The 141,345-nt window shown below is 46.2% G+C and overlaps 6 protein-coding genes and 2 long non-coding RNA genes across 8 annotated transcripts; 3 read left to right on the top strand and 5 right to left on the bottom strand.

Moving 5' to 3' along the window:
• Nucleotides 1-2,963: 2,963 nt before the first annotated feature.
• Nucleotides 2,964-26,619, bottom strand: LOC135976404 (maestro heat-like repeat-containing protein family member 2B). The gene is made up of 16 exons (XM_065571820.1): nucleotides 26,330-26,619; nucleotides 26,066-26,161; nucleotides 25,076-25,180; nucleotides 20,705-20,828; nucleotides 19,140-19,249; nucleotides 18,328-18,480; nucleotides 17,010-17,164; nucleotides 15,012-15,174; nucleotides 14,370-14,563; nucleotides 9,577-9,714; nucleotides 9,257-9,368; nucleotides 7,408-7,554; nucleotides 6,030-6,212; nucleotides 4,965-5,120; nucleotides 3,952-4,054; nucleotides 2,964-2,974 (listed from the first exon to the last, which is right to left on the bottom strand). The coding sequence occupies exons 1-16, from the start codon at nucleotides 26,498-26,500 to the stop codon at nucleotides 2,964-2,966; spliced, it is 2,121 nt and encodes a 706-aa protein (XP_065427892.1). The 5' UTR covers nucleotides 26,501-26,619.
• A 10,658-nt stretch (nucleotides 26,620-37,277) lies between these two features.
• Nucleotides 37,278-44,796, bottom strand: LOC135976405 (maestro heat-like repeat-containing protein family member 2B). Its single transcript, XM_065571822.1, has 8 exons — nucleotides 44,647-44,796; nucleotides 41,693-41,785; nucleotides 41,151-41,220; nucleotides 40,925-41,038; nucleotides 39,796-39,869; nucleotides 39,411-39,533; nucleotides 38,044-38,127; nucleotides 37,278-37,430 (listed from the first exon to the last, which is right to left on the bottom strand). Exons 1-8 carry the CDS (start codon nucleotides 44,794-44,796, stop codon nucleotides 37,278-37,280), a joined length of 861 nt encoding a protein of 286 aa, XP_065427894.1.
• A 540-nt stretch (nucleotides 44,797-45,336) lies between these two features.
• On the bottom strand, nucleotides 45,337-47,580 carry LOC135976155 (uncharacterized). Its single transcript, XR_010593363.1, has 3 exons — nucleotides 47,422-47,580; nucleotides 46,768-46,866; nucleotides 45,337-45,482 (listed from the first exon to the last, which is right to left on the bottom strand). It is a non-coding gene; the product is annotated as an uncharacterized LOC135976155 (long non-coding RNA).
• A 3,867-nt stretch (nucleotides 47,581-51,447) lies between these two features.
• On the top strand, nucleotides 51,448-55,452 carry LOC112061345 (N-myc proto-oncogene protein-like). The gene is made up of 2 exons (XM_065571823.1): nucleotides 51,448-51,457; nucleotides 54,363-55,452. Exons 1-2 carry the CDS (start codon nucleotides 51,448-51,450, stop codon nucleotides 54,881-54,883), a joined length of 531 nt encoding a protein of 176 aa, XP_065427895.1. The 3' UTR covers nucleotides 54,884-55,452.
• Nucleotides 55,453-59,482: 4,030 nt separating this feature from the next.
• LOC135976152 (uncharacterized) lies at nucleotides 59,483-79,040 on the top strand. Its single transcript, XR_010593360.1, has 4 exons — nucleotides 59,483-59,700; nucleotides 70,768-70,848; nucleotides 73,595-75,223; nucleotides 75,352-79,040. It is a non-coding gene; the product is annotated as an uncharacterized LOC135976152 (long non-coding RNA).
• A 3,189-nt stretch (nucleotides 79,041-82,229) lies between these two features.
• Nucleotides 82,230-88,002, bottom strand: LOC135976151 (protein maestro-like). Its single transcript, XM_065570724.1, has 7 exons — nucleotides 87,860-88,002; nucleotides 86,482-86,664; nucleotides 85,447-85,602; nucleotides 84,810-84,944; nucleotides 84,434-84,536; nucleotides 83,306-83,371; nucleotides 82,230-82,477 (listed from the first exon to the last, which is right to left on the bottom strand). The coding sequence occupies exons 1-7, from the start codon at nucleotides 87,989-87,991 to the stop codon at nucleotides 82,380-82,382; spliced, it is 873 nt and encodes a 290-aa protein (XP_065426796.1). The 5' UTR covers nucleotides 87,992-88,002; the 3' UTR covers nucleotides 82,230-82,379.
• A 7,528-nt stretch (nucleotides 88,003-95,530) lies between these two features.
• On the bottom strand, nucleotides 95,531-118,201 carry LOC122173073 (maestro heat-like repeat-containing protein family member 2B). The gene is made up of 19 exons (XM_065571824.1): nucleotides 118,000-118,201; nucleotides 116,915-116,955; nucleotides 116,465-116,606; nucleotides 114,783-114,835; nucleotides 112,088-112,195; nucleotides 111,613-111,732; nucleotides 111,239-111,361; nucleotides 109,409-109,561; nucleotides 108,578-108,604; nucleotides 108,130-108,252; nucleotides 107,638-107,717; nucleotides 107,014-107,149; nucleotides 106,750-106,845; nucleotides 105,768-105,872; nucleotides 101,214-101,337; nucleotides 99,649-99,758; nucleotides 98,837-98,989; nucleotides 97,552-97,706; nucleotides 95,531-95,762 (listed from the first exon to the last, which is right to left on the bottom strand). The coding sequence occupies exons 3-19, from the start codon at nucleotides 116,505-116,507 to the stop codon at nucleotides 95,531-95,533; spliced, it is 1,941 nt and encodes a 646-aa protein (XP_065427896.1). The 5' UTR covers nucleotides 116,508-116,606; nucleotides 116,915-116,955; nucleotides 118,000-118,201.
• Nucleotides 118,202-131,710: 13,509 nt separating this feature from the next.
• LOC103307043 (N-myc proto-oncogene protein-like) lies at nucleotides 131,711-135,885 on the top strand. Its single transcript, XM_065571825.1, has 2 exons — nucleotides 131,711-131,765; nucleotides 135,339-135,885. Exons 1-2 carry the CDS (start codon nucleotides 131,711-131,713, stop codon nucleotides 135,857-135,859), a joined length of 576 nt encoding a protein of 191 aa, XP_065427897.1. The 3' UTR covers nucleotides 135,860-135,885.
• The last annotated feature ends 5,460 nt before the right edge of the window (nucleotides 135,886-141,345 follow it).

Raw genomic sequence — 141,345 nt, forward strand, 5'->3', positions numbered from 1 at the left:
TTGGGGTGGTCCCCAGCGGCTGTAACCCCTCCTGATTGGTAGAGGGCAGTGGCAGGAGTTCTTAGAAGGGTCACACAAACCATTTCCAGACAGGTCACCCTGCCCCGGAACTCCCCTTGATTGGTCAAATCTTCTCTTGGGGCATTCCTATCAGTGTGAAACCCATCCTCATTGGTAGAGGACAGTGGGAGGAGTTCTTAGAGGGGTCACATGAACCATTTCAAGACAGGTCACCCCGCCCTGGAACTCCCCCCAGTTGGTCAAATCTCTTGGGGTGGTCCCCACAGGCTGAAACCCCTCCTGATTTGGAAGAGGGCGGTGGCAGGAGTTCTTAGAAGGGTCACACAAACCATTTCCAGACAGTTCACCCTGCCCCGGCACTCCCCTGGATTGTTCAAATCTTCTCTCAGGGCGTTCCTATCAGGGTGAAACCCATCCTGATTGGTAGAGGACAGTGGGAGGAGTTCTTAGAGGGTCACATGAACCATTTCCAGACAGGTCACCCCGCCCTGGAACTCCCCCCAGTTGGTCAAATCTCTTGGGGTGGTCCCCAGTGGCTGAAACCCCTCCTGATTGGTAGAGGGCGGTGGCAGGAGTTTTTAGAAGGGTCACACAAACCATTTCCAGACAGGTCACCCTGCCCCAGAACTCCCCTTGATTGGACAAATCTTCTCTCGGGGCGTTCCTATCAGGGTGAAACCCATCCTGATTGGTAGAGGACAGTGGGAGGAGTTCTTAGAGGGTCACATGAACCATTTCCAGACAGGTCACCCCGCCCTGGAACTCCCCCCAGTTGGTCAAATCTCCTCTTGGGGTGGTCCCCAGTGGCTGAAACCCCTCCTGATTGGTAGAGGGCGGTGGCAGGAGTTCTTAGAAGGGTCACACAAACCATTTCCAGACAGGTCACCCTGCCCCGGAACTCCCCTTGATTGGTCAAATCTTCTCTTGGGGCATTCCTATCAGTGTGAAACCCATCCTCATTGGTAGAGGACAGTGGGAGGAGTTCTTAGAGGGGTCACATGAACCATTTCAAGACAGGTCACCCCGCCCTGGAACTCCCCCCAGTTGGTCAAATCTCTTGGGGTGGTCCCCACAGGCTGAAACCCCTCCTGATTTGGAAGAGGGCGGTGGCAGGAGTTCTTAGAAGGGTCACACAAACCATTTCCAGACAGTTCACCCTGCCCCGGCACTCCCCTGGATTGTTCAAATCTTCTCTCAGGGCGTTCCTATCAGGGTGAAACCCATCCTGATTGGTAGAGGACAGTGGGAGGAGTTCTTAGAGGGTCACATGAACCATTTCCAGACAGGTCACCCCGCCCTGGAACTCCCCCCAGTTGGTCAAATCTCTTGGGGTGGTCCCCAGTGGCTGAAACCCCTCCTGATTGGTAGAGGGCGGTGGCAGGAGTTTTTAGAAGGGTCACACAAACCATTTCCAGACAGGTCACCCTGCCCCAGAACTCCCCTTGATTGGACAAATCTTCTCTCGGGGCGTTCCTATCAGGGTGAAACCCATCCTCATTGGTAGAGGATAGTGGGAGGAGTTCTTAGAGGGGTCACATGAACCATTTCCAGACAGGGCACCCCACCCTGGAACTCCCCCCAGTTGGTCAAATCTCCTCTCGGGGTGGTCCCCAGTGGCTGAAACCCCTCCTGATTGGTAGAGGGTAGTGGGAGGAGTTCTTAGAGGGGCCACATGACACATCTTGCTTCTGGTTATGTGTCCGCCTTGACCCCAGAAATAATACCCCATGGGTGTGGGACTTCTGGTGACGGGTGGGCAAGGGGTGGGTTAACATTTGATTGACAGTAGGGCCTTTATACTACTGGAGCGCCTTCTTCTGTTTCTCTCCGTGCCGCTTCATTCCCCAATCACTCGGCCAGAACGGATGTCACTTATGATCTCAGTTGCCACCAGCTGGACAGTGGGACTTGGGTCTTTCTGTAGGACCTGGAGAGCTGAAATTACAGAGGACAACACGTTAGTGAACAGACTGTCAAATCACAGCTAAGTGTGATCACAGAACCTTGAACTACCTGAGCAGAATGATCAAAAAAATGTGAGACTGGGCTCAGTCCTTCTGTTTGGATGGAAAATACATGAGAGATGAATATGCCTCACTTTTCATATAGTCACCTCTGCCTGAAATAGCTGGTGACTTATTGCCACTGAATATCACACTACAGCAGCTCTCCAATACAAACAAAGCTTTAGGTTCCTCCACTGGGTCCCTTCCATGCTCTCAACTAGGGGGAGACCCTGACTCTACCAGCAAGTCATCCACTCTGCTGTAAATGGAAGAAGGCCCATTGTTTCAATAGCTTCCACTTTTAAGTTTATTTTCCATCTCTATTCAGGACACACTGCCTGAGCTCAACTAAACCTGGAATTTAACAGAGGCCAGGTCCAAGCTGGTTTATGCAGGATACAGGGCACCTACTGGAAGAAAAAATGCTGGTGGGAAATTTGAGGTAGCAGAAAGTGACGACAACTTCTTCTCACCTGGGGAGTCCACAGAGAGCCAATAAAGCCCAAAGAGTGGATAGCACTGGCTGTGGAGGGGGCATTGCCAGGACAACCAGGAGATGTACTGACTCATATCACACCTTCTGCAGCTTCCTCCTTTAGGGAAAATTAAAGCGGACTTTCTACTGGGCAAGAGTGAATTTGTCCTTTGCTGTGGGGCTGATGCACTTTGCACCAGTGGTATCGGTTACTGCTGCTTGCCAGCTAAATTCCTTTAGAACTCACTAATGAACAGGACTTCAGCTGTATTTATTACTTACACATCAGCAGATATTCCAGGTCCAGCCATTTCATACGCTGCCTGTCTGTGTGTTCCAGGATGATGCCTAAATACACAATGTAAAATAAATAACAACAATAATAATAAAACCTTCCCTTGTTGAGTGCAAAGTGATATTAGCAGCCCCTAGACAGGTCTTTGGCATCTCCTACTGTGGGCCTAAAGGTGAGCTGTGGGCAAGAGAATGCTAGAGCAGTTTAGAGTCCACACTGAAGAGAATGAGAGAGACATTTTTTAAAAAGAATGTTTCCGTAAAACCCATTTGCTTGAAACAGTCTGTGTTCCTCTTGCCACTGCTGTCAGTTATTGGAGACATACTAAGATAGTGTCTTGGTCTAGTGGTCTGTGCAAAGGACTGGGGTCAGGAATAAGTGAGTTCTAAGCAGGGATCTCACAAGGTGACTGATAGGTGAGACGTAGGCCACAATGCCTGCCTGTCTCACATGGGTGTGCTAGGGTGAAGAGGGCACAGGGCCAAAGAGGAGGAACCTAATGCTTCCTTGACAAGGTGGTGTGGCCAGGAACCTGAAACAGCAGGTGCTATGGGGAGGTGGGCTGCATGCCTCCCAATGATGAAGTAGCAGCGAGGAGCACTGAACAACACTGTGGGTAGGTCTGCACTTTGATCTAGGGGTATCTCTCCCAGTTCAATGGGACCTGCCCACACTGGCTCTGACAGCGATAGCATGCTAACATTAGAATGTAGCTAAGGCAGCACGAGCAGTGGGAGGAGCTAGCCACCTTGAGAATAGACTTTGGGGTTTGGATGGGATCATACTTGGGGTGGTTAAACCTCCTGCTGCTCCTGCCATCGCAGCTACTCTCTATTTTTAGCACGCAGGACTAGTGCGGGTACGTCTCATCAAGTTGGCAATTATACACCCAGCTCAAAGTGTAACCATGCCCTACGTGACAATGTCCCTGCCTCTACTACTAAATGACTGCACCGTGCTTTCCCTGCAATGATCCCGAAGCACTTGATAGCAACTAATCCACCACACTGGAGAGGTAGGGATATTAACATCTCCATCTATGGATGGGAAGCTGAGGCACAGAGAGATTAATGGCAGCTCAGGGCTGCACTCTGGGATTGTTTCTGTCTCCCTCAATGGAAATACCCAAAGGGACACTGGGCATCATCTCTCACCAGCTAAGTTGGCTGCAACTGCCCGGATCTCTTCCCAGCTGCTATTGAAGTACGTGATGGTGGTTTGGTACAATTTCTCCAGCATCTCTGCATTCATTTTGGCCTAGAGGGAATCAGGGACACATGAGCTCTCTCTGGCTAGAAGTGCCCTTTGACTGCCAGCACACGCTTTTACGAACCACAGGTAAATCAGAGAGAGAACAGGTGGCTGGGTAGAAGTGGGAACAATGGGAATCTGTGGCAGATTTACATTTCCCATCACCCTCAGTCATATATCCCACTCTTACAGTTACTTACATTATCCATCACACATCCCCCCCCACCTCTACACCACCACTCCAGTCAATAATCTCAGGCAGTTCAACAGCTCACTCACAAGGTGTCTGCAAATGTCCACCTGGAGCTCTTCAGGCTTCAGCTCGGCTGTGCCACCAAGGTGCTCATTAATTGCACTTTGGAGTCTCTTCAGTCCCAAAAATGGTAAACAGAGGTGAAACGTAGCTCTGCATTCCTGAAAAAGAGCGTCACACCATTGAATTGTTCCCTACCGAGTGCTATGTTCATTCAAAGGGAACTCATCTGCGTGCCTGCTCATCTATTCCAGGATGAAAAAAAGGGATTCATCTGGATGTAATTGGCAGAAAACATGCAGGAATGACTAATAGACGGGAGAGCTTCAACTGAAACCTGGAGGTAGCATCAATGTCTTTTGGGAACAGATATACCGATGAAAGCTGCAGCACCAGGCATAGCTGTGGTCTCTCTGTTCTGGGGAGGCAGGGGTCTGGGGTGCAGAGACAGACAGGAACAGAGACCTGTCGGGGTCAGACCCATGACCTCTCCTGGATTCTGGTGAGGCAGCCATGGACCAACCTGGCTGGAACTGACACAGCAGGAAGGCAATGAACTGAGGGGAGAATTTGGGCCTCCACAGCAGGCAGGAATAGCAGAGCTCCCCTGGCATTGGGAGGAAGATTCCTTTTGCTTAGTAAATAAGTCACTGTCGGTCTTACCTTTGAAATCTCAGGGTTCGGGTCTTGCAGGTGCAGCAGAAGTGTGACCCAGCTCTTTTTAACCTGGTCGGCGAAATAGGTCTTCCATTTTCTCTTTGTCAGCCGGGCCAGGATGCCAAATAGGACAAAGGCCATCAAGCGAAGAGCATCATCCTCCTACAGCCAAGAAAGCCCCGCAAGTTAGTAACTAAGAGACAATCACATCATGCACTTTGCACAGCCATCTCTTCTACGCTAAAGTAGAGTGATTCCAACTACAGCTAGTCGGAAAAAAGGTAATTAACCAATTTTTTGTTCAAATTTGCTGATTCATCAAAATACTTTAGAGACAGTTCAGTTTTGATGAAATTCCTCTGGAAGCCAGGTAGGGGTCCTTAGAAACTTGCCTGGTGTCTTTCCAGTGCACCCATCCAGTTCTGTAGCAGCCAATCTAGCAGGCTGAATGGGATCGTGGGCTTCCAGGCCCCCAGCTTCTGGGACCCTGGGAGTCCTGGCTCTCAAATTTGCAACTCCCTGGCACCTCTAGCTCCCAGAGTTTCCTGGGATCCCAGCACTGGGATAGTCTGAGAGCAGACTGCCCTGGGCCAAGGCTTCCAATAGAGCTAGGTTGAGAATAGTAATTCTGTTTCACAAAGAGTTTTGAACTTTGGGGAGATGGGTTCCCACAAATAGGAACAAAACCCAAATTTGAAATCTCTAAATTCAGTGCAAAACAAAATGATCATTCCAACCCTCTCACATAAAAATGGTATAGAACAGGCCCAACACTCTCTATTGTACTCTGTAACCCCCATTTCATGGTTATCTAGCTACCTAATCTAGTATTCAGACTTTCTTTGAGGTTCTCAGTGAAAATAAAGAAGAATAGAAGGGTGAGACTGTGGGAGCAGGGATGTCATCCCCATCCTCCTAATGTTCTCCTCCTCCGTAAAACACCTCTCTTCCCTGGGGCCTAAAATCTCTTCACTCCGACATGAGCAATGCCCAGGGAGTCCACATCACGCATTGTAAATGGAGTCTAATCAAGATCGGTTGAACTGGGGTTGGAGAGATCTGTTCACATACATCATCAAAGTAAGTCCGGATCTGTTGGGTGAGGTTTTTGAAGGAAGAACCTATGTCCTTCTCTTTCAGCTCCTTCAGGACTTTGGCCAGTGCTTTCATGCTCTCGCCAATGACTTCCGAACTGAAAATGTCATGTAAGGCCCCGATCAGTATGTCCAGAAGAAACTTCTTGTACTTTTTCACCTGTACAAACATATGACATTAAAGAACACTTATCACTGATCACACTTCTAATAAGTTTTCTTTAGCAGTTATGAAGCTGTGGGAATTTCATCAATTCCTCCGGAAGCCAGGTAGGGGTCTCCCCCCCCAGAGACCTATAGCTATATTTCAGACCAGGTGCTAGCTACAATGAGCCCAACTTGGTGCCATAATACACCTGTGTAATCCTATTATTAGATTCCTAGTTACTTAGATTCCAAGGCCAAAAGGGACCATTGTGATTATCCGGTCTGACGTCCTGCATAACATACAACTTCCTCGAAATAGTCTCTGTTTGAACTAGAGTGTATCTTTTAGAAAAACATCCAATCTTGATTTTAAAATTGCTAGTGACAGAGAATCCACCACCACCTTTGGTAAATTGTTCCAATGGTTAATTAAAATCACCATTAAAAACGTATGCCTTATTTCCAGTCTGAATTAGCCTAGCTTCATTTTTCCCCATTGAATCTTGTTATACCTTTGTTTGCTAATGTGAAGAACCCATTATCAACATTTATTCCCCATGTGAATAGTTATAGACTGTCCTCAAGTCACTCCTTAACCTTCTCTTTGTAAAGCTAAATCGATTGAGCTCCTTGAGTCTATCACTAAAGGGATATTTTCCAATCCTTTGATAATTCTTGCGACTCTTCTCTGAATCCTCTCTAATTTATCAGCATCCTTCGTGAATTGTGGATACCTGATCTGGACACAGTATTCCAGCAGTGCTCACATGAGTGCCATATTCAGAGGAAAATAACTTCTTTACTCTTCTTCAAGATTCCTCTGTTTATACCTCCAAGGATCATTTCAGCCCTTTTGGCCACAACTTCATATTGGGAGCTTATGTTCAACTGATTATCTGGCACGACTCAAGTTTTTTTCAGCATCATTGCTTCCTGGGATAGAGTCTCTCATCCTGTAAGTATGGCCTGCATTTTTTGTTCCCAGATGTATATATTTACATATGGTCATATTAAAGTGCACATGGTTGACTTATGCCCAGCTTATCAAAGGATCCAGCTTACTCTATGTTTACTGCAAAGAGGTTACTAGGGTATATGAGAGAGCAGAATTTGGCCTAGTGCATTTTGTGCAGCCTCTGGAAACTCTGAACAACTCTCTCTCTTGGTTTCTCTAGTTATGCTGCATTCTATTCAGTAATCTCTCTTACCTTCTCAGGTGCCCCATAGACTAAATTTCCCAGGCCTCTCACAGCCATCTGGCGGACAATGCTGTTCCTATCATGGGACCTTTCTTCCAAGATGCTCAAGACAGACTTAAGGAACTTCTTCTCCCTGAGCATGGGGTCAGTCATTAGCTGAAATAAAATCAACATGTCCATTAGCCCCAATATGATTATTAAGATTGGCAATATAATTTGAGCAGACATGGAATACACTAAAAACAACAAGGAGTCCTCCTACAGCCACAGTCTTGTGGATACAGACTAATATGGCTCCCCTTCTGATACTTGGCACATAAGACACTGTAACTTTATTATTCCACACAAATGAGAAATGTCTTAAAACATGGAGCTTTCCTTTTGGGCACGATCATAGGGATCCACTCACCTCTTGAGAGCCTCTTAGTGGCTGGGTCTGGTACCACAGTCCTTTTCTCACCCCTGGCGCACCCTGCCAGCCGACCTCAGTGAGTCTTCTGTGTCTCAGGCCTTTGGCTGCGTCCCAAAGTCCAAATGAACCCCTTCTGGGGTAGTCAAGAACAATCCCATTGCCCTCACTAGGGTCTCCAGCCCCAACTCTGGGTTCTTGAAATTCTGCCCTTTGTTCAAGCTCTCCATAAGCATTGTCCCCTCCGTGGGGCTTATGCCACTGTAGATGGTAGGGGAACCAGGGCCTGCCCATAACTCTGGGTTCCAAACCATGGACCCTGGAAACAGTAGCTAGGCACTGCTTGATTTCAGTTCATTTTTGCTTCTTCCTACCGGCCACTTTTAGCTTCACCCTCACCTCCGGGTTAAAGTTCTTAGGGACCCTCTTCCTGCAAATCCAGCTTAAGCAAATGCTGCCAGAATCAAACTCTGGCTATCCCCTGAATTTCTGTGGCCAGAGAGCAGCCCCCTTTCTTGCCCCTCCAGGTCCTGCTAGGAACTGACCTGCTAAGGTCCTGCAGCTCCTTTGAGCTGAGCCTGATGGGCTCTGATTGGCTGCTTTCATGAGGCCTCTCTAGTCAGACCCAGATTTGTGGCTGTGTTCCTGGGGCAGGGTGTAGTAGGACCACGGGGCCTCTTGTAAGGAGCCTCAAAGCCCAGGTACAGCCCATCACAGGCACAGATCGATTGTTTTTCTTAGAACCAGATGAGCCCCTAAGATAGTTGCTTAGCATAAGTGGGAAATATGATGCAGATGTTAGAGGAAGGCTGTGGAAAGGGCGGATGGTCCAGCTGTTATCACACTAGCCCAGGACTTAGGAGACCCAGGTTCAATTTCCTGCTCCCTCAAAGACCTTGGGCAAGTCACTTAGCCCTTCTGTGCATCAGCTCCCTGCCTGTAAAATAGGAATCATTGTGCTTCCCTACCTCCCAGGAGTGTCGTGGGGATACAGACATTAAAGAGTTTTGAGGTACTCAGATACTTCAGTAATGAGAACCTAAGATAGATGTGAATGTATTTGTATGTTCCTTGTTTTATAGTATTAGGACACTAGGTTCATTCAGAAGATCTGCTGAGCTAAACCAAAATCAGGAGCTGTTGGTTAGTATCAGCACTAGGACTTGGCAGAAGAGGTCCAGGAATTCAAACTCTGTCTGTATCTCTCTCAGCCAGCACCAGTGGTTGTGTAGCTAGCATAGGCAATGATAGCAATAAAAATATCAGAGAGAGAATGACTCAGAAAGGTGTAATGAAATTCCCTGTGAGGTTTCCATATAAAGGAGGACCCATTCTACTATCTAAAATGACAATTACTCCTATGAACTGAACTGTACAACTCCCGAAAGAAAGGCAAACATGAGACAACAGTCTAATGGTGAAACCGCTCTTCAGAGCCCTGTGTCTTACCTGGGCAAGGAAAGCTGTGCTGGTGACTCGGAGGTTTTCTGTTGGGGAATTCACCCAGGGGAGGAGGCTCTGTAAGATCTCAGGTGTTATTAGTTCAGCTCTTAGCAGAGCACTGGAAGACAAAATAAACCGCTTATGGGGTAGATCGCACACTTCAAAAACTCAGCTGCTCTGAGCATACAGCACTGATATCTATGAATGGGAGCTGTGTGTTTCCACCCAGGGCACCCCCCACAAAGCTATAAACTGGAGGTTCCCTCTCAGCCACTCTATTTGCTACTGATTCCCAAGGATAAAATCATGCCTCCTAGATCTCTTACCTCACCAGCAGACACACTCCCTCATGGTGAGTCTTGGGGTTTTCAAGCAGACTCTGTGTTCTCTGCTCCCTGAGCGCTCTCCCCAGTCTCTCATTCCCAGCTTTGAAAAGCACAGCCTCTAATGCTTGGATAGAAAGCCTGGGGAAAGAGAGGCACAGAACTGCAGCAATCAGTAGGAAGGTGCAGCCTGAACAGAGCGAGGAAGCCCCGGTTACTTGTCAGGTCTGCTGTTCATCGACAGTTCATCCATTGGCAATATCCTGGACACCAGTGTCCCTGGAAGGACTTGATGCCGGGAGGTAAGTTTCAGTCTCATACATCTCATATGACTAGTTTTGCTAGGGACAAAATTTTGCAGTCATTGTTCCCTTTCTGCAAGGAGTCTGGGCACTAGCAGAGTACAATGATATGGAAAAGATACATGATCAGGACCCAAACACTGGGGGCATAGAGTGTGGTGATCACTAATGGACATTTATGATGTGACAGAGAGCTGAGGGTTTGCACTTGAATCAGCACTCTGGTCACTATTAGTACTAATTCGGTTCCTCACAGAAGGCCTAATTGGACAGAGGTGTACCTGATTACGAGGTCAGATTGGGGCTGGTGAGTCAAGGAACCAATCATTCCATTAACAGGGAAATTGTATAAAAGGACATGGGCAGGAGCTCTTTGAGGGGAACAGACAGAGAAAGAAACTTGGGTGACCAGATGTCCCGATATTTGGGGCTTTATCTTATACGGTACCTGTTACCCCCCACCCCCGTCCTGATTTTTCACACTTGCTGTCTGGTCACGCTAGGAGAAACAGAAAGACAAAAAGTTAGGAGAGCCTGACAAAGTGAGGTCTCTGAGTGGAAACACCTTAGCCCCCACTTTTGGAGAAGAGTTTAGAAAGTTGAGATACAATATAAAGGTGCTATGTATTGGTAGGGGGATTAAATAGACTATATGTTGGTGTTTACAAGCAAGAAAGTCTCAACGCGGTCTGTGTTTGTGGAAGATGTGGGGGTGCAACACCCCTCTCTGTCACAGCTGGGGGCTCATCAGGGATTTCCCTGTTATCTATGCAAATGGAGAGCCTGTTGGAGAAGCCGGTGTAGAGGTTTTGGCAGTCCGGGTGATGGAGGGAACACTGAAATGGATGGTGAAGCAGCAAAGAGAAGTGTAGAACAGGGGTTCTCAACCTTTCTGTTTCTGAGCCTCCCCCCACCCTCAACATGCTACAAATACTCCATGGCCCAGTTCCAGGCCTCTGCCCTGCCAGGCATCAGAGCTTGGGGCTCCTGGCTCTGGTTTTCAACCTCATGGGGTGCAGAGGTTCGGGGCTTTAGTGCAGGTGCTGGGCCTCAGGGCTCCAGCGTGGCTGGGCTCAGAGCTTCAGCTTTCTGCCCTAAGCCCCAGCTAGTCTAATGCCAGCCCTGCTTAGCGGACTCCCTAAAACCGGCCTGGTTGAGAACTGCTGGTGTAGAAGACCCTACAGACCTTCCAACAATCCCACCATGCAGAAAAACAGCCTTTGCTTGCCTGGTAGGTTTAACAGCAAAAGAGCCTTCAGGAATTTATACGGGAGCAAGCCCAGGTCTGGCAACAACTCCTCCAAAGTTTGGCCAGTCCTGTGACAGGAAATGGAAACCAGGCACAGGAGATCAGACTCTGTAAAATGGGACCTGCGAACAACCCTGATGTGTTTTTGGTTAGTCTTAAAGGAGCAGCAGTGAGACCTCATAGGGACAGAACAATGCGGGGCCTTCAACTGACACCCTATTTAACCGGGGAAGCACATATATGGGTCTTAGTGATTAGCAGGCAAGAGATTATGACATGATTAAGGCAGCCATGCTGGACTAGGTGGGGCCTGTTCACAGAAAAGTACTGCCAGAAATGGAGAGTTGAAAGATGGATTGAGGGATTATGCCTCTGTGCATTTGGACAGAAATTAAAAGATTGGGCCACTCATTGGTAAGGCCAGATACTCAAACTGTGGGGGAGATCATGGACTGCATGATTCTGGAAGTTTCTTCAGAGTCTCCCTGAGCATACCCGAGCATGAGTTACGTGGCGCCAGCCAGTTAATCTGGACCCCACAGTTAAAGTTACAGAGGAATTTGCAGAGGCGGCCATTCCCAGAGTGAGTCAGTGGTTTAAGGGACTAGATTTGAGAAGGACCAGAGTGCCTCCAGCTGGGAAGGGCAGCAAGAAGAAGAGGGAGGCGCCTCAAGGAACTGTAGTGGGAGCTTGTCCTACAGTGTGCTACCGACATAGACGTGAAGGACATCTAAAAAGAGACTGTCCTAAAATGGATTGTGGGTTTGCACAGTTTTGTGGCTGGGATAAGACTCCCAGGCAGGAAAGAAAAAAGAAAGTACCTACCATATCGGTATGGGTAGGGAGGAGCCACCAAAGGGACTAATGGACACAGCTTCATCCTGTTTGTTAATCGGGCAGGAGTTAGTGAAACCCCACTGGATACTTCCCAGAGGTAGGATCAAAACTGAATATGTACATGGGGACAATAAAGTCTGCCCAATGGCAGAGGTGACTCTGGAAATCAAGGGGAAGTTTAGGCAGAAACATGTAGGGGTAGTGGATGGATTGCCCCACTGCCTTCTACTGGGCATGGACTGGCATCCCTTTCTAACAGGGACACCAAGGCATGTATGGAGGCTCAGGAGGGTGGAAACAAAACCTGAAGGGCCAGGTAAAGAGGAAATATATGTAAAGGGGCTGGAGGAACCTAGACACGAAAGTACAAGCCACAGAGAAGGTGAGGATGCAGAAGTCCCCTGAGAGACAAGAGGGAGGAGAAAGAAAACAAAGGTCAAGAGTAAAGGTGACTTAAGATCATCCATTGGGGTCAAACAGTCATCAGAGAGTTTACCACCAGGATCTCAGGAGCGGGTATCCCGAGAACACTTTGGAGGGACTCAGCGCAGTCTATGTTCATGGAAGAGGCCGGGGCACAGCATACCACCCCTCACATATAGGTACCTAAAATGGGCCTGCACATGGGCCAACAGCATGAGCAGAACACTTGTGTCTGCAGTGCCAGCAATCACATAGCTAGGTACCCATCCATGGGAACAAATTCAAGTTTTGTGGACAAAGCTTAGGCACCCATGTTTGAAAACCTGACTCACTGTGGCCACTACATAAGACCAGCCTTACTGGGTCAGTCCAATGGTCCATCTAGTCCAGTATACTGTCTTCCAACAGTGGTCAATGCCAGCTTCTTCGGAAGGAATGAACAGAACAGGGCAATCATGAAGTGATCCAATCCCTGTTGTCCAGTCTCAGTTTCTGGCGGTCAGGCCTAGGGACACCCAGAGCTTGGGGTTGTATCCCTGACCATCTTGCCTAATAGCCATTGATGGACCTGTCCTCCATGAACTTATCTAATTCTTTTTTAACCCAGTTATACTTTTGGCCTTCACAACATCCCTTGGCAATGAGTTCCACAGATTGACCGTGTGTTGTGTGAAGTAGTACTTATGTTTATTTTATAGCCACTGCCCATCCGTGAACAGAGTTTAGATCCTGGTTTCCTAGGAAAATTCAGAGACATTATAAAACCCTGAAGTCTGTAATTTGAGCACCTTGTTGGCACAGAATAAAGAAACACAACAATAATAGAAACTAATAATGTTGTGAGATTGGTGGGAAATGTACATTAATGGGCTATCAGAGCTGAAGTCAACTGATGACTCAGGAATCTCTTAGTGTTAACTGGCGAGGGACACAGAGTGGGTGCTGAGTGGTCTGGTATGTACATTCTGGTTCACTAAAAGATTGCCATATGACTCTCAAATAAAAGCCCATGTCACCAATATCATTGTGAAACACATGTACAGATGCGGTGCAAAGAGTCATGTATATGCATTGAAAATTACATTCTTATGATCTGTGTCTAGGGACTAGTCACCAGGAAAGGTGAAAAAATGGTTTTCTTTCAGGCAAGAAATGTTTATCCATCTGTTTCTTTATCTGTAAATTAAGCATGTAGGGTTCACATGCAGTTCAGAAGGACTGTGAGAACTTCAAAGAAAGAAAAGTAACAGGAAGTAGACAGGGGGTGGGGACCCAATTTTGGGGTACACATCAAAGGTGTGCTCTAGTATATTTGGGGGACAAAGAAGACACCCTGGCATCTTTCACTTAGGAAGTAGATGGACAGTGATATGGACAGCGGGGTTGCTATCAGGCGTGGTTGAGAACTTTGGGTGAGAAACATCTTTAGACAGGAGGTTAAGCTATTGGTTAAGTTTAGTCTCTAAGAGCATGTTATGATTTCATTTTACATGTAACCATTTTTTGCTCGCATTCTTACTCACTATCACTGGAATCTCTGTTCTTTGATCATCTCTGTTCTTGTTTGCACTATAAATATATCTAAGTGCTGTGTGTTTTGCCGTATAGTATAAGTAATAAAGTAGAGAGTCTAAAGTATAAGTAATAAACTGGTATGTACTGTTCCATTGGGAACAGCAGGCCTGGTAATTCTGTGGGTGTTCAGTGGAGAAAGGTCTGGACACTATATGGAACGGTCAGAAGACTCGGGGGTTGGTGTGTGCCTATCACTAACTTGTACAAAGAGTCTGAGGAGGCCTGGATGGCAGTGTTTGTTTTGCCAGAGCCTGGTCGTTTCAGGGAACTGACCCACGTCAGGCACAGACAAGACTTCCTCACTCTAAGGGCAGGCAATGGTAAGGTGCCTCGTAACCCTGGGAACTCCTGGGGAGTGTCACACAACTCTATTGGAATTCTCTTTGTTTCTCTCCCTTCCTTCTAATTACCGGCAAGGGTCGCCCTCAGTATGTTGTAGGTCTTCTCGGAATAGCATCCCGCTGCTTGTCCTGGGCAAAGGCATCTCTTGTCCTAGGGTTCGGCTGACCTGCTGCAGGAGAACAGGAAACAACTCTGGGAGCAGCTCCTGCACAGTTTTGCTCGACGCCAGTGCTGACACCACCTCAAAGATGGCACATGTTGCCTGAAAGGAGAGAATGGTAACAACTGAGAGCTCTTCCCAACACCATCACACCCTCTCTCCCCTTCTGAGATCTGCTGTACGAAATTCTCACTTCTGCCAGTAACTTGAATGACTGCGAGCAACTCGCTTAACTCGTGGCTCAGTTTCCCACATCTGTACAAATGTGGATGACCTACCAAGGCATGTTGTGAGTCCTAAGGAATATTTGCAAAGCTCTGTGAGAAACCTGGTTCAAAGATTTGCTAATTGCCAGATATTATTAAGTAAATCAGCCACGTACTCTAAAACTGCCGTATTTGTTCCACAGACAGCAGAGCTGGACTCAGGGAAACAGTACATCAGAGGAGAAGTGCCCACACAGCAATATTATACCACACTTCTAGCTTTGCATCAGCAGGATTGTCACAGGGCAGAGGAAAGCCTGAAAGACGTGTCTGTCTTTACTTACTGAGAGAGGTTCAGCAGCTGCCCAATCCCTGTCGATTTCAGTCTCTGAGGTGATGCGGCCTTCTTGTCTTGTTGGAGTCTGTATCCTGTCTATCAGGATCTTTAGGACTTGAGTGGCAAGCAAGGGGTCTCCCCCCAGAGATCTCCACAGCTCAGTGATGTCACTGCAATTTAACAGAAGTTACATGTGACCCCTGGACACTTTTGTGGCTCAGACTGAATACGTCATATTTAAGTAAAGACCAAATGTTCTCCTTGCCAATGATGAGAAAGTTAGGAGTACTGTCCTCCTTTAACGCTCCTCGTGTTTAAATATTGAGTTTCCAGTTACAGAACTAGGTTAAGTGACCTAGTCTTACTGCAGCCTCACCATTAATACTAGACTTCAGAAGGACAGGACACAGAGCGCCAACGTCAGTTCCTGCTTTCCCATTTTCCAGTAAATATGGAATCATGAACATGTGGCTACAAAGATCTAGGGTTTGGAAGGCAAGTTGATGAAGGAAAAGCCATATTCCTACTAACTGGTGTGATATAGCACGGCCAGAGGACAGCAGGAGAGTGATAGATGGGAGATATGTAAGCCCCAGGATGATGAGAGCCTTAGTCCCTGTAGAGGGAAGAGAGGTTGCTACAGATTAATTAGAGCACCTGAAACCAATTAAGCCAATTAGAGCACCTAAAGCCAGTCACCTGATAACCCCCCCCTGCTTCAATCAGACAGTTGGAGGAGTTGAAGCAGAGTGGTTTGGTGCTGGAGCGGAGAGCAGTTTGGAGGAGTTGAAGCAGAGTTGTTTGGTGTTGGAGCAGAGAGCAGTTTGGAGGAAGCAGTTTGGAGAAGTGCTGTGGCGGGCCAGAAGACCAAGACCCTAGGTAAAGGGAAACCCGGCTTGTGCAGAGCAGAGGGACTCTACAGACACAAGGGGTTGGGAGAAACTTGGCCCAAGCGGAGAGAGGGCAGGAAGCCCCACAAGCTGAAGGGCCGGAGAGGGAAGTAGCCCAGGGGAAGGAATCGCTAGTTCAAGTTTTTCACTGCTATCCCTAGAGCCCCTGGGCTGGGACCTGGAGTAGAGGGTGGGCCCAGGTCCCTCCCTCTCCACTCCCCTTTTCTGGGACACTAATGGGACAGTTGATACCCCAGTTCAGGGGTGAGAAACGGTGCCCTGCACCCCCACAAGAGGAGAAAGTGCAGGACGCAACATAATAGTGCTGGCAATTTGCCACACTGGACATACAACTATGAGACCAAATATTCGTGGCCATCCTATGTCCCCTTCACAAAGGGTGTCCCTACCCTCTGTTTGCAAGAAGCTGGGACTGGGCAACAGGGGACGGACCACTTGACAATTACCTGTTCTGTTCATTCTCTCTGGAGCATGTGGCACTGGCCACTGTCAGAAGACAGAATACTGGGCTAGATGGACCTTTGGTCTGATCCAGTATGGCCGTTCTTATGGTCTTAGATTCCAGCACTGATAACTGATAACTCAGTTAGGGATCTTGAAATGAAATGATGGATCTGCTTCCAGTCCAGTTTTAAGTACCCAGGACAGCAACTCTATTCTAGCAGCCACACCCTGACTGATACCAAGCAGAGGTCTGATGATAATATTGGCTCTATTCTTTGTAATCAGCCAGGGATTTGGACTTGAAGCTGTCATGCTACCAGGAAACCAACAGCCACTGCTAATTTCCAGAGTGAGGTCAATTCAGGTGTCTAGAGAGGTAGATGTTTCCAACAATACACTCCAGTTATACCAGTAAAGATAGGTCTTTAGGATATCAAAGCAGCTATTAATTAATGGAAACAGAATGACACTTAGTTTCTCTCCGCACCCCACCTTAACATGTTCTTGGACTTTCCTGTAGAAAGACCCAGGCTATTAACCTTTACGAATTATCCCAAACTGTCTGCTGCTTAAATAAAGCCCTACATCTCCCAGTAAAGCGGTGGGATCCATGTTTCACCAAGATGAATGCAAGAGGTAGCGGTATATACCTGTCCATCGGCAGAGGTTGGCCGAGGAGGCTGGAGATCACTGTCTCTAGGTCACGGTGAGCTAAAATGGACACCGCCTCCACCAGGAACTGCCTCAAGCTGCCCTCCTGGATAGTAGGCATGTGGCTATATATTATAACCAGGATATCTGGCACCTGGAAGGAACAAAACCAGAAAGAAATGTCCCTTTTTCTTTCTCTCCATTCATTCTACAGAATCAAAACCTTTATTTAGCCATTTAGCCAGTTGCTGCTTTTTTAGAAATTCTTCACTTCAAGAAACAAATGTTCAAATATGTCTGCATAAATTTAACCCACAAAAATTGCCCACACTTGGCTGTAAAAACTAACACTGACACACACGTATACATACCAGGTAATTTAATGTGGTGGTGCCCAGCTATGCATGAAACAAACCAGTTCGCATGCACAAAAGAAGGCTTTGCTTGCCCACATTTTGCAGATGTGATTTAAGCAGCCAAATCTGACCATTTGCCTCAAAGAATGCGGAGTTCATAAACAACCACAAGCACAAAATATGCAAGTGCTTTAAGCACAGTGTGCAAATGCCTGGGACTATGAACAGGTGATGACCTCTCATAGTCACTCCTGGCCCTTCACATCTTCAAAACACTGGGCAAACATGGCAGTTCTGCTGCGAGGGTTCCCTGTCCTGAGACCTTTCACCAGCCTTGTTAGAAGATTTGTGGAGTGCTCCTTTCATCTAGCCCTAACGCACTGGGCTCCAGAATAGGGCATATAAATAGTGGATCCCAAAGACACTATAGTTTTCTCCCTCCCTCCCCCCTTCTATTCTTAAAGGGTACGTCTACACAGCAAAAAAATCCCACAGCAGTGTAAAAGTGTAGCTGTTCCTGCTCGGGCTGGAGCCCAGGCTCTGAAACCTGGCAAGAGGGTGGGTCTCAGAGCCCAGGCTCCAGACTGACTGGGAATGACCACAGTGCTATTTTTATCCAGGTAGCCCTTAGCCATAGGCCTCCTAAGAACTGGATGCCTCCAAGTGCCAGTCATTCTGTCTTCTTGTATTTTCCCCAGAGTCTGTTTTTTCAAGCCTTTCTTGGCTGAATACTGTGGCAACAAGCTAGACAAATAAATAACCAACCATCTTCCTTTTCCCTTGGATTATCTCTGTCTACTGCGATTGATTCTGCCATTTCCTATCTTAGGGTAGGAACAGAGATGGAATCGACTCTATGTCCGAGGGGGAGAAACAGCAAGATTTTTGTTCATTACACATAAGGGCAAAGATCTAAAAGCCTAGAGTTTAGGCAGAAAACCTCTCCAGTTTCCCGTTTTACCTTGTCCAGCATGGCATCTCCACACTCCTTCAGGATGATCTTCATCCACAGTCCAGCTGCCGTGGCACAGGTGGGGCTGGCAGACAGCATACCACCCAATGTGGCCTTAATAAAGTCTGTGGCCTGTTCTGAGGGAAAGTACTCACTCACAACCTGGGAACAAATCAAAAACAGGAGAGACTGCAATGATGTCTGGCTTTTTAAAAATGGAGGCCTAATCTCTCTATGAAAAGATATATGCATCAACAAATTGTTAATGAGCCTCATGTCTAGCGAGCCATTTGGGATTACAATTCTCTCTACAGTCTATATACGACATTTTTGTATTCTACACTAATGATATCAGGTTAGAGGCAAAGCCTCTGTTGCACAATTAGCACAACATTGTACTGGATATGCAGGAGGTAAGTTTCCAGTTTGTATTCTCTGATATACACTGCATCTTTTTACAACTTATAAAACGAAGTAAAGAGAGGCATGGCCACAAATATAGGCTAAGGCAAACCCACAAAGTGACAGAATGAAGACTGGGTGGTTTCTAACTAACACAGTTTTTTCTCATGGATGGCTGGATAGGTACATGGGTGCGCAGCTGCGTGCGTATTTTCATGTGTGTGCAACATGCTGTGGAATCTGGTTTTTACATGGCATTCCTAGCACACATCTATGAAAAGCATCTTGCTGGTTACTAGCAATGAATGCCCCGCTCTCACAGCTCACTCCAAGTACGGAAAGGCATCAGAAAAGCTTAAATGTAAAATGAATAGTGCCCCGTCACTAGAACATCCGCACAAGCTTTTTGAGTCAGTTACCCTGGCCATTTTGGAAGATGCCTGAAACAGAGCCTCCGGGTCTGTAGCTGTTAGTGCTTCACGGAGACATCTCAGCTCCTCCGCCGCTGACCCCAGGTTCATGGACTGGCCTGGAGTGGAGAAAAGGAGAAAAAGTACTGTAACGATTAATGAAACTGAACCTCTATTGCATGGGTATTCATACAGAAGGATCCATGTGCTATGCTGTTATCAGCATAGTGTAAAATCTTGGCCCCATCAAAGTCAATGGCAAAACTCCTGTTGACTGTAATGGAGTCAGGATTACACCCTAAATGTCTGAAAGTGAACAGTAGTGGTATGTTATTGTGAATGATACAGGATTGAACAAGCACTGTATTTAGCTTGGAGCAGCTTTCTGGGTGTGTCTGGTTTCAGTAGCCTCTCTGCTCTCAGTATTTAAATCTAATCTCATAGTCAAGTACAAGTCATGCAGATAGATCTCAGGTTCCAATGTAGAGGTGAATCCCTCCACCAAACTCTCATTGTAAAAGAGATGGGGCTGGACAAAAACTTCGGCAGGAAACCCAGGCTCATCAGTCACTTCTAAACAATGCTGGGATTTCTATCTTGTACATGCAAAGATTGGAGTCCCTTCTTCTGTTTCTGAATCACCAACACTGTTTTTTAGGACTGATTAATAATAATTGGAAATAAGGTGACCAGATGTCCCGAGTTTATAGGGATAGTCCCGATTTGGGGGGTCTTTTTCTTATATAGACTCCTATTACCCCCCACCCCCTGTCCCGAGTTTTCACATTTGCTGTTTGGTCACCCTAATTGGAAATGGCCTTAAACGATAACCAAGCCCTATCCCTTTACATCTAACCATTAGGTGAAAAGAATATCCTACTCTTTCACAGAGGGGAAAATGGCCTACACTTACTCCAGTAGCTTTGAATGCCCATGACAGAGGGCTGCTGGAAGAACTTTTTGTTTAAAGAATTATTCCAGGAAACCCCTCCAATACTGCCAGTGGCAGGGTAAAGAGAATGAAAATGTTTAGTACCAAGGGCTTGTCTACATGGAGATAGTCAAGAAAGCTAATCCAAATTAATTTTCAAATGCATTAGTTAAACTTCATTAAACACCTATGGGGACACACTTGTTTAGAATTAAAGGGGCCTTATTTCAAGTTAGTTTCATTCATGTAATTCACTAAAATTAATAAGGGCCATTTTAATTCAGAATCAGAGCATCCACACATGTGTTTAATGCCACTTTAAATTTACACCTTTAGTTCATTTGGATTAACTTTCCTTAGTGTCCCTGTGTAGACAAGAATTTAGCAGTTATCTACCTGTATGCAGACCATTTATTATTTGTACAGTTCCCAAAAGTGTGCTAGGCTCTTTACACATCATAATCTTCTCTTCTAATGAGGTATTTACAAGATGCCCACCATTCTGTTATCTAAGTGCTAACAGACAGGACAGAAAGAACTAGACAGGCAGAAAAATGGACATTACAACAGTGAAAGAAGGTGAAGAGTTACTTATACCTGCTAATGGTGAAGAATTACTTATACCTGCTAATGGTCTCCTCACCTTGTAAACAGAGAAGGCAGCTGATACAGTCAACCACCCACTGACGGGACGTGGCCAGTGAATCACAGCTGTATGGTGCTATTAGTCCAATCAGAGATCCAAACCGATTAAAAGTTTCCTGAGTCTAATTACAAAAGAATGAAGAATGAACATTCTCCAGCTGTACTAGACTTCACTTGCCATCCTTATTGTTGATACCAGTCAGCTCTGTGTTTTTGGGGAACCAGGGCGCAGTATCTAGCCTGTGTGACTTATGAAGGACACCCCTCACCCCGTCTCTGTTTGAACCAAAACCGATCGGAGAAAAGGCTTGCAGAGAACAATGAAGGGCATGGGGAGACACACCTAGACCCCCCCTGACAAGAGTGACAAGATTAAGACGTCTCCATTTTTGCATCCAGAATGTAGAACAGAGACAACTCCCCTAGCCTCATCTGCTTGAAAGATGGGATAGGGATTTGCATAAAGAATGAGGAATGGGGAACCGCACTGAACTCTGGGACTAGAAAAGCAGGGACGCACTGCATCATGGGAATCCCTGCTCCAGATGCTAATGAACTTACAACTGCACACACCCAGCTCAGCAATTATCAGAGCAATTCTAGTAATAAATCTTTGATTGATATCCCAAAATACTGTAGCAGCCTAGTTGCCTTGTGAGCTCCCTGTAAGAAAACAACACCCATAGCCAAGAGTGATCAGCTCCTATTGTCTAGCCCAGGGGTCGGCAACCTTTCAGAAGTGGTGTGCCGAGTCTTCATTTATTCACTCTCATTTAAGGTTTCACGTGCCAGTAATACATTTTAACGTTTTTAGAAGGTCTCTTTCTATAAATCTATAACAAATAACTAAACTATTGTTGTATGTAAAGTAAATAAGGTTTTTAAAATGTTTAAGAAGCTTCATTTATAATTAAATTAAAATGTAGAGCCCTCCGGACCGGTGGCCAGGACCCGGGCAGTGTGAGTGCCACTGAAAATCTGCTCGCGTGCCGCCTTTGGCACGTGTGCCATAGGTTCCCTACCCCTGGCCTAGCCAAAAGAAAATCCTTGAGCCATCAGTTTACCCATAAACAAATCTAGTGTTCTCCCTTGAGCCATTGTATTTTCTCTACAACCCCCCCGACCTATGCCCAAGTAAGGGTTCTGATGTATAGACCCAAACTCTGCATCAGTTCCACTGGGATTCCATCTCCTGACTGATCGTGCTGGGGGCTCTGCCTGTCTCTAGCACTCAGGACCCTGAGCTACCACCATCACCTGGGAACCCCGACCAGTTCAAGCCTCATGGAGTGGGGGAGATCTCTCTCTCTCTATTTTCTTTTCTACCTCAGGTGTTAACCTTTAAAATGTAACTGTTCTGTTGGTTTAGCTCCTTGTGTAGTTATCACTATTATTCAATAAATAACTTTTATGGTTCAGCTGGTTGCTTCTCTCTCTCTCTCTCTGAATTTTACTCTTTTGTGTTTTTAGCTTCCCCCATTTACTCTGCAGCAACGCTTCTTGCACCTAAGCTAAAGATCCCTGTAGTGCCCAAAAATACTGTGGGGTTTGCTCATCAAGTGTGTTACTCCCAGTACAATTGTAATGTGAAAGTGTGATAGGGATGTGTTAAACTTGGGGCACATAAGGGAGGGGCAGCTGAAAGTGCTGTTCAACCCAGCCTATTGAGACCAGGGGCACATAAGGGTACCAGCTTGAAAGTGCTGCTTAACCCAGCCCACTGAATACAGGGACATATGAGGGGATCAGCTGGGGAGTGCTGATTGACTTGCTCTGCTAGTGTGTGTGTGTGTGCGCATCTTCATCTAGTTCTAGTTATTAGCCCTGGGGAACCTAGGTCCTGCAGGATAGCTCCATTGGGAGCTCCATTGGGAGGGGACTTGTAGAAAGAAGGAGTAGAGCTCCATATGAACACACAAGTGACATAAACAGCATATTAACAGAATTACAGAAAACTCCCCCTCCCCCAGAAGAGTAACCCTAATCAATGAGCCAACCCAAAGTGACAGGCACATCTGATAACATTGTGCCTCTGATTCCTGTACTGAACTGGGTCATGCACATTGGAAAACATAATCCCAATTGTACATACAAACGGATGGGGTCTAAATTAGCTGTTATCACTCAAGAAAGAGACCTCAGAGTCATTGTGTACAGTTCTCTGAAAGCATCTGCTCAACATGCAGTCAAAGACCATAACAACATGTTAGGAACCATTAGGAAAGGGATTAAAAAGACAGGGACTTTTCAGCTTGGAAAAAAGACGACTAAGAGGGAATATGATAGAGAACTATAAAATCATGACTGGTGTAGAGAAAGTCAATAAGGAAGTGTTATTTAGCCCTTCACATAACACAGGAACAAGGGGTCACCCAATGAAATTAATAGGCAGCAGGTTTAAAACAAACCAAAGGAAGCATTTCTTCACACAATGCAGTCAACCTGTGGAACTCATTGCCAGGGAGATGTTGTGAAGGCCAAAAGTATAACTGGGTTCAAAAAAGAATTAGATGAGTTCACGGAGGATAGGTCCATCAATGGCTATTAGCTAACATGGTCAGGGATGCAACCCCATGATCTGGGTGTCCCTAAGCCTCTGACTGCCAGAAGCTGGGGCTGGGACTGTCCAACAGGGGATGGTTCACTTGACAATTGCCTTGTTCTGTTCATTCCCTCTGAAGCGTCTGGCACCACCACTGTCAGAAGACAGGATACTGGGCTAGATGAACCATTCTCCTGGGGGATCCAGGATAGCCACTCTTATGTTTTATGTTCTTAGCTGATTAAATAGAAATTCAGCTTTAGCATCCTGGGAGCATAAGAACCAAGAATGCATTTGTGACACTGGCAGACCAGTCAACCTGTGTATGACCCATAATAACTTAACAAGAGGCGCTTCTACTGTATCAAGACAGTTCATTTGCATGTGAATTTCTAAGAGATGTATTAGTCTAGCAATCATCAACTCATTCAAAAATGAACAATAGAGGCTAAGTGTATTTGTCTGTGTTTATCTAGACCCGGTTAGAAGTTTCACAATGTAACCAAATTAGCTTGTAGATGCTAATTCCCTTTCATGTCTTAATTGCCTTAATTATGTATGCAAGGTGTTCAGTTAACCTTAAAATCAAAGATGTAAGACACTCCAGGAAACCAATCATTTCTACATTATCTTCAGCTTAACTATCTGTGTTATAATGGAAGAACGGCTAATTACCTTATGTGAAGGAATGTAACTAGTTTACTGTGTTAATAGAATGATAATAGAAGATTATCTTCAAAGCAAAGTACAACAGGTGATCTGCATTGGGAGAAGGTCCTTCTGTGACAATTTCTGTGAGGTCGGCTTGTCAGCCTGCTAGAATAGCTATAAAAGAGAAGGCTCGGGCCTGAGCCTATCATCTCTAGTCTGCTTAAACTTTGAACAGGGAAAGTGTAAGCCATAGGACAGAGATTTTCCAAATAATCATTTGGAATAACCTGGAAAGTGCATGGAAAAACTAACAGACTTTACATCTAAGCTGCCTTTGGATTCTGATCTGTTGGGATGATTCCAGAGAGACTTTTACAAACCAGCAGTTTATTCCATCACTGTTGTGATCCTGAACTAAGAACGTTGAAAGTCGCTTATATGGATATTGATCATTTAACCATTTGTAACTCTCTTCTTTCTTTTAACAATAAATCTTAGATTTAGTTATTACGGACTGGCTGACAGCATGATATTTAGGAAAGACCTGAGATTCATATTGACCTGGGGATAAGCATCCGGTCCTTTATAACCAGCGAACCTCACATATGGTGAGCCAGGTTTTCAGTAACCCCTCACTATATTACACATAGAATATCAGGGATGGAAGGGACCTGAGGAAGTCATCTAGTCTAACCCTGTGCTCAAAGCAGGACCAATCCCCAGAGAGATTTTTACCCCACTTCCCTAAATGGCCTCCTTAAGGATTGAACTCACAACGCTGGGTTTAGCAGGCCACTGCTCAAACCACTGAGCTATCCCTCCCCCTTCTTCCAAGACATGGATGTTTAGATGGGAGCCAAGGTCTGGACTGCCAAAAGGGGACTGCATTTGGCATCTTGTTAAGTAGGGTGGGAGCTCTTCTGTTGTTGACTTGGTGAATCTAATGATAGAATAAGCCATCAGTTTGGGGGATTGTCTGCCCTCTACTTCTTGCAGTCTGCCCGGAGTGTGGTCACAGCATTGTTGTGTAAACCTCTCTTCTGGAAGCAGGGGGATCTTAGTCACCTTGAGATCCCAGCTGCCGCCCTGGAAGAGTTTGTCATGCATTTGCGTTGAGTGTCACATCTGATATAAGCAGGGAAGTCAGCTCAAGGAAGAGTAAGAGGCTATACTCACTGTGCTATTAACTGTCTCTTGATAGGCAGTCAGCAGCTGGGTGCTGGCCTGCAAGGCCCTTTCTCTCTCCCACTCCTTCTCTGAACTGAACCATGTCCTTAGTAGCTGTTGGTAGAGCAGGGGAATGGACAGAGTTAGTACCAGAAAATCCCTCCCAAAAGTTCCTCTTAAACAGGTTTAATTGTCACTAAAATCCCTCTCCAAAGCATCTGACCTCGGTGTAGCAAAGGAATTACATGTCTAATGGAAGAGCCCCTTAGATATACAAGTCCCAGGGACCAGATTCACCTCTGGTGAGTGAAGCCAAAGGAGTTACATGAGAGATGAATCTGGGCCCGTGTATGTGATGTCTGCTGTAGACTGTCTGATGGGAGCTGTCTAGCACTTTGCATGCTGTTTGATGTCTGCTGCTGTGGTCTGTTTCCTGGGCAACTTCTCCCACGTCGAGTGGCAAAATGTCAGAGAGGAGCATTTCTTTATATTAATTTGAATAAGAGCAGAGAAGTCCCCCCCCGCCTTTTATAACTTCATTTTTATACTAAAGGTGCATCAAACTCCCCACCCCTCAGCTCTTCAAGATATTCTGTTCATGTCGGAGGAACAGGAAGTCTCCTCTGAATGAGTTTCCATACACAGGGCTTAACTCAATAGTAATGAATTCTTCTTAGAAGAAGTGATCAGTTTCAACCGGTTCTCTTGGATCTGGCTACTGCCGTGGTGATTTTCTTGCCGGTCCAAGTAGTGTCAACTCCATTGTAAGAACTCGATCCCTCGATCCCAATCCAGCCCTGGCATAAAATGGCATAGCTTCCGTGGATTTCAATGGGGCACATGCCCACTTATCACAAGGAAGAATGTAGTGCTTTCTCCCTAAAATTAACTCCGTTGTGGAAAACTCCTCCACAACTGAAGCTTGACCCCCTAAATCTCTGACTCTTCCCTGCTGTAACACAAGAAACAATCTCCACCGCGGTTCAATGGTCTACTCACTTCAAACATTTCCTGGAACCAGTCTGCGGTTGGTTCTTCCTCCAGCAAAGTCTTCATTAGCTTGCCAAGGGCTTCCACGGACCCTACGTACAGTGACTGAAACCAGAAGAGAAGGAGTGAGGCTCAGCACAGATCATTTGTGTGTGTGGGCCGGGGAAAGCTAACCATAACCTTGCCAGGGAGGCCATGTGTGACTGCCATCACCCAGTGCCTGCTGGGCAGAAATACAGTGGATGGTGCCAGAGGAGAATTGTTGTCACGTACCTGTATATGCAGAGCATCCTTTGCTGTCTCGCCTTCCTCTTTCATCTTCTCCAAGGAAGGAAGGGGAAATAAACTTTTGAAACACTCATCAAGGAGCTCACGGTTTTCCTCCAAGGTCAAAGATGGTTTGAGTTTGCTGGCAGAAGAAAGATAGGGAGAAAAGTCATGCATTAGACTCAGTACCACCTCCAAGTAAAAGAGTGGGTCCAATGGCTAGAGAGTGCCCCAGTCTAGAACCCCAAATGCAAACAACCCTTCACTTTGCAGCTGAGCACCTCTTTGCACCTCTATTAAGTATTGGCTCATCTAGAAGTAAAGCTAAAGCGTCAAGTCCCCTTTTTAGAGAAAGCCACAAGCTTCCTTCCCCCTGCCAGCTAGCCAGACACCTCCCTCCCCAGCTGAACTCTCCTCCATTGTACTGCATGCCCCACAACCTCCAGTCTTGTGTCTTTCAAGCACAAACCTCCAAATGGACACATTCAAACCCTCAAGAACGAAAGTTCTGCTAGTGAGCAGCATGTGAGCCAAACGCTGCAGGCATCAGACTGCTCCCAACCTGACACTCCTGAATTAACAAATAAGAAGTCATCACAGTGCCAGGAAATATGGCAGAAAATAGCCTACCTCAGATATCCAATGGCAAGAATTGCCTTGTAGCGAACTGGAGATGCCAGGGAATCCAGTGGTTCCTTTTTAATGAAGTCCTGAAATGCATTAATAGGGACATAAAAAATGGGAAATGGATTTGAAAGGCAGAGAGGTCTTCCTCTCCCACCCTGAAATAGGGCCATATGCCAGACCTGTAATAAACAGACACCGGGCTCAGCAGGCTCTCTGCCTCTGAAATGGACCGTAGGGCCATCTGCAGGCTATACGGACGACAAAAAGATAACTCACCAGACACAAGCCATTCCTTCCAGTTACAGCCCACAATATGTCAGCATCCCTGCCGAGCTCAGAGTGGACCCAGCATTCGGGGTGCCATGCAGTAGCTCCTGAGACTGCAGTAGTACAGTCACAGCCAATGGATAAAATAACATCTCCCTGGAAAACCAGTCTTATTGCATTACAACAAACTCCTTTGTACTTCAGTCCTCAAAGCTCCTCATCACTCACCAGCATGTAGCCAAGGAGCTCCTGTTTGTAAGAGAATTCGAACTCCTGGAAGTCTCTGGTCTCCAAGATGGCACAGCTAATCTCCGTGACATTCTGGATGAGGGTTAATTTTAGGCACATGTCCTACATAATCCAGAAGGAGAAACAAGAGGATGTGGATGAGAAACTGAGAGAAGAACCAGAGTCCAGAAGATAAAGATCAGGAATTAAATCTAGCCTCAGGAGAGGAGAGCGGTGTCCGCAGACCCCAGAAGGCAGAGGACCCCAGCTCTGCACCCACCTCAGAAGAAAAGAAAACCCAGGTTCATCAAATAAATCCAGGTCCACTTACACCAGAGCAGCCAGGACTCCTGCTTGATGTAGCAAGGAAATCAAGCTCTGTGCAATTTAAACAAGCAACTTGTGTATAGAAAATGCAAGAGCTGAGAGCAGATTATTTAGAATTTTACCTTGTTCGTAACACTGATGCCCAGCACCTGAAAAACAAAATGCAAAACAGCTCTTAGCAATATATGTCCAACATAACACACATCCTCAAAATGTCCTGGCTGGTGAATATGGAGCAGAGAGAAATCACTATTGTTAAATCTTCCAAAAGGCAGGAAATGTATCCAGAGGGGGTGTTTTGCAGAGGTCAATATCAGGGGCCACACTACATAATATTGGCATTTGTGAACTACTAGAAGATATCAGTTTGGTTCAACTGTTTTTGACAATGCCTAAGTGAGAGTCTCAGTCGGACAGGGCAGAATTGAATGGCAAAGTGACGTGGAGAGGTTGCACGGAGATGAGAGTCAGTGCCAGCAGTCAGACACCTAGGGAACAGAAATAAGGAGCACACAGACAAACAAGAAGACAGATAAGAGGTAAGGGAAGTAGTGTGTCCAAGAAACAGAGTGACAGCAAATCAACTAAATACAAGCTAGCACTAGTCTCTCTTGGGTAGCAAAAGATAGCGCTAGATACACATACATATTAGGGGAGTTAGAGTGTTATTCTGAATAGCCTGAGTCTGAATGCATCTGAATTACTGGGTAGCTGTGGTCTACAGAATTTCAGAAGAATATAGAGAAACTAGAGAAAATACAAAGAAGAGCAACAAAAATGATACAACATGTGACAGCTCACGCTCCGTCCATTACAGTTTTAAATTTGAGTTATGTGACAAATTATTGCTCAAAGGAGAGTTTTAGAAAATACAAGCCCTCTCTCTATAAACTCAGAGGCAATGCTATAACTTCAGGGTAATGCCCCTAACACTTATCACGCAAAAGCTCTTACCCGACAACTGGCTCTGTAATGGTGAAGGATGTTCCCTGTGATGTCTGCCTCTACTCGGGAGAGAAGCTGGTCTTTTGGAGCATGAACAGCCACGTTGCTGTATGTCAGCATCAGGGTGCTGCGAGTCTTGCTTCTTTTCCCGTGGTGGTAGTCCTAGACAATCGGAAATGTCACTAGAGACAAGTTCTTGAGATTCGTTTTGCCTTGGAATTCTGATCTGCTGCTGACCGAGGAATTGCTCACAGCAGCAATGGCAGTTTGCACTTGCAAAGCTCTTTTCAGCCAAAGATCTCAAACCACTTGCAAACAGTATTTAAGCAATATAATAACTGTGTGAGGTAGGGAGTTATTAGTATCTCCATCATTCCCATGGGTCACTCTGACACAGAGAGCCTAAAATGCTGAACCTACAGCAGTGAAGTACATGGGAACTTAGTCGTTGACACTGGTGGGTACAAGATCAGGCGCTAAATGTCTTGCCTAAGGCTGCACAGTGAGTAAATGCAGAGCCAGCAATGGAAGCCCAGAGGCCTAGTCTCCTGCTCTATCCTTTAGATCAGTGGTTTTCAACCAGGGGTACTTGTGTACCCCTGAGGGTCTGCAGAGGTCTTCCAGGGGTATATCAACCCATCTAGATATTTGCCTAGTTTTAGAATCATAGAATATCAGGGTTGGAAGGGACCTCAGGACGTCATCTAGTCCAACCCCCTGCTCAAAGCAGGACCAATTCCCAACTAAATCATCCCAGCCAGGGCTTTGTCAAGCCTGACCTTAAAAACCTCTAAGGAAGGAGATTCCACCACCTCCGTAGGGAACCCATTCCAATGCTTCACCACCCTCCTAGTGAAAAAGTTTTTCCTAATATCCAACCTAAACCTCCCCCACTGCAACTTGAGACCATTACTCCTTGTTCTGTCATCTGCTACCACTGAGAACAGTCTAGATCCATCCTCTTTGTAACCCCCTTTCAGGTAGTTGAAAGCAGCTATCAAATCCCCCCTCATTCTTCTCTTCTGCAGACTAAACAATCCCAGTGCTCCAGCCCCCTAATAATTTTTGTTGCCCTCTGCTGGACTCTTTCCAATTTTTCACATCCTTCTTGTAATGTGGGGCCCAAAACTGGACACAGTAGTCCAGATGAGGCCTCACCAATGTCCAATAGCGGGGAACGATCACGTCCCTCGATCTGCTGGAAATGCCCCTACTTATACAGCAACAAGGGCACATTGTTGACTCATATCCAGCTTCTCATCCACTGTAACCCCTAGGTCCTTTTCTGCAGAACTGCTTCCTAGCCATTCGGTCCCTAGTCTGTAACAGTGAATGGGATTCTTCCGTCCTAAGTGCAGGACTCTGCACTTGTCCTTGTTGAACCTCATCAGGTTTCTTTTGGCCCAATCCTCTAATTTGTCTAGGTCCCTCTGTATCCTATCCCTACCCTCCAGTGTATCTACCATCATTTTACAACAGACTGCCTGCAGTTAAGCAGAGAGGAGCACAATCTGGAGCTGGGGTTCTCTCAAATGATTTTTATCATCTGATGTCTCATGGTTTGAGCGCCCCTCCCATGCACAATATGTGGGAACTACATCAGTCGCTTGCATGGAAAAGACATCAGACGATAAAAATCATTTGAGAGAACCCCAGCTCCAGATTGTGCTCCTCTCTGCTTAATTGCAGGCATCACGCAGAATGCATACATTGGGGGACAATGCTAGCTGACCAGAGCAGACACTACAGCGGGGTTGCTGCCCCTGCTTTAGAGGGAGAGAAAGTTTGAGAGAAGACTCTGGCTCCTTTACCTTCAGGTGGCCGATGAACCCAGAAATCTTAACCTTGCTCATTGCAGCCCCAAACTCCTGAAGTGCGTTCAAGATGAGGTCCAAGTGGCTCTCAGCAGAGAATGCGAGGATGGAAATGACTCCCTGTCACCCAAGAAAAATACTGGTTAGGATCTAACCAGGTGCCTGATAGACCCCACGAGTCCGTTCCTTTCACCTGAAGTGGTATAAAGTGACAGTGAGGCCTGAGACACATGGGGAGCGGGGGCTGAGTGAAATAGCAATGAAGAGGATATGAAGCAAAATGGCATCTGTCCCAGGCCAACTCAGAGCTGAGCCCCACAGGGAGCATTCAGGGATTACTTGGTAAAGTGGGGAGAGGGACAGAGTCCTCACCTCTCTCTCAGGGGCTTCCGTATAATCTGTTGTCGTCAGAAATTTATGAGTCTGTGATTTAACGTGGTCCAGGTCCTGACAAACTGCTAAGGACGTTCCTAGTGCCGTATACAGGAAACTCTGAAAGAAAGAGACCAGCCCTGAGATATCAGTAACACAACGTGCCTGTCAGTACAGACCCAGCTCAGCAACACTCAGGAAGGAACAAGATAGCCAAGTCCAAGCATCCCTACTGCAGAAACATCCCATCATCTAGCCCAACCAGAGAACCAACAATGCAGTACAGACAAGCAGCCTGTCCAAGCAAATATTGGAAGGGCAGATGGGGGGGCAAGATAGCAGGGAACAAGTAAAAACAAATTTTATATGAAGAATAAAATATAAAGTAATGAAGCCTTGAGAGAAGCCTTATGCAGTCCCCCCAATCAGAATTTCAAGGGAAATTAACTAGAAACTAAGCCTTAACAGATAACAAACCTTCTCTTTGGAGGGGCTGGCATAGCCGGCCATCTGCTGGCTCAACTCAAGGCTTATCTGGCTGCTCCAGGCACTGTCGCCTATCATCTCCAGAGATGTTCTTAGGAACTGAGTGTAAAACAAGAGTTAAAGCAGATGGTTAATTGCAAGAATTTGGGGGTTGTTGTGGGGTTTGTTTGTTTGTTTGTTTGGTGTTTTTTTTCTTCCTTGTTCTCTGTTGTCAACTTTCCAATATTCAGGTGTCATGGGAAGATTATTTCCCTATTGAGAACTATAAACATCAACAACCCAGACTTCCTCTGCCTGTTGTTCTTTAACCTTTGCCTGATGATTCCTCTCAGTCTCCAAACCCAGATGGACAGTGAACTGGAGAATGAGATGGAGCCAAGAAATCTGACCATTGAGGAGTGATTCTATAGTGGATGGAGAATGGGTCTAATAAATTTTGAACAAAGGGCCCTGGACTATGAAGGACCAGGCACCTTCTCTGAAGTGTTATGGACCCTTTATGCCACCTCCCGAGGGTCCCCAGGATTGTGAGGTACCTCACTACCACCTGCCCTTAGCATGAGGAAGCCTCCTCTGTGCCTGCCACATGTCAGCTCCTGACTCTGCCAGCCACAGGAAACACAAGCACGCCCTTCTCACCCCATCCAGGCTCCACTGTCCTTCTACAGGTAAGCAATCAGTACAGTCCAACTGCCGAGCCCTCTGTGCATCCTGAGAATGTCCAGCCCCTGTTCCACTGGACACTCACAGAATTCATAGGTTTGCTACACACCATGTCACCGGTGTCACCTCAGCATCATCGCTCCATTTAACACACTTAGATACGTTTAGAGTAAAAACAACTATACTTCACTTTGATACGTTTAGAGTGAAAACAAGTAGAGTTTAATTCACAAAGGTCAGAGATTTGAGAAGCAGCAAGTAAAATTAATGTAAACAAATGGTTACATAAAAATAAAATCATAACACACTTCTAGAGCTTAAACTTAGATAACCAAACATTCCCCTGTCTCACAAAGGATAGCTCCCCCAAATCTCTCTCCCAGCATGAAACACCCAAACCAAATGTGATCCTCCACTCATAAGACAAGCCAGCTGGCAGTTCGTCCAATAGGTGAAGGATACCTGGTACAGGATACCTCTGGACCTCCAGATATAGTTCCAAGCATCCATTGTCTTCACTTGTAAACAGGGTACCCCCTATTGTTTGTTTGTTTTTCTTGTATCGAATCTCCTCTGGAGACTTTGCAATCACTTGATTAGAATGTTGCTCTATTGATTAGCATCCACTGTGAAGAATTACTCATCTACATACAGCCATTCAGGCAGATAAGTATCTCCTGCCTGAAAGAAACTTGTAGATCACTTTCTGGTGACCAGCCCCAACTCACAGACCTTAAAAGCATAAATTTCAGTATACAACCATAACGCCTTATATATTATCCATCCAGTCACTGTGCAATGATTATGATGATCCGTGTGGCACAGGTATCCAGTAAAGGCTTTACATGACACCCTTTGATTATATGGAGATCAGATCCAGGGAATCCTGGTAATCCTATGCACTCCTGTGGCCTCTGCCACTGGGTACCCAAAGGACCTGGGGTCACACCCTCAACTCCCATTGAAGTCAGCAGGAGGTTAGTAACTCTCAGCACTTTGCTGTTTCAGGCCCGAATTTTGAACAGCAGCCAGAAAATATCAGAAACCTCACAAGAGAACCTAATCTTCTTTGACTTTTTAGCCCAAAGAATTTCAAATGAGGCTGGATCTGGAATGGGAAATTCTAGAGTGTAATCCAACCCCAAATGGAACCTTCTGGGGCTTATTTGTCACTAGGTCCTTTCCTTTCATTTTCAACGCTTGCCATAAAAATGTTCCTTGTCTGGATTTACACAAGGCTGTAAAGAGCTCTTTCTGACCAGAAAGGCTTCTCCATGAGATACGGTCACCAAACCTTGTCTTGTCTCTTTTCCTTTTTGGGTTTCTCAGAGCAAATTTTCTTTTGAGTGGCAAATAGAAAAAAAGAATCCTTTAAATGTCCCTCAGTGATGCATTAGCACCATTAGCATGCTGGTTTTCTGGTTAAGTTTTGTGTTGTTCCCAGTGGAATACAGAGTTATTTATAACTAGAGCTGGTTGGACAATAGTAAGTCCATTTCACAAAATAAGTGGGATTTTTTTGTTTTCTTGATTTTTCAACAAACAAATGAAAAGTGAAAAAACAAAAAATATTTTGCTTTTCAAAATCAAAAATGACCATTATTCAATTCTTTGTTTTCCCTCTTTCCTTCCTTTATCCCTGGTCCCCATGCCTGTTTCCCCCTCTTCCACTTTGTGACTGAAAAAGCCGGAGAGGGGAGGAGACAAACAGGAAAGCAACTGAAAAAAAACAAAACCCAAATCAACTTCAGTTTCAAAAAACTAAACATTTTCTATTTGGGTTGAGGTTGCTTTGTTTTGTGTAAAAAAAAAAAAAAAAAAAAAACCCTGAAAAATTTGAAAATGTCCCATGAAAATAAAAAAGGCCATTTTTCACTGAACAAAAGTTGCAAATGAAATGGTTTGACCAGCTCTGCTTATAATGAATAATTTATCATTATTCTTTCCCCAGCTGATACATCTGGAGGGGGGAGGGAGGGCTGTGACAATACAGCTGAAAGCCATCTTGTACCTGAAGCAGCATGTGCTCCCACCGTTCATGGTCCAGGGAATTCTCTGTGTTTCCTATAAAGCAGGAGGCAAAACAATAACGTCACCTAGGTTAGCATGAAGAGTCGTCCCAGGTATCTCCTTTGCAATCAGTCCTTCTAAAACTCCTGGTCTGCCAAGCTGTAACATACCTGGGCTTTCAAGGCTAAATGGGACCTACGCCAATGTTCTTTGTTGGACCAACAGAAAGTATCATGTTATGTACCCTGCTGGCATTTTTATTCAGGGTCAGTCAACCCACCAGGAGTGAGATGCTGAGCACTCCCAATTCCTGGTGACTTTCATGGGAGCTGAGGGTGCTTAGCACATCACAAAACTGTTCAGCACATCAGAAGACTGGGTTTAATGTGAATACAAACTTTTCCTGCATAATAAGAGATTCTGGACTTGATCCTAACTTGATGTAAATCGGTGTAGCTTCACTGAAGTCAATGGAATTATACTGATTTACATCAGCTGAGAATCTGGCCCTGTTTCTGAATGTCCAGCTCTAACCTGCCCTTCTTTAATGTCGGCACAATGTAATACTGGGGACTCTGTACAGCAACAACAACTAGGGAAGATACAGCTCATTTCTTAAATCTTTTTTTGAATATCAAACCCACTTGAACATTTTGGGGTCCGATGTTCATGAGAAAGATATCGGCTTTGTGCTCCACATAGGGTCTGTCACACTCCACAGAGACTGTATTGGCCCAGCTACGTCATTGGAGCTTTGCTGGCATAACCCCATAGTGTAGACAAAGCCGACACCAGGGGTTGGCAACCTTTCAGAAGTGGTGTGCCGAGTCTTCATTTCTTCACTCTGATTTAAGGATTCGCATGCCAGTAATACATTTTAACGTTTTAAGAAGGTCTCTTTCTATAAGTCTATAATATATAACTATTGTTGTATGTAAAGTAAATAAGGTTTTTAAAATGTTTAAGAAGCTTCATTTAAAATTAAATTAAAATGCAGAGCCCCCTGGACCAGCGGCCAGGACCCAGGCAGTGTGAGTGCCACTGAAAATCAGCTCGCGTGCCGCCTTTGGCATGCGTGCCATAGGTTCCCTACCCTTGGCCTACACTGACTGAAGGGTTTTTTCCACGGAGGTCAATAGATTCATACCACTGTAAAATTGGTGAAAGACATTTTTAGGCCCATAATACCTAGATTCTACAAAGGGCACCCACTTGGCCAACCTAGCTTTTATGGCTCGGGTTTCCTTACAGAAAGAAAAACTCTGGGTTTTTGAATTGAATCACCCTTGAAAATAAACATGGGGTTTAATTTTCAGAAAAATTCAGTTTCCAAAATCAGACTATATATGTAACTCCAAAATATTTCACTAACCTCCAGCTTCATGGGTATTCAACCTAGCAAAGGTGTGGGGGGAACTGCTGTAAAATTTCCATTCAGCTGAAACCTTCCTGGCCTGATTCTGCCCTGATTGAATTGGCCTCAGTGGTTAAACTCTGGATTTACCCCAGTGGTTCACAGTTATCCAGGTGAAGGAAAAGTGAGGGCCTAGAAGCCCAATTTCAATTCCCCACTGTTCCCATGTACTGCAGCAGGAATGGCACAACACATGTCAATACGGAGCTGCATTTTGTGGCTTCCCTTCTATTCTCCATGGACCGCACTCCTACTAACTAGCACTTTACCTTCAATGTACTGCAGCAGAGGTGGGATATTTAGTACCCACATCTCACCCACTGCTGCGTGGATATTGTGGTGCAGGGCCTCAAGTAATTGCAAGGCAGCACATCCATGTCCTTCTCTTTCATAAGGGGATGAGGCTACTACCTGTCAATGAGAGAGAAAGAACAGGCTACGTTTTGTCAGCACAATACCAGTTTGTTCCTGAAGGAGGGAATAGTTCAGACTCTCTCATTGTGGAGACCATACAATAGAGTTGTTGCTTCTACTGCAGTGTCGTCCTGAAGAAGAAAGCATTCTAGCTAGTATGAGGTTGCAGAACAGTGTGTCTCAGGAGAGGGCAGAGAGAGAGAGAGACCCAATCATACACATTCCCGAGCCTGTCTATAAGCATCTAGCTATAAAACTGATTTTTATAGTTAACTGTCCCACTTCACATTTCTCATGGTCTACTCACCAGGAGTCGTGCCAGCAGCCCCTGGGGTGTAGGGAGTTTCACTAGGGAAAGAAACAGACTATCATTAATTATGCTAGGTTTTGCAGAGAGTCCTGCTGATACAACAAGGAGTCTGGTGGCACCTTAAAGACTAACCAATTTATTTGGGCATAAGCTTTCATGGGTAAAAACCTCACTTCTTCAGATGCATAGAGTGAAAGTTACAGATGCAGGCATTACATACTGACACATGGAGAGAAGGGAGTTTCTTCGCAAGTGGAGAACCAGTGTTGACAGGGCCAATTCAATCAGGGTGGATGTAGTCCACTCTGAATAATAGATGAGGAGGTGTCAATTCCAGCCAGCTGGCTGGCTCATTACAGAAGCAGCTTTTCCTCTCCTGGAATTGACACCTTCTCATCTATTATTGGGAGTGGACTACATCCACCCTGATTGAATTGGCCCTGTCAACACTGGTTCTCCACTTGCGAAGAAACTCCCTGCTCTCCATGTGTCAGTATATAATGCCTGCATCTGTAACTTTCACTCTATGCATCTGAAGAAGTGAGGTTTTTTTACCCACGAAAGCTTAGGCCCAAATAAATCGGTTAGTCTTTAAGGTGCCACCAGAATCCTTGTTGTTTTTGTAGATACAGACTAACACGGCTACCCCCTGATACTTGAGTCCTGCTGATGTTATTCACCTATCCATTTCCAACGTGCCCACCAATGTTGAATACAGCTGATAATAATTTGCATTTCCATAGTGCTTTCAGTCTGAGCATCTCAAAATGCTTTACAAACAGGAATGAATTCCGCCTCACAGCACCTCTATGAGGTTGGCATTAATTACTCCTTCATTTCACAAGTGGGGAAGCCGAGAGAGAAAGATCAAGTGATTTCCCCCAAGATCACATCAGAATTTTGGTGGCAAGCTGCGAACAGAACCCACGTTTCCTAGCTCCCTCCCATGGCCATTGTTGTAATCACAAGACCATCCCTCATTCATTTTAGCCTCCTGATTGCAGACGAGAGAACTGGAGCAGACTGAACCTCTTCATTTCATAGTGTGCCTGGAGAGAATAAATGAAAGAGTTTCTGTTATAAACCTGGTCCACTGTAGTCGAGGCAAGCAGCTTCTTCTCCTTCCTGCTGCTTTTTCTTAGCCAGTTCCCTAAGGCATCTGCAGAGAGGCTTCAAAGTACCAGTGTACTGAGCTGGCACCACATACTCCAGAAGCCTTGGCCATAACACCTGCAGAGAAGAGCGAGACTGTTCAGTACAGAGCTATTTCCATTCCCCCACCTCCAGTATCCTGCTGTCTGAATCCCTCCCTGTCATGTAGCTTCTCCTTTTATTCCTCACTGACCCTTCCCTAACCTATCACCTCATCTCTCTCTCCCCATCATCTCACTCTACCTGTCCGGTGCCCCCGCACTCTGTCTTTTAAATACACTGCCTTGTTTGGTGAATCCTCTTTCCCTGCATAAGAGCATTATGGAGCTATTTAGATAGCACCAGAAACTCACCCAGAACTTTACAGACCTATGTAAGGCACAGCCCCAGCCCCAATATCTGTTCAGATCCAGGATCACCAAATCTAAATTTCAGAAGGGGGGGTTCAGACAGTGGAAAGAATTAAGAGAAGATCTCTGCAACATGATTCCTTCCAGTTAAGTTGCTTTATATCTTTTTTCTAATGTGAACCACTTACTCCACGATGAAGGGGTCACACCATCCCTGACATGAATTTGACATGCTGTTCCTCCATTATGCTGACTGTCCAAAAAGCTTCCTTGTGGAGAGGTACAAGGAACGTAAGGAAGAACGTCCCTATTTCAAGAAGCAGTAGCAACAGGTCACTTACTTGGGTCATTCCGCTGACTGAGGTGTCCAGACATTGCAGGATGTCAATGCACAGGGTTTGGATAGTGCTTTCTTCCTCAATAGCCTGGGTGAGAAGTGTTGTACCCTGCTGTGATATAGCTATATAGAACTTATGAGCTAGTAGTAAGACACTGGCTATAGAATCAGTGTCCTTCTCTTACGAAGCCATCTTGAACATTGACCTATGCCTGCTTTTATATTGCACTGGAAGTGCACAAACGTCTGAAGGAAAGAGAATAATAGAAACTCCTAACTGGTGGGTCAGATCCCAGGCTTAGGAAAACCCTAAAGCGAAGGGAATGATTCACTGAACACAAAAGAGTGTCCCCAACAGTGTTAAATGTTTTTAAATTTGAAAAACTGTTTCATCTTTTTATCTCTGAGGAAAAACATTCAGACTCCGCCCAGTGGAAATAAATATGCAGAACCAGGGGGATCCACTCTGTTTATTCTGATGCCCCAACCAGCTTGGTCATTCTGTGTGTAGTGAGTGTCATAGAATCATAGAATCATAGAATATCAGGGTTAGAAGGGACCTCAGGAGGTCATCTAGTCCCACCCCCAGCTCAAAGCAGGACCAATTCCCAACTAAATCATCCCAGCCAGGGCTTTGTCAAGCTGGGCCTTAAAAACCTCCAAGGAAGGAGATTCCACCACCTCCCTAGGTAAAGCATTCCAGTGCTTCACCACCCTCCTAGTGAAATAGTGTGATTCTATCAACAATTTACTGTAAAGTTGAACTGTTTATGTTAATACATATCATGGATCCAGTCATGGAGCACAAAGTGTCTGGAGCCCCTGGCTGTGTCCATGGATAGAAATACGGATTGAAGATATTTTTAAACTAGTACATGTAGAGTAGAGTATGTAGTGAGGGAAATAAGCAGCAAGCTTTTCCAGGCTCCTGATAGTCTGGGATGCAGCCTGCATAACCTCGGTGTTTTGCTGATAGTTTATGTAGGCTTCAACAGCCACAGAATTGGGCAGCATTATGTTCTCTGGAGAGTCTATTGAAAACAAAAAGATGTGCTTCCTTGTACAAGAACATTTCACTGAAAAATGGTGTTTTCAGAATTTTCAATGTCTCATCAGAGGTTTGAGTAACCTAGATAACTCTGTTAGATGGAAAGACCCAGTGTGAGATTCTGATCTCTGTTACACTAGTATAAATCCAGAGTAATGCCACTAAAGTCAGTGGAGTTACCTTGACTTTACACCAATATAACTGATCAGATTCTGGCTCTAATCATTCATGTCCTTGAGTCAAAACTCCCACGGAAGGCAAGGGGAGCAATCAGCATGCAAGTATGGTAGGACCAAGTCCTACGTGTTAAGAACTCTCCTTACCAGTTTGCTGGTGGACACACTGAACTCGTGGAAAACATGTGCTACCATATCCCATGCTGCACAATTCTCCACACTTCCTGAACTGAGCAGCCTCCTGATGAAATGAAGAACTGCCTTCCTCACCTGCAAGGGTAGAGATTACACACAAGAGTTCTTGTTATCCCTTCGGCCTGAAATAGGAGATAGGATATGAGACTCCTTAGGCTTTTGAGTTTACTCCTTAGATTATAAACGTGGATACATTTAACACTGGCAGGAGAATGACATGCCTTCTCTAGTCTGCCGTCTCTCCTCTGGATCTGAATGAAAGCTCCACCCAGATATCCATTCATCCTATATCATTGAAAAAAACTGAAATATTTCACTGCTCCACACACAATCTTACCTTAGCATTCTGATCACTGAAAGTGGATTTCACTGCCTTCACAATCAGAAAGTTTTTAACTCTTGTCTCGGGCACTGAAAGATAAGGAGAGGTGTACAGTACTTCTTTGATCCACTCACTCACTTTCCACATTGGAATTAATCCTGGATTTCAAAGGGCCCTATTTAAGAATAGTACCGAACTTCTCTCATCTACAGAATCAGTGGGAAAAACAGGACCAGACTCTGGTCTCAGTTACACCAGTGTAAATCTAAAGTAATTCCATTTCTATAAAGAGTGCCATCACACTACCATGATGGAAATATTATAAAAGCGTTAGATAGACTGAGGTCACTGAAGTTAATCTGTGTTTACACCAGTATAACAGAACTCAGAATCTAATCTATAGTGTATAATACTGACGAATATCGAGTCAGGAGTCCTATTTTATTTTTATCTGATTATTGTTAACATGCATTAGCCCCAAGTTAACTCCTGTATTTGAAGTTGAAAAATATCTTGGGCTACATTCAGCACTTAGTTGAACCTGTTGATTTCTGGGTGGCCATAGGTGAGTAACTTAGGGCAGCAGTTGGTCCCTTAGTGGAGATCCAAACGACTGGTGACTGTGTGTTATAGAGACTCTGTGCCCCATTTGCAGAGGCGATGAGTCTGTTACAGCCCTGCCGTGCCTACAAAGCCTTGGTTCTTTATCTCAATCTATAGTAGCTCATGCTTTTAGCTCTGGATCAGGGCCGGCTTTAGGCCGATTCCCCCGATTCTCCTGAATCGGGCCCCATGCCTAAGAGAGCCCCGCACCCCACGCCTAACAGGGCCCCGTGCCCAGTGGCCTTTTTAATTTTTACTCACCGAGCGGCGCTCCGGGTCTTTGGCGGCACTTCCGCGGCGGGTCCTTCACTCCCTCCGGCTCTTCGGCGGCAGATGAAGGAGCCACCGCCCAAGTGCCGCTGAAGACCCGGAGCGAGTGAAGGACCCGCCGCCGAAGACTCGGAGGGCCACCTGGTGAGTACAAGCCCCACGAATCGGGCCCAGCACTTCCTAAAGCCGGCCCTGCTCTGGATGTCCCCAACTCAACCCTCAGCATGTCGGCCAATAGGGCAGCTGGCACAGTTCCTCCTGTGTTACTTACAGTCGGCACCAACAATAGCACTGAGCAGATTCAAAGAGGCCACACGAACAGCCTCATTCTCAATCTCCAGCTGCGAGAGCAGAAATGCTATCAGATCATCAGGAGAAGAACGGGCTGCAAGGGAACAAATCACGTCCTCACTGACAACAGAACTCTTATTCTTACCAAACCTGACAAAGGAAGTTACAAGGAAACCACTGTGCAACTCAGAGTCTCTTCCCCTTACCTAGCAGAACTACACAATCCAACAGCTCTGCGTGATTTTCCGTGCTGAGCGGCTTAGCTTGAGAACAGATCTGTGGGAAGAAGGGAAATGGTCAAAGAAAAACTAATCAGAAGCAATTGAAAAGAAAATGTTCAATGAATTTCTAAGCTTCCGCTTCCTACTTGTCCAACTAGAGGTCTGAACCCCAGGTAGATGGTACTGAATGCACAGCAAGAATCAAACACAATGACCAATACATTCGATAAGAGAAGCTAAAGGGTTTTGAGCCGCAGAGCTGATCTAATCACGACACAGCCACAGATTTTACTAGACAACTCTGACTCCCCCTGATAATCAGCTTATGGTGAAATTGCTTTACAAACGGAGCTGGATATTAGCTAAGAAAATGAGTCCGCTACCTGCTTACTCCTGAGCCTACAGAAATCAGTAAGGCATGAGGAGGTGCCCAGGCTCTGCACTATCATTCGATAGATTTTTATTGTTAATATGCTTCAGATCTGCTGTGCCTAAGCTCAAGGGATCCAAGCAAAACCACCCCTCACCTGGTTGTGCAGAGCACTGCAGATGGCTTGAAACTTCTCTTTAGGTAGAGGGATCTCATGTTCACAAGAGACCTCCAAGATCTGGCTCAGACTCTGCAACAGAGGGTGAAAGTCAGATGGTGGCACACACAGGAGCAATATGTAGTGACTGACGCAGCTTCAGGGGATTCGTCGATTCCAAGGCTGGAACGGATTATTGCCATTGTCTAGTCTGACCTCCGGTACAACACAGGCCATAGACCTTGCCCAGAATAATTCCCAGAGCAGAGCTTTTAGAAAAACATCCCAATCTCAATTTAAACACTGTCAGTGAGGGAGAATCCGCCTTGGCCCTTGGTAAATGGTTCTAATGGTTAATTATCTCACCATTTAAAATGTACGCCGTATTTCCAGTCTGAATGTGTCTCGCTTCAGTTTCTAGCCATTGGATCAAGTTACACCTTTCTCTGCTCGACTGAAGAGCCCATTATAAAACATGAGTCCCTCGTGTAAGATATTATAGACTGTAATTAAGTCACCCTGTTACAGGACAGGTCCACCCCGTCAGGTTGGTACCAGGTTGTGGAGGAATTGAAGTAGATCTGGGGCGGCCCCACTGGCCTAGTCTCCCTAGTCACCGCAGCAGTCCTGGCTCCTAGGGCAGCATAGCCTAATGGTCGGGATCAGTGCAGCAGCCCTTCGGTGAGGGTCCACGGCCCAACAGCACGAGTCACTAGAGCTGCCCTTCTAGGTATGGCAGTGCGGCCTAGTGGCCAAAGTCAATAGAACCACCTCTCGCGGTAGGGCAGTGCAGCCTAGTGGCCAGAGACAATGGACCCGCCCTTGGCAGCAGGGCAATGCGGCCTAGTGGCCAGAGTCAATAGAACCACCTTTTGCGGCAGGGAAGTGTTGCCTAGGCCAGCCCTTCTCCACTGGCTCCTACCTATTCCACAGGTCCCAGCCCAGGGCCCTGTCTTGCCGCAGGGGTATCTGCCTCCAACTCAGCGGGGATCCTTCCAAAACATGCCGAGTCAAAGCCTGGTACCTCAGCTGGATCAGTGCTTAGTCCACCTAGGCTACTTCCCACCCGTTCTTCCACAGCTGGTAGTCTCCGGGATTCTGTGGTCTCTCCTCCATCTCTGGCATTGGGTGGCTGGGGGCCTCTGAATCCTGGAGCTCTGGCAGTCTCAGAATCCCGCAGAGAGACTGCCAGAGCTCCAGGATTCAGAGCCAGCCACAGTCCAGCTGGCCTCTGAATCCTGGAGCTCTGGCAGTCTCTCTGCGGGAGCCTGCAATGCACCTCTGCTCCCTTCGGCAGTCATCTCAGCCTGAGCTGAGCGGCTCTTTCATATCCTGGTTCCAGCTGAAGCATGCCCAGCAGAGATGGGGGGGGCATGGCCTCCTCGGCCCACAAAGTATGATTAACCCCTGCTGAACCAATGCGGGGTAGGTAAACCCCATCACACACCCTTTTACTGTCTGTTTGTTAAACTAAATAGATTTAGTTCCTTGATTCTACCACTGTAAGGCATGTTTTCTAATCCTTTAATCACTGTGGCTCTTCTGTCAATATCCTCTCCAATTTATCAACCCCCTTTTTGAACTGTGGGCACTAGAACGGGACACAGTATTGCCACAGTAGTCACACAAGTGCCAGATTTAGAGGTAAAATAACCACTGTACTCCGACTTGAGATTCCCCTTTTCATGCATCCCAGCTTTAGCTTTTTTGGCCACAGCATGAGTTCGTGTTCAGCTGATTATTCATCATGACCCCCAAAATCTTTTCAGAGTCATTGCTTCCCAGGACAGCATCCCCCAGCATGTATGTATGGGCTAAATTCTTTGTGCCTAGATGCATACATTCACATTCAGCCGTATTTAAATGCACTTTTGTTTGTGCCCAGTTTACCAAGTGATCTAGAGCACTTTGAATCAGTGAGCTGTCCTCTCCATTCTTTACCACTCCCCAATTTTTATCTCATCTGCCAACTTTATCAGTGATGAGTTTATGTCCTCTGCCAGGTTATTGATAAAAAAGATGAAAATCTAATTCCTTCCTGCATCTAAACACTTTTCTCCTTTGCTGCTTGAAGCTTCCAGAATGTCTCTGATGCCATCTACATATTTTACTATGTTTAAGCAGTTGTGTAGTGCCCTCATGCTATCAAACAAGTCCATGATCCGTTGGTTCCCTCCAAATCATGGGTATTTCAACCTCAAAAGTGACCACATAGTCTGTACCAGAAAGCTTCAACCAACAGAGATGGTGAGTAAATATCACTACCAAGAAGTTATAGCTGTCTCATGACTTCATTTACAACTGCGTAGCCCCACTGAAGACAGAATATGGCCCATTACTTCTTGCTCATGTGGTACTGAGGTAGATGAAATAGAGAGACATGGGGAGTGAGATAATATCTTTAATTAGATTATCTCACCCACCTTCTCGCTCTAATATCTTGGGACCAACATGGCTACAACAGCACTGCATAGAACGGTAGATGAAATAGACAGGCAATGCTTTTATATCGATCTAGTTATATAAGCCAAAGCAATCACCCTCAAGCCTCCTTAGTATTAATTTTCAACCACTGACAGTTGGTTTGGTACTGACCAGAGACAACATATGGCAGCCCCTGCTCTGAGGAGCTTATGATCTAAAAGAGAGACACAGAGTTGACAGGATGTACTGGGAAATCACAAGGAGGGAGTATCTTGTTGGGGAGTGGGGCAGGTGTTCTGTTTTTTATCTCCTTATCATCCTCCCCAGGAAACAGAGGATGCTTTTCATAAGAGGCATTTACCTACAAATCTTGTTGCCTGGGTCACCATGCGCATAAACCCAGAACTCGTGTGGATATTTATTATCTAACAAGTCACTGTCTAAACCAGGAAACCCCACTGGCAGCAAATTCCTCATGCAGTTCATACATGCACACGCATAGACAGTTACCTTAATGAGGGGTACCTCACCTTGGTGACGTGAAAAACATCAATGTCCTCCTTATATTGCTCAAGGAGCCATGAGATCAGTTCAAATATCCGATCTTGATGCTCCTCTATGTGTAGCAGGAGGCTCATCATGGGACCAAGGGCTTTGATGATGGCCTGCTTGAGCTGCATAGATGAGATACAGAATTTATGTTCCTAAGAATTCATTCAATATCATCCAATGGGCACACCTTTTCTACTTCTAATGAGTGCAACTTCCCTTGTTCCACTGTAGGAACGGCCCGATCTCAATATTTCCTGGTAAAGAACCGGGATTCGTAGGGTTGGTTTCAGGATTATATTCTAATGCACTTCACAACTATACCAGGTAAGATATTCCCCAGATTAGTATGCATTCTCAGCCAACTCAAAACTGCTGTAATTCCACTGGGGCTGAATGGACTTATACCAGGAATTAATTTAACCCACTATCCCGTGTTCATCTGCACATTAGGTGCATAAAACTAGAAGCTATGTACACTGTGTACAGACAGAATTGCCATGATGTGGTGACATTATAAATATATGGGGTTTAGATGTTTTACATGACACTCTGTTCCATCCAAAAGGACCTATCATTAAATGCCATCATCACAGAGAGTGACAGACACATAGAATTTAACATTACAATTTCTGCTAAAGGTTTAGAAAGCCAGCAATTCTCACCTGCAGCTCCTCACATTTCAGCCAGTTGCTGGTCACATGACAATAGAATGGAAGAATTGCATCGAAGAATGGCAATGTACCCATGCTGGGGAATGTGCTCTTATCCCAGTTAGTCAAATATAGATTCATTGCCCTTGACCATTTTTCCAGAACTGCATGGAAGGAGAGAAGACAGGCAATGTGAAAAGGACATATTAGTAACGAGGAGAAGTTGCTTTATCAGTGAACTCACCCAGGCCTAAAGTTTACTACAATTCCATGGCAGCTACTGCTTAGTTCAGGACTACACGCTGAAATCCCGTATCAATTTTGAGCTATTTCTCTTCCCCCCATTCCATGTCTTGTTTCTGAAAAGGCTTTTAAATTTGCATATCTCTCAATCTTTTTTCAATTACCATCATTTGAGGACAATTTTTTTCTCCCTTCCTTGTTACCTCTTAGTTAGAGCTGGTTGAAAAAGCAGTTTAAATTAAATTAAAAATCTTTACTGATAGTTTTTTTTTTTTTCAAAATTGCAAAGTATAAAAATCATTGATATTTTTCAAAAATCAAAAAAATTCAGCCACCTCTTTAGCTGCTCCAAAACACTGGAAGCACACTTCCTGATCAAAATGGTCATTGACATTTTTCAGGTTTGTTTTTCATCAAATTTGGAAAGAAAAAGTATGGAAAATATAATTAAAAATCAAAATATTTCAACCAGCTCTCCTCTGAATGACTCGCGTCCTCTGCAGTTATTGTTTATTTAACCCTTACACTGTATGATTTCATCTTGAGTTACAGTTTGTCTGAAAGATGTTCAGTGCCCCTAACATCCATTGGCTTTACTGGGATTTGAAGGTATTGGGGAGCACTTTGCCCTAAAAGTAGGTGTATCTAGTGTCCTTGCTAAAAAGAATTAGGGCCCAATCCTGTTCTCTATGAAGTTGATGGCAAAATTCCCATTTACCTCAAAGGCACAGGATTAACCCCTTACTGAGCATCACCTGAAAAGCAAAGGAGGAGAGAAGTGGAGAGGAAGAGAAGATAGAGAAAGAGGGTGAAAGGAGATGATGATAAAGAAACTAAGGGGAGAGAATGGGTGGAGAAGTGGGAAACGGGATTTTTAAATGTTCAGTAATGCAATCTGCTCCCTTCACCTCCTCCCCCAGGAGCCTCCTGGCAGATGGGCAGCGTCAGCCTTTGTGTGTGTTTATTTTAAATTATATCCATAAGTCATAAAGGGCCTGAACTTACAAATGCTCAGCGCCTCCTGCAAAGTACGGAGCACTCTCAACTTCATTGAGTGCCACGGGAGCCAAGGAACGCAGCACCTGGTGCAATCCAGGGCAGGGAGCACAGTTCAGGGCCTGTTTGCAAACTTGGCCAGTCACTTCAATCTGTACCAAGACCCCCTCAATATCCATTTTGGTCCCCTCCAGTAAGTGCTGCACTTACCACCACAAAATGCTTGTCTCAGCCTGCTGTCCTTGACTAACCCCAAGATGGGGAACATGGCGTTCAGGGTACTTCCCACATATGGGATACACTTAAGTGCTGCAGAAAAAGGCCAGAAGAGAAGGAAGAAAGATAATCAGCTGCTCTCTGCCTTCTTACAACACACTTAGAAACACCGTGGGGCAGGATGCTATGGGCTCCTAGGCCATTTTGCACTGCGTAAGCAGAGCAGAATGGCTTGAAAGCAGCCATTGAAAGCCAGTGGGAGATGCACCCTGAAGAGGGGAATCCTCCACCAGTGTACAGCTGTGCCCGATGCCCAACTCACTCCCAGAGTAAGGGGAGAGAGCACTGGGGCGGGATGGGAAGTGGGGTGGAGAAGAGCTCCACTAGACCTGATCTTCCCCCATCCGATCCTTAAGGAACTTCAGTCAGGGACATAAGTTAGAGCTTGCACCTCCGTCTGGATAGCTCATGATCTGGAAGCCAAGAACTAGCAACAGCAGTTAATCTCGTGTCTCTCCTCAGACGCACCCGCATGCACACACGCATACAGAGCTCTGTTTAGCTGTAACATTTTTAGGGAGAGAGTGTAATCCCCTGTCCTTAAATGAAAGACAATAACTTTGAAACAAAAGATGGAAGTTACCATACCATAAGCTGATGACAGGTTGCCCAGCGTAATGAAAATATACTCTTCAGGCTTCTCCTGTACTGTCAGATGACACTGCAGCTCGTACATCACCTCATAGAAATAGCAGCATCCCAGGGTCACTAAGGTGTTGCTAGCTGCCACTTTTAGTTCATTTGTTGCTTCCTAAAAAAAAAAAAAACAGGGAGAGAGAGAGGGACTGAGGTGACTGAAGCCGGTTGCACTAGCCAGAGTTGTTTATATGAGTCAAGTCCTTATTTCTGTGCATAAGTTGTGAATGAAGCCTCCCAACTTTCTGTGGATAGAGTCATTAGCATTAGTCATAAATATTCATCGAGTCATTTGGCTAAACAATTTTCAGCCTTTGAGTTCCTTGCAAGCTGCTTAGTTAGACTATTTACTATTAGCTACTTGTGGTGGATGTCATATGATATTTTTCCCTGCCCTTCCCTGAGGAGGTAGTGAGACACAGACTGGGCAGCTTCAAGATATTCAGAGAGCTTTCCTGGAATAAACTGTCCCCCAAAAGGAGGCTGACTTCCTTTGGAACAAGAGGGATTTTTCCATGGGTTTTCCTGCTGGCAAACTATATTCTAAATCCAATGCTGCTTCTTTTGGAGATAGCTCAGATTCTGTCTGTCTTGGGGCTTTATACTGCCACTTATCGCTCTAGTATCAGAGCGCCTTCCACATAACATCAGGATCAATAATGAAATCCCTAGTAGACTTCGGGAAAGACTTGCTCGTTAAGAAACCATAGGCCTCTCTCTGTGTCTGATATCATGTGTCTCGGGTCTTGATCCTGCAAAGCACTTAAGCACATGTGTAACTTTTGCATGTGAGTTCTCCCATCCTATGCATGTGCACAAGTGCTGTCTAGGACCTGGGCTTTGGTCTGGAGGAAGGTGTGGGCCTCTAACAGGAGAATACATTTTCGTTTCAATATATAGTTTACCCCCCGAAAAAGAGAGTTTTAATTAGTTAAAGCTTTGGATCATTTGATTAGTATCTCGGGAGAACTAACTTACCTGAGCCTCTCTCATGTGTTTTGAGGCCAGGATTATTATTTTGATAAGTAGCCTTCTCTGTAGGTTCCCAGTGTCCTGCTGTAATACTTTCTCCAGGACACAGTAAATGTCAACTCTGTCTCGCTGCGGACAAAACATAAAAGACAATAAACAATTGGAAAAAGGTTTTCTTGATGACCACACAGTAATTTGGCTAATAAGCCCCTGCCCTAAAGAGTTTACAATCCACACATGAAATGACTAGCCCAAGTCTTATCATAACAGAGCAGGTCCGTGGCCAGGAAGAGAATCCATGTCTCCTGAGTCATTATCCAGAGTTCTATCCACTAGGCCACACCGACTCCTCAGCCTGCATGCTCACACAACTAATCCATTGGCTTAATTGGTGTAAAACATGCCATGCCCTCCACAATCACTGCATTCAGCAGCACTTCAGAAGCAGCCGAGCAATTTACATATTTTAATCTTCCTGGAGAGAAAAGAGCCAGAATAAGCGCCCTTCACTGCCCCCTTATCTAGTTTCATTTATTTAAAACAAACAATAAAAATGAGCACCTCACCCTTGCTCTATCCACTCCAGGCAGAATTTGTAAATGTGTAATTACAAAATACCCAACTCCCGCAGTAAGTCCTCAACAGCTCCTAGGGGAAATTAGCTCAGCAGTTAGATCGACATTGGCAGTCGCACATTCGAAGGTGTCTTTTATGAGGCCCATCAGTGTAGAAATTCACAGATGATACTAAATATGGAGGAGTTGTGGTATCAGCTGGGACAGAGAAAAACTAAAGAGGGACACAGAGAAATTAAAAACCTGAGCAGAGAACAAGATTCATTTCAGAAAACTGCCAACTAGCACATCTGGAAAGGAGGTAGAAGTAACTGACATAATGGGAGGGAGAAAAGTGGGAAGCAACAAGTGCCCTGGGGGTGACAGTGAAAAACAAAGTCAACTTGTATATGCAAGGTGTGATGGCTCCCACAAAGAGCCATGTGGGTTGGGTCTTTTACACACAGGGATCATGGCACAAAGCAGGAAGACACCAGTTCCTCTCTGTTCAGCTGAGGTGTGACTGCATCTGGATTGTTGCATTTTCTAGCACCACATTCCCAGAGAGTGCAACAAATTGGAAGTAATTCATGGGAGAGCAAAAAAAGAACGCAGGGGGGTGGCAGAATTGACTTCTGAATAGAGCCCTGCAACCTGACCCAAATACTACGGGACCTGACTAGAGGCATCAGGGTCAGGTTGGATGAGAAAACCCCTCTTGGACTCGGGCCAGGTCAGCTCTCCTCCTTTAGCCCATGGGATCGGCACAACCGTGACTGCATGTTCCTGCCAGCCACCCCCTCCTTTCTGCGCTGCATGCGCTGTGGAGTGAGGATGCCGAGGAGTCACAGCGTCTCTCTCTCTCTCTGCAGCACATACCCAGGGGGCAGTGTCAGAGGATGAAGCCATTGCTGCACATCGTTGCCGCTGCGCCGGCCCCATGAGCAGGATGCGGTGGCAATATCCGGTTTGGGGGGAAGGGTTGGGATCAGGATGGAAAATGATTCAACCCTCTCAGGGTGAGGTGAGTGGGCTTGGGGCCAGTTCAGGTTGGGCTTAAAAATTGGGTCCGATCAGACCTCTGCTTCCGCAGACAGACTGAAAGAGCTGCCTATGGCAGATGCGGCCAAGGGATGACTTTGAGGGAGACATGAGAATACCATACACCTATCTGAAGGGTGTGAACACCAAGGAGGGAGAGGAATTTTTTAGTATAATACATTTAGGTCAAAGTAGGAGTAATGGGATTAAACTAAAAAAAGACATACAATTTAATAACAGTAAAAATGCCCCAACTGTGAGACAGGTCTATTAGGCTATGACATAGTCTTCCTAGGAAAGTGGTGGAAGCTCAGTCATTAGGGGATTTTAAAATTAGTTTGGCCCAAACAGTGAAACATGACTGCTGGGAATTCTCCTGCATTAGCAGGGAAATGGACTGGCTGATCCAATAGGTCTTTTCCATCTCTGTCTCCTGTGAGTCTCTAAATCTATGTGACCTGCATGCCAAGGTCATAAAGCACTTTGGAATGTTCAAAGCCAATCAGATCTCTTGACTGGCTAAACATTCCAGTGGTTCTGCTTGAAAAGGACTGCTTCTGCAAACTGCAATCATACCAGACAGCTCCACTGGGGAGAAGCTCCTTCCATTCATTTTTAAATATAAGGAGGATTTGTTTAATTGAAAATTGTCTCTGATAACGTATGAATACATAGGCACTATGTAACTCAAGTAATTAATCAAATTAATTAACATAATTCATTGAGTAATTCAAATAATTAAAGTACTAGGAGGCCATGTTCAGTTCTGAACTGAACTGCTTATCTTGGCCTCCTAGTACTTTAATTGAAACTAAAATGCCTTCTGTGTTGGCCCTTAATAGAGAAATGGACTTTGTTGGATGCAAGTATTAATAAATGGAAAAAGGGGTCTGAATATTACTCCTAGGGGAATTCTGCACTACTGCGCATGTGCATAATTAATGAGCCTAGGATTTAGAGCAGGGAGTCAGTTCACTTGGGTTTTATTCACATTCTTTTACTAACTTGCTAAGTGGTGTTGAGCAAGTAACTTAATTCCCTGTGACACAAATCAGCCATAAATGTAGATAATGCTTACCATTCTCACAAGGGTGCTGTGAGTCTTAATTCATTAGTATTAGGTAAGTGCTTTAAGATTTTTGGATGAAGATGCTAAAGAAGGGCAAAGTATTATTGGAAGAGCTTACTGCAAGTCCTATAGTGTACTTTTACTATATCCAGCCTATGTACTCCACTGTGTGTAAAAGGACAACGCTTTCTTTATAGAGCATTATATCATCCTGATCTGTAATAACAGCATTTTGCATTCTGAGTTTATGCCTGATTACAGAAGGATGAATACTGATTATACTGATGGTGCGCCAGGCCAAGTTCTATACTGAATTCCCCCCATGCATTCCCCTATACCCCCATGAAGTCAGGTAGAATTTGGTGTGGACACATGGAAAGCAGATGTAATTTCATGAAATTGCCCTACCTCATCCTGTCGCAGTTTCTCTAGCAGAACTGTCACAACGCTAGCCAGATTGGTCTCAGCTATAAAGGCAATCCTGAGGGCAATTTTGCCCTTATTTTGGTCATCCATATTTGCCAGGAGGGAAACAACCTCATTATAAACACCTGAAATTAAATAAAAGGATTCGGCTGGTTACCACTGATAGTAGAAATTGATGCCGGACTCTTTAATTCACTGTCCAGTAAAGATTCTGCAGGAGCCCAAACACTGTGAGAAGTAGACCTGGGAATCATGTAAATCCTCTTCCTTGCGCCTGATGACCAGGTTTATTTGCTGAACTACCCGATGTGTTTGCGGGGAAATCATAATGAAGAAAATTTGCTCCTTTCAAGTAGATCCCCATGTAAAATAATCTTCCTTTCCCTCTTTACTATCAATTCAAGAGTTTTGCTCGCATACAGAATAATAATTTATGGTCAAAATTTTCAAAACTGGGTGCCTAAACTTAAGCTCCTAAATCCATATTAAGGCACCTATGCCCTGAGTCAGCATCCTAATCACATGCTTAACTCTAAGCCAACAAAGAGACCTAAAGTTAAGCACATGTTTAAGAGTTTTGCTTAGTCAGGGCCTCATTTTCAAAAATCCTGAGCACCCACATGTACCTATTGGCTATGCTGGGAACTTTTTGGGGCTCAGTGTCTCTTGAAAATCAGGCCACTTTTTTAGACATCGGTATGAATTTAGAAGCCTAACTTTAGGCCCTCTGTTTTGAAGAACGCCTTTAATCTTATTTTATGGTCATTTAAATACTTGCAGAGACGACTCATGGAACAGAGTTCATCCGGTTGCCTATAGAGGTCATAAAGGACTTTCCCGCCCATGTACCATTGACTAGATGTACGCTGTGAGTGGGGTCAGGTGGTTCCCTCCAACCTTCACCTGAAGCATCAGGGATTGACCATAGCAGGAGAAGGGACACCTGGTAAGGTGGACCAGTGCTCCAAGATGGTTCAGAGAATCTGTTTCCTTAGATGTCCTGCTCACATTCTCAGGGTCCAACTGATCTCCAGTGTTGTGGGTGGGAAGGAATTTTCCCCTGCTCAGATTGGCAGGGACCTTTGGGTGGGAGGATGGGGCACTGATCACCTGCTCGGATCATCTGGATATATCTGACCTATTCAATTCTCTACCATTGCAAGGGCCTCAGGCATTGGTGGAACCGCAGTCTCTCCTGTTCTCTGCCTATGGCACACAACAGTTTAGTCTCCTAAAGACTGAAATGGTTTAGTCCAAGACAAGTTTCTGGGTTCAGTGTAGGGTTGCTAGGTGAAATTTTAATGGCCTGTGAAATACAGGAAGTCAGGTTAGATGATCTAATGGTCCCTTCTGGCCTTAAACTCTATGAAACTATGAAATAGCTGATATATTAAAAAAATCTGGATTTTATCTCCCATGTATCTCTTAGCTGTGGGCAGAAATTCTCCAGGAGACTTAATATTTAACAAGAACTCTGAAATGCCATATTTATCTGTCTCCATTGTAACAGCATTCCAAAGCATGAAGGAGGAACTAACAAGATTTCCCCTTCCCAGGAAAGACTGCTTGAGGTTAGGTGATTGCCCATCCTTTATGCAAATTGCATCCTTCACTTCTAACACCCAGATGCAAACTGAATCATAACTATCCTACATTGCCCATCTAGCTACAGTAGTGATAGTGTGGGATTAGGAGTACTAGTATTGCTAAGAAATGTGACCCCATGCTTTCTTATCCTGCATTTAAGATATTAGCAGAGCTTCATTTAGACAGCTAGAGGAGAAGTCCTTCTGCATTTTTTGTTCTAATTTCCCCCATCTCTGATGGATTCCACAGCTAGATGTTGGCTCCATGGATGCAGAAGACACAAAATGAGGACCCATAATAAACATAAAACAACTGGGAGAAAAGAAGGAAGATCTCCCCCATAGCATTCAATAGAAACTCAGATTCTCAGGAAAGTTTCCAGGTCCAGAGGCTGTGGGCCAACTCCTCAACTGGTGTAAATCAACACAGCTACAAGGAAGTCAACAGAGCGACACTGGTTTACAGCAGCTGAGTTTCTGGTCATATAAATGGAGAACATTACAGCTAATCTATCTGTATGCCTATGCTTTCTAAATGTGTTTGTGATTATAGAATGGATATCGAGAATACAATGCTGACCCTTACCTCTGTCGGTTACCTCCTGCTCACTCACAAATATATTCATGTTTAATACTTCCTCCAGTCTGACCTCCAAAGAGCTCCCGTACTGATAGGCAGCTGGGCTCTCAGTCAGTCGTGTCCAGGATAACCAGTTAAGATTATGCAAGCACTATTATGACATCCATGTGACTGTGGCACACCACATAAGCTGCTGCTGACCAGGTATGTGCTGTAATTACATGGTCAAGATCCCCAAAGTTATTTAGGCTCCTAACTCGCACTGAAATCAGTAGATGTTAGGAACCTTAATACATTTCAATATCTGGGCCCATACATGTAAGCAGTTCAATAGGTGGCTAAATTTGCTCCAGTGTCGAATTTCTCATTCTCTCTACGTCATTTTGAATTTTGGTTCGGTCCCTCTCTCAGTTTGCCACACTTTCCAATATCGGTTTAATCTGAAAAGTGTAAGTAAGTGTAGCGGTCAGTAGGTTTCCGGTATAGGGTGGTATTTATGTGACCATCGCTTATTAGCACAGTAGTGTCCAGGAAATGGACCGCTTGTGTGGATTGATCTAGGCTGAGGTTGGTATGTTACTAGTTTTTAAATGTCAAGGTCCTGTGTGAATATTTTTTGGCGAGAACAACTTACTTTCTTTATCTTATATTTTGTATTTCTAAAGATGAGGAAGAGGATGACGTGGAAGACATTGAGGTTCTGGCAGTGGAGAAAAGGCACTCTTCCTCCAAGAAGACAGTTATGACTATTATTCTAAAGCATTGCACCCCGATTCACCAGCATTATTACTACACCGCCCCTTCCCCATACATTGAAAGTGAAGATGCCCTGCCACAGGAAAAGCTAAAAAATGAGGTGCCCCATGTCACAAAACCCGTGATCCAACCAGAGTCTAAGAGTTCAAGTCCTCAAAATGCAGAGTCAGAGGATAGCAAACGTCTACGCCTCAATTGTCTGGAACGTCAGCAGAATAAGGATCTGCGGTCTAGTTTCCTCACATTAAGGGACCATGTACCTGAACTGGTTAAAAATGAGAAAGCCGCAAAAATACTCATCTGGAATAAAGCCACTGATTCTATCCATTCCCTTCAGGCAGAGGAACACAAGTTATTGCTAGAAAAGGAAAAATTGCAAGCCAGACAACAGCAGTTGCTAATGGAAATAGAACACATGGAGACTTGCTAAACTTTTTTTTACCTGACCTGGACAGTCACTGCCACTTTGCTCATTTTTGATTCTTTAAAAAAATAATTGTGTTTTTTGATGTTAATGTTGTTTTACTTTCGATCCAATCCTTGAAGTAGTTGACGAACTATATTATCCGGGTAGAGAGCGCATGGATGTTCTTGCAAGGAGGCTGCCAAACAATGAGACACTGCCCTCATATTGCTTCTTAAGAACTATAGATGTTCTTTAAAAGTTGTGAGCATTTGGAGCTACTGATGGCACCTAGTTGAGTTTAAAAACATTGATTCCTAATTTTGAATGGGGCTTATGTTCTACCAGATGTAACTTCAGGGGTTACCAGTTGTACTTCTGTGGGAATTTTCTGTAAACACCATGTACACACTTGCCTTCGGTACATGTCTTGGATTATGAGAGGTGGCTCTTGCTACCAGTATTCAACTGGAAGTTCATACCTAAGTTCAGTAATACCTCAATGTTTGAGGAGCATGTTTTTGTATACAAATATATTGTTAATCTCTGCTATACAGGCAGGGTAAGAATTAGTACAGTACGTACTTTAGTATGATGCGGAGACATAACTACATTTGATACTTATATTTTCATATGAAAATGAGTTCTGAAAGTTGGGAGTAAATATTACTGTATCACTTTTTTGAACTAAGAAACCTTTTGTAAAGAAATTTACTAAAAATGCCTTTTCCTAGCCTGTTTCTTCCAGTTGATGTATTTGTTAATGTTTGGTGCATAGAACTGGGTAACTGCAAAGTTCCAGTTTTAATTTCTTCCAAGGATGTACATTTAGTGCTGCTGCTTATAGCATTTTGAAATATCTCATGGTTATGAAAATAAATAGCAGTTACGTGATGTGCTCTTCAATATTTATTTTTCAATTTAGTTATTCTTTTTTATGATAAGTTCTATTATTTTAATGGTGCCCATGAGACATAATGGATCCCAGCTCCTATGTACTTACAATCACAGGATACTACAGGAGGGATGAGATGCCAGCAAATTACCATTTCTCATAACAAAGTAATTGTAATGGGAACAGTTGTAATGTACTCCTGTCAATCCACATTCAGATCTCTCCTTTGATACCGTGATCTCTCTAGGGTAGTGGTTTTCCACCTGTGGTCCGTGGACCCTTGGGGTCTGCAGACTATGTCTAAGATTTCCAAAGAGGTCTGCACCTCCATTTAAAACTTGTTAGGGATCCGCAAATGAAAAAAGGTTGAAAACCACTGCTGTATGCAGGGCCGGCTCCAGGCACCAGCTTACCAAGCAGGTGCTTGGGGCAGCCACTTCGGAGAGGGGCGGCACGTCCAGCTGTTCGGCGGCAATTCGGCGGACGGTCCCTCACTCCTGCTCGGAGCGAAGGACCTTCCGCCGAATTGCCGCCGCAGATCGCGATCGCGGCTTTGTTTTGTTTTGTTTTTTTGTTTTGTTTGGCTGCTTGGGGCGGCCAAAACCCTGGAGCCGGCCCTGGCTGTATGGGCCTTATGCAAAGCCCATTCTTGTTGACTTCAGCAGGGTTTGGGTCAGTCACTGAATGCACAGCTAGGATGCATTGCTGATTTCCACCAGCTGGTGATCTGGCTCCCATGCTTGAGGCATATCATGAGAGCAAAATATTAGAGGAAGGAATTGCGTGTGGTGAACCTAGGGTTACCATTCGTCCGGATTCCCCCGGACATGTCCGGCTTTTTTGAGTTAAAAATAGCGTCCGGGGGGAATTTGTCAATGTCCGGACTTCCCCTCCTCCCCCCACCATACAGAGCGTGCGCGCGGCTTACAAAGCAGCCCGGGCTCCGACAGCCAGAGCCAGAGCCAGAGCCCTTCCGTCACTTCCCCCCTCCTCTCTTCTGAAACTTGACACCACTCCCCTCCTCTCTCTTCCTCCCCCTCCCTCCCTGCATTCACAGATCGCCGGCGGCCGTTCGCCGCCTGGAGCTCCGACCCTGCTCCCCTCCCCCGCTGTCGAGCGCGCTGCTCTGCAGCACAGTAAGGGGGCCGGGGGCCAAAGAAGCGGCAGGGAGGTTCTGGGGTGGGGGGGGGTAGTCAAGAGACAGGGAGCAGGGGGGAGGGTTGGATGGGTCAGGAGTTCGGGGGGGGCTGTCTGGGGGTTGGGGGTGTAAGGTTTTGGGCAGTCAGGGTACAGGTGGGGGGGGTCTCAGGAGGGGGCAGTTAGGGGACAAGGCACAGGGAGGCTTAGGTAGGGGTTCTGGAGGGCAGTTAGGGGCAGGGGTCCCAGGAGGGGGCAGTCAGGGGACAAGGAGCGGGGGGGGTCGGGAGTTTGGGGGGGGCTTTCTGGGGGGATGGATAAGGTTTTGGGTAGTCAGGGTACAGGTAGGAGGTAGGGTCCTGGGGGGCAGTTAGGGAGAGGGGTCTTAGGAAGGGGCAGTTTGGGGATAAGGAACAGGGAGGCTTAGGTAGGGGGTGGGGTTCTGGAGGGCAGTTAGGAGCAGGGGTCCCAGGAGAGGGGGGACAGGGAGCAGAGGGGTTTAGATGGGTCAGGAGTTCTGGGGGGGCTGTCAGGGGGTGGGGGGGTGTGGATAAGGGTTGGGGCAGTCAGGGGACAGGTAGGGGGTAGGGTCCTAGGGGGCCAGTTAGGATGTGGGGAAGGTCTCAGGAGGGGGCAGTCAGGGGACAAGAGGCAGGGAGGCTTAGGGAGGGGGTGGAGTCCTGGGGGGCAGTCAGGGGACAAGGAGTGGGGGGGAGGGTTGGGGGTTCTGAGGGGGCAGGAAGTGGGAGGGAGTGGAAGGGGCAGGGGCGGGGCTAGGACAGGACGGGGGCGGGGCTAGGACAGGACGGGGGCGGGGCTCCTCCCGTCCTCTTTTTTGATTGTTGAAATATGGTAACCCTAGGTGAACCAGGATCTTAGGAGCTGAGTCTTACTCTTGAATTCTGTTCCTTCTTTCTTAATGTATCAAAGAACATAACCCAAAGGTTGGCCATGATTTGTTAGGAGAGTCGGTATAACCCCCTTGCTCACTCCCCATATTCTGAGAAGGATTCACAGCAACAATTTTCCCTTCAAAACCTGAAGCTGCCACACTTTTGAAAAGGGGGAAAGAAGCACAATCTGTGGTTTCATATCAACATTTGAAAACTGCATATCCATTTATTAGCCATCCATGCCAACCATTCACACAGGTGGAGGTAGCCCTGGGTGATGCTTCTTTAACAGGAGAACAGATGGCATGGAAGAGTGACTTACACATAATGGCCAACAGAAACCCACCCCAGAGGCGAATACATGTCAGCACTGGGGGAAGCAACCCCTCACAGAGACCATGCGTCATGGGGGTTTGGGATACTGCTGGTGAACATGGTGAGGGGAAAGTGAGGGGCTAATACGGCAGCGTGGGGATTCTCAGCCACTCTGGGCACTGCCTGGGCAGAAAGAGCCAGTCAGAGAGTGAACCCTCATCCTGTGCCCCCTGAGGAAAAGAAAAGGGTCCAGCCAACTGTCCTGTGAACAGCTGGGAGACACCTTTCCCCCCCACAACGGGGAAGCCTCTGGCTTTGATGTGTATTAAATACGGGACAAGTCACTTTCTTCAGCAAACATTTGAATGGAGATAAAGAAATGAGTATCAAATGAGACGGGAAAGTTGACCATTTAAACCCCTGCAACTGCCAAGATGGAGAATGGCTCAAGGCAACAAATTCCGTCCAAAAAAGGAGAACTTGCTGCAACTAAAGAGGGGAACATCTCGAAACCCACAATGCTTTTTAACAAACATTTGATAATTACTCAGAAAAAGGCAAAATCTGACAGCTGATATCAATGTTCAGTCTTTAAAGAGAGAGAGAGAGGGGTGGAAATCTGGAGAAAGTGTTCATTTAACTATCAACTCAAGAAAGGGAGCTGCATGTTGCTGTAGCCAGCTCAATGACAAACTGCACTCAGTGCACAGCTGTCATCACAATGGGGGAAAATCTGAGGACGAGACTAGAGGAAGGGTCAATAATTGGAGAGAAAAGGAGAGAAACCTGACTGGATTTTAAGTATCGCGGGTAGCCGTGTTAGTCTGTATCCACAAAAACAACAAAGAGTCCGGTGGCGCCTTAAAGATTTATTTGGGCGTAAGCTTTCGTGGGTAAAAAACCCACTTCTTCAGATGCCACCGGACTCCTTGCTGACTGGATTTTGTATCCCGTCGGTGACAATCAGGGAGACGTGGGGGAGAATTTTATCACTCTCGGAGTCAGACGTGACACGACAGCCGTGCCGCTAAAAGGTGAGCAGTGTCGCCCCTCTTTGGCGGCAGGAGAGACTCTCCCGCCGACAAAATAAATCCACCCCCAGCCAGAGGCGGTGAGCTCTCCTCCCCCCGCCAACAAAGCATTGTCCACACTGGTGCGTTTTGTCGGTTTATCGTTGTGGTGTGTATGTGTGTGATGTGTTTTTTCACACCCCTGAACCACAAAAGTTGTACCCACCAAAGGGCCGCGCAGACAACGCCGTGGAGAGGATTTCCCCCCCTCCCCGACGCACAAAGGGGGGAACCCCCTGAGCCCCGCCCCTCCCCATCGCTAGCCACGCCCCTCCAGCCCCGGCGCGTCCCGTTTCCCGCCCGGGAGCAGAGCCCCAGGGGCCGCGGCGGCCAATCAGGGAGCGTGAGGGAGCAAGAACTACGTTTCCCAGCAGGCCCCGGGAGAGGGGGCGGGCAGACAGGCTGTCTTCCGCTTCCGGCGGGAGGGAAGCGTCCGTTGTTGGGGCAGCCGGTTCCCTCACTTCCGGTCCGAGGCGCTTCAGGAACTACACCTCCCAGCCTGCCCTGGGGCGCTTCCACCCTCTCGAGCTCCAGGTAAGGGAGGGCCCCGGGGTCATCCTGCCCCCCCCGCCCCGCGCAGAGACTCCCCTCTGCGCCCCTCCGACCCGCTGACGTCATTCCGGGAGCGGCGCCCGAGCCCCCCCCTCGCAACCGGTGTTGGCCAGAAGCGGGGCGGGGGCAGGGCCCTGCCTGCTGCATCGTCCCCCTGCCCCCAGCCTGGCGCCCCCCCCCCCCCGTCGTTAGCTACTGCCCCCCCCCCCCCCCCCCAGCTGGCGAGCAGGGATCCAACCAGCGGCAGCACCCACCAGCACTGACCGGGGGGGGGGACAGGAAACGCGGGAAAGCAGGGAGCGGGCGGGGGTTCAGCGGGGGTCACTCTCTCCTGCCAGGCATAAAACCATGAACTACTTCTTGGCAGGAGCACCGCCAGGTTTTCTGCCGCCCTCGCCGGCAGAAGGCCCCGCCCCGAAATGCCGCCCCCCACAGAGGCGGCGGAAGGTCCCGCTGCCGAAATGCCGCCGCGGTCACCGGCCCCCAAATTGTAGCGCCCTAGGCGACCGCCTAGGTCACCTAATGGGTTGCGCCGGCCCTGCTTCTTGGTAAGCCAATCACTCGGACAAACAAGGTTGGTTACAATTTGCAGGAGATAATGCTGCCTGCAGCCTGCTTCTTGCTTATGATATCACCTGAAAATGAGAACAGGTGTTTGCATGACAGTGTTGTAGCTGGCACTGCAAGATATTTACATGCCAGATGCACTAAAAATTCATATGTCCCTTCATGCTTCAAACACCGTTCCAGAGGACATGCGTCCATGCTGCTGACGGGTCCTGCTTGATAACAATCCAAGGCAGTGCGGACTGACGCATGTTCATTTTCATCATCTGAGTCAGATGCCACCAGCAGACGGTTGATTTTCTTTTTTGGTGGTTCAGGTTCTGTAGTTTCCGCATCAGAGTGTTGCTCTTTTAACACTTCTAAAAGCATACTCCACACCTCGTCCCTCTCAGATTTTGGAGGGCACTTCAGATTCTTAAACCTTGGGTCGAGTGCTGTAGCTATTTTTAGAAATCTCACATTCGTTGCGTTTTGTCAAATCTGCTGTGAAAGTGTTCTTAAAATGAACATCTGCTGGGTCATCATCCAAGGCTACTATAACATGAAATATATGCAGAATGCGGGTAAAACAGAGCAGGAGACATACAAGGAGTACAGTCACAAATTTAATTGATACATTATTTTTTTAACAAGCATCATCAGCATGGTAGCATGTCCTCTAGAATGGTGGCCGAAGCATGAAGGGGCATACGAATGTTTAGCATATCTGGCATGGAAATACCTTGCAATGCCGGCTACAGAAGTGCCATGCGAACATGTGTTCTCACTTTCAGGTGAGATTGTAAATAAGAAGCAGGCAGCAATATCTCCCATCAATGTAAAGAAACTTGTTTGTCTTAGCGATTGGCTAAGAATAAGAAATAGGACTGAGTGGACTTGTACGATCTAAAGTTCCACGCTGTTTCGTTTTTGAATGCATTTGTAAGTTACGCTTTCATGATAAAGAGATTGCACTTCAGGACTTCTATGAGGTGAATTGAAAAATACTATTTCTTTTGTTTATCATTTTACAGTGCATATATTTGTAATAAAAAATAATAATATAAAGTGATCATTGTGCACTTCGTATTCAGTGTTGTAATTGAAATCAATATTGAAAATTTAGAAAAACATCCACAAATATTTAATTAATTTTTTTGAGTTAACTGTGTGAGTTAACTGCGATTAATTGACAGCCTAGTTTAAACTTACCAAGTTCCAGCTTCAAAGTAGTTAGGTTGTTTGCCCCCACTATTCCTATTGGGAGGCTGTTCCAGAACCTCTCTCTAAACCTTCCGGCACCGTGAGAACCTCAGACCTGGGTCGCACTAAGTCCAGGCACCTAGACCCCACTAGGAGATAGATCTTTCAAAATCTGGCCCACTCCAGATGAGTAAACCACAGGAGGAAGGCCGGAAGGTTGGGTTAGTGTTAGAAACCTTCTTCTCGTTTCCAGCCTAGATTTATTCCTGGCCAGTTTATCCTCTTTTATTCTTGTGTCAACATTGTCCTGGACAGGGTTTGGGCATTTTAGCCACCATAAAATTCATCTAACCCAGTGATTTTCAACCTGTGGTCCGCAGACCCCTGGGGGTTCGCAGACTATGTCTAAGGGGTCTGCGAAAGGTTGTTGTTACCATAGAACAATGGTTTACAACCTGAGGTCCATCAGGGTGTGTGTGTGTGTCTGCAGACTGTCTATCATTTCCAAAGGGGGCCGCACCTCCATTCAAAAAATTTAGGGGCCTGCAAATGAAAAAAAGTTGCAGACTGCGGATCTAACCTGCTCTCAGCAAGTCTATTATGATGACAGTAGCACCTGTGCAGTGCTACTTTGTACAAACACCCCCTTCCTGTCGCAGAGCTAACAGTCTAGCTAGACAAAGAGTGAGAATGAAACCGAGGCACAGGAACTTGCCCACAACTATACAGTAGGTCTCTGGCAGAGCCAGATATAGAAGCCAGGTCTCTTGGGTCCTAGTGCAGTGGTGTAACTACAGGTCCACAGGAGATGCTGGTTAAAACCCAGGCAGCAATCTGTGTCCTTTCTACACTGCTGGAGCTGTGAGGGTGGGAAGTTACACCGGACATAAAAACGTCCAGTGTAGGCCTCACCTTGTTGAATCAAACCCAGTGTTACCTTCATGGCCTCCTGGTATAGGGACTGAAGTGCAGCCCGACCCTTCACCCTATTAAAGATACAGGTAAGTTGAAGACATCTGCTGGTCTTGTTCATTATGGACACCCTCGAGACCCAGCTGCCTTTAAAATAGTTTTAATATTTGGCAGGTTTTTTTTGTAAAAATACCATCAACCTGGGACTGGATTAGAACTGCTGTTGTAGCCTCTTCATCCCATTCCCTAAACTAACCATCATCTCTGACACAATGTCAGATACAGCCACTGCTCTAGAGGGGAAAGGCCCTGTGTCCCATTCCCTGCCTCCCAAGAGCCAGCCAGTGCTCCTCACGTGGGGCTGGATCAGAACCAGTGTCCTAGAGGTGAAAGGCCCTCTATCCCATTCCTTGCTCCCCATAAGCCAGCTGGTCCCCCACGTGTGTGACAATACTGGAACTGATGCTCTAGAGGTGAAAAGCTCTGTCTCTCAGTTTCGGACCCCCAATCTATGCTATCTTTTCAATCATTCCTTTCTTCAGACTTCTCATTTAAAACTCCTAGCTGGAGATGTTTCTCTTAACTAGGGTTACCATATTTCAATAGTGCAAAAAGAGGACACTCCATGGGACCCTGCCCCCGCCCCAACTCCGCCCCCGCCCCAACTCCGCCCTTCCCCGGCCCGACCCCGCCCCAACTCCTCCCCTTCCCCGTCCCCGCCCCAACTCCACCCTTCCCCGCCCCCGCCCCGCCCCAACTCCTCCCCTTCCCCACCCCAACTCCGCCCCCTCCCGAGCACCCCACATTCCCTCTCCTCCCTCCCACCCCCTGGCTGCTGCGCTGGGGAAGTTGCTTCGGTCCCCGCCGCGGTGGAGAGCGGCAGGAGCCGGGAAAGTTGGAGCCCGGGGAGGAGGCGGTCCCCTTACCATGCCTCCCTATTTTCCTGGACATGTTCGGCTTTTTGGAAAAAAAAGCCGGACATGTCTGGGAAAATCCAGACGTATGGTAACCCTACCTCTGACACTCACCTCTCCCTCCACTGGAGGGACTCCCCTGTCCATACCTGTCCCGGGGCCTTCCTTTAAAGGGGCATCCCCATATCAGCGGGGTCTACTTGGAAAAGATAATATTTACTCCCTTGTGTGGCTGAGCTGGGCTGTGACAATCCAACCCATCATGAGTACTGTGAGAAATGGGGCACAACACTAACCAAGGCAGTGTCATTTCAGGGACTGTATAGGCCTCGAAGTTCAAATAAACAAGCTATATAAAGTCCTTTTCTTTACTGGGAAGCCAAATGGAAGTTTTTCTAGAAGGGTATTTTTAGAAGTCTCAGTATAATGACAAATGTCAAGCTCAGTTAAATAACTTTTTTGTGAAATGATGCAGAGCACAATTAGTACAGAGAAATGGATAGTGAGAGATCCAAGCTGGTTTGCCTGATATTGTGTAAAAATGTGTGTAACTTTGATATAGATATAGAAACACCTGTCCTGTTTATGTAACACTTTAAAAATCAGCAAAAGGGTTATATAAATAAAATGTATTATGAAACAAAAGGCAAAAAACTATTCTGTACATAGTTTAGTCCCATTCAGTGTCTACTCGGTGCTTCTTGGCTTGTCTCTTGTATTCATTAAATGGAGCATCTCTTGTCACTGTCCAGCAATAGTCTGCAAGCATTGATGGGCTCCATTTGCCCTGATAGCGTTTCTCCATTGTTGCAATGTCATGGTGAAATCGCTCGCCGTGCTCGTCGCTCACTGCTCTGCAGTTCTTTGGAAAAAAATCTAGATGAGAATGCAAAAAATGTATCTTTAGTGACATGTTGCAACCAAGGCTTTTGTATGCCTTGAGGAGGTTTTCCACCAACAACCTGTGGTTTTCTGCCTTGTTGTTTCCGAGAAAATTTATTGCCACTAACTGGAAGGCTTTCCATGCCGTCTTTTCCTTGCCACGCAGTGCATGGTCAAATGCATCATCTCGAAGAAGTTCACGAATCTGAGGGCCAACAAAGACACCTTCCTTTATCTTAGCTTCACTTAACCTTGGAAATTTTCCACGGAGGTACTTGAAAGCTGCTTGTGTTTTGTCAATGGCCTTGACAAAGTTCTTCATCAGACCCAGCTTGATGTGTAAGGGTGGTAACAAAATCTTCCTTGATTCAACAAGTGGTGGATGCTGAACACTTTTCCTCCCAGGCTCCAATGACTGTCAGAGTGGCCAATCTCTCTTGATGTAGTGGGAATCTCTTGCACGACTATCCCATTCGCAGAGAAAACAGCAGCACTTTGTGTATCCAGTCTGCAGACCAAGCAAGAGAGCAACAACCTTCAAATCGCCACAAAGCTGCCACTGATGTTGGTCATAGTTTATGCACCTCAAAAGTTGTTTCATGTTGTCATAGGTTTGCTTCATATGGACTGCATGACCAACTGGAATTGATGGCAAAACATTGCCATTCTGCAGTAAAACAGCTTTAAGACTTGTCTTCAATGAATCAATGAACAGTCTCCACTCATCTGGATCGTGAACAATGCTGAGGGCTGCCATCACACCATCGATGTTGTTGCAGGCTACAAGATCACCTTCCATGAAGAAGAATGGGACAAGGTCCTTTTGACGGTCACGGAACATGGAAACCCTAACATCACCTGCCAGGAGATTCCACTGCTGTAGTCTGGAGCCCAACAGCTCTGCCTTACTCTTGGGTTGTTCCAAATTCCTGACAAGGTCATTCAGTTCACCTTGTGTTATGAGGTGTGGTTCAGAGGAGGAGGATGGGAGAAAATGTGGGTCCTGTGACATTGATAGTTCAGGACCAGAAGTTTCATCCTCTTCCTCTTCCTCATCTGACTCAAGTGAGAATGATTCTGGTGCATCAGGAACCGGCAGTCCTTCTCCATGGGGTAGTGGGCGTATAGCTGATGGAATGTTTGGATAATGCACAGTCCACTTTTTCTTCTTTGACACACCTTTCCCAACTGGATGCACCATGCAGAAGTAACAATTGCTGGTATGATCTGTTGGCTCTTTCCAAATCATTGGCACTGCAAAAGGCATAGATTTCCTTTTCCTGTTCAACCACTGGCGAAGATTTGTTGCACAATTGTTGCAGCATATGTGTGGGGCCCACCTCTTGTCCTGATCTCCAATTTTGCAGCCAAAATAAAGGTGATAGGCTTTCTTAACCATAGTGGTTATACTGCGCTTTTGTGATGCAAAAGTCACTTCACCACAAACATAGCAGAAGTTATCTGCACTGTTCACAGAAATACGAGGCATCTCTACTCACTTTGGCTAAACAGAAATGTGTCCCTTTGCAAAATCAAACACTGACAAATAAGAGAGCACGACACTGTCTGATTTCTAGAGCTGATATAGGGCAATTTGTTCAGCAGAGTGATGTAAGCTTCGTTATGATTGCATCATCCATGACTTCTAGGAATAACATGATGCAATTCATCTCATGTATGACGCAATACCAGCTTCAGATTGCATCATTCATTGTTTTGCCTAAAAAGCAAGTACTGTCCAAACCCAGTCATAGATTTATTCATAGATCCAGTCAAAGATGTATTTTAGTCATTTCTGGTTTAAATTGAGATCCCTTCCCTTTATAACTCACTTATCCTCCGCCATTCCCAAGTCAAGGGTCGTATATACTGACCCAGTAGCATATATTGAAAACTAGAGCCAATCAACACTTTTAAGCATCATTTTCGTTCTCAGTGACCCAGAATTAGTAAAGTTTGACTACATTTATTTCAGAAGCATTTTGGCTGTAGAGCAGTGTTATTGAAGCATATGCAACCATCATCGTAGACAGTGACTTGTTTATACTGCTCTATATACTATACCAGTGTTTCTCAATCTGGAAGTCGTGATTTATTTGATAATTTATATGGTAAAAATGAGAAAATAAGCAATTCTTCAGTAATACTGTGCTGTGATACTTGTATTTTTATGTCTGATTTTGTAAGCAAATAGTTTTTAAGTGAGGGGTACTCAAGACAAATCAGCCGGACATTTTTAGCTTTTTACAAATTACCCCGGACGGCTATTTAAAGACCCAAAAGCTGGAGATGTCCGGGGAAACCCGGACGTATGGTAACCCCAGTACTCACAGGCCCATGCAGCTCTGGGCAGCAGTGATACTGGGTCCAGCTCCGGCCTGTCCTTCTCGGGCGATTCCTCCCTGGCACAGTGCTCCTCCTGGGTCCTGTCCTGGGCTGTCCCCGATAGGGTGACCAGATGTCCCGATTTTATAGGGACAGTCCTGATATTTGGGGCTTTTTCTTATATAGGTGCCTATTACCCCCCACCCTCTGTCCCCGATCGGCCCTGTCCTTCTCAGGCTTCAGGCAGGTTCTCTCTCCTTCACTTTTCCAGGGCCTCCAGCTGCCTCTCCCTCTCCCTGGAGCTCCAGCGCTGCCCCCTGAAGTTTCCCTCCCTTTTTTTTTTTACTCTTCCCCTCCTCCCTAGGAAAAAAATGTAAAGGGGCCATGCTCTCTAAACCCCAAAGGGGTTACATGTGTTTCTGGGTGACACCCCCAGACAGATTGGCATCAGCACTATCCAGTCTGTTGGATGGCCCATCAAGGGTAATCCGCTATACCAGCGTTTCTCAAACTGGGGTCCGTGAGGGCACTCCAGGGGGTCCACAGGCCCCTCTGACCAAGTCCTCCACCTCCCTCCCAGTGCCTTCTGCATGCTGGGGAACAGCTGTTCAGGCATGCAGGAGGCTCTGGGAGGGAGGGGGAGGGGAGGGGATGGGGGCACTCAGGGGAGGGGGGGAAAGAGGCAGGGAAGAGAAGGAGCAGGGGTGGAGCTGGGGCAAGAAGAGGTGGGGTGGGGCAGGGTCTTGGGGGAATGGATGGAATGGGGTTGGGGCCTGGGGCTGAGCGGGTGCTTGGGGGTCTGTGAAAAATTTTAAATCAAAATGGGGATCCTGAGGTTGCTAAAGTTTGAGAACCGCTGAGCTCTACAATGAACCCATTGAGAGAAGCCAGGGGCTATGCCCAGGAGTCAGCAGGACATGTAGGGACATGCCTATAGACAGGGGACTCTAAGTACCTTTCCATGCCCATGTGCTGTGAGCTTGAATTTGGGACAGAGGAAGTACAAGCCACATGGAAAAGGATAGAAAAAAGGCAGCTGCATCACCTCCATTTTGTCTTCAATCCTGCTTCTCACCGGCTCTGGAGTAACTTCTCTACAAACAGGAGCTTTGAACAAAGGTCTGATAGACCCAGCTAAGCTTTCGGTGTGTTCCAGAGGGACTTTACAAGCCAGCAAACTCACCGACGCTGCTAAGAACCAGATATATGGACCTTGAAGTCATATGTATCGGATTGCTTTGATCATTTAACAACTCTCTTCTCTTTCTTTTCTTTTAATTTATAATAAAACCCTTAGTTTTAGATACCTAAAGGATTGGCTGGCAGTGTGGTATCTTGGATAAGATCCAAAGTAATATTGACCTGGCTATGTGGTTGTCCCTTTTGGGATCAGAAGAACATTTTGTTAAGTGAATAGAGTTGAATTCACGAAGGAGCAAAATTCACTGTTGCTGCCTTGCAGAACAATCAGAGGAAATGGGTTATTTCTGCAAGAATGGAAAGGCCACCCAAAATTAAGGTCACTGGTTCCGCAGAGTGATCTTGCTTTTTCAGAGTGGCTGGCTGTCCCACTAGAATGCCTACAGATTAAGACATGTTAAGGCTAAGTGTGGTGAAGCCCACAGACACGCTGATATTTCAGAGTTTTGAAGCTTTCCTCAATATTAATGAATTTCTCCTTCCCTTCCGCACAGGGGTTTGTAAGGATTATTATCCTCCTTCTACAAGTGGGGAACCGGTGCACAAAGAGACTGAGCAATTTGCCCAAAGTCACACTGAGTTTGGGGCAGAGATGGGAACCAAACTCTGAAAGCTTATGCACAAATACCTTTGTTAGTCTCTAAGGTGCCACAAGTACTCCTGTTCTTTTTGCGGATACAGACTAATACGGCTGCTACTCTGAAATCTGACTTCCTGGATCTCTGGCTCGTGCCTTAACTGCAGAACTCTGATGTACAGTGGGGGCGTCACACACCTAAGCATGATACAGTCGAATTTTCAAAAGCACTTTGTGTTGGACTGATTCTGCTCCCACTGAAGTCAGTGGTAAACCCTGGATACGCTGAGAATCCTCAGGCTTAGAGTTTTCTGTGTGCTCTGTGTGAAAACCCTCAAAGCCCAAATAAACCCCTTCCATGTACCTGCAGAAAGACATCTTTACGCATCTCCAACTGCTCTTTTATCTGTGGGGTCTCAGTCTGGTATTTAAATGTAACATTTCGCCACAGAAAGAGAGGCAGGACAATTACAGCAGGTCAACATCTGCAGGGCTAAGGTTTTCTAAAGTGTCTCGTGATTTGAGACCTCTTAAAAGGGCCCTGACTTTCCAAAGTGCTGAGCACTCACCCTCTGAACATCAGGCCCCTTTAAGGTCTCAGGTTAGGCAACCAAAATCACAAGGCAATTTTGAAAACCTTGGCCTAAGTGACACACCTAAGGCCACACACACAGGGACTCTAGGACAGAGCTGGGAATGGAAGCTTGATCACTGGAGTCCTAGCCTAGCATTTTAGCCACAAGGGCCGTCCTTTCTTCCTACCAGAAAACGAAGTTGATGATCTACTGAAACCCAGCAGGTGTCTTCTCCCTTTAACTCCATTGATCCCTTAAGCCCCGTCTATCTGACAACTTTCAACTGAGCCTGTAATCAGTCAGCAATACATTCGGCCCTAAAAGCCTGGTGTGTGTCCACACATCACCTGGTTAATACTCACTTAAGCTTTCTCTGTGTATCTCTTTGATCAGTGTGTGTTATGTGTCCTCTAGGGGCTGGTCCACCACGGGTCTCGTTCTGCTACAGCTCCTACCTATGGGAGTTCGTCCCTTAGCTCAAACCGTAGTGGGTCATACAGTTACAAGGTCCTGGGTTTGATCCTTGGTGATGACTGTTGTTACATGAATACTCGAGAAGTTTCCCTTCTCCAGAACTGTTCTAACCCTTCTATTGTACGTCTAAAAGGCCTGAGTCTCATCAAGGTATGTCTACACTAGAAACACTCCAGGGCTGGAGCTACAGGCGCCAACTTTCCAGTGTGCTACAGGGTGCTCACTGCTCAACCCCTGGCTCTGTCCCAGGCCTCAGCCCCACTCCACTCCTTCCCCCAAGGCCCCCGCCCCTTCCCCGGAGTCTGCCGTGTCCTTGCTCCTCCTCCTCCTCCCCTCCCCCTGAGCCTTCTGCACACCACAAAACAGCTGATCGCGGCTGGTGGGAAGCGCAGGGATGGAGAGTTAGGCGCTGATCCGTGGTGCTGCTGGTGGGTGGGGGGAGCTGACGGGGGGCTGCTGATGTGTTACTGTGGCTCTTTGGCGATGCACATTGGTAAATTCTGGCTCCTTCTCAGGCTCAGGTTGGTCACCCCGGTCTATCTACACAGCAGCTAGGAGGTTGCTCTCTAGCCAGGTGGACAGAGGCCCAGTTTTATTCAAGCTAGTGCGCTAACAGTAGCAGCGTGGCCCCAGTGTGCGGGTGGCCGCCAGAGTACAATCCCACTCACCCTCGGGGAACATCCTCAAGTGGGAGTCAACAATCTGCCATGGCCCCGCTGCTATTGGAACCAGGCTAACTCATGGGTACCAGTCTGCCCATGCTGGGAAGCAGCCCTTGCATCTCAGGACAGGCCTGACCCCCGGTGCCCAGCCCTGTCCTGAACTGGAAATTGCCCACTTCCACAGTGTGAACTGGGACTCTCTCCTCCACACCCCGCACTCTGCTCTGGCTGGCAGGGGCTTGGGGGCTGAGTCATGGTGCCTGTGTCTGGTGATAGACAAGGAGGTGACTTGGAGGGCAGGTGCAGAGGGCCCATCTGCCCTGGAATGGGGCAGGGACACCACTGGCTCAGGAGGTGAGTGGGCAGGGTCTGGACTCTGCCTGTGACCTTTCTCCTTTGACAGATGGTCAAGCAGCAACACTCCTTCCCCCAGCAGTGGGGCTAGCACTGGTGGGGAGCCCCACAGGACCAGCTGCTTCCCAGGTGTGTCTGCAGTTCAGGTCAAGGGCAGTAGGGTGAGGATCAGGGAGGGAAGGGCCAGCCCCATGTTGCCCCGTGACCTGCTCTCCCAGCCAGGAACCAGCAGGAGGTAACAGACTGTCTGGGAGGGTGCTGTCTTGGGGAGGTGGGGTGGGGGGAATGGGGCCCTCTGTGAGGGAGGGAAACTATTGGGAGGGTGAGTAAGGAGATCTATGGTGCTAGGGGGTCATGGGAGCTGTGCACGGTCAACCCTGGCTTCCCCCAAAGGGCACAGCACAAACGTCTCTGCTTGTTCTCAGGCACCTTTCGGGGACGGGCCTGGGAGCGGGGCCAGCAGCAGACATGGGGCAGAGTGAGTCTGACCGCAGGATGAGTAGGAGGTAGGTGCTGTCCAGTTCTTTGCTGGGGTCCCCTGGCAGTTTGTCCTCTGCAGCCTGGCAGTCACTGGAGTGAGCGAGTTCCCAGCCTCTCAACCCCATCGTTCCACCCCTGCCACCCATGTTCAGAGAGCTCCCCCTGCTGGTGTTGTCCACTGACTGGACAAGGACCTGAAGAGACCCTCCCGACCAGCACCATTTCCTGGGCGCTGGGACACTTCCCTAGTGCAGGGCACCTTGGCTGGCATCCCAGTCAGAGTCCTCCCCAGGACCCCCACTTGCCCCAGCAGGATGCCCCTCCCCTCTGACTTGGGAATGTTAAATCCAGCATCCAGGTCACGTTCCAGCTCCACGAATCCCCCAGCTCCCATGGGAACCTTCTTCCCAGATGAGGTACTGGGTTTGGCAGAAGCCTCTCCAGAGCCCAGCGGCCTTCTGGGATGTGTCTGGGTAGGTGTGGCCTGCTGGGGCCTGCCCACGACACAGTGTCCCAGGATTGCTGGCGACTTGCCCTCCACTTCAATGTCCTTTCTACTTCTGCACTGTTATGTGCCCCTTGAACAGCTGCCAGCCTCACTCCAGAGGTGGCTGCATTTCAGTGGTGAGCCAGTGGTCCCTGCACACACTGCACACTCAGCAAAGTGTGTTGGGATGAAAGGTGCTATGGTCAGATCCTTATGCCCAGATGTTGGGGGAGCAGCCGTAGGGCTGGGCCCATGGGCTTTGATGGCAGCATCAGCCTGCCTGCTGCACTGAAGCTCTGTCTGCATCTCTCTCCACAATGGGCTCACAGCCCAAGCTTAAGTTCTTTGTGGAGGATCAGCTCCAGACCAGCATGGTGAGGAGGGGCGGCTGGGGGGTTATGCCTGGGATGTGGGGCCAGGTGTGGTGTCTCCTGGAGGGATTGTATTCCCGGGGGATATGGAGCAGTGTAGTGGTCTCACCCGTGGGCAGTGGAAGTGCTGGCCCGCTGGCATAGCCCACGGTCCCCGACCCAAGGCAGCATAGCTCCTGGTGGGATGGGAGGCTCTGATACTTGCCCAGGAATGCGCTGGCACCTTTGGGGCTCAGCCATCCCTGGGCAAGTCTTGGCTGGTGAGTGGAGGGGCTGATGGGGTCAGACGCTGTCCTTGGACTGGGGGAGGGGCTGGGAAAGAATTTCCCCCTGGTTTGAGCTGTGGGGAGCCTGCTGGCTTCCAGTTCCTCTAGTGCTGTGTGTGGCTGCCCTGCCCCGCCCCCATTGGTCCCTCCGACAGCAGGGGTGGGGTGTGTGGCAGGCGGGAGGAGTTACTAGCTGAAGGGCAGGCTGGGAGGGGTTCTCCCTACTCGCCCAAGACCTGGCCTGGGGCAGCATTGCTGATGGAGCAGCCAGCCCAGCTACTGTACAGCCCTGGCACCCTGCAGTGCAGCCCCCCTCCCTGGGATGTGGCCCATGCAGTCGCAGCTGTGCAGGTCAGGTGCTTGGCTTGTGGTGCTGCACTATATGCTGGGACCGGCTGTTACTGATTCACAGGGTCTGTGCTGAGCCGTGCCCTTTGCATAGCATCCTGGGGTGACCCTGTAATGCATCAGATCCCAGGGGTCACATGGTCTCCGCAGGGCAAGCCACCAGCCTCAGCACCTCTAAGTCTGGGCCTCTGGGCTCCAGCGCCCCCTGCTGCACACAGTGAGCTCATGTTCGGGGACGTTTTCCCTGTCAGGGATTACTGCATAAGCCAGTCCCTGCAGTGACCCTGTGCGGCCTTTCCAGAGAGGGGGGTAGTTACTAATCATCTGCAATATGGTGTTGGGGACCCTTCGGTTAGCATGAGACAGGTGAGCATGGGACAGTTTGTCTTGGTGGGAGCCAGGGCTGTGCCACCTCCTGATCCTTTGAGCTCCAGCCTCGTGTTCTCCCCATTTGGAGTCTCTGCAACGAAATGGGAATTTTTTGTAATATTTTTGAGTCCCGCTTGCCTCCGTTTCCCCTATATTTTGCATGGCTACCCAGTGAGGGGAAAGGATTGTTTGCTGTCAGGGCAGACGGAGAGACGTGGGGCGGGGGGTGTCCTCACTGTCTGAGCGGACTGAAGTGGTCATTAGAAAGGACTGGCTGAGGCTGACCCCTATCAATGGAAAACCCCGGTCACCAGCACATTGACAACTGGCAACCAGTGCCCCACCGCCTTTCAGAGGGGAGCTGAGCAGAGACCCTGGCTTGAGACCAAAGGACTGGGGGGGTGGGAGCGGGGGGGAAAGAGCTCTTCTGGGAGAGGCTGGGAGCTCTCACTGCTTGGCCTAAGAAAGGGCGTCAGAGACAGCTGGCAGGGCATTGCTCTGGGCTGATGGGACCTGCCTGTGCTTTCACGCTTATGGTGACCTGAGCTCTTCCCATGCTGGCTTCCAGCTGCCTAATAGACCCACCTGTGTGAGTGTCTCCGGTGCATCGGTCCCTGCGGAGTGGACTCTACCAGGAATCCCCCGTTCCCTCCCCCCCGGGTGCTGGGACTCAGGCCTAGGAAACATGAAACCCCTGCACAGCTGGAATGGGGAGAGGTTGGTTTCCATGGAACTGGGGGAATTTATGCTGGGCTGTGGCTCTGCCGAGGTTAGTGGGGTGCTCCAGAGAGTTCAGGCTCAGCCGGAGCTGTAGGCTGTCCCCCAGGTCTCCTGGCCGCCTATCTGTGGGTGCGCACCTTGGGGGCAGGCCTGCCCCTCACCCTGGTGCTGGGGCTGACGTTCCTCTCTATCCTCCGCCCCACCGCTCAAGAGGACATCAGCCTTCACTTCGTGCTGTGGAGCTGCCTACACGTCTACCAGCGCATGATGGACAAGGCGACGGATGTGTGCCTCTTCCTGACACAGCTCGGTGAGATGGTGGGCCAGCTGGCTGTGCTGACCGGGGAGCCCCTCATCTTCACCATCAAAGCCAACCGTGACTGCACCTTCCTCAAGATCTCCACGTCAGACTTCTACGAGTTGGTGTCCCCCTTCCCCTCCACATCCTGTGGGCAGGGTCTGCCCACCTCCCACCCCACTTCCATCTAGACTGGTGGCCTGGGTCAGATTGGGGCCAGTGCTCCCTAGAGGGGAAAGGCACCGTGTCCCATTCCCCACCCCCATAAACCAGCCAGTCCTCTGCCCTGGGCTGGATTGGAGCTGTCTCCCCCTAGAGGGGAAAGGCCCCATGTCCCAGTCCTCCAATCGTGCACCTGTTGCATGGGCCTGGATTCTCCTGCCCTGGGCTGTGATCTGTCCTGGTGCCATGTTTTCTTGGCTGGCTCTGTTCCAGAGGAGGTGGGTGACTCAGGGATGGGGCGGCTGCAGTCAGCAGCGCACTGGCAGCAACGAGGCCACCTGTGCACTGACGAGCTGCCCGCTCTCTCCCCAGGATCGTGCGGGAACAGCCCAGTGTGGTGCTGAGTGTTGGCCATACTGTGGCCGCCCGCATGTCCCCATTCATGCACCAGATGGACTTTGCCATCGATTGGATGGCAGTGGAGGCCAAACGGGGTTTGTACAGGAGAGTGAGGCCTGTGCTGGGGGTGGGAGGGGGGGTGCTAGGAAATCCTGGCTGGGGAACCCCAGTTTCTCCGCCTAGCCCAGGGCACAGCTGGGACCAACAGTCCCTGCTGTGTTTAACCCTTTCTGTGCCAGGGTAACGGGCACCCCTGTTACTCTCAGCCCTCTAAGAACTCCTACCACTGCTCTCTACCAATCAGGAGGGGTTTCAGCCACTGGGGACCACCCCGAGAGGAGATTTGACCAATTGGGGGGAATTCTGGGGTGGGGTGACTAGTCCGGAAGTGGTTCGTGTGACCCTTCTAAGAACTCCTCCCACCACCCTATACCAATCGCGATGAGTTTCAGCTGCAGAGGATTGCTCCGAAAGGAGATTTGACCAAAATAGGGCAGGTTCTGGGATGGGGTGAACCACCCAGAAGAGGGTCGTGTGACCCCTCTAAGAACTCCTCCCAATGCCCTCTGCCAATCAGAATGCAGCACCATCACCCCATAAATCCCAGCGCTGGGCAGAGGAGGCCATCTCTTACCAAGAAGACGTATTTTAGAAATCATGGAAAGGCTGAGAGGAAACATGGACTCCTTTGCCACCCCCGTGAGAACTTAGGACTTTGTTTTAACCCCAAGGACCTTTGGACTTGTGTGGAGAAAACGTTACAGCAGCGACAGTTCTGAAGAGGATGAGGGAGCAGCCGAGGGGATTCCTTTGGCCCAGCCATTGATGGATATGCCAGAAGCCAAACCCGAAGCCCAACCGCTCATGACACACCCCGATGAGCATGGTGGCCTCTCATCGTCCACCACCTTGGAGGAGGAAGGGGATCAGGGCTTGGGGGAGTCACCAGCGGACAAGGTGAATGGAAAAGACATCGCTCAGGTAAATGAATGATTAAGAAGCGACAGTCGATGATGGGGTGTAATGGCGTTAGGAACCTGGGGTTGTGTAAATCTAAAAACAAGCAATGGGAACTTACACTTGTTTCTTGTCTAAAAATCTCTTGACAGCTCAACGATGCCTTTCTAGAGGACCCGGAGGCCCTGGTCAGTATTGCATCAAGCAGCGAAGATGAACTCTGAGGATGATGGCTATGAGTTTAGGAGGAGGTTTGGCATGGAACTCGCTGAGCCAGTGCCACGTCGTGAGCGTAAAAAATTATGCGGACTATTGTACGCGTTGCTGTTTGCGCTGTTCTTAATCACTGTCTTAGGGAAAAGCTTTTTGAAGATTCTGAGGGCTGTGTCATAGATGCACCAGCCCCCCGGCACCATGACCGTGTGACTTGGACTTCAATGGATATAAACTGCAAGCTCCGGGGCCTGTGTGCTGAGCTGTGTTTGGAAAGCTTATTGAACACTATTATTGCCATAGGTTATGCTATGCAATTTCTGTGCCTAACCCAAGAACATTTAATGCAAGGGGTGACCTTGATAAATGCTGTGCAATTCAGTGGAGACCCTGATCATGTTTTAAAGAAAATGCCCAAACCGGAAGATGCCTGCTTACAGAGTTATGTTGACCGTCTGGTCCGCACAAAAAGTGACAGAACCCTGCTTAAGAAAAAGACTTTTTGTAAGAAATCTAATAGGATTAAGTTAGAGAATGGTGAGGGGACAGCCTTAGAAAGCCTGAATCCTCAGAAAAGTATATTTTTTTATGATTTTGAATACACGCAGGAGACTGGGTTGCACACTGCCAATTACATTTTTGCTATGTCCCTAAAGCCGGAAAAGTCCTGGGAGTTTAAGGGCGATGAGTGTCTTTCTATGGCTGTTAAGACCTTTATTGGCAAAGAGTTCCAGGACTACATATTCCTAGCGCACAATTCCAAAGGTTACCATGTGTACTTCATCGTTAGACAGTTATTGAAGGAAAAGATGTGCCTAGAATTGATCACTCAGGGAAGTAAACTAATGTATGTGGAAGTTAAGGTCCTGGGGATTTGTTTTATAGACTCTTTAAACTTCTTGCCCATGAAGCTTAGCAAGCTCCTGAAGGCGATGGGGTTTGAAGGGTGCAAAGGGTATTTTCCACATTTTTTTAACACTTGAGAAAAATCAAAATTACATGGGGCCTATGCCCGGCGTGGAGCACTATGGTGTAGAAAGCATGATGCCCAGGGAAAAAGCAGAGTTTCTCGACTGGTATCGGGACCACAGGTATGAGATGTTTGACTTGCAGAAAGAGCTCGCGTATTACTGTGAGCAGATGTCAAAATTTTGAGACAGGCTTGTATCCTATACAGAAAAGAGATTATGAAAATGACGGAGAAGGGAGATATAGTAGAGAGAGGACCTGGTAAATTCACTGAGATAAAACTGTGTATAGACAAACGATATCCGCCTATATTACAAACCTAACCCCAGGGAAGAAATTCACTATTATGATTTTACCAGCCTGTACCCTTTCGTAAGCAAAACCCAAGAATACTCTATCGGACACCCCAATATACTTTATGACAAATTTGGACCCCTTGCAAATTATTTTGGAATTGCAAAAGTTAAAATGTACCCCCCCCCACGAGGCTTCTTTTCCCCATTGTTACCTGTCAGAATGGGTAACAAGCTTATGTTCCCGCTATGACAAACCTGTGCTGAAACCGAGCAGCGGGAGATGTGGCACCCTACTGACGAGGAGAGGGCCATCCTGGGGACTTGGTGCACGGTGGAATTGAATGCGGCCATAGCGAAGGGGTACACAGTGGCTAAAATATATGCAATCTGGCATTTTAATGAAAAATCTGATGAACTGTTTTCAGAGTACATAAAATTACACTTCCACCAGAAACAAGAGGCTTCAGGGTATCCCAGCTGGTGCACAGACAAAGAAAAACAAAATCAGAACATTAACGATTTCTACCAGAAAGAAGGCGTGCATTTACGCCAACACGAAATCAGGTTTAACCCCGCTAAACACCAATCGCTAAACTGTTTTTAAATTCTCTGTGGGGTAAATTCGGCCAAAGAACAAACCTACCCAATAGCAGCATCGTGAGAGACCCTGACGAACTCTTTCAGTACCTGTTTTCCCCCCCACTAGGAGGTTTCATCCTGTGAGTTTATTGGAAGCATGCAAAAGACTAGTACTCAGTCTCTGGAAATACCAATGTTTTCATAGCCTGTTTCACCACTGGTTACGCCCGCTTAGAACTATACAACCTGCTAGACAGGTTGCAAGAGCAGTGCCTGTACCATGACACTGACTCGGTGAGATCTGTGAAAAGGGAGGGTGACTGGAATCACCTCTGGGGGATTATTTAGGGGACCTCACGAGCAAGATCCCGCCAGATCAACACATCACCCAGTTTGTGTTGGCAGGCCCGAAAACATACGGGTATAAGCTGTAGAGAGGAAAGGCCTGTATGAAAGTCAAAGGTTTTACCCTGAACGTAGCAAACTGTGAAAAGATCAACTTTGACAGTCTGAAAGATCTAGTCCTGGACTATTGCACGGGCCTGTGAGAAAACACCTGAAAAAAAAAATAGAGGTGCAGCAGCCCTCTATCGTAAGGAACAAAAATCAATGGCAAATAGAGACAAAAACCCCTAATAAAACACAGAAAGTCGTTTACAACAAGAGGGTCCTAGGAGAAGGGTTTAAAACCCTGCCCCATGGCTTTTAAAATGGATACAAGGTGGAAACACCCCTTTTCTGCAATTCGTGCGGGGCCTAGCAACTGTGGGAAAAGTTACTTTATAAAAAATGTGTTGGATAATGCCAAACAAACATTGTCTGTTATGCCTGAGAATATTGGATAACATGGCTACCAAAATCATTGCAAGATACGCATGTCTGGGCTTGTTGAAACATGTTTTGAGCAAGGCTAGGCATGCCCAAGAATTTAAATTTAGTTTTTACAAAATTCATCACCATCTGGTCGTTTTGCACTAAGTCGTTAGAATACAATTTTTAAATCCGGTCAAAAGATAAACCCTTGCTACAATGATGTAAGAAAAACACGCAGTGATAGCCGCAGGCGACAGAGCAGGGATCTTGTAATTGTCTATTGTGAAACACAATGTCTGTGGCATTTTTGTTTAAAAATTTCATAATGCTTTTAGGAAACAACACACTGTTTGGGGGGTTCCCGTATGAGTCAAAAAACTCTCCACGGTTACGCTCCACCAGATATAAGGCGAGCCAGTGTTCACCAAGTTGGTTGCGTGGATGCGTGTTGACCACCAAAGCTAGGGGTCTCTGAGATAGCTTGCTGCCAGGGAGCCAATCACAAAGGAACACATCTAAGAAATTCTTTTTCGTGTAATGGGCCATTGATAAGACATGTGAGAGCTGCACGGTGTCCATGTTCACATATAGTCAAACAGAACGTTTCTCCTCTGATTTATCTCTATGACGTTGTCAAAAAACCCATACATGATCATATTGACGGTGACGGTTAAAGCCTTCCCAAAACGTATTTGTGTTCTCAGGTTCCCGGTTTTAATCAGGGAATAGTGATCGGCGCATTCCTGGTCGGGAGACGGGTAAAAGGCAAACAAGGTGTAACCCAGTGTAAACTCCTCACGGTCGATTAACAGAGAATGATCTTTTGTGTGTTTACCAGCTGTCTGTACCACATTCATGTATTCTCTCACGCAGCGTCCTGCCTCAAAGTCTGGTTGCAGAGGCTTGGTTGGTATCTGTTCACCATATACATACAAGGCCAAAAAATTAATATCATAATGTTGAAAATGAAAGGGATTTTTTGTGTAACTTCTGCTAAAGGCATCATTATCCACAAACCCCAGGACAAGCATTTTGGGTAACTGTCCCAAAAACAGGTTCTCTTGGTTACTGACCCTGCTTCTCGCGGGGATGCTAAACACTTTCATTCTCACACGGTCCATGGGATATTTAGCATTAGCGGTAAGCAGGGCCTCCGCGTGCCCCAGATGAACACTCGGGGCTACCCGTACTTTCTTCACAAAAAGGGATGCTGACACAATGCCATTAAACAGAAGGCGCCTTTACTGCGTGTCAGTTTAATTTTCACTCCGTTCAATAAAAGCTTTTCTTGAAAAAAACAGGTCGCTGTGTAGATGACCCAGCAGCTCTACTGTCCTGCTCTGGGCAATCAGCTTTGCACGCCTCACAAACCTTAGATTCCGCCATCCAACTCTGTTTCTTCGTCTTGTCTGGCAGTGTCTTTGTAAAACAGGCCAGTGGAAAATTGCGGGGTAAAGGTGTCGTCGCTGTAATTGAGCGCCGATTCTATAAAGGCCCTGTAAGGGTAACAGTTGTTCTTTGGCTTACAAGGCCGTCTCCCAGCATGACATCCAACTGACTGAAAACAGAGGCCACGGGGTAATTCACCAAGCCCACTTCGGCGTCCATGGCGAGTTCAGTTCCGTCTCCTTTTACAATCTTGCAACATAGCTACAGCAGTGTGTTGTTTCAATCCATATAATCGATGCCATTCCGTGCTATAAAAACATCAATGGGGACAGACTTCGTAACAGCCGATAGAGGCGGCACCTCGATGTAGATGCTTTTCTCAATGCTGGTCTGGGTAGGGGCTATTTGAAACAAGTCTAGTTCGGATTTGGTGCACTCTTCAGACCCGCAGTGAACAAAAGCCATGTTGATTAAAAAATCTCTCTTTTACCAGGCGGAGAGCGTCTTCTCTTTCGCCCAGGCTTCCTCTTGGACTTTTGCTTATGGCTGGCCTTGCGCATCAAAGCCCTTCTTTTAAAGGGTATTGGGGGACCAGTGCATTGCAGGTATAATACATTTCTCTTTCTCTTCCTCCTTTTAATGTACATCAGCCCCAATCCCTCCTGTGAAGCTGTATTCGAGCCGGTTTGTGTAAAGTGTAAGCATCCTGGTCTGAAAGCCAAGCTGTTACCTGTCTTCTAGTTCAAGTTTTACTATGCTTTTTGGCCACTTGAAAAAGGGGATTCACCGCGCCAAAGCTCCCAACTTCCCTGGGGGTATAATATATTTTCTTTAACAGAGTATGGAGGGGGACACATTCATATGGACACATTTAAATAAGTTTTATTAATTGCTTGGTTTAAGACAACCTTTTACAGCCGCCTGCAAAAATGGATGCCATGACCCCTACAATGAGGGAGTCTGATCTGGTTCATTCTTCTATTTTGTCCTTTTCTGGATTTTCCTCTTGAGATCTGTATCTCAGACAGGAGCAAAAACAGCTGATGCATGATATATTGACTTCCACAGGGCTACCGACGTGTAAGTTCTCAAAGGTCTCGAGAAAGGCATCGTCGAGCTGTTGAGAGATTTTCAGACAAAAAACAGTGTAAGCACCCCACTGCTTTTTTTTAGATTTATGCAATGCCAGGTCGATTCCTAACCCCATTACGCCCCCATGATCAGCCGTCGCTTCTTAATCATTCACTTACCTGAGCGACGTCTTTCCCGTTCACCTTGTCCGCTGGTGACTCCCCCAAGCCATGATCCTCTTCCAACTTTAGCGGGGTGGACAATGAGAGGCCGTCACACTCATTGGGGTGCCTCACGAAGGTTTGGGTTTTGGGGTCGGGTTCCAAGGTATCTATCAATGGTGGAGTCAAAGGGCCCTCCTTGGAACTGTCACTGCTGTAGCACTTTCTCCATACAAGTCCAAAGGTCCTCGGGGCTAAAACAAAGCCTGAAGTTCTCACGGGGGTGGTAGAGGAGTCCACGTTTCCTCTCAGCCTTTCCACAATTTCTAAAACATGTCTTCTTGGTAAGAGATTGCCTCCTCTGCCCGGTACTGGGACTTATGGGGTGATGGTTCTGCACTCTGATTGGCAGAGGGCGTTGGGAGGAGTCCTTAGAGGGGTCACATGACCCTCTTCTGGGCGGTTCACCCCATCCAAGAACCTGGCCTATTTTGGCCAAATCTCCTCTTGGGGCGGTCCTCTGCAGCCAAAACCCATCGCAACTGGTAAAGGGTGGTGGGAGGAGTTCTTAGAGGGGTCACACGAAACACTTCCGGATGGGTCACCCCACCCCAGAATTCCCCCCAGTTGGTCAAATCTCTTGGGGTGGTCCCCAGCGGCTGTAACCCCTCCTGATTTGGAAGAGGGCGGTGGCAGGAGTTCTTAGAAGGGTCACACAAACCATTTCCAGACAGGTCACCCTGCCCCGGAACTCCCCTTGATTGGTCAAATCTTCTCTTGGGGCATTCCTATCAGTGTGAAACCCATCCTCATTGGTAGAGGACAGTGGGAGGAGTTCTTAGAGGGGTCACATGAACCATTTCCAGACAGGTCACCCCGCCCTGGAACTCCCCCCAGTTGGTCAAATCTCTTGGGGTGGTCCCCACAGGCTGAAACCCCTCCTGACTTGGAAGAGGGCGGTGGCAGGAGTTCTTAGAAGGGTCACACAAACCATTTCCAGACAGTTCACCCTGACCCGGCACTCCCCTGGATTGTTCAAATCTTCTCTCAGGGCGTTCCTATCAGGGTGAAACCCATCCTGATTGGTAGAGGACAGTGGGAGGAGTTCTTAGAGGGTCACATGAACCATTTCCAGACAGGTCACCCCGCCCTGGAACTCCCCCCAGTTGGTCAAATCTCTTGGGGTGGTCCCCAGTGGCTGAAACCCCTCCTGATTGGTAGAGGGCGGTGGCAGGAGTTTTTAGAAGGGTCACACAAACCATTTCCAGACAGGTCACCCTGCCCCAGAACTCCCCTTGATTGGACAAATCTTCTCTCAGGGCGTTCCTATCAGGGTGAAACCCATCCTGATTGGTAGAGGACAGTGGGAGGAGTTCTTAGAGGGGTCACATGAACCATTTCCAGACAGGGCACCCCACCCTGGAACTCCCCGCAGTTGGTCAAATCTCCTCTCGGGGTGGTCCCCAGTGGCTGAAACCCCTCCTGATTGGTAGAGGGTAGTGGGAGGAGTTCTTAGAGGGGCACATGACACATCTTGCTTCTGGTTATGTGTCCGCCTTGACCCCAGAAGTAATACCCCATGGGTGTGGGACTTCTGGTGACGGGTGGGCAAGGGGTGGGTTAACATTTGATTGACAGTAGGGCCTTTATACTACTGGAGCGCCTTCTTCTGTTTGTCTCCGTGCCGCTTCATTCCCCAATCACTCGGCCAGAACGGATGTCACTTATGATCTCAGTTGCCACCAGCTGGACAGTGGGACTTGGGTCTTTCTGTAGGACCTGGAGAGCTGAAATTACAGAGGACAACACGTTAGTGAACAGACTGTCAAATCACAGCTAAGTGTGATCACAGAACCTTGAACTACCTGAGCAGAATGATCAAAAAAATGTGAGACTGGGCTCAGTCCTTCTGTTTGGATGGAAAATACATGAGAGATGAATATGCCTCACTTTTCATATAGTCACCTCTGCCTGAAATAGCTGGAGACTTATTACCTCTGAATATCACACTACAGCAGCTCTCCAATACAAACAAAGCTTTAGGTTCCTCCACTGGGTCCCTTCCATGCTCTCAACTAGGGGGAGACCCTGACTCTACCAGAAAGTCATCCACTCTGCTGTAAATGGAAGAAGGCCCATTGTTTCAATAGCTTCCACTTTTAAGTTTATTTTCCATCTCTATTCAGGACACACTGCCTGAGCTCAACTAAACCTGGAATTTAACAGAGGCCAGGTCCAAGCTGGTTTAGGCAGGATACAGGGCACCTACTGGAAGAAAAAATGCTGGTGGGAAATTTGAGGTAGCAGAAAGTGACGACAACTTCTTCTCACCTGGGGAGTCCACAGAGAGCCAATAAAGCCCAAAGAGTGGATAGCACTGGCTGTGGAGGGGGCATTGCCAGGACCACCAGGAGATGTACTGACTCATATCACACCTTCTGCAGCTTCCTCCTTTAGGGAAAATTAAAGCGGACTTTCTACTGGGCAAGAGTGAATTTGTCCTTTGCTGTGGGGCTGATGCACTTTGCACCAGTGGTATCGGTTACTGCTGCTTGCCAGCTAAATTCCTTTAGAACTCACTAATGAACAGGACTTCAGCTGTATTTATTACTTACACATCAGCAGATATTCCAGGTCCAGCCATTCCATACGCTGCCTGTCTGTGTGTTCCAGGATGATGCCTAAATACACAATGTAAAATAAATAACAACAACAATAATAAAACCTTCCCTTGTTGAGTGCAAAGTGATATTAGCAGCCCCTAGACAGGTCTTTGGCATCTCCTACTGTGGGCCTAAAGGTGAGCTGTGGGCAAGAGGATGCTAGAGCAGTTTAGAGTCCACACTGAAGAGAATGAGAGAGACATTTTTTAAAAAGAATGTTTCCATAAAACCCATTTGCTTGAAACAGTCTGTGTTCCTCTTGCCACTGCTGTCAGTTATTGGAGACATACTAAGATAGTGTCTTGGTCTAGTGATCTGTGCAAAGGACTGGGGCCAGGAATAAGTGAGTTCTAAGCAGGGATCTCACAAGGTGACTGATAGGTGAGACGTAGGCCACAATGCCTGCCTGTTTCACATGGGTGTGCTAGGGTGAAGAGGGCACAGGGCCAAAGAGGAGGAACCTAATGCTTCCTTGACAAGGTGGTGTGGCCAGGAACCTGAAACAGCAGGTGCTATGGGGAGGTGGGCTGCATGCCTCCCAATGATGAAGTAGCAGTGAGGAGCACTGAACAACACTGTGGGTAGGTCTGCACTTTGATCTAGGGGTATCTCTCCCAGTTCAATGGGATCTGCCCACACTGGCTCTGACAGCGATAGCATGCTAACATTAGAATGTAGCTAAGGCAGCACGAGCAGTGGGAGGAGCTAGCCACCTTGAGAATAGACTTTGGGGTTTGGATGGGATCATACTTGGGGTGGTTAAACCTCCTGCTGCTCCTGCCATCGCAGCTACTCTCTATTTTTAGCACGCAGGACCAGCTCAAAGTGTAACCATGCCCTACGTGACAATGTCCCTGCCTCTACTACTAAATGACTGCACCGTGCTTTCCCTGCAATGATCCCGAAGCACTTGATAGCAACTAATCCACCACACTGGAGAGGTAGGGATATTAACATCTCCATCTATGGATGGGAAGCTGAGGCACAGAGAGATTAATGGCAGTTCAGGGCTGCACTCTGGGATTGTTTCTGTCTCCCTCAATGGAAGTACCCAAAGGGACACTGGGCATCATCTCTCACCAGCTAAGTTGGCTGCAACTGCCCGGATCTCTTCCCAGCTGCTATTGAAGTACGTGATGGTGGTTTGGTACAATTTCTCCAGCAGCTCTGCATTCTCTTTGGCCTAGAGGAAATCAGGGACACATGAGCTCTCTCTGGCTAGAAGTGCCCTTTGACTGCCAGCACACGCTTTTACGAACCACAGGTAAATCAGAGAGAGAACAGGTGGCTGGGTAGAAGTGGGAACAATGGGAATCTGTGGCAGATTTACATTTCCCATCACCCTCAGTCATATATCCCACTCTTACAGTTACTTACATTATCCATCACACATCCCCCCCCACCTCTACACCACCACTCCAGTCAATAATCTCAGGCAGTTCAACAGCTCACTCACAAGGTGTCTGCAAATGTCCACCTGGAGCTCTTCAGGCTTCAGCTCGGCTGTGCCACCAAGGTGCTCATTAATTGCACTTCGGAGTCTCTTCAGTTCCAAAAACGGTAAACAGAGGTGAAACGTAGCTCTGCATTCCTGAAAAAGAGTGTCACACCATTGAATTGTTCCCTACCGAGTGCTATGTTCATTCAAAGGGAACTCATCTGCGTGCCTGCTCATCTATTCCAGGATGAAAAAAAGGGATTCATCTGGATGTAATTGGCAGAAAACATGCAGGAATGACTAATAGACGGGAGAGCTTCAACTGAAACCTGGAGGTAGCATCAATGTCTTTTGGGAACAGATATACCGATGAAAGCTGCAGCACCAGGCATAGCTGTGGTCTCTCTGTTCTGGGGAGGCAGGGGTCTGGGGTGCAGAGACAGACAGGAACAGAGACCTGTTGGGGTCAGACCCATGACCTCTCCTGGATTCTGGTGAGGCAGCCATGGACCAACCTGGCTGGAACTGACACAGCAGGAAGGCAATGAACTGAGGGGAGAATTTGGGCCTCCACAACAGGCAGGAATAGCAGAGCTCCCCTGGCATTGGGAGGAAGATTCCTTTTGCTTAGTAAATAAGTCACTGTCGGTCTTACCTTTGAAACCTCAGGGTTCGGGTCTTGCAGGTGCAGCAGAAGTGTGACCCAGCTCTTTTTAACCTGGTCGGCGAAATAGGTCTTCCATTTTCTCTTTGTCAGCCGGGCCAGGATGCCAAATAGGACAAAGGCCATGAAGCGAAGAGCATCATCCTCCTACAGCCAAGAAAGCCCCGCAAGTTAGTAACTAAGAGACAATCACATCATGCACTTTGCACAGCCATCTCTTCTACGCTAAAGTAGAGTGATTCCAACTACAGCTAGTCGGAAAAAAGGTAATTAACCAATTTTTTGTTCAAATTTGCTGATTCATCAAAATATTTTAGAGACAGTTCAGTTTTGATGAAATTCCTCTGGAAGCCACTTTCCAGTGCACCCATCCAGTTCTGTAGCAGCCAATCTAGCAGGCTGAATGGGATCGTGGGCTTCCAGGCCCCCAGCTTCTGGGACCCTGGGAGTCCTGGCTCTCAAATTTGCAACTCCCTGGCACCTCTAGCTCCCAGAGTTTCCTGGGTTCCCAGCACTGGGATAGTCTGAGAGCAGACTGCCCTGGGCCAAGGCTTCCAATAGAGCTAGGTTGAGAATAGTAATTCTGTTTCACAAAGAGTTTTGAACTTTGGGGAGAGGGGTTCCCACAAATAGGAACAAAACCCAAATTTGAAATCTCTAAATTCTGTGCAAAACAGAATGATCATTCCAACCCTCTCACATAAAAATGGTATAGAACAGGCCCAACACTCTCTATTGTACTCTGTAACCCCCATTTCATGGTTATCTAGCTACCTAATCTAGTATTCAGACTTTCTTTGAGGTTCTCAGTGGCAATAAAGAAGAATAGAAGGGTGAGACTGTGGGAGCAGGGATGTCATCCCCATCCTCCTAATGTTCTCCTCCTCCGTAAAACACCTCTCTTCCCTGGGGCCTAAAATCTCTTCACTCCGACATGAGCAATGCCCAGGGAGTCCACATCACGCATTGTAAATGGAGTCTAATCAAGATCGGTTGAACTGGGGTTGGAGAGATCTGTTCACATACATCATCAAAGTAAGTCCGGATCTGTTGGGTGAGGTCTTTGAAGGAAGAACCTATGTCCTTCTCTTTCAGCTCCTTCAGGACTTTGGCCAGTGCTTTCATGCTCTCGCCAATGACTTCCGAACTGAAAATGTCATGTAAGGCCCCGATCAGTATGTCCAGAAGAAACTTCTTGTACTTTTTCACCTGTACAAACATATGACATTAAAGAACACTTATCACTGATCACACTTCTAATAAGTTTTCTTTAGCAGTTATGAAGCTGTGGGAATTTCATCAATTCCTCCGGAAGCCAGGTAGGGGTCTCCCCCCCAGAGACCTATAGCTATATTTCAGACCAGGTGCTAGCTACAATGAGCCCAACTTGGTGCCATAATACACCTGTGTAATCCTATTATTAGATTCCTAGTTACTTAGATTCCAAGGCCAAAAGGGACCATTGTGATTATCCGGTCTGACCTCCTGCATAACATACAACTTCCTCGAAATAGTCTCTGTTTGAACTAGAGTGTATCTTTTAGAAAAACATCCAATCTTGATTTTAAAATTGCTAGTGACAGAGAATCCACCACCACCTTTGGTAAATTGTTCCAATGGTTAATTAAAATCACCATTAAAAATGTATGCCTTATTTCCAGTCTGAATTAGCCTAGCTTCATTTTTCCCCATTGAATCTTGTTATACCTTTGTTTGCTAATGTGAAGAACCCATTATCAAAATTTATTCCCCATGTGAATAGTTATAGACTGTCCTCAAGTCACTCCTTAACCTTCTCTTTGTAAAGCTAAATCGATTGAGCTCCTTGAGTCTATCACTAAAGGGATATTTTCCAATCCTTTGATAATTCTTGCGACTCTTCTCTGAATCCTCTCTAATTTATCAGCATCCTTCGTGAATTGTGGATACCTGATCTGGACACAGTATTCCAGCAGTGCTCACATGAGTGCCATATTCAGAGGGAAAATAACTTCTTTACTCTTCTTCAAGATTCCTCTGTTTATACCTCCAAGGATCATTTCAGCCCTTTTGGCCACAACTTCATATTGGGAGCTTATGTTCAACTGATTATCTGGCAGGACTCAAGTTTTTTTCAGCATCATTGCTTCCTGGGATAGAGTCTCTCATCCTGTAAGTATGGCCTGCATTTTTTGTTCCCAGATGTATACATTTACATATGGTCATATTAAAGTGCACATGGTTGACTTATGCCCAGCTTATCAAAGGATCCAGCTTACTCTATGTTTACTGCAAAGAGGTTACTAGGGTATAGGAGAGAGCAGAATTTGGCCTAGTGCATTTTGTGCAGCCTCTGGAAACTCTGAACAACTCTCTCTCTTGGTTTCTCTAGTTATGCTGCATTCTATTCAGTAATCTCTCTTACCTTCTCAGGCGCCCCATAGACTAAATTTCCCAGGCCTCTCACAGCCATCTGGCGGACAATGCTGTTCCTATCATGGGACCTTTCTTCCAAGATGCTCAAGACAGACTTAAGGAACTTCTTCTCCCTGAGCATGGGGTCAGTCATTAGCTGAAATAAAATCAACATGTCCATTAGCCCCAATATAATCATTAAGATTGGCAATATAATTTGAGCAGACATGGAATACACTAAAAACAACAAGGAGTCCTCCTACAGCCACAGTCTTGTGGATACAGACTAATATGGCTCCCCCTCTGATACTTGGCACATAAGACACTGTAACTTTATTATTCCACACAAATGAGAAATGTCTTAAAACATGGAGCTTTCCTTTTGGGCACTACAATAGGGATCCACTCACCTCTTGAGAGCCTCTTAGTGGCTGGGTCTGGTACCACAGTCCTTTTCTCACCCCTGGCGCACCCTGCCAGCCGACCTCAGTGAGTCTTCTGTGGCTCAGGCCTTTGGCTGCGTCCCAAAGTCCAAATGAACCCCTTTTGGGGTAGTCAAGAACAATCCCATTGCCCTCACTAGGGTCTCCAGCCCCAACTCTGGGTTCTTGAAATTCTGCCCTTTGTTCAAGCTCTCCATAAGCATTGTCCCCTCCGTGGGGCTTATGCCACTGTAGATGGTAGGGGAACCAGGGCCTGCCCATAACTCTGGGTTCCAAACCATGGACCCTGGAAACAGTAGCTAGGCACTGCTTGATTTCAGTTCATTTTTGCTTCTTCCTACCGGCCACTTTTAGCTTCACCCTCACCTCCAGGTTAAAGTTCTTAGGGACCCTCTTCCTGCAAATCCAGCTTAAGCAAATGCTGCCAGAATCAAACTCTGGCTATCCCCTGAATTTCTGTGGCCAGAGAGCAGCCCCCTTTCTTGCCCCTCCAGGTCCTGCCAGGAACTGACCTGCTAAGGTCCTGCAGCTCCTTTGAGCTGAGCCTGATGGGCTCTGATTGGCTGCTTTCATGAGTCCTCTCTAGTCAGACCCAGATTTGTGGCTGTGTTCCTGGGGCAGGGGGTAGTAGGACCACGGGGCCTCTTGTAAGGAGCCTCAAAGCCCAGGTACAGCCCATCACAGGCACAGATCGATTGTTTTTCTTAGAACCAGATGAGCCCCTAAGATAGTTGCTTAGCATAAGTGGGAAATCTGATGCAGATGTTAGAGGAAGGCTGTGGAAAGGGCGGATGGTCCAGCTGTTATCACACTAGCCCAGGACTTAGGAGACCCAGGTTCAATTTCCTGCTCCCTCAAAGACCTTGGGCAAGTCACTTAGCCCTTCTGTGCATCAGCTCCCTGCCTGTAAAATAGGAATTATTGTGCTTCCCTACCTCCCAGGAGTGTCGTGGGGATACAGACATTAAAGAGTTTTGAGGTACTCAGATACTACAGTAATGAGAACCTAAGATAGATGTGAATGTATTTGTATGTTGCTTGTTTTATAGTATTAGGACACTAGGTTCATTCAGAAGATCTGCTGAGCTAAACCAAAATCAGGAGCTGTTGGTTAGTATCAGCACTAGGACTTGGCAGAAAAGGTCCAGGAATTCAAACTCTGTCTGTATCTCTCTCAGCCAGCACCACTGGTTGTATAGCTAGCATAGGCAATGACAGCAATAAAAATATCCGAGAGAGAATGACTCAGAAAGGTGTAATGAAATTCCTTGTGAGGTTTCCATATAAAGGAGGACCCATTCTACTATCTAAAATGACAATTACTCCTATGAACTGAACTGTACAACTCCCGAAAGAAAGGCAAACATGAGACAACAGTCTAATGGTGAAACTGCTCTTCAGAGCCCTGTGTCTTACCTGGGCAAGGAAAGCTGTGCTGGTGACTCGGAGGTTTTCTGTTGGAGAATTCACCCAGGGGAGGAGGCTCTGTAAGATCTCAGGTGTTATTAGTTCAGCTCTTAGCAGAGCACTGGAAGACAAAATAAACCGCTTATGGGGTAGATCGCACACTTCAAAAACTCAGCTGCTCTGAGCATACAGCACTGATATCTATGAATGGGAGCTGTGTGTTTCCACCCAGGGCACCCCCCACAAAGCTATAAACTGGAGGTTCCCTCTCAGCCACTCTATTTGCTACTGATTCCCAAGGATAAAATCATGCCTCCTAGATCTCTTACCTCACCAGCAGACACACTCCCTCATGGTGAGTCTTGGGGTTTTCAAGCAGACTCTGTGTTCTCTGCTCCCTGAGCGCTCTCCCCAGTCTCTCATTCCCAGCTTTGAAAAGCACAGCCTCTAATGCTTGGATAGAAAGCCTGGGGAAAGAGAGGCACAGAACTGCAGCAATCAGTAGGAAGGTGCAGCCTGAACAGAGCGAGGAAGCCCCGGTTACTTGTCAGGTCTGCTGTTCATCGACAGTTCATCCATTGGCAATATCCTGGACACCAGTGTCCCTGGAAGGACTTGATGCCGGGAGGTAAGTTTCAGTCTCATACATCTCATATGACTAGTTTTGCTAGGGACAAAATTTTGCAGTCATTGTTCCCTTTCTGCAAGGAGTCTGGGCACTAGCAGAGTACAATGATATGGAAAAGATACATGATCAGGACCCAAACACTGGGGGCATAGAGTGTGGTGATCACTAATGGACATTTATGATGTGACAGAGAGCTGAGGGTTTGCACTTGAATCAGCACTCTGGTCACTATTAGTACTAATTTGGTTCCTCACAGAAGGCCTAATTGGACAGAGGTGTACCTGATTACGAGGTCAGATTGGGGCTGGTGAGTCAAGGAACCAATCATTCCATTAACAGGGAAACTGTATAAAAGGACATGGGCAGGAGCTCTTTGAGGGGAACAGACAGAGAAAGAAACTTGGGTGACCAGATGTCCCGATATTTGGGGCTTTATCTTATACGGGTACCTGTTACCCCCCACCCCCTGTCCTGATTTTTCACACTTGCTGTCTGGTCACGCTAGGAGAAACAGAAAGACAAAAAGCTAGGAGAGCCTGACAAAGTGAGGTCTCTGACTGGAAACACCTTAGCCCCCACTTTTGGAGAAGAGTTTAGAAAGTTGAGATACAATATAAAGGTGCTATGTATTGGTAGGGGGATTAAATAGACTATATGTTGGTGCTTACAAGCAAGAAAGTCTCAACGCGGTCTGTGTTTGTGGAAGATGTGGGGGTGCAACACCCCTCTCTGTCACAGCTGGGGGCTCATCAGGGATTTCCCTGTTATCTATGCAAATGGAGAGCCTGTTGGAGAAGCCGGTGTAGAGGTTTTGGCAGTCCGGGTGATGGAGGGAACACTGAAATGGATGGTGAAGCAGCAAAGAGAAGTGTAGAACAGGGGTTCTCAACCTTTCTGTTTCTGAGCCTCTCCCCACCCTCAACATGCTACAAATACTCCATGGCCCAGTTCCAGGCCTCTGCCCTGCCAGGCATCAGAGCTTGGGGCTCCTGGCTCTGGTTTTCAATCTCATGGGGTGCAGAGGTTCGGGGCTTTAGTGCAGGTGCTGGGCCTCAGGGCTCCAGCGTAGCTGGGCTCAGAGCTTCAGCTTTCTGCCCTAAGCCCCAGCTAGTCTAATGCCAGCCCTGCTTAGTGGACTCCCTAAAACCGGCCTGGTTGAGAACTGCTGGTGTAGAAGACCCTACAGACCTTCTGACAATCCCACCATGCAGAAAAACAGCCTTTGCTTGCCTGGTAGATTTAACAGCAAAAGAGCCTTCAGGAATTTATACAGGAGCAAGCCCAGGTCTGGCAACAACTCCTCCAAAGTTTGGCCAGTCCTGTGGAAATGGAAACCAGGCACAGGAGATCAGACTCTGTAAAATGGGACCTGCGAACAACCCTGATGTGTTTTTGGTTACTCTTAAAGGAGCAGCAGTGAGACCTCATAGGGACAGAACAATGCGGGGCCTTCAACTGACACCCTATTTAACCGGGGAAGCACATATATGGGTCTTAGTGATTAGCAGGCAAGAGATTATGACATGATTAAGGCAGCCATGCTGGACTAGGTGGGGCCTGTTCACAGAAAAGTACTGCCAGAAATGGAGAGTTGAAAGATGGATTGAGGGATTATGCCTCTGTGCATTTGGACAGAAATTAAAAGATTGGGCCACTCATTGGTAAGGCCAGATACTCATACTGTGGGGGAGCTCATGGACTGCATGATTCTGGAAGTTTCTTCAGAGTCTCCCTGAGCATACCCGAGCATGGGTTACGTGGCGCCAGCCAGTTAATCTGGACCCCACAGTTAAAGTTACAGAGGAATTTGCAGAGGCGGCCATTCCCAGAGTGAGTCAGTGGTTTAAAGGACTAGATTTGAGAAGGACCAGAGTGCCTCCAGCTGGAAAGGGCAGCAAGAAGAAGAGGGAGGTGCCTCAAGGAACTGTAGTGGGAGCTTGTCCTACAGTGTGCTACCGACATAGACGTGAAGGACATCTAAAAAGAGACTGTCCTAAAATGGACTGTGGGTTTGCACAGTTTTGTGACTGGGATAAGACTCCCAGGCAGGGAAGAAAAAAGAAAGTACCTACCATATCGGTATGGGTAGGGAGGAGCCACCAAAGGGACTAATGGACACAGCTTCATCCTGTTTGTTAATCGGGCAGGAGTTAGTGAAACCCCACTGGAGACTTCCCAGAGGTAGGATCAAAACTGAATATGTACATGGGGACAATAAATTCTGCCCAATGGCAGAGGTGACTCTGGAAATCATGGGGAAGTTTAGGCAGAAACATGTAGGGGTAGTGGATGGATTGCCTCACTGCCTTCTACTGGGCATGGACTGGCATCCCTTTCTAACAGGGACACCAAGGCATGTATAGAGGCTCAGGAGGGTGGAAACAAAACCTGAAGGGCCAGGTAAAGAGGAAATATATGTAAAGGGGCTGGAGGAACCTAGACACGAAAGTACAAGCCACAGAGAAGGTGAGGATGCAGAAGTCCCCTGAGAGACAAGAGGGAAGAGAAAGAAAACAAAGGTCAAGAGTAAAGGTGACTTAAGATCATCCATTGGGGTCAAACAGTCATCAGAGCCCTTACCACCAGGATCTCAGGAGCGGGCATCCCGAGAACACTTCGGAGGGACTCAGCGCAGTCTGTGTTCATGGAAGAGGCCGGGGCACAGCATACCACCCCTCACATATAGGTACCTAAAATGGGCCTGCACATGGGCCAACAGCATGAGCAGAACACTTGTGTCTGCAGCGCCAGCAATCACATAGCTAGGTACCCATCCATGTGAACAAATTCAAGTTTTGTGGACAAAGCTTAGGCACCCATGTTTGAAAACCTGACTCACTGTGGCCACTACATAAGACCAGCCTTACTGGGTCAGTCCAATGGTCCATCTAGTCCAGTATACTGTCTTCCAACAGTGGTCAATGCCAGCTTCTTCGGAAGGAATGAACAGAACAGGGCAATCCTGAAGTGATCCAATCCCTGTTGTCCAGTCTCAGTTTCTGGAGGTCAGGCCTAGGGACACCCAGAGCTTGGGGTTGTATCCCTGACCATCTTGCCTAATAGCCATTGATGGACCTGTCCTCCAGAACTTATCTAATTCTTTTTTAACCCAGTTATACTTTTGGCCTTCACAACATCCCTTGGCAATGAGTTCCACAGGTTGACCGTGTGTTGTGTGAAGTAGTACTTATGTTTATTTTATAGCCACTGCCCATCCGTGAACAGAGTTTAGATCCTGGTTTCCTAGGAAAATTCAGAGACATTATAAAACCCTGAAGTCTGTAATTTGAGCACCTTGTTGGCACAGAATAAAGAAACACAACAATAATAGAAACTAATAATGTTGTGAGATTGGTGGGAAATGTACATTAATGGGCTATCAGAGCTGAAGTCAACTGATGACTCAGGAATCTCTTAGTGTTAACTGGCGAGGGGCACAGAGTGGGTGCCGAGTGGTCTGGTATGTACATTCTAGTTCACTAAAAGATTGCCATATGAGTCTCAAATAAAAGCCCATGTCACCAATATCATTGTGAAACACATGTACAGATGCGGTGTAAAGAGTCATGTGTATGCATTGAAAATTCCATTCTTATGATCTGTGTCTAGGGACTAGTCACCAGGAAAGGTGAAAAAATGGTTTTCTTTCAGGCAAGAAATGTTTATCCATCTGTTTCTTTATCTGTAAATTAAGCATGTAGGGTTCACATGCAGTTCAGAAGGACTGTGAGAACTTCAAAGAAAGAAAAGTAACAGGAAGTAGACAGGGGGTGGGGACCCAATTTTGGGGTACACATCAAAGGTGTGCTCTAGTATATTTGGGGGACAAAGAAGACACCCTGGCATCTTTCACTTAGGAAGTAGATGGACAGTGATATGGACAGCGGGGTTGCTATCAGGCGTGGTTGAGAACTTTGGGTGAGAAACATCTTTAGACATCCGAAGAAGTGGGCTGTAGTCCACGAAAGATTATGCTCTAATAAATTTGTTAGTCTCTAAGGTGCCACAAGTACTCCTGTTCTTCTTTTTGCGGATACAGACTAACATGGCTGCTACTATGAAACCTATCTTTAGACAGGAGGTTAAGCTGTTGGTTAAGTTTAGTCTCTAAGAGCATGTTATGATTTCATTTTACATGTAACCATTTTTTGCTCGCATTCTTACTCACTATCACTGGAATTTCTGTTCTTTGAATATCTCTGTTCTTGTTTGCACTATAAATATATCTAAGTGCTGTGTGTTTTGCCGTATAGTATAAGTAATAAAGTAGAGAGTCTAAAGTATAAGTAATAAACTGGTATGTACTGTTCCATTGGGAACAGCAGGCCTGGTAATTCTGTGGGTGTTCAGTGGAGAAAGGTCTGGACACTATATGGAACGGTCAGAAGACTCGGGGGTTGGTGTGTGCCTATCACTAACTTGTACAAAGAGTCTGAGGAGGCCTGGATGGCAGTGTTTGTTTTGCCAGAGCCTGGTCGTTTCAGGGAACTGACCCACGTCAGGCACAGACAAGACTTCCTCACTCTAAGGGCAGGCAATGGTAAGGTACCTCGTAACCCTGGGAACTCCTGGGGAGCGTCACACAACTCTATTGGAATTCTTTTTATTTCTCTCCCTTCCTTCTAATTACCGGCAAGGGTCGCCCTCAGTATGTTGTAGGTCTTCTCGGAATAGCATCCCGCTGCTTGTCCTGGGCAAAGGCATCTCTTGTCCTAGGGTTCGGCTGACCTGCTGCAGGAGAACAGGAAACAACTCTGGGAACAGCTCCTGCACAGCTTTGCTCGACGCCAGTGCCGACACCACCTCAAAGATGGCACATGTTGCCTGAAAGGAGAGAATGGTAAAAACTGAGATCTCTTCCCAACACCATCACACCCTCTCTCCCCTTCTGAGATCTGCTGTACGAAATTCTCACTTCCGCCAGTAACTTGAATGACTGCGAGCAACTCGCTTAACTCGCGGCTCAGTTTCCCACATCTGTACAAATGTGGATGACCTACCAAGGCATGTTGTGTGTCCTAAGGAATATTTGCAAAGCACTGTGAGAAACCTGGTTCAAAGACTTGCTAATTGCCAGATGTTATTAAGTAAATCAGCCACGTACTCTAAACCTGCCGTATTTGTTCCACAGACAGCAGAGCTGGACTCAGGGAAACAGTATATCAGAGGAGAAGTGCCCACACAGCAATATTATACCACACTTCTAGCTTTGCATCAGCAGGATTGTCACAGGGCAGAGGAAAGCCTGAAAGACGTGTCTGTCTTTACTTACTGAGAGAGGTTCAGCAGCTGCCCAATCCCTGTCGATTTCAGTCTCTGAGGTGATGCGGCCTTCTTGTCTTGTTGGAGTCTTTATCCTGTCTATCAGGATCTTTAGGACTTGAGTGGCAAGCAAGGGGTCTCCCCCCAGAGATCTCCACAGCTCAGTGATGTCACTGCAATTTAACAGAAGTTACATGTGACCCCTGGACACTTTTGTGGCTCAGACTGAATACGTCATATTTAAGTAAAGACCAAATGTTCTCCTTGCCAATGATGAGAAAGTTAGGAGTACTGTCCTCCTTTAACGCTCCTCGTGTTTAAATATTGAGTTTCCAGTTACAGAACTAGGTTAAGTGACCTAGTATAACTGCAGCCTCACCATTAATACTAGACTTCAGAAGGACAGGACACAGAGCGCCAACCTCAGTTCCTGCTTTCCCATTTTCCAGTAAATATGGAATCATGAACATGTGGCTACAAAGATCTAGGGTTTGGAAGGCAAGTTGATGAAGGAAAAGCCATATTCCTACTAACTGGTATGATATAGCACGGCCAGAGGACAGCAGGAGAGTGATAGATGGGAGATATGTAAGCCCCAGGATGATGAGAGGCTTAGTCCCTGTAGAGGGAAGAGAGGCTGCTACAGATTAATTAGAGCACCTGAAACCAATTAAGCCAATTAGAGCACCTAAAGCCAGTCACCTGGTAACCCCCCCCCTGCTTCAATCAGACAGTTGGAGGAGTTGAAGCAGAGTGGTTTGGTGATGAAACAGAGAGAAGTTTGGAGGAAGCAGTTTGGAGAAGTGCTGTGGCGGGCCAGAAGACCAAGACCCTAGGTAAAGGGAAACCCGGCTCGTGCAGAGCAGAGGGACTCCACAGACACAAGGGGTTGGGAGAAACTTGGCCCAAGCGGAGAGAGGGCAGGAAACCCCACAAGCTGAAGGGCCGGAGAGGGAAGTAGCCCAGGGGAAGGAATCGCTAGTTCAAGTGGTTCACTGCTATCCCTAGAGCCCCTGGGCTGGGACCTGGAGTAGTGGGTGGGTCCAGGTCCCTCCCTCTCCACTCCCCTTTTCTGGGACACTAATGGGACAGTTGATACCCCAGTTCAGGGGTGAGAAACAGTGCCCTGCACCCCCACAAGAGGAGAAAGTGCGGGACACAACATAATAGTGACGGCAATTTGCCACACTGGACATACAACTATGAGACCAAATATTCGTGGCCATCCTATGTCCCCTTCACAAAGGGTGTCCCTACCCTCTGTTTGCAAGAAGCTGGGACTGGGCAACAGGGGACGGATCACTTGACAATTACCTGTTCTGTTCATTCTCTCTGGGGCATGTGGCACTGGCCACTGTCGGAAGACAGAATACTGGGCTAGATGGACCTTTGGTCTGATCCAGTATGGCCGTTCTTATGGTCTTAGATTCCAGCACTGATAACTGATAACTCAGTTAGGGATCTTTAAATGAAATGATGGATCTGCTTCCAGTCCAGTTTTAAGTACCCAGGACAGCAACTCTATTCTAGCAGCCACACCCTGACTGATACCAAGCAGAGGTCTGATGATAATATTGGCTCTATTCTTTGTAATCAGCCAGGGATTTGGACTTGAAGCTGTCATGCTACCAGGAAACCAACAGCCACTGCTAATTTCCAGAGTGAGGTCAATTCAGGTGTCTAGAGAGGTAGATGTTTCCAACAATACACTCCAGTTATACCAGTAAAGATAGGTCTTTAGGATATCAAAGCAGCTATTAATTAATGGAAACAGAATGACACTTAGTTTCTCTCCGCACCCCACCTTAACATGTTCTTGGACTTTCCTGTAGAAAGACCCAGGCTATTAACCTTTAGGAATTATCCCAAACTGTCTGCTGCTTAAATAAAGCCCTACATCTCCCAGTAAAGCGGTGGGATCCATGTTTCACCAAGATAAATGCAATAGGTAGCGGTATATACCTGTCCATCGGCAGAGGTTGGCCGAGGAGGCTGGAGATCACTGTCTCTAGGTCACGGTGAGCTAAAATGGACACCGCCTCCACCAGGAACTGCCTCAAGCTGCCCTCCTGGATAGCAGGCATGTGGCTATATATTATAACCAGGATATCTGGCACCTGGAAGGAACAAAACCAGAAAGAAATGTCCCTTTTTCTTTCTCTTCATTCATTCTACAAAACCTTTTTTAGAAATTCTTCACTTCAAGAAACAAATGTTCAAATATGTCTGCATAAATTTAACCCACAAAAATTGCCCACACTTGGCTGTAAAAACGAACACTGACACACACATATACATACCAGGTAATTTAATGTGGTGGTGCCCAGCTATGCATTAAATAAACCAGTTCGCATGCATAAAAGAAGGCTTTGCTTGCCCACATTTTGCAGGTGTGATTTAAGCAGCCAAATCTGACCAGTTGCCTCGAAGAATGCGGAGTTCATAAACAACCACAAGCACAAAATATGCAAGTGCTTTAAACACAGTGTGCAAATGCCTGGGACTATGAACAGGTGATGACCTCTCATAGTCACTCTTGGCCCTTCACATCTTCAAAACATTGGGCAAACATGGCAGTTCTGCTGCGAGGGTTCCCTGTCCTGAGACCTTTCACCAGCCTTGTTAGAAGATTTGTGGAGTGCTCCTTTCATCTAGCCCTAACGCACTGGGCTCCAGAATAAGGCATATAAATAGTGGATCCCAAAGACACTATAGTTTTCTCCCTCCCTCCCCCCTTCTATTCTTAAAGGGTACGTCTACACAGCAAAAAAAATCCCACAGCAGTGTAAAAGTGTAGCTGTTCCTGCTCGGGCTGGAGCCCAGGCTCTGAAACCTGGCAAGAGGGTGGGTCTCAGAGCCCAGGCTCCAGACTGACTGGGAATGACCACAGTGCTATTTTTATCCAGGTAGCCCTTAGCCATAGGCCTCCTAAGAACTGGATGCCTCCAAGTGCCAGTCATTCTGTCTTCTTGTATTTTCCCCAGAGTCTGTTTTTTCAAGCCTTTCTTGGCTGAATACTGTGGCAACAAGCTAGACAAATAAATAACCAACCATCTTCCTTTTCCCTTGGATTATCTCTGTCTACTGCGATTGATTCTGCCATTGCCTGTCTTAGGGTAGGAACAGAGATGGAATCGACTCTATGTCCGAGGGGGAGAAACAGCAAGATTTTTGTTCATTACACATAAGGGCAAAGATCTAAAAGCCTAGAGTTTAGGCAGAAAACCTCTCCAGTTTCCCGTTTTACCTTGTCCAGCATGGCATCTCCACACTCCTTCAGGATGATCTTCATCCACAGTCCAGCTGCCGTGGCACAGGTGGGGCTGGCAGACAGCATACCACCCAATGTGGCCTTAATAAAGTCTGTGGCCTGTTCTGAGGGAAAGTACTCACTCACAACCTGGGAACAAATCAAAAACAGGAGAGACTGCAATGATGTCTGGCTTTTTAAAAATGGAGGCCTAATCTCTCTATGAAAAGATATATGCATCAACAAATTGTCAATGAGCCTCATGTCTAGCGAGCCATTTGTGATTACAATTCTCTCTACAGTCTATATATGACATTTTTGTATTCTACACTAATGATATCAGGTTAGAGGCAAAGCCTCTGTTGCACAATTAGCACAACATTGTACTGGATATGCAGGAGGTAAGTTTCCAGTTTGTATTCTCTGATATACACTGCATCTTTTTACAACTTATAAAATGAAGTAAAGAGAGGCATGCCCACAAATATAGGCTAAGGCAAACCCACAAAGTGACAGAATGAAGACTGGGTGGTTTCTAACTAACACAGTTTTTTCTCATGGATGGCTGGATAGGTACATGTGTGCGCAGCTGCGTGCGTATTTTCATGTGTGTGCCACATGCTGTGGAATCTGGTTTTTACATGGCATTCATAGCACACATCTATGAAAAGCATCTTGCTGGTTACTAGCAATGAATGCCCCGCTCCCACAGCTCACTCCAAGTACGGAAAGGCATCATAAAAGCTTAAATGTAAAATGAATAGTGCCCCGTCACTAGAACATCCGCACAAGCTTTTTGAGTCAGTTACCCTGGCCATTTTGGAAGATGCCTGAAACAGAGCCTCCGGGTCTGGAGCTGTTAGTGCTTCACGGAGACATCTCAGCTCCTCCGCCGCTGACCCCAGGTTCATGGACTGGCCTGGAGTGGAGAAAAGGAGAAAAAGTACTGTAACGATTAATGAAACTGAACCTCTATTGCATGGATATTCATATAGAAGGATCCATGTGCTATGCTGTTATCAGCATAGTGTAAAATCTTGGCCCCATCAAAGTCAATGGCAAAACTCCTGTTGACTGTAATGGAGTCGGGATTACACCCTAAATGTCTGAAAGTTAACAGTAGTGGTATGTTATTGTGAATGATACAGGATTGAACAAGCACTGTATTTAGCTTGGAGCAGCTTTCTGGGTGTGTCTGGTTTCAGTAGCCTCTCTGCTCTCAGTATTTAAATCTAATCTCATAGTCAAGTACAAGTCATGCAGATAGATCTCAGGTTCCAATGTAGAGGTGAATCCCTCCACCAAACTCTCATTGTAAAAGAGATGGGGCTGGACAAAAACTTCGGCAGGAAACCCAGGCTCATCAGTCACTTCTAAACAATGCTGGGATTTCTATCTTGTACATGCAAAGATTGGAGTCCCTTCTGCTGTTTCTGAATCACCAACACTGTTTTTTAGGACTGATTAATAATAATTGGAAATAAGGTGACCAGATGTCCCGAGTTTATAGGGATAGTCCCGATTTGGGGGGTCTTTTTCTTATATAGACTCCTATTACCCCCCACCCCCTGTCCCGAGTTTTCACATTTGCTGTTTGGTCACCCTAATTGGAAATGGCCTTAAACGATAACCAAGCCCTATCCCTTTACATCTAACCATTAGGTGAAAAGAATATCCTACTCTTTCACAGAGGGGAAAATGGCCTACACTTACTCCAGTAGCTTTGAATGCTCATGACAGAGGGCTGCTGGAAGAACTTTTTGTTTAAAGAATTATTCCAGGAAACCCCTCCAATACAGCCAGTGGCAGGGTAAAGAGAATGAAAATGTTCAGTACCAAGGGCTTGTCTACATGGAGATAGTCAAGAAAGCTAATCCAAATTAATTTTCAAATGCATTAGTTAAACTTCATTAAACACCTATGGGGACACACTTATTTAGAATTAAAGGGGCCTTATTTCAGGTTAGTTTCATTCATGTAATTCACTAAAATTAATAAGGGCCATTTTAATTCAGAATCAGAGCATCCACACATGTGTTTAATGCCACTTTAAATTTACACCTTTAGTTCATTTGGATTAACTTTCCTTAGTGTCCCTATGTAGACAAGAATTTAGCAGTTATCTACCTGTATGCAGACCATTTATTATTTGTACAGTTCCCAAAAGTGTGCTAGGCTCTTTACACATCATAATCTTCTCTTCTAATGAGGTATTTACAAGATGCCCACCATTCTGTTATCTAAGTGCTAACAGACAGGACAGAAAGAACTAGACAGGCAGAAAAATGGACATTACAACAGTGAAAGAAGGTGAAGAGTTACTTATACCTGCTAATGGTGAAGAATTACTTATACCTGCTAATGGTCTCCTCACCTTGTAAACAGAGAAGGCAGCTGATACAGTCAACCACCCACTGACGGGACGTGGCCAGTGAATCACAGCTGTATGGTGCTATTAGTCCAATCAGAGATCCAAACCGATTAAAAGTTTCCTGAGTCTAATTACAAAAGAATGAAGAATGAACATTCTCCAGCTGTACTAGACTTCACTTGCCATCCTTATTGTTGATACCAGTCAGCTCTGTGTTTTTGGGGAACCAGGGCGCAGTATCTAGCCTGTGTGACTTATGAAGGACACCCCTCACCCCGTCTCTGTTTGAACCAAAACCGATCGGAGAAAAGGCTTGCAGAGAACAATGAAGGGCATGGGGAGACACACCTAGACCCCCCCTGACAAGGGTGACAAGATTAAGACGGCTCCATTTTTGCATCCAGAATGTAGAACAGAGACAACTCCCCTAGCCTCATCTGCTTGAAAGATGGGATAGGGATTTGCATAAAGAATGAGGAATGGGGAACCGCACTGAACTCTGGGACTAGAAAAGCAGGGACGCACTGCATCATGGGAATCCCTGCTCCAGATGCTAATGAACTTACACCTGCACACACCCAGCTCAGCAATTATCAGAGCAATTCTAGTAATAAATCTTTGATTGATATCCCAAAATCCTGTAGCAGCCTAGTTGCCTTGCAAGCTCCCTGTAAGAAAACAACATCCATAGCCAAGAGTGATCAGCTCCTATTGTCTAGCCCAGGGGTCGGCAACCTTTCAGAAGTGGTGTGCCGAGTCTTCATTTATTCACTCTCATTTAAGGTTTCAGGTGCCAGTAATACATTTTAACGTTTTTAGAAGGTCTCTTTCTATAAGTCTATAACATATAACTAAACTATTGTTGTATGTAAAGTAAATAAGGTTTTTAAAATGTTTAAGAAGCTTCATTTATAATTAAATTAAAATGTAGAGCCCCCCGGACCGGTGGCCAGGACCTGGGCAGTGTGAGTGCCATTGAAAATCAGCTCGTGTGCCGCCTTTGGCACGTGTGCCATAGGTTCCCTACCCCTGGCCTAGCCTAAAGAAAATCCTTGAGCCATCAGTTTACCCATGAACAAATCTAGTGTTCTCCCTTGAGCCATTGTATTTTCTCTACAAACCCCCCGACCTATGCCCAAGTAAGGGTTCTGATGTATAGACCCAAACTCTGCATCAGTTCCATTGGGATTCCATCTCCTGATCGTGCTGGGGGCTCTGCCTGTCTCTAGCACTCAGGACCCTGAGCTACCACCATCACCTGGCAACCCCGACCAGTTCAAGCCTCATGGAGTGGGGGAGATCCGACTCTCTCTGTTTTCTTTTCTACCTCAGGTGTTAACCTTTAAAATGTAACTGTTCTGTTGGTTTAGCTCCTTGTGTAGTTATCACTATTATTCAATAAATAACTTTTATGGTTCAGCTGGTTGCTTCTCTCTCTCTCTCTCTCTGAATTTTACTCTTTTGTGTTTTTAGCTTCCCCCATTTACTCTGCAGCAACGCTTCTTGCACCTAAGCTAAAGATCCCTGCAGTGCCCCAAAATACTGTGGGGTTTGCTCATCAAGTGTGTTACTCCCAGTACAATTGTAATGTGAAAGTGTGATAGGGATGTGTTAAACTTGGGGCACATAAGGGAGGGGCAGCTGAAAGTGCTGTTCAACCCAGCCTATGGAGACCAGGGGCACATAAGGGTACCAGCTTGAAAGTGCTGCTTAACCCAGCCCACTGAATACAGGGACATATGAGGGGATCACCAGGGGAGTGCTGATTGACTTGCTCTGCTAGTGTGTGTGTGTGTGCGCATCTTCATCTAGTTCTAGTTATTAGCCCCGGGGAACCTAGGTCCTGCAGGATAGCTCCATTGGGAGCTCCATTGGGAGGGGACTTGTAGAAAGAAGGAGTAGAGCTCCATATGAACACACAAGTGACATAAGCAGCATATTAACAGAATTACAGAAAACTCCCCCTCCCCCAGAAGAGTAACCCTAATCAATGAGCCTACCCAAAGTGACGGGCACATCTGATAACATTGTGCCTCTGATTCCTGTACTGAACTGGGTAATGCACATTGGAAAACATAATCCCAATTGTACATACAAACGGATGGGGTCTAAATTAGCTGTTATCACTCAAGAAAGAGACCTCAGAGTCATTGTGTACAGTTCTCTGAAAGCATCTGCTCAACATGCAGTCAAAGACCATAACAACATGTTAGGAACCATTAGGAAAGGGATCGATAATAAGACAGTAAATATCATTATGCCACTGTATAAATTTACAGTACCCCCACACCTTGAATACTGCGTGCAGTTTTGGTCATCTCATCTCAAAAAAGATATGTTAGATTTGGAAGAAATACAGAGAAGAGCAACAAAAATGATTAGGCGTATGGGACAACTTCTCGTACAAGGAGAGATTAAAAAGACAGGGACTTTTCAGCTTGGAAAAGAGACGACTAAGAGGGAATATGATAGAGAACTATGAAATCATGACTGGTGTAGAGAAAGTCAATAAGGAAGTGTTCTTTAGCCCTTCACATAACACAGGAACAAGGGGTCACCCAATGAAATTAATAGGCAGCAGGTTTAAAACAAACCAAAGGAAGCATTTCTTCACACAATGCAGTCAACCTGTGGAACTCATTGCCAGGGAGATGTTGTGAAGGCCAAAAGTATAACTGGGTTCAAAAAAGAATTAGATGAGTTCACGGAGGATAGGTCCATCAATGGCTATTAGCTAACATGGTCAGGGATGCAACCCCATGATCTGGGTGTCTCTAAACCTCTGACTGCCAGGAGCTGGGGCTGGGACTGTCCAACGGGGGATGGTTCACTTGACAATTGCCCTTGTTCTGTTCATTCCCTCTGAAGCGTCTGGCACCCACCACTGTCAGAAGACAGGATACTGGGCTAGATGAACCATTCTTCTGGGGGATCCAGGATAGCCACTCTTATGTTTTATGTTCTTAACTGATTAAATAGAAATTCAGCGTTAGCATCCTGGGAGCATAAGAACCAAGAATGCATTTGTGACACTGGCAGACCAGTCAACCTGTGTATGACCCATAATAACTTAACAAGCGGCGCTTCTACTGTATCAAGACAGTTCACTTGCATGTGAATTTCTAAGAGATGTATTAGTCTAGCAATCATCAACTCATTCAAAAATGAACAATAGAGGCTAAGTGTATTTGTCTGTGTTTATCTAGACCCGGTTAGAAGTTTCACAATGTAACCAAATTAGCTTGTAGATGCTAATTCCCTTTCATGTCTTAATTGCCTTAATTATGTATGCAAGGTGTTCAGTTAACCTTAAAATCAAAGCTGTAAGACACTCCAGGAAACCAATCATTTCTACATTATCTTCAGCTTAACTATCTGTGTTATAATGGAAGAACGGCTAATTACCTTATGTGAAGGAATGTAACTAGTTGACTGTGTTAATAGAATGATAATAGAAGATTATCTTCAAAGCAAAGTACAACAGGTGATCTGCATTGGGGGAAGGTCCTTCTGTGACAATTTCTGTGAGGTCGGCTTGTCAGCCTGCTAGAATAGCTATAAAAGAGAAGGCTCGGGCCTGAGCCTATCATCTCTAGTCTGCTTAAACTCTGAACAGGGAAAGTGTAAGTCATAGGACAGAGATTTTCCAAAGAATCATTTGGAATAACCTGGAAAGTGCATGGAAAAACTAACAGACTTTACATCTAAGCTGCCTTTGGATTCTGATCTGTTGGGATGATTCCAGAGAGACTTTTACAAACCAGCAGTTTATTCCATCACTGTTGTGATCCTGAACTAAGAACATTGAAAGTCACTTGTATGGATATTGATCATTTAACCATTTGTAACTCTCTTCTTTCTTTTAACAATAAATCTTAGATTTAGTTATTAAGGACTGGCTGACAGCATGATATTTAGGAAAGACCTGAGATTCATATTGACCTGGGGATAAGCATCCGGTCCTTTATGATCAGCGAACCTCACATATGGTGAGCCAGGTTTTCAGTAACCCCTCACTATATTACACATAGAATATCAGGGATGGAAGGGACCTGAGGAGGTCATCTAGTCTAACCCTGTGCTCAAAGCAGGACCAATCCCCAGAGAGATTTTTACCCCACTTCCCTAAATGGCCTCCTTAAGGATTGAACTCACAACGCTGGGTTTAGCAGGCCACTGCTCAAACCACTGAGCTATCCCTCCCCCTTCTTCCAAGACTTGGATGTTTAGATGGGAGCCAAGGTCTGGACTGCCAAAAGGAGACTGCATTTGGCATCTTGTTAAGTAGGGTGGGAGCTCTTCTGTTGTTGACTTGGTGAATCTAATGATAGAATAAGCCATCAGTTTGGGGGATTGGCTGCCCTCTACTTCTTGCAGTCTGCCCGGAGTGTGGTCACAGCACTGTTGTGTAAACCTCTCTTCTGGAAGCAGGGGGATCTTAGTCACCTTGAGATCCCAGCTGCCGCCCTGGAAGAGTTTGTCATGCATTTGCATGGAGTGTCACATCTGATATAAGCAGGGAAGTCAGCTCAAGGAAGAGTAAGAGGCTATACTCACTGTGCTATTAACTGCCTCTTGATAGGCAGTCAGCAGCTGGGTGCTGGCCTGCAAGGCCCTTTCTCTCTCCCACTCCTTCTCTGAACTGAACCATGGCCTTAGTAGCTGTTGGTAGAGCAGGGGAATGGACAGAGTTAGTACCAGAAAATCCCTCCCAAAAGTTCCTCTTCAACAGGTTTAATTGTCACTAAAATCCCTCTCCAAAGCATCTGACCTCGGTGTAACAAAGGAATTACATGTCTAACGGAAGAGTCCCTTAGATATATAAGTCCCAGGGACCAGATTCACCTCTGGTGATTGAAGCCAAAGGAGTTACATGAGAGATGAATCTGGGCCCGTGTATGTGATGTCTGCTGTAGACTGTCTGATGGGAGCTGTCTAGCACTTTGCATGCTGTTTGATGTCTGCTGCTGTGGTCTGTTTCCTGGGCAACTTCTCCCACGTCGAGTGGCACAATGTCAGAGAGGAGCATTTCTTTATATTAATTTGAATAACAGCAGAGAAGTCCCCCCCCGCCTTTTATAACTTCATTTTTATACTAAAGGTGCATCAAACTCCCCACCCCTCAGCTCTTCAAGATATTCTGTTCATGTCGGAGGAACAGGAAGTCTCCTCTGAATGAGTTTCCATACACAGGGCTTAACTCAATAGTAATGAATTCCTCTTAGAAGAAGTGATCAGTTTCATCTGGTTCTCTTGGATCTGGCTACTGCCGTGGTGATTTTCTTGCCGGTCCAAGTAGTGTCAACTCCATTGTAAGAACTCAATCCCAATCCAGCCCTGGCATAAAATGGCATAGCTTCCGTGGATTTCAATGGGGCACATGCCCACTTATCACAAGGAAGAATGTAGTGCTTTCTCCCTAAAATTAACTCCGTTGTGGAAAACTCCTCCACAACTGAAGCTTGACCCCCTAAATCTCTGACTCTTCCCTGCTGTAACACAAGAAACAATCTCCACCGTGGTTCAATGGTCTACTCACTTCAAACATTTCCTGGAACCAGTCTGCGGTTGGTTCTTCCTCCAGCAAAGTCTTCATTAGCTTGCCAAGGGCTTCCACGGACCCTACGTACAGTGACTGAAACCAGAAGAGAAGGAGTGAGGCTCAGCACGGATCATTTGTGTGTGTGGGCCGGGGAAAGCTAACCATAACCTTGCCAGGGAGGCCATGTGTGACTGCCATCACCCAGTGCCTGCTGGGCAGAAATACAGTGGATGGTGCCAGAGGAGAATTGTTGTCACGTACCTGTATATGCAGAGCATCCTTTGCTGTCTCGCCTTCCTCTTTCATCTTCTCCAAGGAAGGAAGGGGAAATAAACTTTTGAAACACTCATCAAGGAGCTCACGGTTTTCCTCCAAGGTCAAAGATGGTTTGAGTTTGCTGGCAGAAGAAAGATAGGGAGAAAAGTCATGCATTAGACTCAGTACCACCTCCAAGTAAAAGAGTGGGTCCAATGGCTAGAGAGTGCCCCAGTCTAGAACCCCAAATGCAAACAACCCTTCACTTTGCAGCTGAGCACCTCTTTGTACCTCTATTAAGTATTGGCTCATCTAGAAGTAAAGCTAAAGCGTCAAGTCCCCTTTTTAGAGAAACCCACAAGCTTCCTTCCCCCTGCCAGCTAGCCAGACACCTCCCTCCCCAGCTGAACTCTCCTCCATTGTACCACATGCCCCACAACCTCCAGTCTTGTGTCTTTCAAGCACAAACCTCCAAATGGACACATTCAAACCCTCAAGAACGAAAGTTCTGCTGGTGAGCAGCATGTGACCCAAACCCTGCAGGCATCAGACTGCTCCCAACCTGACACTCCTGAATTAACAAATAAGAAGTCATCACAGTGCCAGGAAACATGGCAGAAAATAGCCTACCTCAGATGTCCAATGGCAAGAATTGCCTTGTAGCGAACTGGAGATGCCAGGGAATCCAGTGGTTCCTTTTTAATGAAGTCCTGAAATGCATTAATAGGGACATAAAAAATGGGAAATGGATTTGAAAGGCAGAGAGGTCTTCCTCTCACACCCTGAAATAGGGCCATATGCCAGACCTGTAATAAACAGACACCGGGCTCAGCAGGCTCTCCGCCTCTGAAATGGACCGTAGGGCCATCTGCAGGCTATACGGATGACAAAAAGATAACTCACCAGACACAAGCCATTCCTTCCAGTTACAGCCCACAATATGTCAGCATCCCTGCCAAGCTCAGAGTGGACCCAGCATTCGGGGTGCCATGCAGTAGCTCATGAAACTGCAGTAGTACAGTCACAGCCAATGGATAAAATAACATCTCCCTGGAAAACCAGTCTTATTGCATTACAACAAACTCCTTTGTACTTCAGTCCTCAAAGCTCCTCATCACTCACCAGCATGTAGCCAAGGAGCTCCTGTTTGTAAGAGAATTCGAACTCCTGGAAGTCTCTGGTCTCCAAGATGGCACAGCTAATCTCCGTGACATTCTGGATGAGGGTTAATTTTAGGTACATGTCCTACATAATCCAGAAGGAGAAACAAGAGGATGTGGATGAGAAACTGAGAGAAGAACCAGAGTCCAGAAGATAAAGATCAGGAATTAAATCTAGCCTCAGGAGAGGAGAGCGGTGTTCGCAGACCCCAGAAGGCAGAGGACCCCAGCTCTGCACCCACCTCAGAAGAAAAGAAAACCCAGGTTCATCAAATAAATCCAGGTCCACTTACACCAGAGCAGCCAGGACTCCTGCTTGATGTAGCAAGGAAATCAAGCTCTGTGCAATTTAAACAAGCAACTTGTGTATAGAAAATGCAAGAGCTGAGAGCAGATTATTTAGAATTTACCTTGTTGGTAACAGTGATGCCCAGCACCTGAAAAACAAAATGCAAAACAGCTCTTAGCAATGTATGTCCAACATAACACACATCCTCAAAATGTCCTGGCTGGTGAATATGGAGCAGAGAGAAATCACTATTGTTAAATCTTCCAAAAGGCAGGAAATGTATCCAGAGGGGGTGTTTTGCAGAGGTCAATATCAGGGGCCACACTACATAATATTGGCATTTGTGAACTACTAGAAGATATCAGTTTGGTTCAACTGTTTTTGACAATGCCTAAGTGAGAGTCTCAGTCGGACAGGGCAGAATTGAATGGCAAAGTGACGTGGAGAGGTTGCACGGAGATGAGAGTCAGTGCCAGCAGTCAGACACCTAGGAACAGAAATAAGGAGCACACAGACAAACAAGAAGACAGATAAGAGGTAAGGGAAGTAGTGTGTCCAAGAAACAGAGTGACAGCAAATCAACTAAATACAAGCTAGCACTAGTCTCTCTTGGGTAGCGAAAGATAGCGCTAGATACACATACATATTAGGGGAGTTAGAGTGTTATTCTGAATAGCCTGAGTCTGAATGCATCTGAATTACTGGGTAGCTGTGGTCTACAGAATTTCAGAAGAATATAGAGCAACTAGAGAAAATACAAAGAAGAGCAACAAAAATGATACAACATGTGACAGCTCACGCTCCGTCCATTACAGTTTTAAATGTGAGTTATGTGACAAATTATTGCTCAAAGGAGAGTTTTAGAAAATACAAGCCCTCTCTCTATAAACTCAGAGGCAATGCTATAACTTCAGAGTAATGCCCCTAACACTTAGCACGCAAAAGCTCTTACCCGACAACTGGCTCTGTAATGGTGAAGGATGTTCCCTGTGATGTCTGCCTCTACTCGGGAGAGAAGCTGGTCTTTTGGAGCATGAACAGCCACGTTGCTGTATGTCAGCATCAGGGTGCTGCGAGTCTTGCTTCTTTTCCCATGGTGGTAGTCCTAGACAATCGGAAATGTCACTAGAGACAAGTTCTTGAGATTTGTTTTGCCTTGGAATTCTGATCTGCTGCTGACCGAGGAATTGCTCACAGCAGCAATGGCAGTTTGCACTTGCAAAGCTCTTTTCAGCCAAAGATCTCAAACCACTTGCAAACAGTATTTAAGCAATATAATAACTGTGTGAGGTAGGGAGTTATTAGTATCTCCATCATTCCCACGGGTCACTCTGACACAGAGAGCCTAAAATGCTGAACCTACAGCAGTGAAGTACATGGGAACTTAGTCGTTGACACTGGTGGGTACAAGATCAGGCGCTAAATGTCTTGCCTAAGGCTGCACAGTGAGTAAATGCAGAGCCAGCAATGGAAGCCCAGAGGCCTAGTCTCCTGCTCTATCCTTTAGATCAGTGGTTTTCAACCAGGGGTACTTGTGTACCCCTGAGGGTCTGCAGAGGTCTTCCGGGGGTATATCAACTCATCTAGATATTTGCCTAGTTTTAGAATCATAGAATATCAGGGTTGGAAGGGACCTCAGGACGTCATCTAGTCCAACCCCCTGCTCAAAGCAGGACCAATTCCCAACTAAATCATCCCAGCCAGGGCTTTGTCAAGCCTGACCTTAAAAACCGCTAAGGAAGGAGATTCCACCACCTCCATAGGGAACCCATTCCAATGCTTCACCACCCTCCTAGTGAAAAAGTTTTTCCTAATATCCAACCTAAACCTCCCCAACTGCAACTTGAGACCATTACTCCTTGTTCTGTCATCTGCTATCACTGAGAACAGTCTAGATCCATCCTCTTTGTAACCCCCTTTCAGGTAGTTGAAAGCAGCTATCAAATCCCCCCTCATTCTTCTCTTCTGCAGACTAAACAATCCCAGTTCTCCCAGCCTCTCCTCATAAGTCTTGTGCTCCAGCCCCCTAATCATTTTTGTTGCCCTCTGCTGGACTCTTTCCAATTTTTTACATCCTTCTTGTAATGTGGGGCCCAAAACTGGACACAGTACTCCAGATGAGGCTTCACCAATGTCCAATAGAGGGGAACGATCACGTCCCTTGATCTGCTGGAAATGCCCCTACTTATACAGCAACAAGGGCACATTGTTGACTCATATCCAGCTTCTCATCCACTTTAAACCCTAGGTCCTTTTCTGCAGAACTGCTTCCTAGCCATTCGGTCCCTAGTCTGTAACAGTGAATGGAATTCTTCCATCCTAAGTGCAGGTCTCTGCACTTGTCCTTGTTGAACCTCATCAGGTTTCTTTTGGCCCAATCCTCTAATTTGTCTAGGTCCCTCTGTATCCTATCCCTACCCTCCAGTGTATCTACCATCATTTTACAACAGACTGCCTGCAGTTAAGCAGAGAGGAGCACAATCTGGAGCTGGGGTTCTCTCAAATGATTTGTATCGTCTGATGTCTCATGGCTTGAGCGCCCCTCCCATGAACAATATGTGGGAACGACATCAGTCGCTTGCATGGAAAAGACATCAGACGATAAAAATCATTTGAGAGAACCCCAGCTCCAGATTGTGCTCCTCTCTGCTTAACTGCAGGCATCACGCAGAATGCATACATTGGGGGACAATGCTAGCTGACCAGAGCAGACACTACTGCGGGGTTGCTGCCCCTGCTTTAGAGGGAGAGAAAGTTTGAGAGAAGCCCCTGGCTCCTTTACCTTCAGGTGGCCGATGAACCCAGAAATCTTAACCTTGCTCATTGCAGCCCCAAACTCCTGAAGTGCGTTCAAGGTGAGGTCCAAGTGGCTCTCAGCAGAGAATGCGAGGATGGAAATGACTCCCTGTCACCCAAGAAAAATACTGGTTAGGATCTAACCAGGTGCCTGATAGACCCACGAGTCCGTTCCTTTCACCTGAAGTGGTATAAAGTGCCAGTGAGGCCTGAGACACATGGGGAGCGGGGGCTGAGTGAAATAGCAATGAAGAGGATATGAAGCAAAATGGCATCTGTCCCAGGCCAACTCAGAGCTGAGCCCCACAGGGAGCATTCAGGGATTACTTGGTAAAGTGGGGAGAGGGACAGAGTCCTCACCTCTCTCTCAGGGGCTTCCGTATAATCTGTTGTCGTCAGAAATTTATGAGTCTGTGATTTAACGTGGTCCAGGTCCTGACAAACTGCTAAGGACGTTCCTAGTGCCTTATACAGGAAACTCTGAAAGAAAGAGACCAGCCATGAGATATCAGTAACACAACGTGCCTGTCAGTACAGACCCAGCTCAGCAACACTCAGGAAGGAACAAGATAGCCAAGTCCAAGCATCCCTACTGCAGAAACATCCCATCATCTAGCCCAACCAGAGAACCAACAATGCAGTACAGACAAGCAGCCTGTCCAAGCAAATATTGGAAGGGCGGGTGGGGGGCAAGACAGCAGGGAACAAGTAAAAACAAATTTTATATGCAGAATAAAATATAAAGTAATGAAGCCTTGAGAGAAGCCTTATGCAGCCCCCCAATCAGAATTTCAAGGGAAATTAACTAGAAACTAAGCCTTAACAGATAACAAACCTTCTCTTTGGAGGGGCTGGCATAGCCGGCCATCTGCTGGCTCAACTCAAGGCTTATCTGGCTGCTCCAGGCACTGTCACCTATCATCTCCAGAGATGTTCTTAGGAACTGAGTGTAAAACAAGAGTTAAAGCAGATGGTTAATTGCAAGAATTTGGGGGTTGTTGTGGGGTTTGTTTGTTTGTTTGTTTGTTTGGTGTTTTTTTTCTTCCTTGTTCTCTGTTGTCAACTTTCCAATATTCAGGTGTCATGGGAAGATTATTTCCCTATTGAGAACTATAAACATCAACAACCCAGACTTCCTCTGCCTGTTGTTCTTTAACCTTTGCCTGATGATTCCTCTCAGTCTCCAAACCCAGATGGACAGTGAATTGGAGAATGAGATGGAGCCAAGAAATCTGACCATTGAGGAGTGATTCTATAGTGGATGGAGAATGGGTCTAATAAATTTTGAACAAAGGGCTCTGGACTATGAAGGACCAGGCACCTTCTCTGAAGTGTTATGGACCCTTTATGCCACCTCCCGAGGGTCCCCAGGATTGTGAGGTACCTCACTACCACCTGCCCTTAGCATGAGGAAGCCTCCTCTGTGCCTGCCACATGTCAGCTCCTGACTCTGCCAGCCACAGGAAACACAAGCACGCCCTTCTCACCCCATCCAGGCTCCACTGTCCTTCTACAGGTAAGCAATCAGTACAGTCCAACTGCCGAGCCCTCTGTGCATCCCGAGAATGTCCAGCCCCTGTTCCACTGGACACTCACAGAATTCATAGGTTTGCTACACACCATGTCACCGGTGTCACCTCAGCATCATCACTCCATTTAACACACTTAGATACGTTTAGAGTGAAAACAACTATACTTCACTTTGATACGTTTAGAGTGAAAACAAGTAGAGTTTAATTCACAAAGGTCAGAGATTTGAGAAGCAGCAAGTAAAATTAATGTAAACAAATGGTTACATAAAAATAAAATCATAACACACTTCTAGAGCTTAAACTTAGATAACCAAACATTCCCCTGTCTCACAAAGGATAGCTCCCCCAAATCTCTCTCCCAGCATGAAACACCCAAACCAAATGTGATCCTCCACTCATAAGACAAGCCAGCTGGCAGTTCGTCCAATAGGTGAAGGATACCTGGTACAGGATACCTCTGGACCTCCAGATATAGTTCCAAGCATCCATTGTCTTCACTTGTAAACAGGGTACCCCCTATTGTTTGTTTGTTTTTCTTGTATCGAATCTCCTCTGGAGACTTTGCAATCACTTGATTAGAATGTTGCTCTATTGATTAGCATCCACTGTGAAGAATTACTCATCTACATACAGCCATTCAGGCAGATAAGCATCTCCTGCCTGAAAGAAACTTGTTGATCACTTTCTGGTGACCAGCCCCAACTCACAGACCTTAAAAGCATAAATTTCAGTATACAACCATAATGCCTTATATATTATCCATCCAGTCACTGTGCAATGATTATGATGATCCGTGTGGCACAGGTATCCAGTAAAGGCTTTACATGACACCCTTTGATTATATGGAGATCAGATCCAGGGAATCCTGGTAATCCTATGCACTCCTGTGGCCTCTGCCACTGGGTACCCAAAGGGCCTGGGGTCACACCCTCAACTCCCATTGAAGTCAGCAAGAGGTTAGTAACTCTCAGCACTTTGCTGTTTCAGGCCCGAATTTTGAACAGCAGCCAGAAAATATCAGAAACCTCACAAGAGAACCTAATCTTCTTTGATTTTTTAGCCCAAAGAATTTCAAATGAGGCTGGATCTGGAATGGGAAATTCTAGAGTGTAATCCAACCCCAAATGGAACTCCAAACCTTCTGGGGCTTATTTGTCATTAGGTCCTTTCCTTTCATTTTCAACGCTCACCATAAAAATGTTCCTTGTCTGGATTTACACAAGGCTGTAAAGAGCTCTTTCTGACCAGAAAGGCTTCTCCATGAGATACGGTTACCAAACCTTGTCTTGTCTCTTTTCCTTTTTGGGTTTCTCAGAGCAAATTTTCTTTTGAGTGGCAAATAGAAAAAAAGAATCCTTTAAATGTCCCCCAGTGATGCATTAGCACCATTAGCATGCTGGTTTTCTGGTTAAGTTTTGTGTTGTTCCCAGTGGTAATGCAGAGTTATTTATAACTAGAACTGGTTGAACAATAGTAAGTCCATTTCACAAAACAAGTGGGATTTTTTTGTTTTCTTGATTTTTCAACACACAAATGAAAAGCGAAAAAACAAAAAATATTTTGCTTTTCAAAATCAAAAATGACCATTATTCAATTCTTTGTTTTCCCTCTTTCCTTCCCTTTATCCCTCGTCCCCATGCCTGTTTCCCCCTCTTCCACTTTGTGACTGAAAAAGCCGGAGAGGGGAGGAGACAAACAGGAAAGCAATTGGAAAAAAAAAAACCCAAATCAACTTCAGTTTCAAAAAACTAAACATTTTCTATTTGGGTTGGGGTTGCTTTGTTTTGTGTAAAAAAAAAAAAAAAAAAAAAAACCTGAAAAATTTGAAAATGTCCCATGAAAATAAAAAAGGCCATTTTTCACTGAACAAAAGTTGCAAATGAAATGGTTTGACCAGCTCTGCTTATAATGAATAATTTATCATTATTCTTTCCCCAGCTGATACATCTGGAGGGGGGAGGGAGGGCTGTGACAATACAGCTGAAAGCCATCTTGTACCTGAAGCAGCATGTGCTCCCACCGTTCATGGTCCAGGGAATTCTCTGTGTTTCCTATAAAGCAGGAGGCAAAACAATAACGTCACCTAGGTTAGCAAGAAGAGTCGTCCCAGGTATCTCCTTTGCAATCAGTCCTTCTAAAACTCCTGGTCTGCCAAGCTGTAACATACCTGGGCTTTCAAGGCTAAATGGGACCTATGCCAACGTTCTTTGTTGGACCAACAGAAAGTATCATGTTATGTACCCTGCTGGCATTTTTATTCAGGGTCAGTCAACCCACCAGGAGTGAGATGCTGAGCACTCCCAATTCCTGGTGACTTTAATGGGAGCTGAGGGTGCTTAGCACATCACAAAACTGTTCAGCACATCAGAAGACTGGGTTTAATGTGAATACAAACTTTTCCTGCATAATAAGAGATTCTGGACTTGACCCTAACTTGATGTAAATCGGTGTAGCTTCACTGAAGTCAATGGAATTATACTGATTTACATCAGCTGAGAATCTGGCCCTGTTTCTGAAGGTCCAGCTCTAACCTACCCTTCTTTAATGTCGGCACAATGTAATACTGGGGACTCTGTACAGCAACAACAACTAGGGAAGATACAGCTCATTTCTTAAATCTTTTTTTGAATATCAAACCCACTTGAACATTTTGGGGTCCGATGTTCCTCAGAAAGATATTGGCTTTGTGCTCCACATAGGGTCTGTCATACTCCACAGAGACTGTACTGGCACAGCTACGTCATTGGAGCTCTGCTGGCATAACCCCATAGTGTAGACAAAGCCGACACCAGGGGTCGGCAACCTTTCAGAAGTGGTGTGCCGAGTCTTCATTTCTTCACTCTGATTTAAGGATTCGCATGCCAGTAATACATTTTAACGTTTTAAGAAGGTCTCTTTCTATAAGTCTATAATATATAACTATTGTTGTATATAAAGTAAATAAGGTTTTTAAAATGTTTAAGAAGCTTCATTTAAAATTAAATTAAAATGCAGAGCCCCCTGGACCAGTGGCCAGGACCCAGGCAGTGTGAGTGCCACTGAAAATCAGCTCGCGTGCCGCCTTTGGCACGCGTGCCATAGGTTGCCTACCCTTGGCCTACACTGACTGAAGGGTTTTTTCCACAGAGGTCAATAGATTCATACCACTGTAAAATTGGTGAAAGACATTTTTAGGCCCATAATACCTAGATTCTACAAAGGGCACCCACTTGGCCAACCTAGCTTTTATGGCTCGGGTTTCCTTACAGAAAGAAAAACTCTGGGTTTTTTAATTGAATCACCCTTGAAAGTAAACATGGGGTTTAATTTTCAGAAAAATTCAGTTTCCAAAATCAGACTATAAATGTAACTCCAAAATATTTCACTAACCTCCAGCTTCATGTGTATTCAACCTAGCAAAGGTGTGGGGGGAACTGCTGTAAAATTTCCATTCAGCTGAAACCTTCCTGGCCTGATTCTGCCCTGATTGAATTGGCCTCAGTGGTTAAACTCTGGATTTACCCCAGTGATTCACAGTTATCCAGGTGAAGGAAAAGTGAGGGCCTAGAAGCCCAATTTCAATTCCCCACTGTTCCCATGTACTGCAGCAGGAATGGCACAACACATGTCAATACGGAACTGCATTTTGTGGCTTCCCTTCTATTCTCCATGGACCGCACTCCTACTAACCAGCACTTTACCTTCAATGTACTGCAGCAGAGGTGGGATATTTAGTACCCACATCTCACCCACTGCTGCGTGGATATTGTGGTGCAGGGCCTCAAGTAATTGCAAGGCAGCACATCCATGTCCTTCTCTTTCGTAAGGGGATGAGGCTACTACCTGTCAATGAGAGAGAAAGAACAGGCTAAGTTTTGTCAGCACAATACCAGTTTGTTCCTGAAGGAGGGAATAGTTCAGACTCTCTCATTGTGGAGACCATACAATAGCGTTGTTGCTTCTACTGCAGTGTCGTCCTGAAGAAGAAAGCATTCTAGCTAGTATGAGGTTGCAGAACAGTGTGTCTCAGGAGAGGGCGGAGAGAGAGAGATCCAATCATAGACATTCCTCAGCCTGTCTATAAGCATCTAGCTATAAAACTGATTTTTATAGTTAACTGTCCCACTTCACATTTCTCATGGTCTACTCACCAGGAGTCGTGCCAGCAGCCCCTGGGGTGTAGGGAGTTTCACTAGGGAAAGAAACAGACTATCATTAATTATGCCAGGTTTTGCAGAGAGTCCTGCTGATACAACAAGGAGTCTGGTGGCACCTTAAAGACTAACCGATTTGTTTGGGCATAAGCTTTCATGGGTAAAAACCTCACTTCTTCGGATGCATAGAGTGAAAGTTACAGATGCAGGCATTATATACTGACACATGGAGAGAAGGGAGTTTCTTCGCAAGTGGAGAACCAGTGTTGACAGGGCCAATTCAATCAGGGTGGATGTAGTCCACTCTCAATAATAGATGAGGAGGTGTCAATTCCAGCCAGCTGGCTGGCTCATTACAGAAGCAGCTTTTCCTCTCCTGGAATTGACACCTCCTCATCTATTATTGGGAGTGGACCACATCCACCCTGATTGAATTGGCCCTCTCAACGCTGGTTCTCCACTTGCGAAGAAACTACCTTCTCTCCATGTGTCAGTATGTAATGCCTGCATCTGTAACTTTCACTCTATGCATCTGAAGAAGTGAGGTTTTTTTACCCACGAAAGCTTATGCCCAAATAAATCGGTTAGTCTTTAAGGTGCCACCAGACTCCTTGTTGTTTTTGTAGATACAGACTAACACGGCTACCCCCTGATACTTGAGTCCTGCTGATGTTATTCACCTATCCATTTCCAACGTGCCCACCAATGTTGAATACAGCTGATAATAATTTGCATTTCCATAGTGCTTTCAGTCTGAGCATCTCAAAATGCTTTACAAACAGGAATGAATTCCGCCTCACAGCACCTCTATGAGGTTGGCATTAATTACTCCTTCATTTCACAAGTGGGGAAGCCGAGAGAGAAAGATCAAGTGATTTCCCCCAAGATCACATCAGAATTTTGGTGGCAAGCGGCGAACAGAACCCATGTTTTCTAGCTCCCTCCCATGGCCATGTTGTAATCACAAGACCATCCCTCATTCATTTTAGCCTCCTGATTGCAGACGAGAGAACTGGAGCAGACTGAACCTGTTCATTTCATAGGGCCTGGAGAGAATAAATGAAAGAGTTTCTGTTATAAACCTGGTCCACTGTAGTCGAGGCAAGCAGCTTCTTCTCCTTCCTGCTGCTTTTTCTTAGCCAGTTCCCTAAGGCATCTGCAGAGAGGCTTCAAAGTACCAGTGTACTGAGCTGGCACCACATACTCCAGAAGCCTTGGCCATAACACCTGCAGAGAAGAGCGAGACTGTTCAGTACACAGCTATTTCCATTCCCCCACCTCCAGTATCCTGCTGTCTGAATCCCTCCCTGTCATGTAGCTTCTCCTTTTATTCCTCACTGACCCTTCCCTAACCTATCACCCCATCTCTCTCTCCCCATCATCTCACTCTACCTGTCCGGTGCCCCCGCACTCTGTCTTTTAAATACACTGCCTTGTTTGGTGAATCCTCTTTCCCTGCATTAGAGCATTATGGAGCTATTTAGATAGCACCAGAAACTCACCCAGAACTTTACAGACCTATGTAAGGCACAGCCCCAGCCCCAATATCTGTTCAGATCCAGGATCACCAAATCTAAATTTCAGAAGGGGGGGTTCAGACAGTGGAAAGAATTAAGAGAAGATCTCTGCAACATGATTCCTTCCAGTTAAGTTGCTTTATATCTTTTTTCTAATGTGAACCACTTACTCCACGATGAAGGGGTCACACCATCCCTGACATGAATTTGACATGCTGTTCCTCCATTATGCTGACTGCAAAAAGCTTCCTTGTGGAGAGGTACAAGGAATGTAAGGAAGAACGTCCCTATTTCAAGAAGCAGTAGCAACAGGTCACTTACTTGGGTCATTCCGCTGACTGAGGTGTCCAGACATTGCAGGATGTCAATGCACAGGGTTTGGATAGTGCTTTCTTCCTCAATAGCCTGGGTGAGAAGTGTTGTACCCTGCTGTGAGATAGCTATATAGAACTTATGAGCTAGTAGTAAGACACTGGCTATAGAATCAGTGTCCTTCTCTTACGAAGCCATCTTGAACATTGACCTATGCCTGCTTTTATATTGCACTGCAAGTGCACAAACGTCTGAAGGAAAGAGAATAATAGAAACTCCTAACTGGTGGGTCAGATCCCAGGCTTAGGAAAACCCTAAAGTGAAGGGAATGATTTACTGAACACAAAAGAGTTTCCCCAACAGTGTTAAATTTTTTTAAATTTGAAAAACTGTTTCATCTTTTTATCTCTGAGGAAAAACATTCAGACTCCGCCCAGTGGAAATAAATATGCAGAACCAGGGGGATCCACTCTGTTTATTCTGATGCCCCAACCAGCTTGGTCATTCTGTGTGTAGTGAGTGTCATAGAATCATAGAATCATAGAATATCAGGGTTGGAAGGGACCTCAGGAGGTCATCTAGTCCAACCCCCTGCTCAAAGCAGGACCAATTTCCAACTAAATCATCCCAGCCAGGGCTTTGTCAAGCCGGGCCTTAAAAACCTTCAAGGAAGGAGATTCCACTACCTCCCTAGGTAACGCATTCCAATGCTTCACCACCCTCCTAGTGAAATAGTGTGATTCTATCAACAATTTACTGTAAAGTTGAACTGTTTATGTTAATACATATCATGGGTCCAGTCATGGAGCACAAAGTGTCTGGAGCCCCTGGCTGTGTCCATGGATAGAAATACGGATTGAAGATATTTTTAAACTAGTACATATAGAGTAGAGTATGTAGTGAGGGAAATAGGCAGCAAGCTTTTCCAGGCTCCTGACAGTCTGGGATGCAGCCTGCATAACCTCGGTGTTTTGCTGATAGTTTATGTATGCTTCAACAGCCACAGAATTGGGCAGCATTATGTTCTCTGGAGAGTCTACTGAAAACAAAAAGATGTCCTTCCTTGTACAAGAACATTGTTTTCAGAAAATGGTGTTTTCAGAATTTTCAATGTCTCATCAGAGGTTTGAGTAACCTAGATAACTCTGTTAGATGGAAAGACCCAGTGTGAGATTCTGATCTCTGTTGCACTAGTATAAATCCAGAGTAATGCCACTAAAGTCAGTGGAGTTACCTTGACTTTACACCAATATAACTGATCAGATTCCAGCTCTAATCATTCATGTCCTTGAGTCAAAACTCCCACGGAAGGCAAGGGGAGCAATCAGCATGCAAGTATGGTAGGACCGAGTCCTACGTGTTAAGAACTCTCCTTACCAGTTTGCTGGTGGGCACACTGAACTCGTGGAAAACATGTGCTACCATATCCCATGCTGCACAATTCTCCACACTTCCTGAACTGAGCAGCCTCCTGATGAAATGAAGAACTGCCTTCCTCACCTGCAAGGGTAGAGATTACACACAAGAGTTCTTGTTATCCCTTCGGCCTGAAATAGGAGATAGGATATGAGACTCCTTAGGCTTTTGAGTTTATCTCCTTAGATTATAAACGTGGATACATTTAACACTGGCAGGAGAATGACATGCCTTCTCTAGTCTGCCGTCTCTCCTCTGGATCTGAATGAAAGCTCCACCCAGATATCCATTCATCCTATATCATTGAAAAAAACTGAAATATTTCACTGCTCCACACACAATCTTACCTTAGCATTCTGATCACTGAAAGTGGATTTCACTGCCTTCACAATCAGAAAGTTTTTAACTCTTGTCTCGGGCACTGAAAGATAAGGAGAGGTGTACAGTATTTCTTTGTTCCACTCACTCACTTTCCACATTGGAATTAATCCTGGATTTCAAAGGGCCCTATTTAAGAATAGTACCGAACTTCTCTCATCTACAGAATCAGTGGGAAAAACAGGACCAGACTCTGGTCTCAGTTACACCAGTGTAAATCTAAAGTAATTCCATTTCTATAAAGAGTGCCATCACACTACCATGATGGAAATATTATAAAAGCGTTAGATAGACTGAGGTCACTGAAGTTAATCTGTGTTTACACCAGTATAACAGAACTCAGAATCTAATCTATAGTGTATAATACTGACGAATATCGAGTCAGGAGTCCTATTTTATTTTTATCTGATTATTGTTAACATGCATTAGCCCCAAGTTAACTTCTGTATTTGAAGTTGAAAAATATCTTGGGCTACATTCAGCACTTAGTTGAACCTGTTGATTTCTGGGTGGCCATAGGTGGGTAACTTAGGGCAGCAGTTGGTCCCTTAGTGGAGATCCAAACCACTGGTGACTGTGTGTTATAGAGACTCTGTGCCCCATTTGCAGAGGCGATGAGTCTGTTACAGCCCTGCCGTGCCTACAAAGCCTTGGTTCTTTAGCTCAATCTATAGTAGCTCATGCTTTTAGCTCTGGATCAGGGCCGGCTTTAGGCCGATTCCCCCGATTCTCCTGAATCGGGCCCCGTGCCTAAGAGAGCCCCGCACCCCACGCCTAACAGGGCCCCGTGCCCTGTGGCCTTTTTAATTTTTACTCTCCGAGCGGCGCTCTGGGTCTTTGGCGGCACTTCGGCGGCAGGTCCTTCACTCCCTCCGGCTCTTTGGCGGCACATGAAGGAGCCGCCGCCGAAGTGCCGCTGAAGACCCGGAGCGAGTGAAGGACCCGCCGCCGAAGACTCGGAGGGCCACCTGGTGAGTACCAGCCCCACGAATCGGGCCCAGCACTTCCTAAAGCCGGCCCTGCTCTGGATGTCCCCAACTCAACCCTCAGCATGTCGGCCAAGAGGGCAGCTGGCACAGTTGCTCCTGTGTTACTTACAGTCGGCACCAACAATAGCACTGAGCAGATTCAAAGAGGCCACACGAACAGCCTCATTCTCAATCTCCAGCTGCGAGAGCAGAAATGCTATCAGATCATCAGGAGAAGAACGGGCTGCAAGGGAACAAATCACGTCCTCACTGACAACAGAACTCTTATTCTTACCAAACCTGACAAAGGAAGTTACAAGGAAACCACTGTGCAACTCAGAGTCTCTTCCCCTTACCTAGCAGAACTACACAATCCAACAGCTCTGCATGATTTTTCGTGCTGAGCGGCTTAGCTTGAGAACAGATCTGTGGGAAGAAGGGAAATGGTCAAAGAAAAACTAATCAGAAGCAATTGAAAAGAAAATGTTCAATGAATTTCTAAGCTTCCGCTTCCTACTTGTCCAGCTAGAGGTCTGAACCCCAGGTAGATGGTACTGAATGCACAGCAAGAATCAAACACAATGACCAATACATTCGATAAGAGAAGCTAAAGGGTTTTGAGCAGCAGAGCTGATCTAATCACGACACAGCCACAGATTTTACTAGACAACTCTGACTCCCCCTGATAATAGGCTTATGGTGAAATAGCTTTGCAAACTGAGCTGGATATTAGCTAAGAAAATGAGTCCGCTACCTGCTTACTCCTGAGCCTACAGAAATCAGTAAGGCATGAGGAGGTGCCCAGGCTCTGCACTATCATTCGATAGATTTTTATTGTTAATATGCTTCAGATCTGCTGTGCCTAAGCTCAAGGGATCCAAGCAAAACCACCCCTCACCTGGTTGTGCAGAGCACTGCAGATGGCTTGAAACTTCTCTTTAGGTAGAGGGATCTCATGTTCACAAGAGACCTCCAAGATCTGGCTCAGACTCTGCAACAGAGGGTGAAAGTCAGATGGTGGCACACACAGGAGCAATATGTAGTGACTGACGCAGCTTCAGGGGATTCGTCGATTCCAAGGCTGGAACGGATTATTGCCATTGTCTAGTCTGACCTCCGGTACAACACAGGCCATAGACCTTGCCCAGAATAATTCCCAGAGCAGAGCTTTTAGAAAAACATCCCAATCTCAATTTAAAAACTGTCAGTGAGGGAGAATCCGCCTCGGCCCTTGGTAAATGGTTCTAATGGTTAATTATCTCACCATTTAAAATGTACACCATATTTCCAGTCTGAATGTGTCTAGCTTCAGTTTCTAGCCATTGGATCAAGTTACACCTTTCTCTGCTAGACTGAAGAGCCCATTATAAAACATGAGTCCCTCGTGTAAGATATTATAGACAGTAATTAAGTCACCCTGTTACAGGACAGGTCCACCCCGTCAGGTTGGTACCAGGTTGTGGAGGAATTGAAGTAGATCTGGGGCGGCCCCACTGGCCTAGTCTCCCTAGTCACCGCAGCAGTCCTGGCTCCTAGGGCAGCATAGCCTAATGGTCGGGATCAGTGCAGCAGCCTTTCGGTGAGGGTCCACGGCCCAACAGCACGAGTCACTAGAGCTGCCCTTCTAGGTATGGCAGTGCGGCCTAGTGGCCAAAGTCAATAGAACCACCTCTCGCGGTAGGGCAGTGCAGCCTAGTGGCCAGAGACAATAGAACCACCTTTTGCGGCAGGGAAGTGTTGCCTAGGCCAGCCCTTCTCCACTGGCTCCTACCTATTCCACAGGTCCCAGCCCAGGGCCCTGTCTTGCCGCAGGGGTATCTGCCTCCAACTCAGCGGGGATCCTTCCAAAACATGCCGAGTCAAAGCCTGGTACCTCAACTGGATCAGTGCTTAGTCCACCTAGGCTACTTCCCACCCGTTCTTCCACAGCTGGTAGTCTCCGGGATTCTGTGGTCTCTCCTCCATCTCTGGCATTGGGTGGCTGGGGGCCTCTGAATCCTGGAGCTCTGGCAGTCTCAGAATCCCGCAGAGAGACTGCCAGAGCTCCAGGATTCAGAGGCAGCCACAATCCAGCTGGCCTCTGAATCCTGGAGCTCTGGCAGTCTCTCTGCGGGAGCCTGCAATGCACCTCTGCTCCCTTCGGCAGTCATCTCAGCCTGAGCTGAGCGGCTCTTTCATATCCTGGTTCCAGCTGAAGCATGCCCAGCAGAGATGTGGGGGGGCATGGCCTCCTCGGCCCACAAAGTATGATTAACCCCTGCTGAACCAATGCGGGGTAGGTAAACCCCATCACACACCCTTTTACTGTCTGTTTGTTAAACTAAATAGATTTAGTTCCTTGATTCTACCACTGTAAGGCATGTTTTCTAATCCTTTAATCACTGTGGCTCTTCTGTCAATATCCTCTCCAATTTATCAACCCCCTTTTTGAACTGTGGGCACTAGAACGGGACACAGTGTTCCCACAGTCGTCACACAAGTGCCAGATTTAGAGGTAAAATAACCACTGCACTCCTACTTGAGATTCCCCTTTTCATGCATCCCAGCTTTAGCTTTTTTGGCCACAGCATGAGTTCGTGTTCAGCTGATTATTCATCATGACCCCCAAAATCTTTTCAGAGTCACTGCTTCCCAGGACAGCATCCCCCAGCATGTATGTATGGGCTAAATTCTTTGTGCCTAGATACATACATTTCCATTCAGCCGTATTTAAATGCACTTTTGTTTGCCCCCAGTTTACCAAGTGATCTAGAGCACTTTGAATCAGTGAGCTGTCCTCTCCATTCTTTACCACTCCCCAATTTTTATCTCATCTGCCAACTTTATCAGTGATGAGTTTATGTCCTCTGCCAGGTTATTGATAAAAAAGATGAAAATCTAATTCCTTCCTGCATCTAAACACTTTTCTCCTTTGCTGCTTGAAGCTTCCAGAATGTCTCTGATGCCATCTACATATTTTACTATGTTTAAGCAGTTGTGTAGTGCCCTCATGCTATCAAGCAAGTCCATGATCCGTTGGTTCCCTCCAAATCATGGGTATTTCAACCTCAAAAGTGACCACATAGTCTGTACCAGAAAGCTTCAACCAACAGAGATGGTGAGTAAATATCACTACCAAGAAGTTATAGCTGTCTCATGACTTCATTTACAACTGCGTAGCCCCACTGAAGACTGGCCCATTACTTCTTGCTCATGTGGTACTGAGGTAGATGAAATAGAGAGACAAGGGGAGTGAGACAATATCTTTAATTAGATTATCTCACCCACCTTCTCGCTCTAATATCTTGGGACCAACATGGCTACAACAGCACTGCATAGAACGGTAGATGAAATAGACAGGCAATGCTTTTATATCGATCTAGTTATATAAGCCAAAGCAATCACCCTCAAGCCTCCTTAGTATTAATTTTCAACCACAGACAGTTGGTTTGGTACTGACCAGAGACAACATATGGCAGCCCCTGCTCTGAGGAGCTTATGATCTAAAAGAGAGACACAGAGTTGACAGGATGTACTGGGAAATCACAAGGAGGGAGTATCTTGTTGGGGAGTGGGGCAGGTGTTCTGTTTTTTATCTCCTTATCATCCTCCCCAGGAAACAGAGGATGCTTTTCATAAGAGGCATTTACCTACAAATCTTGTTGCCTGGGTCACCATGCGCATAAACCCAGAACTCGTGTGGATATTTATTATCTAACAAGTCACTGTCTAAACCAGGAAACCCCACTGGCAGCAAATTCCTCATGCAGTTCATACATGCACACGCATAGACAGTTACCTTAATGATGGGTACCTCACCTTGGTGACGTGAAAAACATCAATGTCCTCCTTATATTGCTCAAGGAGCCATGAGATCAGTTCAAATATCCGATCTTGATGCTCCTCTATGTGTAGCAGGAGGCTCATCATGGGACCAAGGGCTTTGATGATGGCCTGCTTGAGCTGCATAGATGAGATACAGAATTTATGTTCCTAAGAATTCATTCAATATCATCCAATGGGCACACCTTTTCTACTTCTAATGAGTGCAACTTCCCTTGTTCCACTGTAGGAACAGCCCGATCTCAATATTTCCTGGTAAAGAACCGGGATTCGTAGGGTTGGTTTCAGGATTATATTCTAATGCACTTCACAACTATACCAGGTAAGATATTCCCCAGATTAGTATGCATTCTCAGCCAACTCAAAACTGCTGTAATTCCACTGGGGCTGAATGGACTTATACCAGGAATTAATTTAACCCACTATCCCGTGTTCATCTGCACATTAGGTGCATAAAACTAGAAGCTATGTACACTGTGTACAGACAGAATTTCCATGATGTGGTGACATTATAAATATATGGGTTTTAGATGTTTTACATGACACTCTGTTCCATCCAAAAGGACCTATCATTAAATGCCATCATCACAGAGAGTGACAGACACATAGAATTTAACATTACAATTTCTGCTAAAGGTTTAGAAAGCCAGCAATTCTCACCTGCAGCTCCTCACATTTCAGCCAGTTGCTGGTCACATGACAATAGAATGGAAGAATTGCATCGAAGAATGGCAATGTACCCATGCTGGGGAATGTGCTCTTATCCCAGTTAGTCAAATATAGATTCATTGCCCTTGACCATTTTTCCAGAACTGCATGGAAGGAGAGAAGACAGGCAATGTGAAAAGGACATATTAGTAACGAGGAGAAGTTGCTTTATCAGTGAACTCACCCAGGCCTAAAGTTTAAAATTAGGGCCCAATCCTGTTCTCTATTAAGTTGATGGCATAATACCCATTTACCTCAAAGGCACAGGATTAACCCCTTACTGAGCATCACCTGAAAAGCAAAGGAGGAGAGAAGTGGAGAGGAAGAGAAGATAGAGAAAGAGGGTGAAAGGAGATGATGATAAAGAAACTAAGGGGAGAGAATGGGTAGAGAAGTGGGAAACGAGATTTTAAATGTTCAGTAATGCAATCTGCTTCCTTCACCTCCTCCCCCAGGAGCCTCCTGGCAGATGGGCAGCGTCAGCCTTTGTGTGTGTTTATTTTAAATTATATCCATGAGTCATAAAGGGCCTGAACTTACAAATGCTCAGCGCCTCCTGCAAAGTACGGAGCACTCTCAACTTCATTGAGTGCCACGGGAGCCAAGGAACGCAACACCTGGTGCAATCCAGGGCAGGGAGCACAGTTCAGGGCCTGTTTGCAAACTTGGCCAGTCACTTCAATCTGTACCAAGACCCCCTCAATATCCATTTTGGGCCCCTCCAGTAAGTGCTGCACTTACCACCACAAAATGCTTGTCTCAGCCTGCTGTCCTTGACTAACCCCAAGATGGGGAACATGGCGTTCAGGGTACTTCCCACATATGGGATACACTTAAGTGCTGCAGAAAAAGGCCAGAAGAGAAGGAAGAAAGATAATCAGCTGCTCTCTGCCTTCTTACAACACACTTAGAAACACCGTGGGGCAGGATGCTATGGGCTCCTAGGCCATTTTGCACTGCGTAAGCAGAGCAGAATGGCTTTAAAGCAGCCATTGAAAGCCAGTGGGAGATGCACCCTGAAGAGGGGAATCCTCCACCAGTGTACAGCTGTGCCCGATGCCCAACTCACTCCCAGAGTAAGGGGAGAGAGCACTGGGGCGGGATGGGAAGTGGGGTGGAGAAGAGCTCCACTAGACCTGATCTTCCCCCATCCGATCCTTAAGGAACTTCAGTCAGGGGCATAAGTTAGAGCTTGCACCTCCGTCTGGATAGCTCATGATCTGGAAGCCAAGAACTAGCAACAGCAGTTAATCTCGTGTCTCTCCTCAGACGCACCCGCATGCACACACGCATACAGAGCTCTGTTTAGCTGTAACATTTTTAGGGAGAGAGTGTAATCCCCTGTCCTTAAATGAAAGACAATAACTTTGAAACAAAAGGTGGAAGTTACCATACCATAAGCTGATGACAGGTTGCCCAGCGTAATGAAAATATACTCTTCAGGCTTCTCCCGTACTGTCAGATGACACTGCAGCTCGTACATCACCTCATAGAAATAGCAGCATCCCAGGGTCACTAAGGTGTTGCTAGCTGCCACTTTTAGTTCATTTGTTGCTTCCTAAAAAAAAAAAACCAGGGAGAGAGAGAGAGAGACTGAGGTGAGTGAAGCCGGTTGCACTAGCCAGAGTTGTTTATATGAGTCAAGTCCTTATTTCTGTGCATAAGTTGTGAATGAAGCCTCCCAACTTTCTGTGGATAGAGTCATTAGTCATAAATATTCATCGAGTCATTTGGCTAAACAATTTTCAGCCTTTGAGTTCCTTGCAAGCTGCTTAGTTAGACTATTTACTATTAGCTACTTGTGGTGGATGTCATATGATATTTTTCCCTGCCCTTCCCTGAGGAGGTAGTGAGACACAGACTGGGCAGCTTCAAGATATTCAGAGAGCTTTCCTGGAATAAACTGTCCCCCAAAAAGGAGGCTGACTTCCTTTGGAACAAGAGGGATTTTTCCATGGGTTTTCCTGCTGGCAAACTATATTCTAAATCCAATGCTGCTTCTTTTGGAGATAGCTCAGATTCTGTCTGTCTTGGGGCTTTATACTGCCACTTATCGCTCTAGTATCAGAGCGCCTTCCACATAACATCAGGATCAATAATGAAATCCCTAGTAGACTTCGGGAAAGACTTGCTCGTTAAGAAACCATAGGCCTCTCTCTGTGTCTGATATCATGTGTCTCGGGTCTTGATCCTGCAAAGCACTTAAGCACATGTGTAACTTTTGCATGTGAGTTCTCCCATCCTATGCATGTGCACAAGTGCTGTCTAGGACCTGGGCTTTGGTCTGGAGGAAGGTGTGGGCCTCTAACAGGAGAATACATTTTCGTTTCAATATATAGTTTACCCCCCGAAAAAGAGAGTTTTAATTAGTTAAAGCTTTGGATCATTTGATTAGTATCTTGGGAGAACTAACTTACCTGAGCCTCTCTCATGTGTTTTGAGGCCAGGATTATTATTTTGATAAGTAGCCTTCTCTGTAGGTTCCCAGTGTCCTGCTGTAATACTTTCTCCAGGACACAGTAAATGTCAACTCTGTCTCGCTGCGGACAAAACATAAAAGAGAATAAACAATTGGAAAAAGGTTTTCTTGATGACCACACAGTAATTTGGCTAATAAGCCCCTGCCCTAAAGAGTTTACAATCCACACATGAAATGACTAGCCCAAGTCTTATCATAACAGAGCAGGTCCGTGGCCAGGAAGAGAATCCATGTCTCCTGAGTCATTATCCAGAGTTCTATCCACTAGGCCACACCGACTCCTCAGCCTGCATGCTCACACAACTAATCCATTGGCTTAATTGGTGTAAAACATGCCATGCCCTCCACAATCACTGCATTCAGCAGCACTTCAGAAGCAGCCGAGCAATTTACATATTTTAATCTTCCTGGAGAGAAAAGAGCCAGAATAAGCGCCCTTCACTGCCCCCTTATCTAGTTTCATTTATTTAAAACAAACAATAAAAATGAGCACCTCGCCCTTGCTCTATCCACTCCAGACAGAATTTGTAAATGTGTAATTACAAAATACCCAACTCCCGCAGTAAGTCCTCAACAGCTCCTAGGGGAAATTAGCTCAGCAGTTAGATCGACATTGGCAGTCGCACACTCGAAGGTGTCTTTTATGAGGCCCATCAGTGTAGAAATTCACAGATGATACTAAATATGGAGGAGTTGTGGTATCAGCTGGGACAGAGAAAAACTAAAGAGGGACACAGAGAAATTAAAAACCTGAGCAGAGAACAAGATTCATTTCAGAAAACTGCCAACTAGCACATCTGGAAAGGAGGTAGAAGTAACTGACATAATGGGAGGGAGAAAAGTGGGAAGCAACAAGTGCCCTGGGGGTGACAGTGAAAAACAAAGTCAACTTGTATATGCAAGGTGTGATGGCTCCCACAAAGAGCCATGTGGGTTGGGTCTTTTACACACAGGGATCATGGCACAAAGCAGGAAGACACCAGTTCCTCTCTGTTCAGCTGAGGTGTGACTGCATCTGGATTGTTGCATTTTCTAGCACCACATTCCCAGAGAGTGCAACAAATTGGAAGTAATTCATGGGAGAGCAAAAAAAGAACGCAGGGGGGTGGCAGAATTGACTCCTGAATAAAACCCTGCAACCTGACCCAAATCCTACTGGACCTGACTAGAGGCGTCAGGGTCAGGTTGGATGAGAAAACCCCTCTTGGACTCGGGTCAGGTCGGCTCTCCTCCTTTAGCCCATGGGATCGGCACAACCGTGACCGCATGTTCCTGCCAGCCACCCCCTCCTTTCTGCGCTGCATGCGCTGTGGAATGAGGATGCCGAGGAGTCACAGCATCTCTCTCTCTGCAGCACATACCCAGGGGGCAGTGTCAGAGGATGAAGCCATTGCTGCACATCGTTGCCGCTGCGCCGGCCCCATGAGCAGGATGCGGTGGCTGTATCTGGTTTGGGGGGAAGGGTTGGGATCAGGATGGAAAATGATTCAACCCTCTCAGGGTGAGGTGAGTGGGCTTGGGGCCAGTTCAGGTTGGGCTTAAAAATTGGGCCCGAGCAGACCTCTGCTTCTGCAGACAGACTGAAAGAGCTGCCTATGGCAGATGCGGCCAAGGGATGACTTTGAGGGAGACATGAGAATACCATACACCTATCTGAAGGGTGTGAACACCAAGGAGGGAGAGGAATTTTTTAGTATAATACATTTAGGTCAAAGTAGGAGTAATGGGATTAAACTAAAAAAAGACATACAATTTAATAACAGGAAAAATGCCCCAACTGTGAGACAGGTCTATTAGGCTATGACATAGTCTTCCTAGGAAAGTGGTGGAAGCTCAGTCATTAGGGGATTTTAAAATTAGTTTGGCCCAAACAGTGAAACATGACTGCTGGGAATGCTCCTGCATTAGCAGGGAAATGGACTGGCTGATCCAATAGGTCTTTTCCATCTCTGTCTCCTGTGAGTCTCTAAATCTATGTGACCTGCATGCCAAGGTCATAAAGCACTTTGGAATGTTCAAAGCCAATCAGATCTCTTGACTGGCTAAACATTCCAGTGGTTCTCCTTGAAAAGGACTGCTTCTGCACACTGCAATCATACCAGACAGCTCCACTGGGGAGAAGCTCCTTCCATTCATTTTTAAATGGAAGGAGGATTTGTTTAATTGAAAATTGTCTCTGATAACTTATGAATACATAGGCACTATGTAACTCAAGTAATTAAACAAATTAATGAACATAATTCATTGAGTGATTCAAATAATTAAAGTACTAGGAGGCCATGTTCAGTTCTGAACTGAACTGCTTATCTTGGCCTCCTAGTTCTTTAATTGAAACTAAAATGCCTTCTGTGTTGGCCCTTAATAGAGAAATGGACTTTGTTGGATGCAAGTATTAATAAATGGAAAAAGGGGTCTGAATATTACTCCTAGGGGAATTCTGCACTACTGCGCATGTGCATAATTAATGAGCCTAGGATTTAGAGCAGGGAGTCAGTTCACTTGGGTTTTATTCACATTCTTTTACTAACTTGCTAAGTGGTGTTGAGCAAGTAACTTAATTCCCTGTGACACAAATCAGCCATAAATGTGGATAATGCTTACCATTCTCACAAGGGTGCTGTGAGTCTTAATTCATTAGTATTAGGTAAGTGCTTTAAGATTTTTGGATGAAGATGCTAAAGAAGGGCAAAGTATTATTGGAAGAGCTTACTGCAAGTCCTACAGTGTACTTTTACTATATCCAGCCCATGTACTCCACTGTGTGTAAAAGGACAATGCTTTCTTTATAGAGCATTATATCATCCTGATCTGTAATAACAGCATTTTGCATTCTGAGTTTATGCCTGAGAACAGAAGGATGAATACTGATTATACTGATGGTGCGCCAGGCCAAGTTCTATACTGAATTACCCCCATGCATTCCCCTATACCCCCATGAAGTCAGGTAGAATTTGGTTTGGACACATGGAAAGCAGATGTAATTTCATGAAATTGCCCTACCTCATCCTGTCGCAGTTTCTCTAGCAGAACTGTCACAACGCTAGCCAGATTGGTCTCAGCTATAAAGGCAATCCTGAGGGCAATTTTGCCCTTATTTTGGTCATCCATATTTGCCAGGAGGGAAACAACCTCATTATAAACACCTGAAATTAAATAAAAGGATTCGGCTGGTTACCACTGATAGTAGAAATTGATGCCGGACTCTTTAATTCACTGTCCAGTAAAGATTCTGCAGGAGCCCAAACACTGTGAGAAGTAGACCTGGGAATCATGTAAATCCTCTTCCTTGCGCCTGATGACCAGGTTTATTTGCTGAACTACCCGATGTGTTTGCGGGGAAATCATAATGAAGAAAATTTGCTCCTTTCAAGTAGATCCCCACGTAAAATAATCTTCCTTTCCCTCTTTACTATCAATTCAAGAGTTTTGCTCGCATACAGAATAATAATTTATGGTCAAAATTTTCAAAACTGGGTGCCTAAACTTAAGCTCCTAAATCCATATTAAGGCACCTATGCCCTGAGTCAGCATCCTAATCACATGCTTAACTCTAAGCCAACAAAGAGACCTAAAGTTAAGCACATGTTTAAGAGTTTTGCTTAGTCAGGGCCTCATTTTCAAAAATCCTGAGCACCCACATGTACCTATTGGCTATGCTGGGAACTTTTTGGGGCTCAGTATCTCTTGAAAATCAGGCCACTTTTTTAGACATCGGTATGAATTTAGAAGCCTAACTTTAGGCCCCCTGTTTTGAAGAACACCTTTAATCTTATTTTATGGTCATTTAAATACTTGCAGAGAAGACTCATGGAACAGAGTTCATTCGGTTGCCTATAGAGGTCATAAAGGACTTTCCTGCCCATGTACCATTGACTAGATGTACGCTGTGAGTGGGGTCAGGTGGTTCCCTCCAACCTTCACCTGAAGCATCAGGGATTGACCATAGCAGGAGAAGGGACACCTGGTAAGGTGGACCAGTGCTCCAAGATGGTTCAGAGAATCTGTTTCCTTAGATGTCCTGCTCACATTCTCAGGGTCCAACTGATCTCCAGAGTTGTGGGGGGGAAGGAATTTTCCCCTGCTCAGATTGGCAGGGACCTTTGGGTGGGAGGATGGGGCACTGATCACCTGCTCGGATCATCTGGGTATATCTGACATATTCAATTCTCTACCATTGCAAGGGCCTCAGGCATTGGTGGAATCGCAGTCTCTCCTGTTCTCTGCCTATGGCACACAACAGTTTAGTCTCCTAAAGACTGAAATGGTTTAGTCCAAGACAAGTTGTCATAACTATAAAGGGAAGGGTAATAGCTGTCCTGTGTACAGTACTATAGAACCCCTCCTGGCCAGAGACTCCAAAATCCTTTTCCCTGTAAAGGGTTAAGAAGCTCAGGTAACCTGGCTGGCATCTGACCTAAAGGACCAATAAGGGGACAAGATACTTTCAAATCTTGGGTGGGGAAGGCTGTTGTTTGTGTTCTTTGTTTGGGAGTGTGTTCGTTCTCGGGACTGAGAGGGACCAGACATCAATCCAGGTTCTCCACATCTTTTTAAACAAGTCTCTCCTATTTCAAACTTGTAAGGAAATAGCCAGGCAAGGCGTGTTAGTTTTCCTTTGTTTTTCTCAACTTGTAAATGTACCTTTTACCAGAGTGTTTATCTTTGTTTGCTGTACTTTGAACCTGAGAGTAGAGGGGAGTCCTCTGAGCTCTTTAAGTTTGATTACCCTGTAAGGTTAATTTCCATACTGATTTTACAGAGATGATTTTTACCTTTTTCTTTAATTAAAAGTCTTCTTTTTAAGAACCTGATTGATTTTTCCTTGTTTTAAGATCCAAGGGGTTTGGATCTTGATTCACCAGGAGTTGGTGAGAGGAAGGAGGGGAATGGTTAATTTCTTCTTGTTTTAAGATCCAAGGGGTTTGGATCTTGATTCACCAGGAATTGGTGAGAGGAAGCAGGGGAATGGTTAATTTCTCCTTGTTTTAAGATCCAAGGGGTTTGGATCTTGATTCACCAGGAGTTGGTGAGAGGAAGGAGGGGAATGGTTAATTTCTCCTTGGTTTAGATCCAAGGGGTTTGAATCTGTATTCACCAGGGAATTGGTGAAGGTTTTTCAAGGTTTCCCAGGAATGGAATCCATTGAAATGGTGGCAGCAGAACCAGAGCTAAGCTGGTAGTTAAGCTTAGAAGTTTTCATGCAGGCCCCTACATTTGTACCCTAAAGTTCAAAGTGGGGATCCAGCCTTGACACAAGTTTTTGGGTTCAGTGTAGGGTTGCTAGGTGAAATTTTAATGGCCTGTGAAATACAGGAAGTCAGGTTAGATGATCTAATGGTCCCTTCTGGCCTTAAACTCTATGAAACTATGAAATAGCTGATATATTAAAAAAATCTGGATTTTATCTCCCATGTATCTCTTAGCTGTGGGCAGAAATTCTCCAGGAGACTTAATATTTAACAAGAACTCTGAAATGCCATATTTATCTGTCTCCATTGTAACAGCATTCCAAAGCATGAAGGAGGAACTAACAAGATTTCCCCTTCCCAGGAAAGACTGCTTGAGGTTAGGTGATTGCCCATCCTTTATGCAAATTGCATCCTTCACTTCTAACACCCAGATGCAAACTGAATCATAACTATCCTACATTGCCCATCTAGCTACAGTAGTGATAGTGTGGGATTAGGAGTACTAGTATTGCTAAGAAATGTGACCCCAGGCTTTCTTATCCTGCATTTAAGATATTAGCAGAGCTTCATTTAGACAGCTAGAGGAGAAGTCCTTCTGCATTTTTTGTTCTAATTTCCCCCATCTCTGATGGATTCCACAGCTAGATGTTGGCTCCATGGATGCAGAAGACACAAAATGAGGACCCATAATAAACATAAAACAACTGGGAGAAAAGAAGGAAGATCTCCCCCATAGCATTCAATTGAAACTCAGATTCTCAGGAAAGTTTCCAGGTCCAGAGGCTGTAGGCCAACTCCTCAACTGGTGTAAATCAACACAGCTACAAGGAAGTCAACAGAGCGACACTGGTTTACAGCAGCTGAGGTTCTGGTCATATAAATGGAGAACATTACAGCTAATCTATCTGTATGCCTATGCTTTCTAAATGTGTTTGTGATTATAGAATGGATATCGAGAATACAATGCTGACCCTTACCTCTGTCGGTTACCTCCTGCTCACTCACAAATATATTCATGTTTAATACTTCCTCCAGTCTGACCTCCAAAGAGCTCCCGTACTGATAGGCAGCTGGGCTCTCAGTCAGTCATGTCCAGGATAACCAGTTAAGATTATGCAAGCACTATTATGACATCCATGTGACTGTGGCACACCACATAAGCTGCTGCTGACCAGGTATGTGCTGTAATTACATGGTCAAGATCCTCAAAGTTATTTAGGCTCCTAACTCGCACTGAAATCAGTAGATGTTAGGAACCTTAATACATTTCAATATCTGGGCCCATACATGTAAGCAGTTCAATAGGTCGCTAAATTTGCTCCAGTGTCGAATTTCTCATTCTCTCTACGTTATTTTGAATTTTGGTTTGGTCCCTCTCTCAGTTTGCCACACTTTCCAATATCGGTTTAATCTGAAAAGTGTAAGTAAGTGTAGCGGTCAGTAGGTTTCCGGTATAGGGTGGTATTTATGTGACCATCGCTTATTAGCACAGTAGTGTCCAGGAAATGGACCGCTTGTGTGGATTGATCTAGGCTGAGGTTGGTAGGTTACTAGTTTTTAAATGTCAAGGTCCTGTGTGAATATTGTTTGGCGAGAACAACTTACTTTATCTTATATTTTGTATTTCTAAAGATGAGGAAGAGGATGACGTGGAAGACATTGAGGTTCTGGCAGTGGAGAAAAGGCACTCTTCCTCCAAGAAGACAGTTATGACTATTATTCTAAAGCATTGCACCCCGATTCACCAGCATTATTACTACACCGCCCCTTCCCCATACATTGAAAGTGAAGATGCCCTGCCACAGGAAAAGCTAAAAAATGAGGTGCCCCATGTCACAAAACCCGTGATCCAACCAGAGTCTAAGAGTTCAAGTCCTCAAAATGCAGAGTCAGAGGATAGCAAACGTCTATGCCTCAATTGTCTGGAACGTCAGCAGAATAAGGATCTGCGGTCTAGTTTCCTCACATTAAGGGACCATGTACCTGAACTGGTTAAAAATGAGAAAGCCGCAAAAATACTCATCTGGAATAAAGCCACTGATTATATCCATTCCCTTCAGGCAGAGGAACACAAGTTATTGCTAGAAAAGGAAAAATTGCAAGCCAGACAACAGCAGTTGCTAATGGAAATAGAACACATGGAGACTTGCTAAACTTTTTTTTACCTCACCTGGACAGTCACTGCCACTTTGCTCATTTTTGATTCTTTAAAAAAAATAATTGTGTTTCTTGATGTTAATGTTGTTTTACTTTCGATCCAATCCTTGAAGTAGTTGACGAACTATATTATCCGGGTAGAGAGCGCATGGATGTTCTTGCAAGGAGGCTGCCAAACAATGAGACACTGCCCTCATATTGCTTCTTAAGAACTATAGATGTTCTTTAAAAGTTGTGAGCTTTGGAGCTACTGATGGCACCTAGTTGAGTTTAAAAACATTGATTCCTAATTTTGAATGGGGCTTATGTTCTACCAGATGTAACTTCAGGGGTTACCATTTGTACTTCTGTGGGAATTTTCCGTAAACACCATGTACACACTTGCCTTTGGTACATGTCTTGGATTATGAGAGGTGGCTCTTGCTACCAGTATTCAACTGGAAGTTCATACCTAAGTTCAGTAATACTTCAATGTTTGAGGAGCATGTTTTTGTATACAAATATATTGTTAATCTCTGTTATACAGGCAGGGTAAGAATTAGTACAGTACGTACTTTAGTATGATGTGGAGACATAACTACATTTGATACTTATATTTTCATATGAAAATGAGTTCTGAAAGTTGGGAGTAGATATTACTGTATCACTTTTTTGAACTAAGAAACCTTTTGTAAAGAAATTTACTAAAAATGCCTTTTCCTAGCCTGTTTCTTCCAGTTGATGTATTTGTTAATGTTTGGTGCATTGAACTGGGTAACTGCAAAGTTCCAGTTTTAATTTCTTCCAAGGATGTACATTTAGTGCTGCTGCTTATAGCATTTTGAAATAGCTCATGTTTATGAAAATAAATAGCAGTTACATGATGTGCTCTTCAATATTTATTTTTCAATTTAGTTATTCTTTTTTATGATAAGTTCTATTACTTTAATGGTGCCCATGAGACATAAAGACATGATTCCAGCTCCTATGCACTTACAATCACAGGATACTACAGGAGGGATGAGATGCCAGCAAATTATCATTTCTCGTAACAAAGTAATTGTAATGGGAACAGTTGTAATGTACTCCTGTCAATCCACATTCAGATCTCTCCTTTGATACCGTGATCTCTCTAGGGTAGTGGTTTTTCACCTGTGGTCCGTGGACCCCTGGGGTCTGCAGACTATGTCTAAGATTTCCAAAGAGGTCTGCACCTCCATTTAAAACTTGTTAGGGATCCGCAAATGAAAAAAGGTTGAAAACCATTGCTGTATGCAGGGCCGGCTCCGTGCACCAGCTTACCAAGCAGGTGCTTGGGGCGGCCACTTCGGAGAAGGGCGGCACGTCCAGCTGTTCGGCGGCAATTCGGCGGACGGTCCCTCACTCCTGCTCGGAACGAAGGACCTCCCGCCAAATTGCCGCCGCAGATCACGATCGCGGCTTTGTTTTGTTTTGGTTTTTTTGTTTGGCTGCTTGGGGCGGCCAAAACCCTGGAGCCGGCCCTGGCTGTATGGGCCTTATGCAAAGCCCATTCTTGTTGACTTCAGCAGGGTTTGGGTCAGTCACTGAATGCACAGCACTCTCAGGGCTAGGATGCATTGCTGATTTCCACCAGCTGGTGATCTGGCTCCCATGCCTGGGGCATATCATGAGAGCAGAATATTAGCGGAAGGAATTGCGTGTGGTGAACCAGGATCTTAGGAGCTGAGTCTTACTCTTGAATTCTGTTCCTTCTTTCTTAATGTATCAAAGGACATAACCCAAAGGTTGGCCACGATTTGTTAGGAGAGTCGGTATAACCCCCTTGCTCACTCCCCATATTCTGAGAAGGATTCACAGCAACAATTTCCCCTTCAAAACCTGAAGCTGCCACACTTTTGAAAAGGGGGAAAGAAGCACAATCTGTGGTTTCATATCAACATTTGAAAACTGTATATCCATTTATTAGCCGCCCATGCCAACCATTCACACAGGTGGAGGTAGCCCTGGGTGATGCTTCTTTAACAGGAGAACGGATGGCATGGAAGAGCCAAAATTTTTAAGAAATTTTGGTGCCCTGTGACTTACACATAATGGCCAACAGAAACCCACCCCAGAGGCGAATACATCTCAGCACTGGGGGAAGCAACCCCTCACAGAGACCATGCGTCATGGGGGTTTGGGATACTGCTGGTGAACATGGTGAGGGGAAAGTGAGGGGCTAATACGGCAGCGTGGGGATTCTCAGCCACTCTGGGCACTGCCTGGGCAGAAAGAGCCAGTCAGAGAGGGAACGCTAATCCTGTGCCCCCTGAGGAAAAGAAAAGGGTCCAGCCAACTGTCCTGTGAACAGCTGGGAGACACCTTTCCCCCCTACAAGGGGGAAGCCTCTGGCTTTGATGTGTATTAAATACGGGACAAGTCACTTTCTTCAGCAAACATTTGAATGGAGATAAAGAAATGAGTATCAAATGAGACGGAAAAGTTGACCATTTAAACCCCTGCAACTGCCAAGATGGAGAATGGCTCAAGGCAACAAATTCCCTCCAAAACAGGAGAACTTGCTGCAACTAAACAGGGGAACATCTCGAAACCCACGATGCTTTTTTACAGACATTTGATAATTACTCAGAAAAAGGCAAAATCTGACAGCTGATCTCAATGTTCAGTCTTTAAAGAGAGAGAGGGGGTGGAAATCTGGAGAATTTTGGATCAATTTTCACAAATAAGAGAGGAAAATGGAAAAATGTGTGGGATTTTATATCAATAGTCAATAGTAGGTAAAGAGGTAAAATTTGAGTGACTGTTCTATTGTTATTTGACAAATCAAGAGAAAAGGGGCAACATCTGCAAAGATTTTCTATCATATTCAAAAAAAAGGAGAACAGGAGTACTTGTGGCACCTTAGAGACTAACAAATTTATTAGAGCATAAGCTTTCGTGGAGTACAGAAAACTTTTGAAGTGATAATCAAGCTAGCCCAGTACAGGGCACACTTGTAAGTATTCTCACACTTCTTATCAAACTGTCTGTACTGGGCTAGCTTGATTATCACTTCAAAAGTTTTTTTTCTCTTAATTAATTGGCCTCTCAGAGTTGGTAAGACAACTCCCACCTGTTTATGCTCTCTTTATGTGTGTATATATATCTCCTCAATATATGTTCCATCTATATGCATCCGAAGAAGTGGGCTGTAGTCCACGAAAGCTTATGCTCTAATAAATTTGTTAGTCTCTAAGGTGCCACAAGTACTCCTGTTCTTCTTTTTGCAGATACAGACTAACACGGCTGCTACTCTGAAACCTATCATATTCAAGAATTTGGAAAAGGTCAAAATCAGAGATTTTGTTAATATTTTATAATTAGAGAGACAGGAAAAAAATCTCAGGAAATATTAAATAAGTAACCGATACCTAGAGAGGAAGCGGGGCAAAATTTTAGGATATTCTCCTGAAGAGCTGCGTGTAGCTCAGAAATTTGTCTCTCTCACCAACTGAAGTTGGTCCAAGAAAACATACTACCTCAACCACTTGTCTCTCTAAATGCAAACCAATGCACCATTGGAGGGGGAAAGTGATCATTTAACTATCAACTCAAGAAAGGGAGCTGCATGTTGCTGTAGCCAGCTCAGTGACAAACTGCACTCAGTGCACAGCTGTCATCACAATGGGGGAAAATCTGAGGACGAGACTAGAGGAACGGTCAATAATTGGAGAGAAAAGGAGAGAAACCTGACTGGATTTTAAGTATCGTGGGTAGCCGTGTTAGTCTGTATCCACAAAAACAACAGGGAGTCCGGTGGCGCCTTAAAGACTAACAGATTTATTTGGGCGTAAGCTTTTGTGGGTAAAAAACCCACTTCTTCAGATGCCACCGGACTCCTTGCTGACTGGATTTTATATCCCGTCGGTGACAATCGGGGAGACGTGAGGGAGAATTTTATCACTCTCGGAGTCAGACGTGACACGACAGCCGTGCCGCTAAAAGGTGAGCAGTGTCGCCCCTCTTTGGCGGCAGGAGAGACTCTCCCGCCGACAAAATAAATCCACCCCCAGCCAGAGGCGGTGAACTCTCCTCCCCCCGCCGACAAAGCATTGTCCACACTGGTGCGTTTTGTCGGTTTATCGTTGGGGTGTGTGTGTGGGTGTGTGTGTGGGGGGGGGTCTGTGGGTGTGTGTGTGTGGGAGGGGGTGTGGGGTGTGTGTGTGGGGGGTGTTTTTTCACACCCCTGAACCACAAAAGTTGTACCCACAAAAGTGCCGCGCAGACAACCCCGCGGAGAGGATTCCCCCCCCTCCCCGCCCAGACACACAAAGGGGGCAACCCCCTGAGCCCCGCCCCTCCCCATCGCTAGCCACGCCCCTCCAGCCCCGGCGCGTCCCGTTTCCCGCCCGGGAGCAGAGCCCCGGGGGCCGCGGCGGCCAATCAGGGAGCCTGAGGGAGCAAGAACTACGTTTCCCAGCAGGCCCCGGGAGAGGGGGCGGGCAGACAGGCTGTCTTCCGCTTCCGGCGGGAGGGAAGCGCCCGTTGTTGGGGCAGCCGGTTCCCTCCCTTCCGGCCCGAGGCGCTTCAGGAACTACACCTCCCAGCCTGCCCTGGGGCGCTTCCACCCTCTCGCGCTCCAGGTAAGGGAGGGCCCCGGGGTCATCCTGCCCCCCCCGCCCCGCGCAGAGACTCCCCCCTGCGCCCCTCCGACCCGCTGACGTCATGCCGGGAGTGGCGCCCGAAGCCGTCACAAGGGCCCCGCCTGCTGCATCGTCCCCCTGCCCCCAGCCTGGCGCACCCCCCCCCGTCGTTAGCCACTGCCTCCCCCCCCCGCCCGATGATAAGAGCCGCTCGGGTGCGGGGATCTGGTTCCAGGGCCCTCGGGGAGCAGCCCCCGCAGGGGGGGGGGCTGCTGGGGCACAGCCCCTCGCTACCCCTCTCCCTGCAGCCTGAGCTGCTCCCCCGCCAGCACATTCTCTAGCTGCCCCCGCCTGCATCCTGGGCGATTTTCAAACTTTTTGAGCTGAGCCCCCTCCCCCCCCTTTGAGTTATATATTTTTGGTTGCATCCCCCCATAACCCAGACAGGCTGGGTGGCCTGCTGAGGTGAGTCAGGGGGTGGAGGTGGCGCGCCCTCTCTGAACCCCGCTGTGTGGAGCAGGCCCCCCTCCAAATAGAAGTCAAACGATGCCTATACCCAAGGGTCCCAGCCCGAAGCCCTCCTGAGTCCGCTCCCTGCCCCATTGGGCCCTGGAGTTTCTATAGTATGTTGGGGGGAGGCTCAGAAAGAAAAAGATTGAACCCCCTGCTCCAGGAGTTGTCAAAGATAAGTGCTAACTGTTTCAAGATTGCTTCAGCTAACTCCTTTAGTACCTTAGGATGAATTTCATTAGGCCTTGCAGACTGTAATACATCTAACTTATCCAAATATTTATTAATGAGGGCTGTTGATTAACTGCAGTTAACTCATGCGATTAATTTAAAAAAATGTATCGCGATAAAAAAATGAATTGTGATTAATCACAGTTTTAATCGCGCTG

Source organism: Chrysemys picta, chromosome 17 (genome assembly GCF_011386835.1).
Source record: "Chrysemys picta bellii isolate R12L10 chromosome 17, ASM1138683v2, whole genome shotgun sequence".
Classification (NCBI taxonomy): domain Eukaryota; kingdom Metazoa; phylum Chordata; order Testudines; family Emydidae; genus Chrysemys; species Chrysemys picta.

Bases quoted from the DNA above. Each gene is read 5' to 3' on its own strand.
- LOC135976151 (XM_065570724.1), bottom strand. From the start codon at position 87,991: ATGCTCAGGGAGAAGAAGTTCCTTAAGTCTGTCTTGAGCATCTTGGAA. The intron at 84,537-84,809 runs GTGAGTGAGCTG...GATTTCCTCTAG, and splicing joins TGGACATTTGCAGACACCTT to GCCAAAGAGAATGCAGAGCT. The intron at 82,478-83,305 runs GTAAGTAATAAA...CTGTAATTTCAG, and splicing joins CCTGGAATATCTGCTGATGT to CTCTCCAGGTCCTACAGAAA.
- LOC135976405 (XM_065571822.1), bottom strand. From the start codon at position 44,796: ATGCAGCTCAAGCAGGCCATCATCAAAGCCCTTGGTCCCATGATGAGC. The intron at 41,221-41,692 runs GTGAGGGGTGGT...TTCTTCCCACAG, and splicing joins GCAGTGCTCTGCACAACCAG to ATCTGTTCTCAAGCTAAGCC. The intron at 38,128-39,410 runs GTAAGGAGAGTT...CTTCTCACCCAG, and splicing joins GTGTGTCCACCAGCAAACTG to GCTATTGAGGAAGAAAGCAC.
- LOC122173073 (XM_065571824.1), bottom strand. From the start codon at position 116,507: ATGTGGGTACTAAATATCCCACCTCTGCTGCAGTACATTGAAG. The intron at 111,362-111,612 runs GTGAGGACTCTG...CTTGGGTGACAG, and splicing joins CGGAAGCCCCTGAGAGAGAG to GGAGTCATTTCCATCCTCGC. The intron at 107,150-107,637 runs GTAGGCTATTTT...TTCTTCTGCCAG, and splicing joins CTTGCCATTGGACATCTGAG to CAAACTCAAACCATCTTTGA.
- LOC135976404 (XM_065571820.1), bottom strand. From the start codon at position 26,500: ATGCATGACTTTTCTCCCTATCTTTCTTCTGCCAGCAAACTCAAACCA. The intron at 15,175-17,009 runs GTATATACCGCT...GTTAAATTGCAG, and splicing joins CAACCTCTGCCGATGGACAG to TGACATCACTGAGCTGTGGA. The intron at 14,564-15,011 runs GTAAGTAAAGAC...CTCTCCTTTCAG, and splicing joins CAGCTGCTGAACCTCTCTCA to GCAACATGTGCCATCTTTGA.
- LOC103307043 (XM_065571825.1), top strand. From the start codon at position 131,711: ATGCCGGACTCTTTAATTCACTGTCCAGTAAAGATTCTGCAGGAGCCC. The intron at 131,766-135,338 runs GTGAGAAGTAGA...GTATTTCTAAAG, and splicing joins TCTGCAGGAGCCCAAACACT to ATGAGGAAGAGGATGACGTG.